The 132,725-nt window shown below is 38.4% G+C and overlaps 2 protein-coding genes across 2 annotated transcripts; one reads left to right on the forward strand and one right to left on the reverse strand.

The window, feature by feature from the left end:
• Positions 1-2,389: 2,389 nt before the first annotated feature.
• On the forward strand, positions 2,390-2,905 carry LOC129717258 (uncharacterized). Its single transcript, XM_055667118.1, has one exon. It carries the CDS (start codon positions 2,390-2,392, stop codon positions 2,903-2,905), a length of 516 nt encoding a protein of 171 aa, XP_055523093.1.
• A 778-nt stretch (positions 2,906-3,683) lies between these two features.
• LOC129734079 (uncharacterized) lies at positions 3,684-118,136 on the reverse strand. The gene is made up of 6 exons (XM_055695798.1): positions 117,314-118,136; positions 59,153-59,436; positions 37,072-37,364; positions 36,761-37,006; positions 13,606-16,109; positions 3,684-6,258 (listed from the first exon to the last, which is right to left on the reverse strand). The coding sequence occupies exons 1-6, from the start codon at positions 117,609-117,611 to the stop codon at positions 4,712-4,714; spliced, it is 5,172 nt and encodes a 1,723-aa protein (XP_055551773.1). The 5' UTR covers positions 117,612-118,136; the 3' UTR covers positions 3,684-4,711.
• Between the last annotated feature and the right edge of the window lie 14,589 nt (positions 118,137-132,725).

The following is a 132,725-nucleotide window of genomic DNA, read 5'->3' on the forward strand; positions in this document are numbered from 1 at the left end:
TTGGTAGTTTTTGAATATTTATCCAAATCACATAAAGCCGCTTGCTGTCTTAACCGAACCTTAAACATTATAAATACGAAGCTTGAAGAAAAACCAAATATAGCGAAACACACTGTGTTACCATGTAGTGAGCAAACTTTTCGCCGGATTTTTGCTTCATATAGCGTAGACGGCGACGCTCGAGAATGTCCTGTTTAACTGGTTGAAAATAGTTGTCTAGAGCTACAATGGCTACGTCGTAATATTTCTTCTCAGTAGCCACCAACGGAAATTTACTTCCATCTGGAGAGATAGTGAAAATTTTATCGAGCTGAGGTCCACCCAAATACAGAAGTTTGGCTCTTTTCTTGTATTGACCCGTAATGTCGTTTGCGTCAAAGTATCTTTCCAACCCACTTTTCCAGTCATACCATTCATGGTGCAGTCTCGACTTCGCAATATCTTCGCACCTGAATTGTGGAATCGGCCTAGTATCACTCATCTGAAAGAACAAAAACCAAAAATCACTTAGATTGCATCAACTTCACCCAGCATAAAAATCAAAATCGACCCACACGATTTTGATTTACTCGCACAGCTTTGATCGACCCACACGATCTTAATCGACCCTCACGATCTCGATCGACCCTCACGATCGCGATCGACCCTCACGATCTTGATTGGCACTCACGATTCAGACTGACCCTTACAATCTTATTTGATCGACCCTCACGATCTAGATTTACCCTTACAACTTATTATTTAATTTAAGCGACCCTCACGCTCTAGATTGACCTATACAATCTTATTTGACCCAAACAATCTCGATCGATCCTCACGATCTGAGCGGAACAATAAACCGTTCACCAGAAACAATATTTCAAATTATGTGACCAGCTTTGAAAACAAATATTAACAATCTAACAGAGGTTGTTAGAACCGTTTGTTTGCGTATATTGCACGATGGATTCAAAATTTACCAAACATGAACCATAAGCTAGTACAATACCAAATTATCTATCGCTTGTACCGATTTCACGAACTTAAAACACAGAAAAGAATAAATAATCGTATTTCGTATTTCTTTCGTGTTTGGTGTTCGAATACACCTACTTTCGTTTTCCATCGATTCCGTTTTTTTTTTAACGTCCCTACTTTCACTACCCTCCATTTTCTCATGGCAAAAGCGAACCGTAACCCTGACATTTTCATTAAATTTTCTGAGTTATTTCACGAAAAAATCATATTGCATTACGTACCTCGTTCTCTCTCGTCGCCAAATTGTAGAGTTGAAGGGTTTACTTCAGTTCTTCTAATAAAAATCACAGTATTTATTCAATTTTCTATAGCGCTTTATTCGCGTGCTTTGCACCAATCTTGTCTCCTCTTCTTCTCCTCCCTCGTTCCCGTTTTCATTGCAGTGCACCCAGACCCTACACTGACCAGCAGCAAGGGTTGAGGTGCAGCGATCGGGAGTGCGTATTTCCAGGAAAGTACTCTGATTTCGCATGTTTTAGTTCGACTGCTGTCCAGAATTTTCGAACAGTTTGGCCATGTCGACTCTGATAATAATGCTATTATTGGCAATTGCTATGGAGATCCAATGAATTACACTGAGGCACTGAAGCGGGCGGACCATCATCATTGTACTAAGGCGATGCAGGAAGAAATTCGTGCACTAGAAGAGAACGAGACATGGGTCCTGATTGATCTACCACGTGGACGGAAAGCGATCCGCAACGAATGGGTTTCAAGACCAAACGAGGTGTTGATGGTAAAGTCGAAAGATACAAGGCGCGACTATTCATAAAAGAATGTTCCCAGCGAGCTGGCATCGACTACAATGAAGTATATTCCCCGGTGGTACGGTACTTCACAGTTCGTTTTTTGATGGCGATGGCAGTTCAGTATGATCTCGACATCGAACAACTTGATGCAGTTACAGCATTCCTGCAAGGAAAATTGAAGGACGAGGACATATATATGGAACAATCTGAAGGCTAAGTCGGAGATTCTATGAAGGTTTGCAAGTTGCAAAGCGCCTTGTACGGACTGAAAAAATCTAGTAGGGTATGGAATACCCAACTAGATGATGCTCACAAAGAATTCGGCCTGATTCGTTCCAGTATGGATCCATGCTTATATCATAGAAGATGAAAAGATGTTTTTCGTGACAATCTATGTAGACGATTTTCTTCTATTTACCAACGATGCAGAACTCAAAAGAAGGTTAAAATCGTATTTAAATTCCCGATTCAAAATAAAGAATCTTGGAGAGGCAAAGTATAGTCTCGGATTGCAGATAACTCGTGATAGAGAAAACGGTAAGCTTTTCCTCGACCAACAAAATTATATCCAAGACGTTCTCAAGAGATTTCATATGGAAAATTCCAAACCTGTTGCAACTCCTATGGACCCCGGAATAAAAATTGATGAGTCAATGTGTCCCACGACCCCGGAAGAAATAGAGGAAATGAAAAACGTCCCGTTCAGAGGCTGTTGGATCATTACTGTAAGACCAGACATAGCGTTTGCTGTCAACTTGGTGAGTCAATTCTCAGCGAATCCTGGAAAACGACATTGGGAGGCAGTTAAGCGTATTATGCGTTATCTACGTGGCACATGTTGTGCAAGGCTGTCGTACACGAGGGATAACGATTCACAGCTGACAGGGTATACAGATGCGGATTGGGGAGGAGATGCTGATACGCGGAAGTCAACCACTGGGTACCTATTCAAGAAGATGGGAGAAGCCTTTTCGTGGAGGGTGAAACGGCAGTCCTGCGGGGCTCTATCATCCTGTGAAGCGGAATTCATCGCGCTGTCCCGAACCACTCAAAAGGCGCTTTGGTGGAAGCAACTGCTTCAACAAATCAATGATGAGCAGTTCATACCAAACTATTGTGATAATCAATCCGCAAAGTAGTACGAATTGTGATAATAAATTTCTACGATTTGCACTTGTTCGATTGTAAGATTTTTTGTATGGCAATTTAAAAAATCGGGCGAATTCCACCGATCGATCTGAAAAAGTTACACAATTGTTATAGGACCCAGCCAGGATTTGACTTAGGCGGGTCAAGTCATTCAAAATTTCATAAGTCTAACCAAAATTGGTCCCGTAAATGGGGTGGCTTTGATCACGTTTTTGAATATACCTTGAATATTTTTAGAATGTATGGAATACATAATTGTTTGATATTTCTAAAATGAGTACCGACATGCATTGCGCAGAATCCAGATCCTACTCCAATGTTTAATGTTGTCTGCTATTTTGAAGTATGCTCTAAACTTTTTACAACGATCGTCCCGTTTCATGTAATTATTTGATTGCGGAGTCTTGTTCCTAGAAAATCAAAAGATCGAGTTTAGACAACAGAATGTGTTGTAGAGATGGTCGGGCTCGGGCTTACGAATCTTAAAGATGTCGGGTACGGGTCGGGTTCCCTAAACTTTTCTAATATAGATCACCTAGGATTGTAAAAAACGAATTATTCTATTTATAAGCTTACGTGCCACTTCAAGAATTTCATGTGAGTTTCCGAAACATTTGAATGTGATCAACCAATCAAATAAAATTTATCATTATTATTCTGGCGCGTAAAAAACTTTTATGGCGAAATGTTTCTTTTTGTTCTATTTTACGGTTGATGGTGATGACATTTTCGATGAAGGCTGCTTGAGAAAAGAAGGATCTACACCAGTACTGTCAACAAATCGTTTTTGTTTATTTCCAATTAAATATATAGAATAAATTAAGCTTAAACTGGTTCCAAATACGGTTGAAAACGATGAGAAAACAATTTGGATATAAATAATATAAATGGATTGATTTGCACCGAACTAGCGAAGAATTGGTATTTGTTTCTAGCATGTTACTACAGGGAGAGTGTATTTCTTGTTTGGACGTTGTTTGATTGCTTAAGTATGCTTTAGGTGAATTTGACCATATGGTTCTGAACTTTACCAGGACAGAGAGCCGACATAGGTACTTAAAATGGTTTGCATTTACACAGCTAACGATAATAATCTGGCTCTAGTTTGACAATCTGGCAACGCGTGTATGTAGAAATATTGTTCCAGTTTTTATACTCATATGTTTTATTATAGTGCAGCAATATCTGTATTGTATAAAATATAAAAATTAGCATTTCTTCGTGATAAATACTCACTGTTTACTGTCTTTTATATCCTTTGTGTAAAGAAGCACAATAAATAAGTTATAAATAATTAACCAACCAACATGAAAGAACTGTCTAATTTGTATAAAGGCATCAAGATTCGTCAGTACTTCCTTGAAAATGCGCTTTCGTACATGTTGAAAAATTAAAAATTTTCTTCGATATTTTTTGATTTTTATGACGATACGACAGAGCTTCCTTATATGAAATGCAGTTTGTTGCAGAAACCGAAGCTACCACAAATAAAGGCAGGATAGCAACTTGCTTGCTTTTCATATGCTTCTCATTTTAAAACAACAATTGATGAATATGTTTTACTTTCTTTTTCACTAGCAATTATCGATAATTAACCTAAAGTGGCAGAGACTCGCGTTGTAAGTATGAAGCATCAGTCCGAAATAAGCCTCTTTTATGCACACCGACTTCTGTATTGCCTTGATATACTGAAATCTTTTTCGATCAATATTTTCAAAATAGTTTCGGTAAAGTTTCTATGTTTGGCATGTACCCATTACTTGTTGGGTATAAATATATGCAATACGCGTAAATGTTTAGAGAGCAGTTTCCAAGGATGGAGCACTTGATTTAGGAGAATCTCGATTATGGTCGTCTTTCGCTTCCGGTTCGTTGTGATTGATCTCGTTGAACTTCGGTGGGCTCGAAACAAAAGCGCTCATCCCAGTGTAGTGACCATCTTTAAAAGTGGCCGACCTGATATGACTGTTATTGCTCAAGAATTGTGCTCTCTGGGCCTGCAGCTGAGCTCGCGTCGTAGCCGGTGAGCTGAGCTTCTGAACGATGGGAGCGATCTCCCCTTTCATGAAATTGTTTTCATCCTCTTGCAGAAATATGTTATCTCTGATGTTGGAAACTTTCTCCTCAATCACGTTCCGGTACTCAACCGATTCAACCGGTGAAGTTACTTCGGTTACACTGTTCGAAGGAGTACTATTGCGGCTCTGCGATTGTGACCGGCTAACGGACGTCGAATTGTTAGGACTAGAATTATCCTCTTCGCTGTTCGCTTCTGGAATAGTAGTGGACATTACCTCGCTTCGCATGTTGCTGCATCGCCATCCTCCACGAGAAGACAGTTTGGACGTATTTCCAAGCTTGGATGGCGAACTAGTGCCGAAGTTGCCTTGCCGAATCATGCGACGTGTTGCAAAAGTTTTGGGAGACCCGGAAAGATCCAAAATATTTAGGTTGTTGTTGATGGGTGTTTTGGCAACTGGGACAGCAGGTTTAGGTACAATGTTGTTTGATTTGGACTTTTTGAGCAACTCAACGGCAGAGATTTTATTTGTGGGCGCTATGCTAGATTTAGATCCATGAGCGAGAAGTAATTTTTTGAAATCCATTAGACTCGTTTTCGGAGTGCCCAGCCGATCCGAACAGGTCTGTGGGATGTCCGTACTGTTAGATGCCCAACTATGTCGTCCGCGAGGTGTTTGAGCTTCCAATACGTTCTTGGGTGTTGAGCGACCGGAGCTTACCGGAGAATTTCCATGTGAGCGCACACCAACCTGCTGCAGCCGTAGCTTGTACCGCAGTTCCTCGGAAAGTGTTGCCCGTGTCGGAGATAAAGAAATCTCGTTTGGTTTGGACGGCGTTGACGTTTTGAAGGTAGCCGAATTGCGAGGATCGATTGGTGAAATCTTTAAACTACTGTCGGGTTCATCACCAAGACTTGCGGCGTTATGTTTGGCGATTGGTGAGAAGTAAGCGGCGAAGCCTGTTGGTGTTGTTTTCAGATTGTTAGATTTTATCTTGTTTGGAGTGGAATATAGTTCTTCTATAGGTCTGTTGTTCGGTTGCGTGAGCTTCACATCATCCCGCGCGACCGCAGGAACTGCCGGTACCGGCCTGCGCCTTGTCTGCAGTGTCCAGTACATATCATTACCGCGCTGGAACGAGCTATTGACCGTGTTGCCAGGCCCTGCATAAGCGTAATTTGAACGAGCGTTTGGTGCAATTGAAACACCGCCTGTTGCAGGTTCCATTAACTTTTGCATCAAGGGACGCCTGGGAAGCGTGTAAGTATGTGGTTGAGAACCGTACACGTTGGAATACTCCTCACGGGGTGAATGTAGATAATCTGTTAGAGAAAGAGGGGAAATGTCGTTTAGTTGAATTAGCAGACATGCCTACTTCCAGTCTAGTGCGCAAATGATGGATGAGAATAGTTGATGAGTTGTGGATTGCGAGAAGCATGTCCCAAAGGGCAACGACTACGAAAGTTTTGGTTATCTTCAGATACATAAAAACCATAATACTTACCTTTTTTCCTCTAACTGATACTCAACTGATACAAAAAAATTCTGTCACTCGTCTAGATGAATAATATTCATCTAGTTGTTTCTGAAAATGTTTAGTTTACTTGCTCAATTTTGGCTGTAGTACTGAATAAAAAAGGATAAAAGCCAGTTCAATGTGAGATGACAATAACATGTGGCCTTTTACAATATAAGTTCCAATTGTTTCCATATTTTGGATATTTTTCGGATATATTAGGCATTTGATCTATCCTAAAGTTGGAAGAATGGTAATATTCAGCTGCTTTGTGATTATTGTAGCGCCTCTTGTAGTCGTTATAAGTAACCAATGACAGCGTTTTGATCCAAAGGATTGTTGATTCAGAAGTGAAAAAATAAAATTTGACATCAAAAAATCTTCAAGCTAAAGTTTAAACCCGACGTGGACCAGGAACTCAGGTTGATGGACGAAGAAACTTTCATAAAGATATACTTTGAACAAATCTCGGGTTACAATTTTTACCTAGCTCAACACACAGACCAACAAACGTAACACTGAAATAGTCAGCTTATAAGAGATAGAGAGAAGACATAGAACTCACCGTTATAGGAATAGTCACACCAAAACGAATAACGGCAATGCAAAATTATACAGCTCGCCCGTAGTGTGTCTGTAAATATGTATATAGAGTGGCAACACTGTCAAAATTGGAATTAGAACTATCTGTCAGAGTCATTCCAATTGAGCAAACAACCTGTTAAACTCGTGCGGGGAAATGAGAAAGGATGTTCAGTGTTACCAGCGTTACTTTGGATGAAACGGCGCCACTCTAATTATATATAGGCACTCTACTCGTCCGTTTTGATGATGACAGTTGCCTTAACGGTGAGTGTCTTGGCGTCTCTCTGGTGTATAGGCTGACTGCACTGAAACCTAGCTCATTAACCATTAAAAAAAACGACCATTCCAAATTTCTAATCGAATAACAGTCATCGTGCGATCAAACCGTTCGGAGCGCTGTCATGCAATCTCACACATATTTTGTAGTTTCCAATTTGACACATGCACGTACGCTGGCGCTGATGTCGAAATACAAGACGCAGCGCGTACACGGCAGCAGATGGTGCTAATGTTACTATCGTAAAGTACTGATATCATCCGAACGATGATTTCATTGAAAAGTTGTTCGATGTATAATGTCTGTTAGTCTGTGCTAAACACCGTGCTCCGATTAAGTACAAATTTTACTTTACAGACGAGTTCGCTCGCAAGTTGATGATTTATCTAGGCATTTGTAGTTTTTGTTTGAGAAAAACGAAGGTTTTCATTACTAACGTCTATGTGAACCGACAGGTTTGCAAGAAGACGTGTAGCGGTTTCATCCGAATTAAAAAAAGTCCGGATTTTGCCCCTTAAAAAACAACAGATAAAGTTGAAAACTCCACTTCCCGAGATTCGGAAGAGTAAAAGGTCAAACTTTTTCCATACATTCCATTAACACTCTGAGGAGTATATCCATAGACAAAGATCAAAAACAAATGATTCATACTGTTCAAGGTCGGGTTCGCAAATGGTTATGCAATTTTGCTTAACATTGCTCAGAAGTGTATACAGTTTCGAAAACGTCTGAAATTTTGACTAGATTTACCTAGACTAGGAAATATTTTGCGGGATCCTGGGATTAAAATAAAAAATTCCCGGGAACTGGGAATCCCGGAAAATTTAAATTTGCTGTGAAATTCCATCCTGGTACGTCTCGGGTAGGACGCTTTAGTCCTTACCTTCTACTGGAATCCATGGACCTTTGAGTGATCTGATTGCATCATGTGACGTAGTGCGGTAACAAATATTCTAAAATTTCAAGTTTCAGCTGTTTTCTCGTTTTGACCATTGCGATAATTTTGAGTTTAATTTCCTCTGCTCAAAATGGTTTGATCTGTTTTGATAAAGTTGAAAAACCTTTTTTAGTGGTTTAGAGATAAGTTCCGAATTATTGTACCACAATTTACAACGCTCAAAAGCGCTTCAATGATTGAAAATCATTTTCTGACTTTCTTTTAGAAGCGGTCTACAGCGATCTTCAGTTAGAATGGTTTCATATGGTTTTAAGCCGATTTTGGAATCTTTTTTATACTTTTTTCTGTTCATTTGAAGCATATATTAGAGATTTCAACCTCAATTAAATTTCGGTTTTTTCTAGTATCTTTCGAGACGTTTTTTTATTTCCTTATTAATTTTTCAGATTGTCCGTTGGAAACCATTTCATTTGTAGCAGTTTTTTACCTTTTCTGAACTCAAAAAGCATTGATAGAAATCAGTCTTCGTTAACTTTTACATTTTTTACCACCAGCGCATGGTAAACAAGTAAAGTTTAATTGAATTTCCATGTTTTTTTGCACATCAAGAAAAAAATTAACCTCTTCAAATTTTGACAAAAATTACCTCCGTGAAGGGAAATTGACAGTGGAGTGAAATTGAGAATAGGACAAGTAAAATGAGAATGCTTCCCAGCTCAAATATTTCTAAGTCCCAGAAAGTTGAATTTTCCGTTATTTCAAATAACACCAGATCTTGACATTTTCTGCATTTCTAAGATATTCGGCATCAAAAAAACATTTTTTTTCGGTATCGAAAAATTTCATGAACTAGCGTACATTTTTTTCATCGGTACAAAAATTGAAACTTTGACCGCTTTGAGACAAGAATCGAATTCTGATTCATTTCATTACTGAGAAATAAATCCAATATTTACCATAAGATCACAAATTAATTAATTTTCCTGACTTATCCCTTTTTCGATACTAGCATCGATACCAACGGGGTCGCGGTATCGAGTATTTTGGCATCGATACTCACCGCGAGAGTCGAGTACCGGTATCAATTCGCGGCTACGAAGGTGCTGATATTTGTTTGGTTTTTGCATGAGAAAAAGAAGGAGGGAAATATTTTTGCTTTTGTCATCACACACATTTTGACAATTGCATATGAAAGTTCGCCTAGGTGCGAACAGCCTTTAAAATCTCTTTCAACTTCGTAGTCGCGAGTACTTTCTAAATGATGATTTGAAAAAAATGGCAGGTCTGATACCGATACTATCGGAACATCGATAATCGATACTTCTTCAGCCGATACTCCGATACTTGGTATCGCAGTTCATTGAAGTATCGCGATACCAAAGTATCGATACCTTCGTCAGTATCGCCCATGCCTAAATGAAATAATTCCACGCGAAACGTCGCTTATTCTGTTCTCACTTCAGTGATATGACACTCATAATAACCCAAATTTCACGGCAGATGTCACTTTGCGACGTTTTTCTCACTTACGTGAGTCCCATAATAGACGGTGAATTCAGAGTGAAGTGATTCCCGTAATAAGCACCAACATATATGGGATTTATTTTCCAGTTACAAGGCGAATCTTTTCCTTGAAAAGAATCGACTCTCTGGGACTTACAAATTTTTGAACTGCGGCCAATGGAACGTAAGAGAAAAATGGACCTTCGAATTTCGTTCAGCGGTAGGGTTCAAAAGTTTCCTCTTATCAAAAAATGTCCTCATACAAAATTTCAGCTCAATTGACTTTCCGGGACTTAGGAATTTTTGAGCTGGAAAATTCCGTCATCTCACTTGTCCTATTCTCATTTTCACTTCACTGTCAGTCTCACTTCACGGAGCTAATTCTTATCACCTCACTTTAGGTGGAATCGGGAATAGGTCTCATGTCTCAAAAAGTGAAGAGAGCGTGAAAGTGAAACATGTTTCACCGTGAAGTGACTGCCGTAATAAGTACCACTGATGAAATTTTCGATACCGAAAAATAAATTTTTTTGATGTCAAATGTCTTAGAAATGCAGAAATCGTCGAGATCTGGGTTATCTAAAAAACGAAAAGAAACGACTTTCTGGGACTTGAATGGGAATTTTCGAGCTGGGAACCATTCTCATTTCACTTGTCCTATTCTCAATTTTGCTTCACTGGCAATCTCACTTCACGGAGGTAATTTTTGTCACCTCACTTGAGGTGGAATCGAAGTGAGCGTGAGAGTGAAATATATTTCACAGTGAAGTGACTCCCGTAAGAAGCACCTCTATTATAAAGTTAAGAAATGAATTTAAGTTTTTTGGAGTGTTTTTTTTTTTATATTTTCATACTATTATAAGCATTCCAAAGTGATTTTGTGCTTTATTCTGATGAAATTATTTGTTGTTTTTTTGGTTATCTGTTTTTTGTTTTTCCGACTTCATAAATTTAACGCTTTTTGTTCGATTCGGGATTAATTTTTCATTCTTTCTCAATTTTTATTGATTCATTTCTCAGGTGCAAAGAAACACTTTCTAGCGATCAGAGTATGGGCATTTTTATATGATTTATTGTTATTGAAATCCAAGATGGAGGACGATTGGACGCAATAATATCCTTACAATGTTCATGTTGTTTGACGACGAAAGCATTTGAGCATATGATTGACGACCTTCGTCACCTGTTGACTTACTGCGTACTTACGTGAATGTACATTTTTTGTAACTTCTGCATATCATGGCTGACACAATACAAAAAATTCCATCTGCATTGGAAGTACAGTTTGTGTTTCTATCGTTAACCAGATGCGAAATGTGTTGTGCAAAAGTATGTGCGGAAATCGCAGAGCTCTGAGCATAAAGTTTTCTTCAAAATGAGTTACACGTTAGTTAAGTTTTGCATGTTGTTGCGCGTCGAAAAAAATGTCCACGATTTTCGTGCATACCAGCATTACTGACACAAATGAACAAATGAACAAAACCAATGCGTAAAGAATTTAGTAAGAAAACAAAGCGACATTTTAGTAAACATATATAGCCAACATTTATTGCAATTCAAATCGTTAGCACACACGCACACAGAGACAGAAAATGAAAGTACAAATAAAACAACACACTTTTTTGTTAGGTAAAAGCAACTCATTAGTATATTTATCCGTTTTTTTGTATACTGTTGTGGAGAACGTGTTAGTATAAGTTCGTGTACTATAACGGTTTTGAACATGTTTTCTTTATGTTTTCACTTTGTGTTAGTAATGCTTAGTGCTATAGGTGCTTAATGTTTACATAAACGTGTAATCATTGTGTATGAGTTTTGTACATCGTTTCGCTTAGTTAGTTGAACAAAAATGATCCACAATTTTGTGTGTTTCAGTTTATGCATGATAAAATATTAGAAAAGCGGTTTAGATTGTTATATACACATCAGTTTACAAACTCAGATTTATGCAATATTTGTTACGCTTAGTAAGAGAACTCGATGTAGGTACAGGTGCAATTGTGCAAATAGAATTCAACAACTGAGATGCAAATTGTGGGAAAAGAATCTATTACTGTGCACTGTGGGAATATATCAGAGTAGTGTCAACTACCGAAAAGTTCTAGTTCACTGTACCTATTGTACTTTGCAGTCTATACAAGTGCCCGTAATTTGTACTAATAAACAGTATACGCAAATATTCTACTGAAAACTCATTCAATAAATCGTGCAGCCGAATGCAAATGAAGGATTGTTCTGCACGTTCAACACGAAAATATACCAAGCAATTCAGTGCAGGAAACTCACATGGTCTTAAAGTAGGTAGTCAGGTACTAAATTGTCGCATATAGTCGATCATATGAATTTAAATTTTTTGTCTCAATATCTTAGGAATGGATCACGTACAAAATTAACATGAATTTGGTAAAGTCCTATGATGTTTATCTTGATATTTTGCAAAAAGATACTGATCTAATAACCTCAATGTATTAGTCTCAGTTTGATTTGCCAATAACGTCTATAATTCTCACTCAGTTTGTCTACATTTTGATTTGGGTCTGCATAAAAAATGTTTTTATCTTAAGAAATGTGACACGACGTATTTTTGGCACAGTTTTGGCTGACGAGGCGAGTGAAATGTTGTTTTCTGGAACGCGATCTTGGCTGGTGACAGCTGAGCTACTCGTCCAAATTCAGCCGCCTCGCCATCTGCAATATCAAAATTGGTCAATTGGTTTTTTGTAATAGGGGCCAAAGTTTCAATTTTTCTGAAATCAATTTGAGCAAGATGAAAATTGATACTTTCAGCTCTCAATGCTTTTTTTTGCTCTCAAGCATTGGACCATTTCGAGCCTTTTCCTTCGAACAAATTCTTTATGTAAAAATAGACATCGTAAGAAATGGGTTGAAGTTGCATGTAGTCGTGCGTCATAAAATATATTTCGTTATACAAACGGTGGTATACTTTTATCGTACTGAATTGTATCGATCAGGTAACTGTGTAGAAATTCGAAATGTGTTCCTTTCGGTCTCCCTTTTTTCCTAAAGTAATACTGTGGAGTGAGCGATTTTTTTTTTGATACTTAGACAATATCAATCGCGCGTGGAACGAATTAAATCAAGTTTCTAACTCTGTTCAAAGAGCATCTACCAAATGTCGGTCGAGTTATCATGTGACGTTGCACTGAAGCTCAAAACTCTAGCTCTGTGCTGGAAGCCGTCGCTCGGAACTGTCAGTTTGCTGGGCGTGAGTGGAAATGAGAAACCGCTGCCACAGTTGGTTGGCGTCGTTGGCATTAGATCGCGCAAAACCGACTCCAACTCGTCGCCATCGTCGTTCGACAGTTCCTTGCTTTCGAGCTCCACCAGGCTACTGTCCGTAAGCGAACAAGTTTGATTGGAGCCTAGTTTGTGAAGCCCAAATACTTCATCGGACAGGTTCAGTAATCGCTCGAATGAACGAGCGATTGATTTACTGTCCTCGTCCAGGTCCAGATCGCTAATTTCTTCGTAACCATCGTCTTTATCGCTGCTAGAATCCTGCGACTGAGATAACTTATCAGTCGTAGAATTAAACCCGTTTTTTACGGCCGATAGGAATGGCGCAGCACATTTATTTACGTCCGATTCTGTGGAACCGTATGAGTGCGCGTCAGTATCGATTTTAAGCGAATTTGCAGTTCTATAGCTATCCCTACGTTTAACAGTGGCGTTGCTGATATTTAGGTCAATGTCCTCATTACGTCTGTGGAGATGAGAATCGTGCACGCTGCGAGTGGTAGAATTTTTCGTCTTGAACGAGAACGGTGAGCCTTGTAACGGGCGGCGTGAGGAGGGAAAAATTACGTTTCTAGCTTTTGGTGAAGTACCTATTGCGCTAGATACGTTCACTTTCGGAAATTTAGGCTTACCTGTGTGCTGTTGGAGGGCTGCTAGCGGTTCCGGGTAGTTTATCGGATGGGGCGGTCTTGCAGGCGGCGAGTTAGTTGTTTCCTGCACATTCACGTATGCACCTTTTAGAACTCCGGATGACATGATGTGTGACGTTGTTGGGAATGATTTTTCTGCTTCCTGTGTAACACCGTTGCTCGGTAAAATGGTAACAACGGGGGCCATACGCGAAGCGGCCGGATGGTTGCCGCTACTATTGTTGCTGTTATTGTTTACAAATGCTTTCGTTTTCAGCGTAGATTGCGATATCACTGGTTTAACTACAATCGATTTTCTGTTTGTGAGGCCACCACTTAGCAGAGGAGATGCAACCACATTTTTGACAATATTTGCGGACACAGAATTTGGTACTGTTTCGTTCGCCGTGGCTGGCGTGGGAATGTTTGCTGTGGATGTGCCAGCGACGGATGGTGTATTTACATCTTTGACGAATGGACCCGGCGCGAAGGTCGTGTGCGCACCTTTTCTCCTCTTCAAACTATCCGAACTGTAGATGACCTTACCGTGCGCATCCAGTTTCACGCGTGCACCCCTCTTCGTAGCGCTGTCGGGCGTTTCCCCTTGATGCGCGACCCCTTCTGTTTTGCTAGCAGCATTCGTTTTTCCGCTTCCGCTAGAGGTGCTTTGCCCTTCTGTCGAGAGAATTTTACTCTCGCAGCGTATGTTGCATGGCAGTTCATTCAACGATACGTACTCGGTTTCCTCGTTCAGATTTCCCGAGAGAACGGTAGCTAAATTGCGTTTCACCACATCGTTCGAATAGTAAACACCAGCGTGCGGATTTTTCTTACTACTTTTTACGTCGGCGATTCGCACGTACTCTCCGGTGACGTCGTAAATTAGGTCATTGTTTACGTTTTCCGCTATGGCGCTATCCTTGCTGGGTGATTTTTTCAACACCCCCCTCAGTTTACCGAACATACTGTTCAGCGGGAGAAGACTGTTTTTCCTAAAGCTAGTGGAATCTTTTTTGGAATCGAACGATTCGCTCTGTGATGCATCGGTTACCTTTTCTTTTCGTCTTTTCAGCGAGCCATTTTCATCGTCACTGTTCGTGGGCGTGATTATGCACATCGACGGTATTCGACTGGTATTGATGGTTGTCTTTTCGCGAATTCTCTCGATACGGTCAACGCACTCCAGATCGGATGATTCCGAATATTCGAATTCCGAACAACTTCTGATGCGTTGGGTTGGGCTAGAATTGGCGTTCGAATCGATGGGAGAGGAGCTTGTGTTGTTACCACTATCTGGCGACTCAATTCGATTCTTTTTGTTCTCCTCCTCTTGGTGAATCAAGGCAGCAACTTCCTTTTGTAGCAAGTGACCATTTCTTTTAATGGTGCCGGTTCTTTCCAACGTGCTTCCGACGGTGCTGCTTGAATAGCTTCTTTCCAGTGTTCCGTTACTGGCGGAGCTGTTACTGCGATTGAGTTTCGTCAATGAACTTTTCCGTTCTGGCACCGCCGGTCCGATGATGGAATTGCGTTGGCCATCTGCCAATACAGTACAAATCGTTCCCGCTGAGCTAGTTGTGGTGGATGTTGACCCTTTCCCAAACAATTCATATTCGTTTTCCGGTGATATAACCGTTTGATTGCCAGAGCTTTCGAAAGAAGTTGTACTCGACAGTGCAGTCGTTGAATGCAGCGGAGTGGCCGGTTCTTCTTCTTTCAATGTCTTCAAACCAGAATCTACATGAAAGGATGTATAGTAACCTTCGGTATCGCACGAATACACGGAGCTTGTTTCTCCCCCTTCGTCGTGATAATCGTACATTTGTAGATCAGGTGTTGCTGTACCTTCGCTTGTGACGCTACTAGAGGCAGAAGTATTAAGGAATCGACGCCGGCTGATGATTGAGCTTGGGGGACCACTGGAAATAGTGTGATGATTGTGATTCAACGATGTACTAGAGGCACTTGATTTTGGCTGAGTAGTGGTAGTTATTTCGCTACCAATCGACGTTCGTCCCGATTCGGAGCTTGCACTCCAATTACCGCTAGACGAGTGTGGTTCGTCTTTGTTGCCAAGCGCGGTGCGCCGTTGGCGGCGAATCGATGACGATTCGCGTAATTTCACCGGATTGATCGACGCGGGCATGCTGCCACTGGCTCCGGTCGTGCTGGAAACCACAGTAATACTTCGTTCCGACGAAGAATAGGAAGGCTTTCGTTCGTGCGAAAGTTTTACATCCTTGTCGGACGCTTTACGTTTGCTGTTTCTGGTTGTATCAGAGATATTGAAGTCATCAATGTCCTGAACTTTATCCTTTGCGTCGCGGTTGATCATTCGTAGCCGGTTCCGACCCCACTGCTTGAGGGAGTTGAAATGTGACGATTTTATGGTGTGTTTGGAGGTGTTGTCTGCTGAGGGAGATGTGGATTCTTTCTTGAGTATGTCGCTTGATTTGCTACGAGGCACCAGGTTAGTACAGATAGTAGAGGAGATAGTGGCTTCATCCCTGTGGGAGAGAGAGATTAAAAGGGTGGCAGTGATTAGCAAATGACCCCAGTATTACGATAGTTTGCTAGCGTTGGATGTTTGTGTGCATTAGACTAAAAACAAAATAACGAATCGTTGGATAGTTGAGTTTAAAAAAAAATATAGAAAGTTCTGTTAAGATTTTAATTTTATTCTTTGCTAGGGTGCTTTTTTCCAAATGGTTCGTACATTGTCATTAACAATTTTGCTCATCATACTCGCTGCCATTAGTGTACTCGATTTTTACCTTGTATTTATATATATTTTGCAATTAAGTTCAGTAAAATAAGATAATTGGTATCCTCTTAAACAAAAAAAAAAAAACAGTCCATTCGAAATTGCGATTTTTATTTGTATCGATTTAAATTAGCACGTCTGCGGGGCAGCGAATCACTAAAGAAATATAAGAGGTCATATACCTTCATAGTTTCCAAAAAATCGAATTTTTGTTATTGCATTATCTTGAAGTACAACATCTTGAGAACATTTTCACAAATTTTTATGAAGATCTGAGCAATAAGGAGAAAGTTTGAGCGATTTGCAGCGCGCCTCGCTCGGCCGTATAGGCTGAACTTGAAACTTTATACGCGTTTATCTCGGAATGGTGTTTCTCAAAAAATGACTTTGCCGTGATCCTGATTGCGGGAAAACTACTGAACCGATTTCCTTAATCTTTTTTTTAATTTTCGTTATTAAATTCGCCGGTCCTTGAACGATCGCTTTTTGAAACATACAGTTACATTTTGCCGTAAAAAAAATTTCAACGTAATTTTTAGCGCTCAAAACGTGCATTTTTTGGAAAAAACGTTCCCGTTGGCACTGAAAACAAAATACTCATAAAAGTGATCGTTCAAGGACACGACACACTTCTAAACTAATGAAATAATATGAGTTTTTTTTATTTCAGTTGACCCGCTGAGTCTCCATCAGAATCATTGCAAGCCTCTGCAAAAAAGCGTTCTGGGGAAACGGTCATTACTCCAATAATAATTGGTATATCTTAAAATCAAACGTATTTTTTCGTTGTTGATAAACTGTACTTTCAGAAAAATACCACTTTGATGCAATAAAAATGGTGCTATGTACTTAAAAATAAATTCAAACTTCCCTCATTTTTGCGACAAAAAAGGTACATAACCCCTTAACATTTAATGTAATCATGAATATTCAATGTCGGGAATTTTTTTGTTAAATTTTGTTATTTGTTTCCAATTTTGATTGCACCATATAATATATACATGTAAAATAACATGATATATGATTTTTAATAGCTTACAACATTGCAGTTTTTCACCACCAACAAATTCTGCAATCTGCAATCCGTGCTTTTTACGCAAACGTCAGCCTAATTTGATAAATAATGGAACAAATACTCTATCAATAGTTCACAAAAAAATAAAAATAGTAGGAGGGTGGTATTCAAGACACGACCGCATGACGTTGACTACCGTATTCTTATATTCCATTGAACCAAATAGTAGAAGCGAATTGCAACGCTTCTTTTACAAAACTTCTGTAACAAAATTTCGAGGCACCAAAAGGTACCAGTTGCCGATTATTCTCGTTTACTGGTTAGTCCGTCCAGAATTCCAGCCATTTTAGTATTTTGCAGTAGCCATTTATTACTAACAGCCACCAGCATAACGGGTGAAACCGGCACGAGATGACCGGTACTATTTTGTCTTTCCTCCTTTCAGCTGCTAACACCTAGCGCTGTAGTGAAATTAACATCAACACAAACATGCATTTTTGCAAGGTTTTTTCCGCTAATTGTAAAACATAAAATTCAACTAACCGCTTCTATTATAAAACTGCGAGGCACCAAAAGGTGCCAGTTGCCGATTTCTTGTTTTCTGGTTTCCGTCCAGAATTCCAGCCATTTTAGTATTTTGCAGTAGCCACCAGCATTACGGGTGAAGCCGGCACGAGATGACCGGTACTATTTTGTTTTTCCTCCTTTTAGCTGCTAACACCGAGCGTCCGTATGTATCCGGTACGGTTTAATAATGAAACTGATGGGGTGAAATGTTCGAACGATACGTTTTATACCAAGGCTTCGTCAGATAATTAGAAAGAAGGCGGGGCTACATAGATGATGAAATGGTAGAGACAAATGTTTCTTGAAAGCTGCGCCGGCCGCTGTCGTAATATTAACACCAACACAAACATGCATTTTTGCAAGGTTTTTTCCGCTAGCAGCAGCATTTGGTAAAACAGAAAATTCAATTAGCCGCTTCTGTACCAAAATTTCGAGGCACCAAAAGGTGCCAGTTGCCGATTATAGTTTCCTGGTTAGTCCGTCCAGAATTCCAGCCATTTGAGTGTCTTGCAGTAGCCATTTACTACTAAAGCCACCAGCATTTCGGGTGAAACCGGCACGAGATGACCGGTACTCTTTTGTATTTCCTCCTTTCAGCTGCTATCACCTAGCGTCCGCATGTCACTGGTGCGGTTTTGGAATCAGAATGATGGGGCGCCGGCCGCTGTCGTAAAATTAACACCAACAAAAAGATGCATATTTGCAAGGTTTTTCCGTTAGCAGCAGCATAAACATCGGAAACAGAAAGTGACAACAACAATAACAACAAAGTCAGATCGATTGCATCCGTTAGTGTCGACTGTGCTTGGGAAGAGAGGTAGTGATTGGCTGCGCGGTATGATTTAGACAATCGATATTAATTACCAATTTTTCAATAGTGTATCTCAAACAATAGTTTGTTTTTGTTACATAATTTTAACCGTAAAAGAATTTCTGGTCGATTGATGCCAAAACCTCGAAAACCTGATTATAGATGACTGCAAAATAAGCGCTCAAAACCTGACCACTTTTCTCTGGTTTTCCCTGGTTGAATTACTTGATTTTCAAATTCAGGGGCCCAACTTCGATATAGACGTTAGTCAACGTCAAAAAAAAATGAAAAAATTGCATCGTGACAGTAGACTGGGGGCTAATACCATGGAATGGGGTGAAATTGGTTACTTTTTATAGTATTTTGCAAATAAACCGCTTCATATTGATTTTTTTCCGAAACAGTATTTTTTTTAAATGAGCGTGTGTCAAACCGCTACGGTTAAGAATGAAAATTCTATCGTTTACTTTATGAAATAAATCCAAAACTTCTCCAAAATCCTATGGCATTCATTGTAGAGAAATTGATCACCCATGAGAGTCATGCATTGGATTAGATATGTGCTATAGTCCGTTATGTACATTGAAGATGACAATTATTGAACTAATTTTTTAACTAAAAATCACAACAACATTGGAAACGCAAATAACGATACAGTGAAATTCCGATTTTATCACGGTCAAAAAAACATCCTCCCGTGAATCCAACGATACTATGGACTTGGTGAAATGATAAAAATAAGTATTTATCGTTAGATTCCACTGCTATGTAACAAAAAATACTAACCTCCATTATTTCGTCGAATCCAAAGTTTCGCTAGATTTACCGGAAAGTGTTTTTTTGACCATGATCAAATCGAAATTCCACTGTATTACAGATTAAAATCGATTCATTTTGAAACAAGCGATGAAATTTACTAATTTTGCTCTCTTGGCTGATCGTTCGATCGATTTGAGAATGGTTTGTTGCAGAAATCTAAAAACTAGTTCTAGAATTAAAATTTTTATAACTCCCTGGTAAAGTATTACAGTAATGGAACGGTACAATAATTGTTAAAAGTTATCCAGCTGTTATTCAAGGTGTAAATTGAATCTTCATTCGCTATATATGAAACACTCCCGAAAATTTCGCTTTCTGTTAGGCAAATAATATCTTCATCAAAGAAAAAGAAGATAGCACAGAAAAGCTGAAACAAATGATTTAGGGTTTTTTCTCTTTACGCTAAAAATTGCTCAACAAATGTTGTTTAGAGAACGCTGCGAAAACCGAACGATTCGTTGGCGATTCTATACGTCGTGAATAGATGTGATGAAGCTTCTGTGATGACTTCGGCTCTGTTTGTTCGCTGTGAGCATGGGCGCCGACTTCATTGAATTATTGGAGTGGCCAAAACGGCTTCGAAAAAATCTGATTTTTCTAATTCTAGAAATATATTGCTTAAAATTTTCGCGTGCGATACGTCTTGACCAGGGATGTTACGGATGTGATTTTTCAAATATCTGCAGATGCGGATGCGGATGCGGATATGTTATTACAAAGCAGATGTAGATGCGGAGGTCAATTTTCATGCGGATGTTCCGCAGTCGTAATGCAGATGCGCGGATGCAGATATCCGTAACATCCCTAGTTTTGACGTTAGGTAATTGGAATGGCAGTTTTGGTAGTAACTATCATAAACCAGAATTATGTAATATGGCGTGAGGGTTGTGAAGTTTAAAAATAACATATAAAACTATCAGGAAAACAAAAAAAAGGCCAATTTTCTGAAATTATTGAGAGGGCAAAATGACACGTTGCCCCTCGGGAAAAATATTGAGGGGGCAAAAAGTGCCTTGCCCTCCTGAAGTTGGCGCCTATGGTTGTGAGCGATGGTGCTCTAATGATACACAGGAATGAGACTGTGTGCGGGTAGTTTTCCGGTGCTTCAAAACTTGTTTAGTGTCGATCGAATCGCTTCGCGAATATTCAATTGCTTCAAAATAAAGATTTGTATCCAAATGCTTTGCGTAGAAGTGCTTAAGTCTCAAATCACAAAGTGAACAAATCACTATAGATTGGATGCAAACATGAGGATGAAAGCATCAAGCTTGTATCCACATTCATTGCATGCAATTCTCAAAATCAAAATCACTTCAGTGAAGGCATTACATTCATATAGGAGTATTAATGCTTTTACCATGCTTTGATTTAATTCGGGAATGACAAAGAAGTTGGAATGTAGTGAGGCGATAATCAGTAGCCTTGCTTCTTTTAAATTTTACTCAGTTTCCAAAGTTTAATGTGATTCATTCAAATTCAGATTACCTCAAGTAAATTGAGTACGTGCCGCTAGTTCGATAAAATTTGATTGGGTTTCGACGTAAGAGAAAATTCCCAAACATGTATCAAATTATCCTGAATCAAATTGATGCATGACTTTCAAATAATGAAAAATGCATATAACAAACACATAATAACAAACACCAGATTTTAGGTTTTATTATTTCTTTACTATACTTTTTATCGACTGTTAGTTTACTCAGAGGAGTATCTTTCGGCTTCGCAGTCTCTTATTGATTAGGAAAAACGAATAAAACGACGCACTGTTGGAAGAACTAGGCAATATTGCTAAAAGCAAAGTCAAATCAACGCAGACCATCGTTCCACAACTGTTAATTAAAAACTAGTGTTGACAGTGTGTGATTGCCCCAGGACTCAAAAAAGCAAAGACTTTTATAACCCTATCGTGAAAGCGACACACAATGGTAGTCCTCTGAACAAAAGTCGGAATAAACTCAAGGCTTTTCAAAATGACAAACACATGTCATTCACATTATGACAATTTTGATCTTAAGTCAGAAAATAATAAAAATGAAAAATTTCTCACCTGAACTACCGATTCTTATGATCAGATTTCTTTTTTGGCTCCTATCTTATTCGAAATTTGTATACATGTTTATCAAAAAATTTTTTACGTTTGGTCCTTGGGGTACCCCTTTTTGAATTAGGGTTTTCTAGATAGATAGATCTTTCAAAGAAAATACATATGTTAAAGTTACGAAAGTTTTTTGTTTTCAAAAACATCCCACGAAAACTACGGTCAATTTTCGAAAGGCTGTTGACTATCCGATCGTGCCGAACTGTTCAACAAAATTCTACGGTACACATAAGAAGAAATCGTTCGTTAAGTTGCATCGTAAACAGCTCTCGTTCTGCGTCGCGCAATTTTTTACGAATATCTGTTAGTAAAACCAACTGTTTGGTACTTATAGCTTGTGTTTTTGATTCGGTAATCGTTTTATAACTGGGACATCACAAAACCACTCGACTGTGCGTCTGCATTCGGTAACAAAGTGATAATTTTGTTGGTTCCCAGTGTTTGGTTCGGAATAAACAATCTACGCATCTGCTTTTGGTGGCTTCCTTCGTCAATTTTTTGGACAACCTACTGTTCGTGTGTAGCGAAATATTCCGCAAAGCGCAATGAAAAAAAAAACAATGCGGCGAATGCCAGCACGAAATAAATGATCTCGAGCCCTTGCGTTGTGGCTTTTGTGAAGCCTTTCTCCATATCAGCCAGAACTGTTGCGGTATAAATTCCCGCGGCTTGAAAGAAGCCTTCACACAGGAAAAATTGCTTCTTATATGTTCATCGTGCAGAGAAAAAATGAACGGCCGCAGTATTCGTTCGTACATTGCTGGTATTCAATCGATCTCGCCTAAGCCATCCGTGCCGTCTAATATGACTGACCTACAGGCACAAGTACATCAGCTATCTAGTGCTGTTGAGGCGCTTAGCTATAAAATTGACACTCTTACAAGTACACCATCCCAGCCCGTATGGCCAACAACTAATACGCCGGTATGGCCAAAAAGGAATATGAAACGAAGACGGATTGATGATAAACCAGATTCGCTAGCAACCTCTGGCTGCGGCACGAACAATGTCGATTTGAGCGATCTATCTGTGCCTAGCATTGTGCAAAACGTAAAAAAGTTCTGGCTGTATCTGTCTGGTTTGAACCCTCTCATCACGGATGCTGATGTTCAAAAAATTGTATCCCGCTGTTTGAGTGTGCCAGAACCAATGGATGTGATACGTTTAGTACCCAAAGGAAAAGATGTTACTGGTTTGTCTTTCGTATCCTACAAGGTTGGACTGAGTCCGGAATTGGAAGGTAAAGCATTGGATGCATCATCTTGGCCTGCCGGACTGCTGTTTCGACAATTCGTTGATCAACCAAAAAACTGGGAACGACAACCTGCTTATCGCAACCCGAAAGCGCAATAACAACAATCACAACAATAAATTTTTCATCTGTTGCCGTTTTGGATTCGGGACACCCTATATCAAGCATTATGGAAGCCCCTGACCCCTCCGTCACAGTCGCGCTCCCTGCTGACATCCGCCATCGCCATCGTCCCGGTCCTGTGTTCGGAGATGGGAACGGGGTCTTCCAACTTGCTAAGTCAGGCAAGTATTATCATCATTATGAACGTCCGATGCCTGATTTCTCTTCACGTTCCAGCATGCCGGCTCAGGTAAAACACAGCGATAACGATACTAGAATCTACTACCAAAACGTCCGCGGTCTGAGAACGAAAACCACCGATCTACTGCTAGCGGCTTTGACGTCATAATAATAACTGAGACTGGTTTAGACGAATGCATCACAACGCAACAGCTATTCGGTTCGGCATACCATGTTTTTCGTTGCGATCGTAGCGCTATCAACAGCCTAAAATCCCGATTTGGCGGTGTTTTAATCGCTGTTGCGCAGCAACACGTTTGCCGTGTCGTAGAAACCACACATGGGCGCTATTTAGAACAAGTAAGTGTCTACTCTACAATCAAAGATCGGAAATTATTTATGAATGTGATTTACATTCATTTATGAATGTGTGATCAATGACCACGTTGCCTCTATGAATGAGCTTTGTGAGAAATGTTCGCCGAATGATATCATTCTTTTATGTGGCGATTATAACCAACCACGCATGCGGTGGTGTTCGTTCGATAACATTATTAGTTGTAATTGTTCTAACTTACCGCCATCCAGTAGCGCTTTGTTGGACGGTATGGACTATTTGTGCTTGAGCCAAAGAAATCTGGTGCCAAACCCGCTTGATCGTATTCTCGATCTTGTTTTTTGTTTACCTAGCTGTGAGATCGAAGTAACCGATTGCCCGGCACCGCTGCTACCCGTAGACGCTCATCACCTGCCTCTCGAAATTTATTTACCAGTGCAGCATGCATTGTACAACGAAACGATCGAACTACAAGGGGAGCGTCATTTGAATTTTCGCAGAATGGACTTTGTGGCATTCTCTGAGTACCTGGCTGCCGTTGACTGGGAGACGGTTTTTGACAGTAACAATGTTGACGATATGGCTGATAAATTTTGTTTCATTTTGAATGATTGGCTTTCTCGTAACGTTCCAAAAACTCAACCGCCAATTTCACCTGCATGGAGAAGTCCTCGTTTACGGTCACTGAAACGAGTGCGTAATGCCCTTCAACGTAAATTTCGTCGTCTACGAACACCTGATAACAAAATTAAATTTCAGTCAGCCAGTAACGCATATCGTTCATTAAATGCCACTTTATACAAATCATATGTAATGCGCGTACAATTTAAACTGAGAGCAAATCGTAGTGGTTTCTGGCGTTTTGTTAATTCAAAGAGGAAAAATGCTGCTATTCCAAAAAATGTTTATTTAGACGATCAGGTCTCTGCGTCTGCTTTGGATTCAAGCCAATTGTTCGCGAAACATTTTGAATCTGTTTTCGATAAAAATCCCGCTTCAGAACTGGAGATTGACGATGCTATCCGTAACGTTCCTATCGACTTAATTGACCTGGGAGTGTTTACCGTGAGTTCAGATATGATTTTGTCTGCAACAAAAAAGTTGAAGCGGTCGTATGTACCTGGTCCCGATGGGTTACCGGCAATTCTAGTGTGCCGATGTGCTGCCAATCTAGCGCAACCGTTGAGTGCTATTTTCAATCGCTCATTGCAACAAGCGAAATTCCCTCGCATTTGGAAAAAATCATCCATGATACCCGTATTCAAAAGAGGAGATCGACATAATGCGGCCAATTACCGTGGAATAACAAATCTTTCAGCTGTCTCTAAATTGTTTGAGATAATCGTGAGCGGAGTAGTTCTTAATGCGACGAAGTGCTATATATCTGTCGACCAACATGGCTTCATGCCAGGTCGATCAGTAACAACTAATCTGGTAAATTTCACATCGGAATGCATTTTAAACCTAGAAAAGAAAGTTCAAGTCGATGCAATCTACACGGACTTGAAGGCGGCGTTTGATAAAATTGACCACAAGATACTACTGCGCAAACTGTCTAGCCTGGGTGTCTCGTCGCAATTCACGTCTTGGCTAAAATCTAACTTAACGGAGCGCGAACTGCGCGTTAACGTTGACGGTTTCGTATCAAGACCGTTTTCAAACAAATCGAGTGTGCCTCAAGGTAGCAACCTTGGCCCGTTACTGTTCATTTTGTTTTTCAACGATGCAGCTTTGATCTTAAAAAATGGGTTCAAGCTAGTGTATGCAGATGACTTGAAACTCTACATTGTATTGCGCTCAGAAGAGGATTGTCGGCTTTTACAAGACTCATTAACCACGTTTGCTGATTGGTGTCGCCGGAACAAATTAGTCATTAGTGTTGATAAATGTCAGGTCATATCGTTTCACCGCGCATCACATCCAATTTTGTTCGATTATACTATTGGAGAGAACATCCTTCCTAGAGTTACTGAAGTGTCCGATCTGGGAGTTTTACTGGATGTCATAATGTGTTTTGACTCTCACCGAGCGGCGATAATTTCCAAAGCAACGCGACAGTTAGGTTTTCTTTCCAAGATTGCGAAGGATTTTTCGGACCCCCACTGTTGGAAGTCATTATACTGTGCTCGCGTCCGTCCAATTTTAGAAAATGCGTCAATCGTGTGGCAACCATATCAGGTTTCGTGGAGTCTCAGAATTGAAAGTGTTCAGAAACGGTTCATCCGTTTGGCACTGAAAAATCTGCCTTGGAGAAATCCTGATAATTTGCCACCATATTCTGACAGATGTCGGCTACTGGACCTCGACACACTGGAACGACGAAGGAAACTTCAACAAGCGCTGTTCGTGGCAAAAATGTTGCACGGTGAAGTTGATGCCCCCACTCTGCTTGAAAAATTTAACTTTCGTGTACCAAACAGGACTCTTCGGAATACAACGTTATTGCAGCCAATCTTTCATCGGACCATGTATGGTCAAAATGAACCGATCTCAGCAAGTATACGGACGTTTACGGCTTCGGAAGAGCACTTTGATTTCAATGAGACAACTGGATGATTCGCAAATAGGCTTAGATCTGTGATACTTTAGATTATTTTATTCATTAAGACTTTATTTGTCAGATGAATTATACCAAATACAAATACAAATACAAATAAATACTGAGATAAATACTTTTTGGCCGTCCTTCAATACCTTCGATTGAACTTGATTCAAAAGCTGGTTAAATGTTTGACGAGTGTTGAAAGTTTACCCAAAAGCATATAAATTTCTCTTCCTAATAAAACTTGTTGATCCACAGTCGGATCAAAACTGATGGAGTTACAGGTATTTACAGGGTGGCAACATAGAAGTGATACACGAATTCGAATACCCCTCGTTGTATTTTCTGTCACAGCATGACAAACATTTAAGCATGTTTTGGAAGAGTGACGTGTTTACTGTTTATTCGGAATAAATACAGTCAGTTTTCAGTTCCACTCTCAAGAAAATTGCAATGGGTTCAAATAGAAAACAAATAAAGATCTTGCACCTGCAAGGCTTGATTAACATCGAGATCAGGAGGAAGCTGCCATATCTGAATTTAAGCAGATTATTCGTCTACAGGACCATCAAGCGTTTCAAGAATACAGGAACGGTTGTTCCCAAGAAGAAACCTGGTAAAAAACGAAGTGTTCGGACTGCAGCGATTATCAAAGCAGTGAAGGAACGCTTCCAGCGATATCCAGCCCGTTCGGCAAGAAAAATGGCGTGTTAAATGAATACTTCCATGCAAAATGATATCAAAAAGTACCTTGGATATTCAGCTTTTAAGAAACAGAAAATTCACGGATTACCTCGTGAAAATATTGCCGATAGGGTTTGCTAGATCTAGCTTGCTGCTGAAGACGCACGCTGGTCACAACATTATTTTTTTAGAAGAAAAGTTGTTTACTCTGGAGGCAACTTGGAACAAGCAAAATAATTGTGTTTGTGGAGCATGTCTTTGTGATATCCCAGCCGATTGAAGGGCAATCGAGCGACATAAAAATGCGTCAGCTGTGATGGTTTGAGAAAGTATATCGACCAAAGACCAGCATCGTCACCGGATTTGAACCCACTAGACTTCAGTATCTGAGGATACGTGCTAGAAAAGTTGAACGACGTTCGGCATCTGAGTTTGGACACACTCATAAAACGTTTGGTGAAGATTTGAGACGAAATACCGAACGAAGTTGTGCGTGCGGCTTGCAATGACTTCGAAAACCGACTACGGATCTGATAACGATCAAACACAAAAGATTTGAACTCAACTAAGTATATTGTATTTTTTCTACTTATAAATTTTACTGAAATCGACTTCGAGGAGAAATAAAAACTCGTTTGAGTTGTATGACATAAATAAAGAGTATCACTTTCACGTTGCCACCCTGTGAAGTTAAGCTAAACATTATTATTTTCGATCCTTCGATGACATGTTTGTGAGATTTTCGAAGCATTAGAAACTATGCCAAATAAAATGATTACCAATTATCGACAAAAATCGTTGCAATCTTTAATTGTTAGGATAAGCTCTCCTTATTGTCAATAAGTTAGCAGTTACTTATTAAGTTAGTTACAAATTATTTATCTTTTCTTAACACATAGCTTTAAATCCCTGCGAATGATAAATCCTAAATCAAGAGAAAATGTCGCGCTCAGAGAGATGTGCGTGCGTGTGTTTAAGATATGCATGAGTCCTATACTGCCGCTCCACGCATGATTGTCCCATGTTACATTTTGGTCATTTTTACTTTTCATCACCAAACGTTGTTTTTTGGCGTAAATTTCCAGAAAAATACTTCAACAACAATTTTTTGTTCTAAAAATGTTTCAAAAAATACCAAGTCTGTTTGTTCCATTGTTGAGTTTCCACGCATAACTGTCCCGCTAGAGTAATCTCCACAATTAGTTAATTATATAGGGTATCGAACGTCTTCGTCAGTGGTTTTCTTCGGCAGTTTTTCTGCAGCAATCTTATGCAAAAGGGGGGCGATGACGACCACTGACGAAGACGTTCGATACCCTATTATTATTTCGAAACGTCGGGTTCATAAATACTAAAAACTAGACGTTAGGAACTTCTATAGATGGCGGAGCGGAGGAGGGAGGTCTTCTTTCTTAAATGGAGGGGCATTATTTTTAAAAACAATAGCTATCTTACGAACAAACTACACATTTTATGGAAATTCAACCATAAAAACCCAGAAAAATTTAACAAAACACATCGAAAGCCCAAGAAACAAAAACAACTGCTTCTATTGTCGTAGGTACTTTATTTCTTTGTAGGCAAACTTTCGTAGAAACTCAATTTATTTGCTGGAACAACTGTTTGAAGCATCGACAGCAATGCGTGCTTACGTTCTGTGGTAATCTTGGAGACTTTTGAAACACAAGGTTTTGGTACAGTGTAAAATTGTTATCAGCGAACTTTTTTTTTGTTTCTTGATAAGTTGCCATTGATCAGGTTTTTTACATCCACAGAATCTGATGCGCTGATGAGATCTAATCCTTTAAGGCTGTATTGCACTCTTTGACCAAGCGTCAAATATTTGTCCCTTTTTGACAGATAAAAATTTCGTCAAAGATAGTTGTTTGTCATTCTCCAATTTTTTAATGTGGCAAACATGCTTAGTTCCGCTCTTTTGCTCTTTGAATGCTCATTAGGCTATATTTTGTCAAGGAGGCAGAATTCGAACAAGTCATAGACGAAGCGCTTGTAGAGACACTCTATCTTTACAATTTATCTAAACATTGTAATGGTAAAATTGCTATAGTTCTATAGTCAGAGTTGTTTTATTTTCGTAGGTACCAAAAGAGCAGCTCTTCCGGTTTTACAAGTTTGGCCTGACTTTTACGCTGTTCCTATGGCAATTTCATCAATACAATGTTTGGACAAATTGTAGAGATAGAGTATCTCTACAAGCGATATAACTAGTTCAAGAAAATGAGCTGGCTGCACTGCCCACAACAAGCACGCAGTTCATTCTTGCTCTACGTTTATTTTCATTTATTTAGTGGTATTATTAAAGCATAAACCATACAAGTTCTTATAAAAAGTAAATTTGTGCGTGTTGTATACGTAAGTGATAAAAGCAAGTAAGTTAAAGTGCATCTTTTAGTGAAAAATCAATAAAAACGCATATTGAAAATGTTCATACTAATTGTGTCTAAAGTGTCAGTGTGAGCAGGATAACACAATTCCGTTCGTAGTAAAAGCATGCGAAGAGCGCTTTATTATGGTTTGACACGAACGACGTTGCTAGCGAGAGGAAGAAGGAAACGCGAAAGAGACAACACAAGCTAAGTATCTCTGCTCTTTTTCGCATTAAATGTATTACATGCTGTCGTATACTTGCGAGAGCGCAAGCATAGAGCTTTCTGATAAATCAGTCACGCACACTTAATGCAGTTTTTACTTCTGCTGCTTTATCGGTAGTCAAGTGATGGAATCTGCTTATGTTGCACCGTAATGTGAATCATATATACCTACTTGTGTTCGGATTCAAAAACATAATCCGTGGAGAGGCCTACAAATTCAGTCCAGTCCAGTCTATTTTCAATTCAATTCAAAATTATGTAACATAACAAGTACAATTTGAGGGCTTCGTGACCTTCATGGACGTAAATTTATAACCTGAGCTTTCCGTCGATGAAAGCTTCGTTTAAATGACTGATTTCATTATTTCTAATAGGAATTTAGAAACTTGTTGCCATGGTCACGTGTGCAGCACCACTAATACTGTGGCGGGATTCGTGTGTGGGGTATTGCATAGGTTTATATGTTTCTTTTATAAAAAATACCAGCTGACAGTGTTCTATTGAGCATTTGCTCTAGACATTCCTATGCATTTTACTGTGTTCAAGTGCGCGAGATTGAGAACTTTTCACATGTGTTGTTGCAAACAGCAACCGCTTACTGGATGTGTGGACTGTGGTTACGTCTGCAATACGCAAACTACACAAGTGCGTGTAGAGATTTCTGTCAGGTTTCGGGCATTTTGTTTTCATTTCATTTTATGATTTTCCTAGCTTTTGAAAAATAAACTTGAAAAATTATGGAATTGGGCAAATATTGTAATATATTAACATTTTTCAATTGATATTGTTTAAATCTTGGAAGTAGACATAGCACGAGTTCATGTCTATTATATGCAGATTTTGATTGGTTTGGCCTTTTGTAAGTAAATTCTGTTTGTACTTTGTTTAATATGCATATTTGCATTTTCTTCAAATTTTATGCTTTGAACGCATGGAACTCTGCCAGTTTTTATATTCAATAGGTGTATTAGGTTACTCATCTATAAATAGACTTGCTAAGGCGATATATAGGAATTGTATAATTTATAATACAAACCACGCACTCGTGTACGTGGACCCAACAGTACCTTTACTGTTGGTTTAAATCGGTTTCAAATCGTTGAGTTTTACACACTTTTGAAATTCACTTGGCAAACCATACATTCGTGCGCGGCTCCAACATTATTTGTTGGTTTAACTCGGTTCCATTTTTTAAAGTATAATAACTTTTGTATTTCTGTCAAGCAAACCGCAGACTCTTTTATGGGTGGTTATTGTTAATGTGTGGGTTAAATCGAATACGCGTCGTGTGGTATAATATGTTGCATTACACTGGGTTATACCGCACATAGTGCCTGGCTCCCATAGCATTTTATATTTAGTTTAAATCGGTCTCAAATCAGATAGTCTTTTAACAACATACAACCAGTATACGGGAAACATCGTTAGTAGATCTGCTAGGCATAGAATCAAATGTCCCGGTGACATAATATTTGGAGACTCCGCGTTGACACCATCGCATTTCCTACAGAAAGATTATCAAGGCGTCATAGGTTTCGGTGTCAGGTCACTTTACGAGAAAGCGATATGAGTGGCGAAGCGTTAAATATCAATACAATCTTCGTAGCTTTCGTAACAGTTGTTTAAAATAAATCAATGGGAGCTACGCTTCGACTTCATAAGGAAGTACCCGGGGATTTGAATATGCTCAAATTTAGTTATAGGTCCGGTATTCTAGCGTGTGCTTTTTTGCAGTATTACATCATTAAACAAAATGATTTCGGATCACGTTATGATTTTCGCCGTGAATATAATGAACTCGTAGGCGCGATATTTGTTATGATAAACCCGCACACCGAGCTAAGCGCATCGTTTACCAAAACGAAACCTGCTGCAAACCCTGCCCTTTTCTCCAACATCCCAGTGATTTCTCGTGGAAGTGCAGAGGTGTTCTCGTCCCAATAAAGCGAGTATCACGTCAACACATTCCTATACACACTCCTTCTTTGACCTGCATTCGGATGGGGCCGGCGCTGGTATTGCCTCATATAAAGATTAAGGTCACCAGTTTTTACACATTGAGGATGCATGTTGATCCCAAGCATCATCTGTTGGTTCTCTGTGTAATTCCAGCTGATCTGGCAATAACGGAGTAGCAACCGCGGGCGGTCAATCATGCTCATGCTCATGCTCATGCTCAAGTGCTTTATATATAACTAGTTCGAATTCTGGCTTCTTGACAAAATATAGCCTAATGAGTATTCAAAGAGCAAAAGAGCGAAACCAAGCATGATGGCAAACACGGGCGAGCAACAATCATGATGTCAAATAAATTTGACCATTATGTCAAAAGGTCAAATATTTGACCATTGGTCAAAGAGTGTAATACAGGCTTTAATTTCATCATCACTGTCATTACTTCTGTATACTTGCAATATGGCCAACGCATTCGTTTTCGGTTCTGAGCGAAAATTCCGGCAAATGAAACAAGTCGACGCACACAATATACGACTTAAACAAAACAAACAAACTAAAACGTCGTTTGCACGAGTTGGTGGTACGATGCGAAATACATAGTGGAACTGTTATGCGTGGAATTTGCCAATTTATCCTATAATTCTAGGCATAAGAGTTCCACTGAACATTTTTTTCTGTAAACGACCGTCAGTTAAATCCTCCAATGAAGTATTTGATTATTTTCATTGGATTAGTTGGTCTTAAGGCAATTTCAACCACAAAATTGTTTTTTGATATGCCATTTTGCCTCAGATGGCAAATACTTTTTAAACCTTTAATCGCATTTTTCTCAGCTGTCCGTTTTGGAACATGGGACAGTTATGCGTGGAACGGCAGTATAAATCTCGCATGATCTCGTTTACCATTGAATAATACTGTAATCGGCAGTTTTTTTGTTATAATAATATTATGTTATAATAATATTGTAACTCATTTTAACCAGAGACATTTTAACCGATTTCGATAAAATTATTATTATTGCTTCGTACTTCAAGACGTTGCGTGAACTGTGATTTCGGTTATGTAAAATGAATCTCTGTTTCTCGTGGATATATAATAAAACTCACAATAATTAAACTTTGTTTTTGTCAATTTAACAACACGTCAACATGTTAATATAATTTTAGTTAAAAGATTGATTAAGCATATCTTTTGAAAAACTATACATAATTACATAAACTCTAAAGATATTGAGAGAGGGTATCAGTCTCAGTGATTTTAATTTTGAGAAATAAGCACTGAATTAAAAATTTCTCATTTATTATGAATGATGAGTACATTATGTTTATTTACAAGTTTACGATATACAGTCATGGAGAAAATAATAAATACACTTGCAGTGTTGGATAATTTTTCGTATTTGCGCAGTGATTTTAATTGTTGTATGATGTTATAATACATCATTATGATCCGCAGACACTCTTTTTAAAAGAGGCACGGAGAAATGACTGGAGAAATTTCTTTGTCGGTGATTCCGAAATTTTTTTGCGTGAGTTAGTGTTTTTAAAGTGGCGACAAAAATAAATACACTATTGAAATATATATACAAAACAATCCAAATTAGCTTTATTTCTCTACATATCGTTAGCAAAATGACCTTCAACGTTACAAAACTCACTTTCAAAATTTTGTGGCTTGTCCTTTGTTTTGTAAAGCCATATTCAATCTTCCGGGTATGTTTTCCACCAGGTTTTCACGAGTAGAAGCTGAACTAGCATTTCACGCTGCCTGTCCGACGTTCCATAAGTCTGTTTTATTCTTTGGATGATGCTTTGCAACCTAGACTTTCCCAATCTTCCATAGAATTTCTAAAGGATTTAAACTAAAAGTCTGCGCTGGTCAAACTAATAATTTTATATTTTCGTTTAAAAATCATCTTCGTGTTTTCAATGCTGTATGCTTAGGATCGTTACTCTCCAACGAAGAAGCATGTTTTCTTTGTCATACGAAAGCATTGCGCTACGTAAAATATCTACACAGTCGTTAGTATTCATAGTCTATGTTATAAAATCAATGGGTTCCATACCAGCATCAGAAAACAGTATTACACCGTTTTGTGGTCACTTCCAAATTTTACTACTTTCGTGGTTAATTGTGCGTTGAAGGCAGTATTCATTGGTCTTCTCACCAGCTGCTGACCGTTTGAAACAAAAAGGTAAATTTCGACTCATCCAACCAAAACACGATGTGCCATTTAGTTACACCCTAGTCTAAAAACTTTTTAGAAAATTCAGTTCTTGCGTAAATGTGTCACTTTTGAAGTAGAATAAAGTTTCCTGTGTACCTAGGTGCTCGATTTTGCTTCCATATGCCGAAGAAAACATGCCACTTTGCTGGATCTCTATGCAGTATAACGATCCTAAACATACACTATTGAAAACACGAAGATGATTTTTAAACGAAAATATAAAATTATTAGTTTGACCAGCGCAGACTCCTAATTTAAATCCTTTAGAAATTCTATGGAAGATTGGGAAAGTCTAGGTTGCAAAGCATCATCCAAAGAATAAAACAGATTTATGGAACGTCGGACAGGCAGCGTGAAATGCTAGTCCAGCTTCTACTCGTGAAAACCTGGTGGTAAACATACAACGAAGATTGAATATGGCTTTACAAAACAAAGGACAAGCCACAAACTTTTGAAAGTGAGTTTTGTAACGTAAAAAATCACTTTGCTAACAATATGTAGAGAAATAAAGCTAATTTGGATTGTTTTGTATATATATTTCAATAGTGTATTTATTTTTGTCGCCACTTTCAAAACACTAACTCACGCAAAAAGATTTCGGAATCACTGACAAAAAAATTTCTCCAGTCATTTCTCCGTTCTTCTTTCAAAAAGAGTGTCTGCAGATCTTAATGACGTAACATAACACCATACAACAATTGAAATCACTGCGCAAATAAGAAAAATCATCCAACACTGCAAGTGTATTTATTTTTTTCTCCATGACTGTATGTACAGCTATTTAGGGCCATGTGGTCGTATAACAAAGGTATGTTTCACCGGTAGGTATATTACAATTTATTAATGTTGAACATCAATAAATTACTAAAATATGTTCAAACCATTAGAAGTTCTCTGAAATGATTATGAAATGTTCGATTGCTCAAACATGTGTTCTCAAACACTTTATTTGTGTGTGTGACAGTATAAAAGCCACAAGTTGTACGTTGCTATTATTAAACAACTGCAGAATAATAATTTATTGGCAATAAAAACAGAGACCTTAAGATTATATAGCAATCTTTTTATTTATTAAAAAAAAACAGTAATCTGTTCCTTCGATCAATATATAACTAGTCTTGACTTGGTAAACCTTTGATTAACTGGAGGATTTGGAGGTAAAAAACTAGTGTTCCACTACAATCTATTTTTTGGGAAATAAATCATGTCTACAATATATAATAATATTATTATGAATAAATCTTTGAACGGCAGGTTCTTTATTCAAATAGGAAATAACCAACAAAAGATGGAAACTTTGGTTTTGATTTCAACTATGAATATACAGGGTATATAAAAAACACATCGAATAACGTTTTCCTGTAACCTTCAAAGATCAAAACAATTATTCAAATCCATAATTCTACAGTGACTACAAACCTCTCCGTAATGTTAACTCATATACAGTCAAACCTGTTTTTGTGCGAGGGATAGGGACCGCACAAAATAAATCGCATTAAAAAATCATTTGAAACTTCACGTGCGGCTTCAAAACAATATTTCCACAACATTAGGCCGTTACAAATTTTATTTTCATTTTATGTCACTCCCCCTCAAAAATTTTGAATATTGGAAGGGGAAGAAAAAAAAGTTCAATGCGTTTTGTTCATTTCATTGGTTTTCCGACAGCATAAATGCTTAATTTAGCAACAAACAAGTCAGATGACAGCGAGAGTGTCGTCGAAAGGCAAGCGAAATAAATAATAATAATAATAAAGTGTTATTTTTCAACATTTATTTGAGTGCAAGTTACAAACGTCATAACTTGCACACAAACTTTGATCAAAGATATTTCTTTTTTTTTCGTCTCGGTGTTATTTATTATTTGCCACCCCCTCTGCTAACTTTGATAACCTTGGACATAAAAAGAATTTAAAATTTGTATCAGCCTTATTGAATAGGGATAGGGACCGCATAAAAAAATTCTCCAATTAAAATAACTCGAAAGTTGTTGATTCTGATTTAGAATACCTATGAGAACAATTTTAAAACATCGGATTGATCAACGTAACTTTTTTAAACAAGCTAATCCTTTCAACCGCTTTCCTTCGTAGACTAGCAATTCGTGACTTTTCCTACGTAAAACTGGCTTAAATAGTAATTTTTTGACGCAACACTTATGTAATGCGTTGGAATTCATTCTAAGAATCGGAAAAACTAAATGGCTGAAAATGTTGTCGAAAGTCGTCCTTTTTCATATGCCGCACAAAAAAAAATCGCACAAAAACAGTCGTACAAAAAAAAAATAATCGCATAAAAAAAGTCGCACAAAATAAATTTCGCACAAAAACAGGTTTGACTGTATCAGATTGCAGCCACTGTTTCAATTTCGAACAAAAAAAGAATTACGGTGAAATGATACGATTCGCATTAAACAATCGTCGTAACTCAAATTTAAGCCTATAAACCTATTGAATCTGGTAGATGTAACTCAACAATAATAACTTCTGCTACAGCCCGACTCACGATCAGCTTTTGTAACCGTTACTAGTGTAAAACATGCGTTACCTTGTTGTAAGCTGAACCGAAAATGCGATGACAATGTATGAAACCATTTGGAATACACACGTGAAATTAGCCGTCAATTTTAATACCAACTCATTCAAGTACACTATTCAGCAAAGCATTCGAAATACTGGAGTTCAAAGAGCGACAATTTACAACGTTATGTGGCAATGGATGCAATTGAAGTTGCTTTCAATGGTAAAAAAAACGAAAAAACGGGTATCAAATACATGCAATAATCAACACGTTAAAACATTAATCAAACAAATGGATTATGAATATATAAAAAAGGGAACATTTACACGTACGAAATTACGACACACAACAGTCACATATCCGTCATGCAATTGAACAAATGCGTTGCTAGCGACAGTTGTAAAATGTTTATAGAAATCTATGAGCGCGATGATTTCATGTATGGCCCATGACAATGGGAAACGGTTGGAATTTTAATACAATTTTAATTCAATTCCGCAACCGAAATGACCAAACAAAGTTCGCATTGAAATTGACTTCAGCTGGGATATCACAATGATGCCAGGGCTGAGTGAGAAAGAAATCTAAAGCATAATGTTCATTTACCGTTCGTCTGCCATTTGAAAGAATTGTGTGCACTGATAGATGCGAGTTCGGCATTTTAAAACTTACCCGTTGTTAACCACTTCGGCGATTTCCTTTTGGTCTGTTCCAGCGATCGTATTTCGTCGTTTTCCTCGTGGTCTCCGTGGTCTGGATCTCCGCCGTAGTGTATCGCCATCGCTTCCATCCTGTTGAATAGCATTCGCTTCCGCCTGATCCGATGCAGATACAAAGTGTAGCAGGGACTTCCGGGTTGCACACATCCGATCGAATCTTCGCCCGGAGGTGTCCACTCGTATGGTTTCCGCAGGGAATCTGAAAAAAGAAGCATAAAACTGTAACCGCGTCTACGACTCACTAGAACTACTTTGAGCTTATACTTTAGCGCGATCATCTGACACTGTTCCTCCGGCGAAGGTAACCTATGATCGAGTGGTATGTCCTGGTCGCGACCTAAGCCTCTGGAGCTGCTGTCCACAACGATGATGTCATCGGTTTCATCGAACGATGCGCTGATACTGGCAGCCTGATAGGAAGGTGAAACACTTTGCGAGACGTTGCCAGAGACGGCAGAACTGTTGCCGGCAAGTCGCGCGGTGCAATCCGGAGGAACTGTTACGTCACCGATGGCTTCGATCGAGGTCCACTTCCTCAAGTCCTCGACCGCGGAAGGCTGCAATGAGAAGGAGAAACGAAACATGAGTTACATTTAATAACCCTTCAACTATGGGCGGTTAGGGCGCGCGTGGATTATGATATAACTATTCCGTAGTTAGTGCTTCTATTATTGAAAGCGGTAGCAGCGAGCTAGCTTGAACTTGCGAGCGTGCGCTCGTTCAGAGATGGATAAAACTAGTAATTAGATGGCAATTAAGTGGTGGCCGCCAATAATTTCAAGGTAGGTCATTTAGTATCTATATACATTTCGGATTTAAGCATTGATTCATAAGCATAGATTTTGTTATAATAATTTGATTAATATTGCTACATTGACAAAACCTTTTCTGCCAGTCTAATTCTCTGTCGTAAATAACATCGCAATGCTAATAGGATTGAAGGTTTGACTTATGACTTTTCAGCTTTCCTTTTCTTCGTGGAACTCATTCTATTCTGGTCACGTTTGCTGATGCAAGGTGTGACTGCTAATCTTTTTAATGTTAAACAATGGTATAAGATAGATAGTTCGCGGGTTTTAGGTGGTTTTTACCCACCCGTGCAGTGCGGTCATCGTAATTTTTGCAAAGATAATTCAAATGAAACAAGCAGTCAGTAAGTTAAAAATCTGTTGTTGTCTGTTGGGTAGAATATGCTGTTGCAGTTATCTGTTCGAAATTAGTGATTAGAAATATCGCCCAAAACAGACATCGATAACAATCGATAATTCCGGGGCTTTTATCGATATTATCGATAAGTATCGATAATTTGACTTATCGAAATTTTTCAGATGGTGAGAAAAAAAACTATTTCAGATGGTGATGAAAAAAAAACTATGACAGATAATTGAGTTGGATAAATTTCCCATGGAAGGTTATCATGTTAGCTCCCTCGCAAAAAAATATTACGTCCTTGCGTGCAGCCTTTCGGAAGTTAACCGGAACATTCGCCATGGCGGACGAAAACATGCGTGTAGCCATGTTTTTAAGCTCTTTCTTCGTTTTTTTTTTATTAATTCTCCCTCCGTTTGTTGGAATAGATCTTGCGCTTCAAGTTTGCCCAGAAATTCTCGATGAGAAGCAGGTGGGGGACATTGGGCGGATTCGCCGACTTCGGTACCACATCGATATTCAACCGCTCCATCTCCTCCAACGATCGCTTCGAGTAGTTGGCCGACGTCAAATCTGGCCAGAACACCGTGTCTTCGCGCTTATGGTATTTCTTGATGAACGACGCAAATTCTGTCAGGCACTTCGTACCATAAATTTCCCCGTTCACGGCCAGCCCGGAGCGAAAGAAGAGCAACTTTGACATCCCTTTCTCGCTGATTGTAAGCCACAGCCGCACCTTCTTGGGGAACTTGGTCTGTGAAATAAACTTTACCTCGGTGCTCACTTCCTTCGTGGGGGAGGTAAAATACAAAGAGCCCTGCTAGTCATTGCCATCCAGGGTAAGATAGGTCTAGTCGTCCAATACCTCTGCCACGTCGCCATTCGCCGGGAAAATCGACTTGACCATCTTATTCAACCGCTGTCGCTGCGTCATTGCCTGCAGCTCCGAGACCAGTAGACAGGACTGCCGCTTTCTGCATGTATGTCCATGTTCTCCTGATACTTTTTCACTGTTTTAGAGCATGCACAAACCTCTCGGCCACGTGCACGCAGCGATTTAGCCACTTTTCCCTCGGTCTTCATTTTCAGCATCCTTTGAAGCTTCTTGTCGCTCAGGGTTGTTGGCCGTTCGGAACCGGGCTTTCTTTCGATGCTCTGATCGTAGTTCAATAGAGTCAAGATGTTGTAGATGCCAGAACCGGCATACCCGGCGTCCACAAAGTGCCGCACCATGTCCGTTTTTGACGCGGCGGGGTACCGTTCTTTGAACGCGCACACTTCTGAACGGAGTAGCTTCACTTTTTTCGCCCTCACAGTTAGAGTTTGACTGATAGAGCTGTCAAATTTTTTTTCGCTAACTCATGGGTTACAATGATTGATGATGCATGAGTAGTTTCGTCAGTGCGATTAAAGGTAAACCGGCAATTTTTGTCCATTTTTTTACCGCAAATATTGTTTGACAAATGGATACGTTTGCGTTGCGTTGACGTCAATGTGACAGTAAATGTATGGGCTAACTGTCGAATTGCCGCAAACGCAGCCGCAACGTATCCATTGTGTTAAGGCCTTAAACGACAAATCTTACGACACTGCGAATGAAAATTCAAACAACCGGACGAGTTAAACAGTTTGTTTTGGAAAGTCTTCGGGTTTTACGCCGGGAGTGCTTTCTACGGAGTAGTTTCAATTAGTGCTGGGACTTTTAACCGGATATATTCGTGATCCGGTTAGCCGAAGCTCGGATCACGGATGTGTGAACGAATACTATTCGGATGTCCGGATATCCGGATACGGGTAATCGAATAGTCGGATATCCGGATATACTATCCGGATATCCGGATTTTTTTTTAGCTTTTAGGCCCGAAATGAAATGTAACGCAAAAAATGGCTTTTTCCACAATCTCCCATCCCCTCGTAAGTATTTATTTACATAATTCTCATTCAACTATGTTCGGATACAATATCCGGATATCCGGTTATTCGACTATCCGAAAATCCGAATTTGGATATTTGTCCGATATCCGAGGTCGGATATCTGGATATTTTAATCCGAATAGTCCCAGCACTAGTTTCAATCCGAATAGTCCCAGCACTAGTTTCAATCCGAAGTTCATTTTGAAGGTTGTATAATAAGGGAAATTATTGAAGCAGGCAAAATTCTGTCAATTTTTATATGGCCAAAACTTCACGAAAAATGAATCAATTCTGACAAAACAGGTTTCATTTTACTGGAAAACTGTCCTAGTTTCCTTAAATAACTTGAGAACTGGACGTGACCAAGGGTCACTGGAAGTGTTTCGGATTTCCGGAGTGTGTGCCAAAGTGTACATTTTTGCAACGCGTAGAACTTTTTCTTAAATTCTGTTTCACTTAGGTTTATATGTTGTCAATAAATCAAAATTTATTTCGGGTTCATTGGTAGCCAAAGATTGAAAATTCGCCAAGGAATCAACGAGGTATGAATTTATTAAGTATAGGTGTTGACTTTGGCGGTTTTTTCCCTGTTGGGTACTAATTTTCTTTGAGCTTGCAGCACTCTAGCAGAATTCAATCGAACATTGTGGGTGTATAGGTCTTATTAAACCAAGCTACTTTGCAAACTTGCGTTTGAAAATTTATCTAGATTAACATTTGAAAAGGTCAGATTATTTTCACGCGGATTTTCTCTAAAAGATTATTCATGCAGATTTTCAAATTTACGTGGTTTTCTACGCGAATTTTTGAATTAAAGCGGTTTTTCAAGCGGATTTCTGAATTAACATGGTTTTTCACGAGGCATGTATCCCCCGCGCAAGGAAACCTAACTGTATTTGAACCTTTTTATTATGAATCAATATATCTTACACGCTCGTTCAATTTTACTCTAAATTGGTTAGAAAGAACTCACTTTCGTATTTTGATTCAAAATGTCAAAAAATTAGTAAAATTGATTAACGAAACTGAGTAACGTTCACCCAGTTTTCGTATTTTTTTGTTTTGCTCACTTTTGGGTAACCGTTAATTTTATATCAGTTTGCTGTAAACAAAAGCTAGGCATTTAACAGTTCCCTGTTTGTTCCGCTTATTCGTACATGGATTTAGTTTTGAAAGTACTGCAACGAATAGTTTACAATAAAATAATAATCCGCTCTTTGAAATATGAGCCACAAGTCAAAAAAGTGTGTGCTGCAGTAGTGAGGGAACGAAACGCGAAGAATGAGTTCATAAAAACATCGGACACGTCCGCTTGTTCAAATAACTTCTGTTTTTGTTACATTGATTTTGTAACATATTGATCAAGCTATTTGAGTGGTCAGATCCATATTCTTAAATCATGGATGAGACGGTAATGCTTATTCTTTTTGTAATACTAGTTGGTTCCTATATAGCTGGAAGTATACTGTAAATCGTGATGCTGTTGGAGGAAAAACTAAAAATGTGTATATGTTTGGTGCTAGGTTGTTGGTGGGAACGGCCCTTACAGTAATACCAGAAGGAATTCGTTCCTTGTACGATGCAAGCTCGGATGGAAGCAATCTTGAAGTTAAATACGTGGGCACCTCTCTAACACCGGACAATAAACACAGCGCTGATTTATTCACATTTGGGCTCTCCCTAGTACTGGGCTTTGTCTCCATGATACTTGTACCGAGTTGTAGCTTTTTTACGTGAAGCAATCCGAAAGATGGTAATGATATAAAATATTAATAATTAGGTAACTTTATGGGAAATAAATCTACAACATATTAACAATTTTTCTTATGTTGTTTTCAAATTTTAATTTCCGAATTTCCTATTGTTTTCTTTTGCGTAGGGAAGTCAAATTAACGAAACTGAGTAACAGTTACTCAGTTTGGCTAATTCATGCTTTTTTTTTAAATGAGTAAATAGTACTCAGTTTTTGACATTTATCCATGCTACTCAAAAATGAGTAACTATATGGTTGAAATTGAGTCAAAATTTACCCAATTTAGAGTAATAACGGCCGAGCGTGTAGTAAAAATTATCTGAACTTTCCTTAAAAAATATAAAAAAAATGAGTTTAAGATCCTACTCTGAAATAAATATAATTTTAAAAACAAAAAATGATTTTAGAAATTATCGGTGATCTCTGATTTTTTTAAGTGAAGTATTTTAGATAGACAATTTAGTTGCCTAAAACGTTCTATGCGTTGCAAAAATGTACACTTTGACACACACGTTTGAAATCCGAAACATTTTAGGTGTAGGTTGGTCACACCAAGTACCCAAGTAATACTAATATAATACTGTTTTCCAGTGAAATGAAACCGGTTATCAAAATTGATTCATTTCATTCATTTGAAGTTCTGGCCATTTAAAATTCGAGAGAATTTAATTTATCTCAATTATTTTGTCTACCCCCTGTATAAATCAGGATACTTTTCTGGCGCAACAATTTCGTTGATTTGGATTTTTTTTTTGGAACTGAAAATTGTTTGTTGGGTAACAGATACTTTAAACTTAAACAGTTCCAAGTTAAACTAAACAATTACCAGAGAATTACCAATAGACTGCCGCTATGCATGTCTATCATATTATGAGAGTTGGCAAGCCAAAGAAAATGCATTTTATTACAATTTCGTATCATTGCTTTTTATGAGATGGTGCAAAAAGTTTGGATATTTTTTTGAAGTTCTCCAGTACTAAGCTGTCGAATTCATCTGTTCTTAGGAAACTAAAAACTATAAATACCTTTTTAGTTACCATTATTTCTCAGAAACTCAGTGACACCCGGGGCAAACCTTCACACCACCCCCAACAATGCTAAATCTTGTCGAATAGCAGCAACCAACAAATACCTAGCGGCAAAAGTAACTCCTGGGGTAGGGTAGGTGAGGTCTTCTTCTTTTGGGTCTCCTCCAGTAACCAGCCGCACTGACTTGTGCTCACCCTTATAATATCGATAATTATCGTTAACGTTAAAAAGTTAACGATAATTATCGATGTCCAGCATTTATCGATATTATCGATAAGTATCGATAAGTTTCCCATCACTATTCGAAATAAGCACACAACAAATGTTGAGAACATGTCAAACCACAGGCTAACAGACGTAACACTGGAAGCTAGCTCCTCCATCTCCACAAATCTAATTTCTAGTCAAAAAACAGTTGTCACGCGACAATACTACAATCTCAACAGTTTTGTGGTTCATAATTGGACACATGCACTAACGTTAGCGCTGTTATCGAAATACAGGACGCTGTGCGTTGTGTTCGCACATGATGGCATCATTCAAAAAAAAAAAAAAAAAAAAAAAATAGATGGTTGATTTTTTTTTAAATAGGCGGAAAATCAATTTTAAGATAGATTGAAAGAACACAATCAGGAGCTAAAACCTAATAATGTAATCTTTGCGTATTTTCTATAATTTATTATAATTTTGTTGTGTATGTTAGAAAGTATGGATAATCGTTTAAATATTTAAAATGAATGACATCGTTTTAAAGTTTATAATAATTAACAATTCGAACAGTCATGACGTATTCTCAAGCATAGCGCTCTCCAAAAGAATAATGAAAACAACAGACAGAGGAAATAATCAACATATTATGACTCTTTGTTATTTGCAATCGAGAGAGCAAATTGCATGTAACAGCTCTTCACCAGTGTTTCAAAACTAGAGAAATCTCTTGCTGTGAAGAAAATGTCACTATTGGCTTTCTTTGATATCGAAGGTGCATAAGATAAATTATTATCACACGATTCGATGGCTGCGGCTATAGAGAAACGTGGTTTTCTCATTGTGATAGTGTTATGAATAAAACAAACATCAGCCAGCTTTGGGAGCTTTTAGCGTCATATTTTCTTCATTGTGGTCTTCGATAGTTAATAACCTTCTCGAAAAATTGACGAATAAAATCCTTGCAATCATTCGATTCGCTGATGATATAATCACATTTGATCTTGGCAAGTATTATGCCCACCATCGCCAACCGAATGCAAATTACCTTGAACTTTGTTTCTTCTCGGTGTGATAGGGAAGATTTTTAGATAGCGTTTAATACCTCGAAGTATTTTTTTAATAAAAAATAAACTAAATAAGGCTAGCAATATTTAATAGATTAGTAAGCAACTTTTGGTAAACAGTTGGGAAAATTATCAATTGAGTTTATTCGGTTATTGTGAGACCCAGAAATATTTTTGCTAATATGACCCTAACAGATCATCTCATTAGAGCTTGTTGTGGCTTGATCGATGGCATATTTCGTAGTTGCTCTTCCGTTGTGGATCTGAGCTAATGAACTCGCATAAAAAATCTCGCAAATGGCTATTTTGGAATTTGTTTACCAACTTTAATGTGCAACAATGCAATAGCTTCGCCTTTAAGGTTAGTAAGGAACGTAAGCGTGAGTATAGTGTCATTGGTGTCGAACACTGAGTTGACTGCTGTATTTTCACGACTGTGACGGAAAGGAAAATAAGTGGCGGAGGTATGATGATGAGCCCGAGAGTAAATCCATGCTTAAGGTGAATCGGTATTGGAACCACAAACAGCCGATTTCGAGCCACCACTTCGAATTTATAGAAGCACAAGACTCGGAGATAGATAATGCGTCTCCTGTGAAAACGCTATTTTATATTTGCTTCACCGCAGCAAACATAAAATGGGACCGTTTTTAAACCACGTGGTCATATTTTAATCAATTTTAATAACCCTCGTCCCTCGTACCCCCCCACCCCCCGTGGTCTTTTGATCAACCCCTCGTCCCCTTCCGACTTTAACCACGTGGTCTTTTCATTTAAGAAGTGCCAAATTTTTACATTTTTGTCTTTCTCCTAGAAAGGTATAGCAATCACTGGCAAAACCGAAAGTATAAAAGTGCTCCAAAGGGTCGAATGGCATATATCACTCGACTCAGCTCGACGAGATGAGTATTTCCTGTATGTGTGTATGTGTGTGTGTATGTGTGTGTATGTGTGTGTGTATGTGTGTGTGTATGTGCAACTTTTTATCCTCACTTAATTTTCTCAGAAACTGCTAAACCGATTTTCATGAAATTTTTTGCAAATGAAAGTTCTTGTTGTCCCATAAGACCTTATTATATTTTACTTCAATCGGATTTTTAGTTTAGAGGTTATGTATCAAATGTAAAAATCATGATTGATCATGATGATCATGATTGAACATCATTATCTCAGAAACTACACGACCGTTTTAAAAATAGGTTTCAAATGAACGGGCTACCTGAAAAACCCTTACCTTTTGAATTTTATAAGGTTTGAAATTGTGGTTCAAAAGTTATTAAAAGAAACGTGTTCTGAAGACTGTTCAATCTCAGTCATGTTTCTCAGAGATGGCTGAGCCGATTTTCATAAAATCAGTGTCAAATGGCAGGTCTAGTTGTCCCATAAAACCCTATTGATTTGTTTTGCAATCGAACTATTATTTCGCCTGTTATGTTTAAAAATGTGACATCCAGCTATGAAAAGGAACATATTCCGAAGACTACTTGAACTCTCTCACTTTTCTCAGAGATGGCTGACCCGATTTGCACAAAATTAGTATAAAATGAAAGATCTAGCTGCCTCATAACACCCTATTGAATTTTACTGTGATCGGACTGTAACTTCGTCTTTAAGGTGATCGATGTGAAAATCACGAAACTTCATTATTTCAGAAACTACACAACCGATTTGAACAATATTGATATCAGAAGAACAGGATAGTTAAAGGTTAACTGATGAATTATGTCTGAACATGTGGTTCCCATTTCATTTGATTATAATAGGACATAAGCAACCGTTATATATTAAATTATAAAAACAACGAAAGCCTATTATCTCAAAGCATCCACGACTTATTTGAACATAACTAGTGTCTGACGAACGAGTAATCTTTTAAACTTACAAATAACAAACTTCATAACAATTTGATATGTGGTTCAGAAGTTATGGAATGAAAAGAAATTCAAAGACTATTTAAAACTATACCTGCTTTGATCAATATATGTGGCCTCAACATTATTTAAATATGATATCGTACTATTTAAACGTTCCTGGTATTGCTCGTGATTAAGTTGTTCGAAATAAAGTGTGATTTCTTTTATTGAAAGGTCGAAGCAAGCCATGACCGAAATCGGACGCAAAAATTTTTCGCTCGCATGTTATATCGGAAGAAAAATTGTTTAGTTTAGTTTTGCATGTTCGTTATAGATGATATCGCGGAGTGAGTTTATTTTCTAAATTTAAAATTGTTTTTTCTTGGAAAAGTTCGCGGATGGTTGTGCGAGGCCGTGATCAAGATTGGCCATTTGGTTCCTGCTTTGAAATCATCACATTGTTTGGTGATTTTCGGTTATTTTACACCTAAAGAATTGTTAAACATATATACAGGTGTTCTATTGAAATGTGCTGAGTGCGAAAAGTGTGAAGTTCCACAAAAAAAGTGAAAAAAAAGTGAATTTAATTGTGAAAATTGAATATTATTGCGTTGCTTTCTAGATTCACCAAAGTGTTTATTTTTTCTTGTTTTTTTTCTATCGCTGTCTTGGCGACGGTTTGAAAGTGTGGAGTGTGTGGTGTTATTACATACAATAAGGAAAGTGTTTTTCGAGCAGCTGCTCCACATAGTTTTATAGTGATTGAATGCTCATTAGGGATTTATTCATTGGCATAGTGCGAATTATATTTGGCTTGTATCTAATTAAACTTGAAGTGAAAATTTGCCAATAAGATCAAAACCATGCATCGCCGTTTACAGTGTTTTTGTGCTATCTCTTTTCAACGAATGAAATGTTGTATGGATTAAACGAGTGTGTGAAGGCATACAAGCATGTTGCCACTGTACTTCCATTTAAAGAAAAGTCCAAAAACGATGAAAACAACTGGAAAATGAAGAGATGAAAGCTAAGTATACGTTTTGTCTTGTCTGTATTGTAAAGTGATATTTTGATGCTTGTTTCTAGTTTTACTTTATGTGAGAAAACGGATACAGAGAGATTTTGATTTCATCGTTGAAATTGTGTGCGCGGTATTTTTTTCCGCAGGGTTTCAGTAACAAGTTTTATTTTTGTGTTAGTGTGGTTTGTGGAGTTTGGAGTATGTGTTTCTCAGGAATCATATGCTTTGATTTTTTGATTGTTTTAGCTTTTGACCAGTTGTTTCACATAATTTGTTATATTTATGACTAGTTCGGCACTTTGTCAATAAATTTAAAAATATATTCAGGCTTATATGTATATTTGCTTTTATTAAATTGTTGAGGCTTTGGATGCATGGAACATTGCCAATTTTTATATTTCGCGAAGTGAACCCAGATATTTCATCATATCTTTCTCATCTTCATCAACGTTAAGTCGGAGACTGCTCGCGCGTTGCATCTGAATTATTACATCGGAAATCGAAGTCGATTTCGTTCAGTCGATAAATATCATTTCAACCCCCGCGTCGGTACCTTCCATGAGGTCGTATTATCTACAGATGGATCAACAACGCGCAATAGTTTTAGGTATAAAGAGCATCACCTTACGAGGAGATATACGGTAATTTTAAGTTGTCTCGGTTTAGTCAAAAATCCTGTATCCTCGCGTACGTTTTATTGTTGCGGTGTTACATTGTCAAACTAAATAAGTTCGAATCACATTATGAATATTGTGGCGGATGTAATAAACTTGTAGACGCGGCACTTGTTCTGAAGAACCCGACATTAGCGCATTAGCGCATCGTTTACCAAAACGAACCACGCTGTATACCTCCCCCTTTATCCAACATCCCAGTGATTTCTCGTGGAGAGTAGGTATCTTCGCTTTATTATTCAAGAAGTAAGTGGTAATCAACGCGAAATACCGTGTCTCCGCGCGTAGCGTCGGTAAGAGGGAATAGAGCGGTCGCGCATAACTTTCCGGGGTAAACGTGTTTTCGGCCCAAGTGAGCTTTGCTCAAATATAGATCTTCGGTGTGTTGTGACTTCCGAGGTGTACCAAACCATTTATTCGCAGACTGTCCACTAGAGATGGTCCCGTACCCGACTAATCGAAAATTTTCAAACCCGTACCCGACCTGAACCCGTAGTCTGGTTTGTTTAAAATACCCGTACCCGACCCGAACCCGAAAACTATCTATTCCAACTACCCGTACCCGACCCGTACCCGAATGAAAACAACGCCGAAATTGCTTGAACCCGACCCGTACCCGACCCGTCCTGGATTTTTTTTTTTTTTTTCAAAATACCTGGGTACCTCGCACGTTATATGCACTAATTGTCATATGTGGTTTCTCGAGATGATGGCCGGAGTTAGACAAAAACCGAGTGTGAATGTGAACGCATGTTAATGAACCCAGAGTTCCAGGCGGATGGTCCACTATAAGGAAGAGGTCCACTATGAAAAGTGCATGTCTGGTAAAGTTAAAAAAGCGACGAGTTTTATGTGAACATCGCAGCAACCTGAAATCTTAATATTATAATAAAGTCAAAGTTAATATTGTTTATAACTTGAGAAAAATTTAATGATTCATTTGCATTTGCCAAAAACCTGTAATTTTTTAGTACAGATTCGGTGTCATCGATTCAATCTAAAAATCGGTATAACACAGATATTTCTGTACATCCCTGGTCACAGTGCAAACAAAGACTATGCTATCGCTGTCAAATCTCATATACATATTTGCTTCGTACCAAACACAGTAGAGAATCGATGGCCATCCGCCTGAATTTTTTTTACGTCAGCTGTTTCATAATATTTTTCCTTTATTGCTATAATATTCAAGTGCCTAAATCCAAAATGTGGGTGCAATATCATGAGATCTGTTTTTTTATAACTTTTCGAAGTTTGGCATACTGACGTTTTTTGACATGTGTTTAAAAAAATTCATTACTTTGAAACAGCTTCAATGATAGCTTGGATTTTTTTGGTGTCAAAGAAAAAGTTGATTCGTAGTTAGTTTGTATGTATTACCTATTTTGTTTTAATTTAAAATTTTTTTTTTTCGCAAAACTTGGTAGATTTGAGGTGTTGTGCAAAAGCTACGTAATTTGTTTCTGTGAGGAGAACGCCCTGTGGCTAAGGGGAAAAGTGCCAAAATCATTGATAATTAGGTCACCTGCTTTATGGACGGCCCCACATAAAAAATGGAACGGAGATTGGTGTTCAGCACCCCAAAATTAAGTAATTACCATATTTTTGTCGCATTTATCCACACTTTTTTTACTTAACCAGCCTTTGTATTTAGTTGCCTTACTGTGCAATGCTCCGCGGTTTTCCTCACAAATATGAAAAAAGCAAGCATAAGCACAAATATGAAAAAAGCATACAAAAGCCTCCAACATCCCAGTGATTTCTCGTGGAAGTGCAGAGGTGTTCTCGGCTTCCAATAAAGCGAGTATCACGTCAACATATTCCCATACACACTCCTTCTTGGACCTGCATTCGGATGCGGCCGGCGCTGGTATTGCCTAATATAAAGATTTAGGTCACCTGTTTTTACACATTGAGGATGCATGTTGGTCCCAAACATCATCTGTTGGTTCTTTGTGTAATTACAGCTAATCTGGCAATAACGGAGTAGCAACCGCGGGCGGTCAATCATGCTCATGCTCATGCTCATAAAGTGTGATTTCTTTTATTTCTCTTTTTCTTAAGCGCCAAATTTCATATTTTATACTTCAATCACAACAACAATATTTAGAACCCAAAGATATTGGATTGAAGCGTTCATGTAAATCTATTTTTACAAATTATAAGTTTGGGTTTTATTAAACTTTTAATAGATTCTATATTTCGGAGAAAAAATTGTAGAAATTTTATTCTGAACATGGTTGCAACAATAAATTATAAGTCAAGACCACGTGGTTTAGGAATGGCCCCAATAGCGTTTTCACAGGTTACGCATAAACTGTTACCGAGTCTTGCCTTTTAAAATTCGAAGTAGTGGCTCGAAGTCGGTCATTTTTGGCTTTAATACCGTTTGGCCTTAAGTCCTTTGAAATCCATTGGCCAGATTCTACTAAGTTTCTAATTCATGAAGATCCCCTTGCCAAAGCGGCTACGCAGTTCTCTAGCCTAACCTAGCTCTCTCAGGTAACCTAGCGGCTGCGCAGCTCTCTAACCTAACAGGTCATCTCAACAAAGCTTATAAAAAAGAAACACATATTTTGTATATATTTTTTTATTTCAGGGATAAAAATTGATAAACTTTTGGGTAAAACTAGTTTAGAGCATCATGTTTACGTGTGCCTAATTTCGTCACATCTGTCAAGTGTTTATCGAGGTGGCTTCCAGGCATGAAGCCCTTCATCAAAAAGTTCTGGACAGAATTTTTGTTTTATACCATTCCCACAGTTGAATTGTTTTTAAATTCCATAAATTTTCTAGATTTAAGAATGGTTTTAACCTATTTGGTCAGTCACCACTCCTGATCTCTTGGATTTGGATTAACTTTTGGAATTACTACATTTTTATACATGCTCTCGATTCTCTACATTTTAGATTTTTAATATCTTTTTTTCTAGATTTTTAAAATTTTTTGATGAAAATGAAACGTTGGTCGCGAAATGTGCTAGAAGTATTTTGTAAGTCAACAATCGTTGTAAAAGATTTGTGTTCAGAAAACGTATGTTGATCATATATGCAAGGCCTTTCCAACAACGGAAGTATCAAAAGGCCAGCTCTAGCCTCTTACGTTCTAGGCTTTAGCCAAGACAACATCCTGGCGTAGGCGTTGGCAAAGTTGACATGGCAATTAGGAGTAAATCCTACGCGTGAGTAGCGTAAACATGGCAATGATATTAGTGTGTTTTCTCATTCGTTGTTTTGCTTTCGTCTCGATTAGACGCAAATTGTTCATCTCCGTTTGAGTTTGCAAAATAACAATACACGAGTTATCGTACGGGTGTTTTTTTGTCGATTAGTTCTTGTGCTGCGCGATAACAATAGCCGGTAGTTTATCGGCAAAAACATCTTCTGCACACTGGTAGGGGCAGGCTACCCCGCCAGTGATCCGATACGCAGCTGATATATCAGCAAGAATAATTCTCCCGCACCGCTGTTACCCCGCTAGCAGCACGGACCACCATACGATCGAGCGAGTGGAAGTCAACTACAAGTGGCATCTACAAGGTCGCGTGTAGGATACGGCCACTGTGTCACAACACGAAGCTGGATCGTCATTGTTTGTTCTGCGGAGACGCTCGATTAATCCTACTATCAGCCGTGAGGTCGTGACTTAGACGTTCGGTGAAGTATTCACTTTAGAATTTTTATTATTATTATTAATAGTATTATTATTATTGTTATTATTATAATTATTATTACTATTGTTTTTATTATTATTATTATTATTATTATTATTATTATTATTATTATTATTATTATTATTATTATTATTATTATTATTATTATTATTATTATTATTATTATTATTATTATTATTATTATTATTATTATTATTATTATTATTATTATTATTATTATTATTATTATTATTATTATTATTATTATTATTATTATTATTATTATTATTATTATTATTATTATTATTATTATTATTATTATTATTATTATTATTATTATTATTATTATTATTATTATTATTATTATTATTATTATTATTATTATTATTATTATTATTATTATTATTATTATTATTATTATTATTATTATTATTATTATTATTATTATTATTATTATTATTATTATTATTATTATTATTATTATTATTATTATTATTATTATTATTATTATTATTATTATTATTATTATTATTATTATTATTATTATTATTATTATTATTATTATTATTATTATTATTATTATTATTATTATTATTATTATTATTATTATTATTATTATTATTATTATTATTATTATTATTATTATTATTATTATTATTATTATTATTATTATTATTATTATTATTATTATTATTATTATTATTATTATTATTATTATTATTATTATTATTATTATTATTATTATTATTATTATTATTATTATTATTATTATTATTATTATTATTATTATTATTATTATTATTATTATTATTATTATTATTATTATTATTATTATTATTATTATTATTATTATTATTATTATTATTATTATTATTATTATTATTATTATTATTATTATTATTATTATTATTATTATTATTATTATTATTATTATTATTATTATTATTATTATTATTATTATTATTATTATTATTATTATTATTATTATTATTATTATTATTATTATTATTATTATTATTATTATTATTATTATTATTATTATTATTATTATTATTATTATTATTATTATTATTATTATTATTATTATTATTATTATTATTATTATTATTATTATTATTATTATTATTATTATTATTATTATTATTATTATTATTATTATTATTATTATTATTATTATTATTATTATTATTATTATTATTATTATTATTATTATTATTATTATTATTACTATTATTATTATTATTATTATTATTATTATTATTATTATTATTATTATTATTGTTATTATTACTATTGTTATTAGTATTAGTATTACTGCCTTTTTTTATTTTGATCCATTGTAGTTTGAAAAATTGTTTTTAAAATTTAATAGCAACTACTTGACCCCCCCCCACATTCGAATATTTATCGTTTGTGTGCGGTAGAGCGTAACGCTCCCGCAAAATGGACGACATGCAGGTGCAACTATTCCTGGATGTGGAAACAACTGGGGAAGAGATTGAGATCTCCCCCATCAATTCCCCTCTACCTTCCCCGCTACCTAGCCCCGTACCAAGGGCACCGGCAACACGGGTGAAAGCTTACCCAGATGCTTCGAAAGGTCCGTTCGTAGTTTACTTCAGGCCCATAAAGAAGCCTCTAAATATAATTCAAATCGGCAAGGACCTGGCAAAACAGTTTTCGGACGTAACCGAAATTACAAAGGTTAGACCGAACAAACTGCGAGTTGTTGTGAGTAGCTTGAAGCAAGCAAACGCAATTGCTAGCTACGAGCTCTTCACGAGAGAGTACCGCGTGTACATCCCTGCCAAGGACGTGGAGATCGACGGTGTGGTTACCGAAGGAAGCCTCACGGTCGATGACATTTTGCGTCACGGGGTTGGCTGCTTCAAGAACCCCCTGATTCAAGATGTAAAGATACTGGATGTCAAGCAATTGCATTTAGTATCCATCGAAGAAGGGAAGAAGAAATTCTTCCCTTCGGATTCCTTCCGTGTAACATTCGCCGGATCCGCACTGCCGAACTACATCTCTTTGGACAGGGTTCGTCTGCCTGTACGCCTGTTCGTACCGCGGGTCATGCATTGCCAAAACTGCAAGCAGTTAGGTCATACAGCCACCTACTGCTGCAACAAGGCACGCTGCAGCAAGTGCGGAGGCAATCATGCTGAGACCGCTTGCAGTGAGGATACTACCTCTTTACTGCGAGGGAACTCGGCATGACCTTTCGGCGTGTCCCGCGTACAAACAGCGCGAGGAAAAAATAAAGCGTTCCCTCAAGGAACGATCAAAGCGCTCTTTCGCAGAAATGCTGAAGAGTGCTGAGCCACCCTCGACAGGAAACATCTTTTCCTTTTTGCCAACCGATGAGGGTACATCTGACGATCCCGTCGAAGGGTGTTCTTATGCCATACCAGAAGGATCTAGGAAGAGGAGAATGATCAACTCTCCTAATCTTTCTCGCAAAGGTCGCAAGATAACCCCTAGCGGAATGACCAATAAGCCAACACAAAAAGGAAGCGGTGAAGAAAAACCGAAGCAAGTACCTCCCGGTTTTAATTTTAAATCAAACCAGGAGTACCCACCGCTTCCTGGGGCACCAAAAACCCCTCGTGCACCCATTTCTCGATCAGAAGATAAAATAGAAACAGGGTTCATAAAATTTTCTGATATTGTGGACTGGATATTTAAAACATTCAACATACCAGATCCCCTACAAAATATTCTTCTTGCCCTTCTTCCTACAGTGAAAACCTTTTTGATGCAACTAGCAGCAACTTGGCCCCTCATTTCAGCTATCATATCTTTCGATGACTAATACGGCGAAAGAGGTTAGGAATTTTAACACTGTATTACAGTGGAATTGCAGAAGTATCATCCCCAAATTCGATCTATTTTTTCATTTAATAAATACATACAATTGTGACGCATTTGCGCTCTGTGAAACCTTTCTCGATTCAAACGATCAACTCAATTTCCACGATTTTAACATTATTCGTCGAGATCGAGACTCACACGGTGGAGGGGTACTTTTAGGGATTAAAAAGTGCTATTCCTTCTTCCGAATCGACCTCCCCTCGATCTCGAATATTGAAGTCGTTGCCATTCAAACGAATATGAATGGAAAAGACCTATGCCTTGTTTCGTTATATATGCCTCCATCCGCGCGGATTGAACAGAAGCATCTCACTGATATAGCAGAGTTGCTTCCCGCGCCTTTTTTGATATTGGGAGATTTTAATTCTCACTGTTCGCTATGGGGGTCGCTGTACGACTACAACCGATCTTCTTTAATCTGTAACTTGATCGACGACTTCAATATGACAGTTATGAATACTGGGGAAGCGACACGTGTACCTTATCCTCCAGCACGTGAAAGCGTGCTTGACCTATCCCTTTGCTCGACATCACTAGCGTTAGATTGCCGGTGAAAAGTAATCAACGATCCCCACGGTAGTGATCATCTTCCAATCGTTATATCAATTGCTAATGGTTCAACTCCCCCGAACCCAATCAATATTTCCTACGACCTTACACGTAATATTGATTGGAAGTGTTATGAGTCTATTATAGCGCAATCTATCGAGACTCACGAGGAACTTCCTCCGGAGGAAGAATACGCGTTCTTAGCTGGCTTGATAATCGACGCCGCGACTCAAGCTCAGACGAAACCGATACCCGGGGTAACGATTAGACAGCGCCCTCCCAACAAATGGTGGGACAAAGAGTGCTCTGAGCTGTACGCGCGAAGGTCCGCGGCGTATAAGGACTACCGGGAGTACGGCACTGTCAACCTGCTTCGAAAGTACGAGGCACTGGGCAGGCAGATGAAGAGCTTAGTAAAGGCGAAAAAACACGGGTACTGGCGGCGGTTCGTAAACGCGTTGTCCAGGGAAACAGCGATGAGCACTCTTTGGGATACCGCCAGGCGCATGCGGAACCGTGACGTTTCGAATGAAAGCGAGGAGTATTCAGATCGCTGGATACTCGATTTTGCCAAAAAGGTCTGTCCAGACTCTGTACCGGAACAGAAAACCTTTCGCGACGCGTTATTAGTAACTACGGAAGAGCCTCCATTTTCGATGTTGGAATTTTCAATGGCTCTCCTGTCGTGCAACAATAAGGCTCCAGGGTTAGATAGAATAAAATTCAACCTGTTGAAGAATCTACCCGACTCTGCAAAAAGACGCTTGTTGAATTTGTTCAACAAGTTTCTTGAGCTAAATATTGTTCCGCATGACTGGAGGGAGGTAAAAGTCATTGCTATTCGGAAACCCGGGAAACCTGCCTCTGATCACAATTCATATAGGCCGATTGCGATGCTCTCTTGCCTCCGGAAATTAATGGAGAAAATGATCCTCTTACGGTTAGACAAATGGGTCGAAACAAACGGGTTACTTTCAGATACTCAATTTGGCTTTCGCCGGGGCAAAGGGACGAACGATTGCCTAGCGTTGCTTTCTACTGAAATTCAACTAGCCTTTGCTCGAAAAGAGCAAATGGCTTCTGCGTTCATGGATATTAAGGGGGCTTTTGACTCTGTCTCTGTAGAAGTTTTAAGCGCGAAACTTCATTCGCAGGGACTTTCACCAAATTTGAATAACTTTTTGCTCAATTTGTTGTCAGAAAAGCATATGTATTTCTCACATGGCAATTCGACAACTTCCCGAATTAGTTACATGGGCCTCCCCCAGGGCTCATGTTTAAGTCCTCTCTTATATAATTTTTACGTCAATGACATCCATGAATGTCTTGCAAATTCATGCACGCTAAGGCAACTTGCAGACGATAGCGTTGTATCCATTACTGGTGGCAAGGCTAGCGATCTGCAAGGACCTTTGCAAGATACCTTAGACAATTTGTCTGAATGGGCTCTTAAGCTGGGTATCGAATTCTCTCCGGAGAAAACTGAGCTGGTCGTTTTTTCTAGGAAGCATAACCCAGCTCAGCTGCAGCTCCTACTAACGGGTAAAACGATCTCTCAGGTTTTAGTCGCTAAATATCTCGGGGTCTGGTTCGACTCCAAATGCACCTGGGCTTGTCATATTAGGTATCTGACACAAAAATGCCAACAGAGGATTAATTTTCTTCGTACGATTACCGGAACTTGGTGAGGTGCTCACCCAGGAGACCTTCTAAGGTTATACCAAACAACGATATTGTCAGTTCTTGAGTACGGCTGTTTCTGCTTTCGCTCCGCCGCGAACACGCACATTATAAAATTAGAGAGAATACAATATCGTTGTTTGCGTATTGCCTTGGGTTGCATGCCGTCGACCCATACGATGAGTCTTGAAGTGTTAGCGGGTATTCTTCCGTTGAAACATCGTTTTTGGAATCTCTCTTACCGGTTGCTAATTCGATGCACAGTTATGAACCCATTAGTAATTGAAAATTTCGAGAGGTTGGTCGACCTTCAATCTCAATCCAGATTTATGACTTTATATTTTGACTATATGGCTCAAGATATTAATCCTTCTTCATACGATTCCTCCAATGTCGCACTTTTAGCTACTTCTAATAATGCTATATTCTTCGACACCACCATGAAACAAGACATTTCTGGTATCCCGGATCAATTGCGACCCCAAGAGATCCCTAAGATTTTTTCCAATAAGTTTAAACATGTTAGTTATGATAAAAGGTTTTTCACTGACGGATCTAATCTAGATGAGTCCACTGGCTTCGGTGTTTTCCACGAAAATTTTACCGCCTCCTACAAACTCGATGCTCCTGCTTCCGTGTACGTCGCAGAACTTGCTGCTATTCAGTACTCTCTTGGAATCATCGAAACCCTACCCATAGACCACTACTTCATCTTCACAGATAGTCTCAGTGCCATTGAGGCTCTGCGATCAATGAAGCCTGTGAAGCACACCCCGTATTTCCTGGGGAAAATACGGCGGTTTTTAAGTGCTTTAACAGATAAAAATTACCGGGTTACCTTAGCGTGGGACCCTTCTCATTGCTCGATTCCGGGTAACGAAAAGGCTGACTCTTTAGCTAAGGTGGGTGCTATTGACGGCGATATTTATGAAAGACCAATTGCTTATGATGAATTTTATAGCATTTTGCGTCAGAGAACACTCAACAGTTGGCAATCATCATGGAACTCAGATGAACTGGGACGGTGGCTACATTCCATTTTTCCTAAGGTATCGACGAAAGCATGGTTCAAGGGGTTGGATGTAGGTCGGGACTTCATTCGCGTGATGTCCAGACTTATGTCCAATCACTATACGTTAAACACGCATCTCTTTCGTATAGGGCTTGTAGACAGTAATCACTGCGTTTGTGGCGATGGCTACCATGACATCGAGCATGTTGTTTGGTCGTGTACCGAATACTGTGGTGTTAGGTCCGAGCTTATAGATTCCCTTAGGGCCCGAGGAAAACAGCCGAACGTACCCGTTAGAGACATTCTGGGAAGCGGTGATCTCCAGTACATGACCCAGCTATACGGGTTTATAAAAAATGCTGGAATCAAAATTTGATTTTTCTTATCTATTTGTTAGATTACAATTCCCGTTATAAACTGAATGAAAATGATACACCATGCTGGAGACACTAAATCGAAGACTCGGCATCTTCATGTTCACGCAGACACCTCAGACCAAAACTGCTCAACTGGAACATCACTGCTTAGCAATGTACAAATCAATAAATCCTGTAACTCAATATAGTTAAAATCAAAATTGTAACTCCCCTCCTCTCACCTTAAATCCCCACTAGCTCGTAGTCGGCCGCGAGAATAAAGAAAAGGCCTCCCTCTTTTCCCTGCTAATTTAGAATTTAAAAAAAATGTACTTGGCTCAGTTAAACATAAATTGTATCGTGCCGTGTCAAATAAACTATTTAAAAACTAAAAAAAAAAAAAAAATTAGTGTGTTTTCGTGTATGGTTTGGCATTGTAACCATCCACAGAAACGTGCAGTGTCGTGTGGAATATATAATTAATTCATAGACACAGTTAGCACTGCAGATATTTTGTGAAAGAGTAAAAATTCGATTAAAATCAATAACGAAACCTGATTGACTAATTCTGAGAAAATTACCTTCATGCTTAAAAAAAGGGTAAAAACGAGTTTTTTAAGCGATTATTCGCAATCAAATCATACTAAAACTAGTACTAATTAGTTTTAATACTGCTTTTGCGCTATGGGAAAATTTGATAGCATATGCTATCAAAGTACGTAACTATGTACGAGCATATGAAGCAACTACGTTCAATAGCGTTCCTTCAAGTCGGTTTGGGCAAGGCTGCTCTGCAAAGACAATCAAAAAAAAACCTACAAGCACAGACTAACAGACATAACACTTTGAACGAATTTTCAATAAAATCGTCGTTCAGCCAGTACTTCACGTTAGTAACACTAGCACCATTCGCTGCCATGTTCGCGCTGCGTCTTGTATTTCGACATCAGCGCTAACGTACGTGCATGTGTCAAAATGAAAACCACAAAACAGGTATAAGATTGCATGACAGACGATGTTGTCGCGCGATCACAGTAATTTGATAGGGAATTCGAAATGATAGTTTTTTGTGGCGATGGATCTAGGTTCCAGTGTTATGTCTGTTAGTCTGTGCTACAAGCTGCTTTCGGTAGGGTCGGTATGTGAGAAAAAATTCCGTTGAACAACGATAAATTAACGAATTCGCCGTAATTTCATCAGCGTGAGCATAATTTAGCACGCAAGCCATACCAGACAGTAATTTGGGCGACTTTTTCTGCGTGCGATGTCGTTGCGTAACCAGCGGATATAACATGTTGCTATGGTGTCGTTAAGCATCTCTCGGGGTGGAAGTAGCAACAAAAAAAAAACTTCTGCTTTCACAAAAAATATTATGTTGCAAAACCATAAACCAGCGATTACAGTTCTACGTAAACTTTTTTTGTCACTAGAGTCTTTATGGCTTCAATTTTCGAAATCAACCTCTAACTGTAGAAGTTTAGAATCACGACCCAATAGAGGGTCGTTTGAACTCTGATTTCCGTAAGATTGTAAAAAATACTGTTAACCTACCAGTCTCGTTTCGATATCCATATCAACCTTGGCGCGTAGCTTTCGTCGCGTTTTGCCCAACACTGGGGTACATAGGAACGCATCCGAACTGCGCCGACCGGTTCCGTTTGTTCCGGCAAGCCGGTCCATTTCGGCGATGGCCGGAACCGGAGTCTTGGCGGCTGCATCGTACAGCTCTTGGAGAGTTTCCGAGCGGGTTTCTGCGGTGAACAGGCTAGTGTCGATGTGGTACTTTGTACAGTGATGCGTTTTGATCTGAGCGAACGTTACCAGGTCACTTTCAGCTGCAAGAAAAAATAAACGGGGAAATAAAGGTTAGTTACTACCAAAGTGCTAATGTTCCACTTTTTATGCTTTAAGAAAGTTTAGGAGAAAGCCTGTTCGAATCGGTGAAACGGAATGGGGATTTCCATTATCACTCTACTCAAACAGAAGAAAACTCTAAACCACCGGAATCCATGTTTGTTCTTTATAACTCTTCGTTTGTGTACAAGTCCGTCATGGGCAAAACAAAACGAACGTGTTTCTTATTTACCTTCGCTCGGCGCGGGGAACCTTATCGCTGAGAGCTACAAAATTAATTCCAAGTCTGTTTTCCAGACTAAACGTGCTATTTGGTTATCAGCTTGTGTACACATCGGTAATCATTTGTCACGACACTTTAAAGCACTTGAAAATTGATACATTTTCTTCGTTCAAACGGAGGGCAAGTGCATTCGATAAGGATTCGTATTTTTTACACCAAGTTGCAGCTAAGCATGAACGGTATAAATTGCCGTGGCATTTTGATATGGTTTCTCGATAAGAGATGGCTAACGTTAAGCCGTAGAGAGAACAGTATCGCATTGGTGTGATCTGCTTGGTGGTATAGAACATATATAGCATTTGGTAGTCATACATCGCAGGTTTATCATGGTAATTTCTTTGCGGCGATTGGAAATTCAATTATACGTTTTTTTTTTCTGAATTTGCTCATCCGTATCATAATTAAAATACTTAAATATATGTCGCGAAGCTACTACTATCGTTTGGTTAACTTTACAAACTTTTTTAAATACAAAATAACAAATTTTCCTATTATATCTGATCAGAGGTTACTTGAAATTTGGAGCTAAACAAATGTTTTACGTATACGTATGAAAAAAATAGCGTCGGAATTCGTAGTTAATCGTACCAAAGCTATATTGTTTTATTGAACCTTCATGCATTTTTTAACCCTGAAAACCCATTCCTTCCTGAAACATTAATTACGCTGAATAAGTGATTTAATTAAGCTTTTAAGAATAATGTTCAAATTCGAGCGTTGGTTTATCTAACGATAGTAATTCACAACTACATCATAAACCAGCACACGTTAGCTAATAAAATGTTAATTAATCTACCAAAAAGTTAGGTTTCTATCAGCACATTATTCAGACTGCGTTTGGATTACCGTGTTTGCTACAATGGAGATGATTTTGAGTACGGAATCGGTCGAGTTGATGTTGTTTATTTTTAGAAACTGGAATTTTTGTCTTGGTATTCGAATCTCAGCTACCAACACTATTTTTGGAGTCGCAATCTTGCTAATTACGAGATTACTTTAGCATGGCTGCATAGCGCGACTAGTGTGACGACCGCTTCTAACCTATTTTCGTAGCACATTATAGTTTATCTTGTTTATTTCCACGCTAGTATCTATCGAGACTGTAAACACGGAGCTGCCAGGGCTCTCATGTTGTAAACACTCGGAACCAAATCGGCGAAATTTTGGTTTAACAGCGAAGCTGAACTACTACACCAAAACGGAATTCACCATGAGGATAATTGTCCTCATACATCGAATCTGTAGTCTACTCTCTTTGTAATACGATCATGTGAACTGTTTGGAATCCCATTGCCTCTAGTCACATGACGGAATGAGCGCAGTGAAACAAAACGGGACGAATTCCGGCATAAACATTGCTCGCGAGAAAACGATCCGACAGTGACACATGATTTATCCCGTGCCATTATTCTGCTCTCTTCCTAAAGGGCACTATTTATAGTGACAGATCTTGCTGAAGCTAGTAGGAAGCTAGTGATGCTCAAAGAAAGCCTTGAGTGTGGAAAGGCAATTTGTATTACCCAGGAGCGAACGTGCGTGTGACAACGAGTAAATCAGAAGGCAATTTTATCGAGCCGTGAAACGAGCAACTGGGACATGAGTGAAATATTGACGTCAATATGTTAGCGACTTAACGAATTTATCTCCAGGTGAATTGCAGCCAAAACTCCGTTACGAGTATAGTGAAAACAAACGTTTAAAATGAACCACGCCCGTAAACTGGTTCAATGGCATCGGGCATTCGGGTCTTATCATTATTCACACACAATCGTTGGTGGAGGGCAAAACAAGTTTTCGAATGGAACCGTAATCTACACGCAACTATTTAATTGCGGCCTACCGTCTTTCTGCGGGAAAAAGTAGATATAAAAGCCAAGTCATTTCAACAACAGACAGCGACGAAAAACGCGCTTTGATGGTGCACACGGCTAGTACATTTATTCCGAAACCAGTAGACCTGTACTTGCCGTATACGGCAAGATCGGGAGTGGAAACCGGCTGGCCCAGCATAAAAATGGGAATACTTCTTCATTGCCTGAATCGATAATGTTGCAATCACCAACTGCCACATGAGTTAATGCTTTAGTTCAGCATATCTTGACGTGTTCCAAACCGTAGGGTAAGCTGGGGTTGATCGTTCAGTATCTCTTTAAAACAATGTCCCGCTTGTCTCAGTTATCGAATAATTCGATTCGGAAAGCGAAGTGTGGAAGCTACTACAGTGCATTTCCATTTCGCCCCAGTCGTCCCTTATCCAATCCAACGGTTTATTTTGTCACTGCCACGGATTGGCGTACTAAAATGGCACTGCATCAGCCTTTTTTGTCATTTTCTTTCATCTCTACTTCGAAACATACATCGTTCTGTGGCACGGTTGGGCTGATGGCATTTTCCGTCCATGTTATTCGATGCTGTAGCGTTTTCAATCTCGCGCTAGCTGCCCCATAAACAGTATCCCCCCGGTATAACAAGTGTTCCCTATGCCGCGCAAGAGTTAACGACCTCGTTCGGTGCTGGCGCGTTGGTGCATAATGCTACCAGAGCCGTGTGCCGAAAACAAAGAAAAAACCGATTTAACATCTGATCCCAAACGAGCGATACGAATTGGGAATGGGCAAACGTTTATTTATCTTTACGAGTCAAATTCACTTTAGATAATTTCAGTAAAAGTACACACTACCGATAGCATACTTGAAAAACTTTCAGTTGTTGCATACGACGAGGCACACACAACTGTACCGGACCATTTCGCCTAGCCGGACTTTTATTGCTTAGCCAGTTGAAACTATACAAGCATGTTTCACGGGATGATTTAAAACTGTTCCGCTCTAGAGCGCTCCGCGGTCATTTGCCTTGCAAATGAGGGTGTTCTGTTAGCGCTATATTCCGCCCCGTTCTTTTTTTCGGTACAGAAAACACTTGCCATCGTTTTTTTTTGTTCAACTGAAAATTTGTACCAATGAACGGATGGCAGAAATGAGTAGCAGAATGTCACGGTGAAAAATCGGAGTATGTTCATGGAACACACAATTAGGCTGATCAAGAACAAATCTAGATAAACATTTCAAAAGATCCTATCGGCTTTCATCGTTTTTCCGGAGCGTCTTTTTAATTTGTTAATGGTTCAGCTTTAGTAACTATTCCAAGCGTGGTTTTCGTTCAGGAGGCTAGTGTGATCCCTCCATTAACAACTCGTGCAAATAACGTGGCATTAAAGGTATTTAATAAGTTATGGTGATTGAATGAAAGTGATCGATTAAAGCAGATAGGACCTTTTGAAATGTTTCTCTAGAAATAGGTGTGCTACAGAAGAGGCAATCTTAGCCAGAAAACAAAATCGTATAACGCATTTAAACCAAAAAGACATTCTAACTGTTAACAAAAAAAATCAACCAACAAACGACGACTGTTCAGCTTTAAATCGAGAGACATTATCAGCAACACTGTCTTCTGATCAAAACAATCGAAAGTGGAACTTATGCATAAGGTTGTGCGTGCTTAGGATCATCATTATGCAGGCTCTTTTTTGTGTTTCCATCTTTGAAAACTAGAGTGTGCTAGAAAATTAATCGCTTGTCACATGAGCCGTTGCGGAACAGAGTGGTCAATGTGCCATCGAGCAAATTGTTCAGGAGAAGCAATTTTCGAAAATCTCTGAATAAAATTATGTTCAACGGATTCTTTCAAACAAAATGTTCTAATATAAAGGTTATGAAGTGGTTTAACATTGGGGTACATAAAATTAACAGTTTCTCTGCGAAATCGGTGATTTTATCTCACCAATGTACATAGATTACTCTGACTTCATATATATTTTACTGGAATCCTCGTATCGTTTCGGAACAGAGTGGTCTATGTACATGAACATAAATAAAAATGACATATAAAATGGTTAGTGTGCAAAGCAGCGACTTGAAAAAGAAGTAAAAAATGTTTCACAAAATTAGAGGCGAAACTTCAACACTTACTTCTATAACGGTTGATTACTTTTTTGCATGCTTTATTTAACTATTGAGTAACTCAGAGTAAAATTGTGCCATCTGCACGCAAATTTTTCCGAATCGTCATTTCTCGTGAGGTACGTACTGACCAAGAAATTATCCAAGAAAATTAGTTACTTGAGCATTTCTTGGTCTATCTTTTGACGTGGTACTACGTCTTTGTTTACTATACTGGGATGCATTCTGTAAAATTGGAAATGAAACCGGCAAATGTTGCGTCAGATTTTAAACGTTAATAACAGCATAACCACATGATGGATAACAATAACCAAAATGTTGTTGGATAGATAAAATGTATAACAATTTTGTAATATGCTAGTTATCACTCTAATTTCATTGCTAAGCGGTAAAATTGATAAAAAGTTGCAATAACGAATTTACGCGAATAATGAACCAATTACATGCGAGCATTCCTTGCACAGACGACGTGAATGGACACCATCCGTTTCCTGTGATATTCTCTGTATCAATATGGAAATAAAAATTGACAGGGTCTCCCCGTCCCAATAGGTCAATTTATTTTTGCTTCCATGAGCTTAGACTAATATGATGTCTCGAAGGTTAACGTTTTCCGAAAAGTTTGAGACAATCCCCAATCTTGAACAATTTCTAAGCCTACTTTCAGAACCTAATAAAAACTGATGTCTTGAAAGAAAACATGCCGGTAAAAGCAACAGTACCAGTGGAGTAAAGAACCGCAGGTCTCTCGTCGTCTGTAATTGCAGCGGTACTTTTCTATTCGTACATATCAGCGGTACACTTCTATTCGTACTGCAGCGGTACCAGGGGCCACTCGTCCATAGATGCAACCTGTGCAATGCACACGGGGTACGCCTGACGAAAAATATATTTCAAACGCAAATTTAATATTATATTCTATTGATTTCAAGTTTCGCTCTCAAACAGTAACAAATAGAATGACTTGTGTGTTAACACGGACATGATTGAAATTACTTCCTCCAACTGCGATTTTCTGAATTTGTAGTTGAACAGGCAGGTTCAAAAGCCACGTGTCGCCCCTGAGCGGTACTATTCGCATTGCAGTGGTACACTTTTGTTCGTACATTTCTATACGTGTGCAATCGAGGAAAACCTGCAATGCTGCTGTTGATGGTGATTGAAAGTTTTTCTCATAAATATGATTACCATAAATTACTCAACAAGAATTGTACATTTTTGCAACGGATATTAATTTAATTTTATCTTCGATATTCACTAAATAATCGTGACCGGATAGTATCGAAAGAGTAAATTCCTAAATATATACATTTATAGAAGAGTAAGAGCCTGTGAATGCTTGTGAACTTTTTTTTGCTGGAACTTTTTAATAATTTTGTTTAAAATATCTTCTTATGTTTGCCAATTAATGAACCATTGTAGGGGCTTCCATATTATTTTGAAAGTAAGATCCATATTATAGATTTGATTTAATCAGAGTAAAATAAGACAAAACCATTCATCATGATAACGTAAGTATTATTGGATTTGGTTTTTGAGGATATAGAGTTAATTCTGACTTTGACACATTACAAGAAATTCTTGGTGCTTCTTCAACAAGCACGATATGCTTGTGCCTTGTCAAATACATGTTGTTTGCGCAAAAAAATACTACAGGCATAATATCGTCAGATATAAACGATATTCTTTCGAGTGTTGTTGAATATATTTCAAAAATTGATTTCCAGGGGAAGCTGAAAATATAAATACACACAGTCCCTGAGCAAACACATTGATTCTATCTGCAGACTCTGTAAATCCCCTAATTACAGTGTTTAGTCCCACGTCAGCATTCCATACAACCCTAGGGCTGTATACCTTGTAGTATTTGTACTTTTTGTCGGTCGATATTATCCTCAATAAAATATGCACAATCTCGCGTGGTAGGCTCAGCAGCTTCATTAAAATCTGAGAAGGCCGAGACAAAAAAGCTTCAATCGACGCGCCGCCGATGATATTTTTTGCACACCGATGACGATTTTGAATGTTCAATAATGAACATTCAATTTTTCGGTGGTTTGTTCCGGAAACTTATAACTACCGGCCCGTTTATCAAGATACCAGCCACACCAAATCTGTTTTATCATGACGGTATACATTTTTTAAAGATTTTGGTAAAGTTTACGAATATTTGACTCTAGCCAAATATCTTAAATACCAATATAGTTCACTTACGTGAAATTATGAAGACAAATTGAAAATGACAGAAGCGTTAGTCACCTTTTCGACCGCTAGGTGCGCCACTTCTGATTTTGTTCTACACGACATGCGAAAAAGAGTAACTTTTAACAATAATATTACCCTAATGGGTACACTGAAAAAAATGCACTTTTTATTCTGAAGTGGACTCGGCCGAATATTTTATAATAATAAAGTTCGCCTATGTATGAGGCAATCCATGGGTGGTGTTCCACGGTTTGTACGTTTGTCGACCTCCGACAATATTTTGAGTTGTAAAATGGCGACTTCCGGTGTCTGGAAAACTGCGGCAAATGACCAAATATGGGTATTTTCGCGATTGTTATGATGCACTGAAGCCACAAATCGACCTCAGACAACATTTTGAATTGTGAGATGGCGACTTCCAGTGACTGGAAAAGAGACGAAAATGACCAAATACCACCTAATATGGATGTTTCTTTAACCAGAATGACGCTCAGGGGCCAGAAATTGTCTCTGAATACCATTTTGAAATCCAAGATGGCGACTTCCGGTTTCTAAGCAACAGTGAGATATGACCAAATTCCACCCAATATGGGTATTTCTGAAATCGTGATGATGCACTGAAATCACAAATCGACCTCAGACAACATTTTGAATTGTAAAATGGCGACTTTTGGTGACTGGAAAACTGCCGAAAATGACCCAAAAACAACCAAATATGGGTGTTTCTTTGACCAGAATGATGCTCAGAGGCCAGAAATTGTCTCCAAATGCCATTTTGAAATCCAATATGGCGACTTCCGGTTCCTAAACAACAGTGGCAGAAGACCAAATAACACTCATTATGGGTATTTCCGGGATTGTTATGATGCACTGAAGCTACAAATCGACCTCAGACAACATTATGAATTGTAAGATGACGACCTCCGGTGAATGGGAAACTGCCGAAAATGACCAATACCACCCAATATGGGTATTTCTTCACCCGGCCGATTTCCATCCAATGTGAGATGCTTCGATACCAGAATGATACGCAGGAGCTAGAATCGACCACAGACACCATTTTGAATTTTAAGATGGTGACTCCCGGTTTCTGGAAAACAGCCGAAAATGACTAAATAACACCTATTATTGGTGTTTCTTAAACCAGAATGAAGCTCAGGGGGCAGAAATTGTCTCCAAATGCCATTTTAAAATCCAGGGTGGTGACTTCCGGTTTCTGGAAAATAGCCTAAAGTGACCAAATACCACCCAATATGAGTGTTTCTTTAACCAGAATAATGCATGGAGCTAAAAATTGACCTCAGACACCATTTTGAATTGTGAGATGGCAACTTCTGGGAAACAGCCGAATACTACGACCAATAATTTCAAACGATATAAACAAATCGCAAGAAATCAATGAATTTGGAATGTTGAAAATTATTAAATTAAACACAAAAATGGGCGGGACAAAGTTTGCCGGGTCAGCTAGTAAATACATAAATATGCTGGTTAAAGCAAAGCTGCAAGTTATTAATACGAAGATTAGAACTCGAAAGCAAAAAATTTGGATGGATAAAAAAAACAAAAAAAAACTTTCAAAGCGAAGAAAACTAAACATTAAATAATAGTTTTTGCATAACAGTTGTTATCACTAATTATGTTTGTTTTGTTGAACACCTTTTATATATAATATAATAAACTATTGACAACCATTGTGCGGTTTCTCCTTTTATCTTCTCCACGAGTAATTGAAACCTTCATTTAATTGTACACTTCGTGGCCTGATTATTGAGCTTGAGCTTGACGGCCGCACATTTCGTAGTTGCTTCCCGTGATGGATCTGAGCTAGTGAAGTTACACAGGGAACCACGTATATAGCAACTTGGGATTAGTTTACCATTTACACGTCAAGGCCTGATTTTTTGAATATTTCTTCTTAGTGCCTCGATAAGCTACATCACATTATATTATCAATATTTAACTCCCGGAATGGCGTTAGTTTTACATACCAACAATATACTCACGAAATCTGCAACATATTTTTTTCTGTGAAAGTATGAAATTGAGTCAACTAAATCTAAAATTGAGTAAATTCAGTTTCGTGTGTGAAAATGTCGGTCACACGCTCACAGAAATTCAACAACAATGCACAGTGGTACAGTAAGGCAATGTAGGCGGACATGAGTTTTTCGATGCGATTTTGTGGTTTTAGAGTAAAATTTTTTCTAAGAACTTGTTTCTTATATTTAGTCTATTTTTTATGTGCAAATGAAAATTAGAGTGGTCCTGAAATCGACTAAATAAAAATACTAACTTTTTTATTTGCAGAAATAAATGTATACATTCATCGGCACAGTTGTAGATCAACTAATTTTAAGCAAATTTCGGTATTTCTTCACAATATTTATACAATATTTGTTCTTCATATGATACAAAAAAAAATTTATATTTGCCCTAAACGGAAACATCAATATATCAAAAGGGCCTATTTTTAAAATAGAAATAGTGAAGAGTCCATCTGTACAATATATCGACAGTGTTTTTTCATCAAAATTGGCGTATTTTTGATTATAGTTACCGAAAAAAAATTTTGTTTTTAAATTTGAATTGAAAAATAGAGCGAAAAGGCTTAGAATTAGTTGGTTTACAATTATTTATGCAAATAAAACCAAGTTAGTTTGTTTTTATTTCGTTGATTTTAGGACCACCCTAATTTTCATTCGCACATAAATATAGGACTATGTATAAGAAACAACTTTTCACAAAAACTATGGCTTTAAATCGCAAACTAAAATCGCAACGAAAAGCTTATGTCCGCATAAATTGCCTCACTGTACCACTGTGCAATGAGTTTAGTTACCTCTTTCACCACAAGAGGGGGTGTTCCCTGTCTGTCTTTACGGAAATATATGGGAAATTAGAGAGTGAACTATATTGTTATTTTAAGATATTTGCTCTAGCGTAAGCTGAGTTGTCAAAACGTCGCTTAGAATATAACGAATAAAAAACCGTTTCTAACCGGAATTTCTCCGAAAACTGTTTTTAATCGGTTTTAAAACCTTCATTTGCAACCTTCATCAAGCTAAAAAAATGTTAGCACCCTGATGACTGTGATAGTTATTAGAGTGAATTAGTGACACGCTGTTATACCACGACTTTTACTCCGCCACTAGCGCTGATAATTATCATATATATTATATTATAATATGCGGAGCACTGAAAATACCTGTACGAATCTCAGCTCAGAAATGGAGCTGTTTTTAAATGATTAGCTCAGGGCCAAACGTAATGAAATTTATCCGGTGTAAAAAATATAAAGATACTCAAATACAAATCGAATTTAAAAATTCATCACACCGCTTAGTTTGCCAGGATAAATTCTATTTACTCGGTTGGACCTCTCGCAAGCGCTTTAACGATTCCATCAATAATAAAAACCTTCGCGCAGGCATTCGCCTAGGAACCTGTACATTTGCTCACATGTACAAGCGAGAACACAAACTTCTGCGGTACTAAATTGTGATAATCAAGAAAAAGCAGGGAAGACAGGGCTGCTTGTTCCTGATTTTTGTTTTTGGTAGATAAATTATTCAACGTCACTCATGCCAAGGCGCAAATCGTTTCATCTTTGTACCGTTCCATTTAAAATCATTCGTTTTTCTTGTTTTGCCAATTTCCAATCTTTTTTTCTTAGGTATTCTCTTCCAGCTCACGCAGAGCCCATCACGAATGGTTAACTTTATAATGCCTACAGAAGGGCGGGTGCGCGTACTGCCGGTTCTTTGATTACTCCTTGCCAGGTTTATGATGGCCGCACTGTTGAGGCTGTTGCGGAACATTGGCCGCGTCGGATGAGGTTACAACAGCCGACGGAATTGGCTGGAAGAATCGACGGAAAAGAAATAATCACAATTTCTATACCCACCCAAAAGATCAATGTACAGTGCAAATTTGTTGAAAGGAAAGAAAACGAACCGTTTTTATCCACCTGAAAGTGAGCTTATGCCTTTCTCTCGAGGCCCACCAACACAATTCTGCAAAGTAGGTTAGGTTATTTGATGACCGAAATGTTGACTAGACACATGAACTGTAACAAAACCATATTTTATAATTTATTTCTAGGTTTTTTTTAATGTAATAGTTTGATAAAAAGTAGGTTTTCGGAGCGAAATTAAAGTCTTTCTTCAGTGAGGAAAAACCGTACCCCAAGGTAATTTAGCACTTCTGGAATTTACTTTTCTACTATCGCTCCAATCACTTGGAACATGACTTTAACAACGGACTAGTAGAACGAGTGTTTTATCTTGTTTATCTTTCGTGGGCCACTTGTTTGTGCCAGTCACTGCCGCCCGAGAAAACGACTTCATCCAGGGCCTATTCCAAGAATAGGCGCGTCCTAGAGATTTTGTACCTGCGAAAATCTCGTCAGCCAGGATTGAACCCAGATCAGTTGAGTCGCGAGGGACAGGACATGACTCACTGTCACCAAAATCTCACTCGGCGATGGAAATCGAACACCAACCAGCGTTGTTAGTATAGAGACATGTCCAACTATTATTTTTGTTACAGAATGTAAACTTTGTCAAATCATTTGATCGATTCATTTAATTGAAAAGTTCTGATTTACCTGCTCGGTATATGACTCTAGTTTCTAGTGTATTTATCTATCACTTTTATGAAGCAAGAAATTTTCGACGGCTAAGTTATTACGATTTGTGTGCGATGTGCAGTATTCTGCACAAAGTAAGTATGAGAATAAAAGTAAATATAAAAATCGTTTTTCTTGGACTAGCAACTCAAACACATTATAATCTGTAAGGTAAGCTCAGATTAAAAAACTTCCAGTCACAGGTTTAAATTAGCTAGAAGTAAGCACCAGGTAAACACGACAAAAGCCTTTCATTAGTATGCAGCATCTCGCAGCGAAAGCTTTTAAAGTTGAACTGGATTTATTGTTCACCACGAGATTAACTGCCCCAAGAATAAGCTTGTCGGGGCAACTGATACCACCGGGGTAACGATCCTGCTGCCTACCAACTGCAATGAACTCAACGAGGAATCGGCGCTCAGTGCACGGATATTTTCTTGCGTGCGTGCTACAAGCAGCGGTACTTTTCGTTAAGCACAACATTAAATAATACTCACTCATGGCTCCAACCAGCTATGTTGTGTACAGTTTGTTCTTTGCTTTCTAATCGCCACTCAATCTTCCGATGTAATCCCACGCACGAAAGGAACTGAAGATAAAGGTATTTTGAGTAATTCAACTAACAGAACGATACTGGTGCTCAAATTTCTAATAGGACATTCGAAATGCACAGACCAGAAGCACCTAGTGTTAAAATTAATTGCTAATCAGTCATGATCCATAATACCGTAAAACTAAAATATTAATTCGTTATCTCTTAAATCCAAACATACACACAGTTAAATTGATGAACGGTTTTCTCTCAAAGCGTTTTCTCGAGTGGGTGTGAAGCGAGTTGAAATACCGCTCCATCAGTTTTGAACCACACGTTAAAATTAGTGTCACAATCGTTGGCTTTCAACCGAACGGTGCCAAGCCAGCCGACAGAGGGAACAATTTTATGTGCATCGATGCATTGTGCGAGAAACTCAAGCTGTGAGCTTACATCGCCTCTCCGAAATCAAGGGTTATCGAGAAAAAAGTGTGTATTAAAAGTGGGTGAGTTGCGTTTGAATAAATAATAACAATAGTGTTACGAGTACTAGCTTTGATATTAATAGCGCAGATGGAAGGCTTAGTGCCTACTGCCTATATTCTTGTTATGAATTACATGAGAATCTGATGAAATAGGACTGTTTACTAAACTTTCATGAAATCACAGGTAACTGGTAGGCGCAATAACTGCAAAATGTAAACTGGTAGACTGAGGGAAAATGAAATTCGAAACCCGTCAGTCTGTGTTTATAGTTTTTAGAAATCTCTTCAGCGTGAGTCCAGTCACACGTCAGACTTCAAACTTTAATTGTCATAAAAATGGACCCCGATTGCAACGGCAGAGTTTGGGTTTAAAGCTGTTCAAGAAATACAGAACTGTGGAAGAGTTTAGCAGTCGAAGCAGTGATTCTTCTCAGATCATGTTTTGCAGAATTTTTTCTCTCTAGAGTACCTTCTTTTTTGTGGAGTGTGGTAAAACATAAGCTTTCTTAATGTGGACTATTGTTTTACTACTATTATTGTCGAACATAACGGGGATTGTAAATCCCGACGAAGCCGTTATCCATGTAATGAGGTTTCAAAACGAATAAATCGCATAAATATTGAACTTAGTTTCACCAAAACGTGAATGTTGAGCCGGTGAATGATGAATTTGAATGAATTTAAAAGTCGATGTGTTTTTGGTGCAGTGTTAACTCTATCCGGTTTATTTCAATTATATTGATCATTTCCTGTAGCGGATGATCAAACCAGGAGACTTAATGATTTATTGAGAAAAGCACTACGTATAGGTTCCTGCACACTCGATATTGAAATGCTATGATTGTCGATAAAAACTTGATAAAAAAAGCTTCCATTCTACAATAAAGAACAAAATCTGAAAGTCGTGATTAGCGCTGTAATCAAATACGTATCCGTATTGTGCAAGCAAGTACTGTCAGAGGTGCAAGCAGAATAATGGTGAAGAATGTTCGCAGATCGACCACTAAGATCGACTCGGATTACAGTGGTATGCAAGAGATTCGAATTCGTTTCGGATGAGCAACATATTGAAGTCATATTCGAAGAGAATATCAAAACACAAGAGCTGTCGATATGAACCTTAATTGTGATAAGTAGGGTTTATAATCCCGGAAACGGTCATCGGAATCCCGGATCCTGGCAATAGAAATATTGATTCCCGGAATTGCCGGATTCCTCAGAAAACTTTTCATGATCCACTATAATTTTCTTTACAACAGTACAATATACGACCCACCTGACCTACGTTATCATCTGAATCAGGGGGAGAATAGTAGGGTGGCAACGAAAAGGGTCATGTCAAATTTCTAAAACCGACCATGTACATTTTGTTCATTGGCCAAAAAAAATTATTTGTGCGAAATTTCAGCTCAATCGAACATGATTTAGGGGTGCCTCAAAGCGTTCAAAGATGTGATTTTTCAACCTTCGAAAAACTACCAAGGCTACGGAAAACTAGTTGGTCCATCCATGTGCTATATCAAGTATAAGATGTCAAATAGGCAAATAAATATGAGCATTTTTCCTACTAAACTATTCAAATTAAATTTTGGTTTGGAACCACCCTAGTAAAAAAATATATGAACCACCCTGACGAAAATCAAGTTTGAGATACCAAATAAACATTGAAATAATTTACCTGGTTTGGAACGAGCTGTGAGTCATTTTAGAAGCCCGTTTTAAAATATTCCATATTTAGTTCTCGGTTGCTCAGAAAACGGCTAAGTCCCAGAAGGTCGATTTTCGATCAAAAAATTTTTTTTTCGAGATAACACCAGATCTCGACGTTTTAGCCATTTTTAAGACACTTGGCATTGAGAAAAAATCGATTTTCCCAATTTCCTTAGTAGTTTTTCGAAGGTCGAAAAATTACAACTACGAGCGCTTTGAGGCACCCCTAAATCATGTCCGATTGAGTTGAAATTTTACACAGTTAATTTTTTTCATACAAGTATTGCCACCCTAGTGAATAGGGAACACCTGGGAGGGAGAAACGGATACGAAGCCGTGTGAGTGTCAAAATGAACCAGAATGAGCTGTTATTGACTGTCAATTTGAACCAAGGAAAATAAGCAAAAATTTTTTTTTGCGATGAGTATTGTTGTAACTGAAAGGCAGAGCCTGACAAAGTCATTTTCAATTGACAATTATCAGGTTATAGTGACGCTTTGACCCGTCGCTTTCAATTGAAAAGCTTTTGTATCATTTTCGAGCACTTCGTGAGTCACATGACACACAGTCGAAAGCTCTTGCTGTGATTCTGACAACTGAAGGGCCTTCAATTGATACAAACGCTTTTCAATTGAAAGCGGAGATTATCACTATCACTCTCACATGACGAATCTCAATTGAAAATGGCAATGAGCGCTGACGGAGACAGAAGGCTTCCATACAGTATATATATAGGAAAGAGGAAGGCAATATTGATCGGAACTTGCGTAACGTATTAATTGGATGCCATTGCCGTTCTAACTTAGGCCTGCGGTATTAGAAAACTACCATCAAACGACGCGATGCAGTGCTAATTTCAATTGAGACGCTGAAGGAAAGGAAAGAGTCGCTCCCTCCGTCACTCTCTCCGTCGATTGAAATAGTCATTAGTTTCATTTGAAATGATCCGAAAGAAGAAAGAAGGAAAGAGAGAGAGAAGTGATTCGTTGATAGTAGCCGAAAGGAATCAAGGGAAAATGAAACTGTTCGAATCGAAATGACAGCGCGAGTATATCAGTTTCATTGTTTTGTTAAATGTAGAGCCCTGCTGAAAGGTATCGCGTTGCTCGAGAAAATATTCATCGTAAACAGTTTTTGTATTCATTGTCGTTTTACAAAAAAAATTTGTTTGTTTTTACGTAAAATAATAAATTTCATAAGCTTTGAGTAATAATCATGCTAGCGTACTTCGATTATCAAACTTGCGCTTCTCATGATTTAAGGCTTTGGTTATAATTTCGAACACACTTCATCACGGTCAAACTAGAAACTTCGAAAAAACTTTTATACAACGTCAAATTGAAGGAAACACAGACTCGAAAAATTAGTCTGTAATATTTGCACATTCCGTATTCCTTCGTTTGAGTCATGCATGCGTTACAGCAAGAAGATAGTTACACGCTATCAGAAAACGACGCATGTGCGTGTTCTCTGTTTTGAGTGTAGAATTCGACTCTCCCTCCCAGGGGAACACTATATCTTTAGAGAAATGGAAAGACGCTCATCGTTATGGTAACTGTCAACATCAGAACGGGCGAGCTGCATGATTTTGCATTGCCGTTATTCGTTTTGGTGTGACAGTTCTTATAACGGTGAGCGCCTTGTATTTTTTTTTTAATATATATATATATATAGCGTTTTCTACAATATCTATAATGTTTTTTTTTTGTTTTGGTATCATTCTATCAAAAATTTTTCTGTTCGTCAGAAGTGGCTCGGTTCCATTCATAGCTATCAGGTAATAGAAAAGAAATTATAAATTGTTTGATTTCTGGAGAATAATTTGCTGGAGTTGATATTACAGTGCAACACAAAGTTACTTTTCTTCTGTATGATTTTTCGATGTATTTTGATGCAAGAACAAATTTCCCGGACTAAGGGGAAACTTCTCCTTGAGGGGTAACAATGGCGCCATTTCCAGTTTTTGAGAAATCAGAAGTTTGCGATGTTTTTTCGACGCCATTGTGTTTTAAGACTAAATATCAAAATTCTAAGAATTTATCCACATAAAAGCATTATCTTACCCATCTTTCGTGAAAAACTAGACCCTAAATCGGACAAATCCTGAGCTCAAAACGGTGATTCTATGAAAACAGTTTTGGCATGGTTTTTAATGTATTGTGCAATTATGTATTTCTAACCAGTTTTACCTTGCATTATAGTGTTTTAATAAATCTAGGTGGATGTTTTTCGATCCAACTCTTCTTTCCATAAAAAAACCCCCAGGACAATAATGCCGAGAAATTCGTTGACCAGTAGGAAATTTCTATACATATCAGTCCCACCGCGTGCATTTGATGTTTTCCAATAAAAAGTTCGTACTGAAGAAACAAGGCTATTTATTTTTCCAGGAAAATGATCACGCCAATTTTGTTGTGTTTATTGTCTAGTGGCGACCGTCAAAATGAAAATTTAGTTAATTGAATAAGTATTAGATGACCTATTATGAAAAAAGTTGTGTTTTTTTTTGGAGATTGCACATTTCTATCAAATTTGAGTTTTCACAACATTGGCTACACATAGAGGAACTGTTTCAACTTTAAATTCCTATGCCTCTCGTGCAAATTTCCTCTTATGCTCAGAAAACTAATGCATTCAGATGATAAACCAGGCGGGGGCCTAGCGTGGTTGGTAACATCTCCGCCAACCACGCTCGACGCCTGGGTTCGAATCCCACCGCCGACATAGGTATCGATGGTTGTGAGGTGGCGTGATCCACTCATAACCAACCAAACTGGTCTAGATTCAATCTTAGCCGATACCGGGAGATTTTCTGAGGCGAAAAATCTCTGGGATCACGCCTTCCATCGCATGAGGAAGTAAAGCCGTTGGCGCCGGTCCGTTTATCAGCGGGTCGTGAGTTAGGGTCCTGGTGGAGTCGCCTTCCGGGCGTCGGTGATTGGCACAACAACAGCGGCGGAACTGGACCGACGGAAAACAAGCGAGAATAAAAAAAAGATGATAAACCAGCCCACAAGGTTGAAAGTATCCCTGACAAAGACATAAACGTGCCACATTTCAATGATTAAGCGGAGTGATTCGCGGTACCAAATTTCTAGAGATTCTCCATAGTGCTCCGTAGCACTTCTCAAATAGTAAACATGAAAATTAGTGTTTAGTGGGATAAATTTAAATAGAAAATATCTAGTGGAACAAATATGAGTAGGAAATCATCGATGCGACAAACAGACTTGGTATTGTTTCAGAGATTTTCAGAACAATAATGAAACAATATCGCACGCTTAGCCTTGGGGCTAATAGCGGTCTCGATCAACTAGATTAGTTGAGAGAATTCGTTATCGATATTGTTTTTGGCACATTTTGCGTGTGTAGGATAAGTACAACGATACACCGTGCCCCAGTGCTGAGTCGAGAAAATTTCTAGCTCGAAAAGATCCTCGACTCGATCGGGAATCGAACCCGATATCACAACCGTGTGGGAGAGCTAGCCGACCGACATCGCTAACCACAGAACCACGGGGACCACAAGCAGAACAAGCGATGTTGTTTTGAAAAGTTTTTCGAAAATACACATTAAAACAGAATCTTTGGTGATAAAAACAAAAATCGACTAAAAGTAACATGAGACAACTATGCGTAGAACGGCAGTATATGCATGCTCAGTGCCGTGCAAAATGGCGTTCAAACAAGAAGCATTGCGCAAGCGCATAGCACAAAGCACAAAAACCTTGACAAAAAGTTCACGATTTTAAAAGCCAAAATCTTTCGGTATCGTTTGTATATAATTTCTTGCAAACCTCACAAATAATTCGTCAGAAACTTTGTTTAAATCCAATGGTTTCGCTATCAATCAAGATGTGTACCAGAACGAATATTTGAATGTTTATGTTTTTTCAAAACACGATGTCTATAAGAACTTTGTGTTTTGGTTAGATAAAGCATCATCACATTAGGCCAAAAAATAAGAACGTTTCTAAATCTGCATCTGGCATTTGCAACTTGTTTGCTAAACACTTCTCAAGTGCATTCAACGCATCCCCTGCTAACGCTATGCAGGTAGAAATTGCTCTTCAAAACGTTCCAAGCAATGTTATGAATCTAGGCAATGTTCGATTCACCGACGGTGATATCCTGCTTGCAATAAAGAAATTAAAGTCATCTATGATACCTGGTCCAGACGGAATTCCTGCCAGTGTATTTAAAAAATGTGCTACTGCCCGTCGTGCTCCATTAAAATTATTTTTAACCAGTCGCTGGCGCAAGTCGTATTTCCAGAGCGCTGGAAAAAATCAACTTTGTTCCCAGTTTGCAAAAAAGGGGATAAACGGAATATAGCTGAATATCGCGGGATAATTTCTTGATGCACTGGATCCAAACTTTCTTAAGAATTAGTAGGAGACGTTCTGCTTCGCGAAAGCAAAGTGTACATCTCGGTATACCAACATGGTTTTTTTCTGGAAGATCTCGAAAAGAGCCACTATTCAGTTTCACCTTAAGAGAAGATGTATCTCCCTGTTCGAAAGCTGGCATATGCCATATAAAAAATATACTGATTAAAAGTTAATTTTATCGGCACAAAATAACTTTTGGAACAAACATATTTTATGTTTGTTCCAAAAGTTATTTTGTGCAAATAAAATTCGTAACAAAACTAGGAAATATTTGCTTCGTCTAATGTCTAATATAATTTAAGTCTATTTGAAGTACTCAACATTAAAAACATAAACATCAAACTTATATGGCACTATCCACAATCTTCAGCTCTAGCAACCATTCATTTGGCTGTATGTAAATAAAAGCATCATGGTCAAGTTTTGGCATACATGAACTAACTGAGGAAATAGCATCGTTTTTCTCAGCGCTGGCAGCTCTGTAAGAAAATCGCTTCCCAGCATTCAAGCTCACACTATCTTTTGTGTATAATCTATATAAATTGAAGAGCAGTGTCATGAGTTTCATACATTTCGTTTCATTATTACTTCCGAAGAACATGTTGGTCAAAATTAGCTAGACAAATCTAATAATTTGAAAAGAATGGACACAACTTCGCTTTGCGCACAGCTAGATAATTCGATTCGTCTCGCTCAGTCGGTTCAATCGTATAGCTGCCGACGCCCGCTGTGTATACCTACATTAAAGAGTTCGAGTCACGCGGACAAGGTATTGTTGCACTCACCTATAGGCGCGTATCGCATGTGGACATGGGCATACCTTTTCGAAGGACGACTGTGAGAAGTTTTCCAAAAGGTACGACATGAATGAAATCTGCCTACACGCAATTTCTGAAGGTTTGGCCATGTTTCTGTTTGTGCGTGTGTTTGTTTGTTTGCCTCAAACGATGTATGCTGTTGAGTGTAACATTCTCATACCTCGGTTCAAATTTGTATGAGGTGTGACGGTTAAGTGTATTGGTAAGATTTCTAAGACGCAACCTAAAACGATCAACAACCGGTGTTTTCGGTACCAGCAAGTAACGTACGTGCATTATACTACAGGTACAACTCGGAGGGGCCATATGGTTTGGTAATTCGTGTTAATGAAATAATTTCCTCGTGGATGTTTTTTTCTTTCCTCTTCAGACTAGCTGTGAATGCCGTGCTCAGACGTGGTTCAACTAACACATTGAAGATACGTTTTTTCCAAAGCCGGCCGCTGTATCTTGAGTGTAAAAACTTGTGATCGAAAACAGGTTTTAGCAATCTGTGATGGAAGAGGTAGCGTTTTACGGTAATATCTGTTCCGTGTAGCTTCAATAGGAATGCACCTTTCAGTACACATAACTTTTATGCTGGTTCGAATCAGCCCCTTTGCACATCTACAACCAAGATGCCTCCCAAGCGGAGTGGAGTCGGCTGGTTGTTAGTAATGGTTCACCTTAATTAGTGTTGAAAATATAAAACATAACTTCGTTGGCGGGATTTCGATTTCTGGCTGTGGTTCTCGTTCTCCCGTAAAGACTCGATGGCATCGCCGTCTGCCGTGCGTTTTGTGTTGTAACCAGGCGGCACGATGTCGCCGTACGATTGCAATTGAATGGGTTTTCCTAGCGCTTCACGGTCGGTTTAAAATTCAAAATTGCCAATGAAAGGAATATTAACTGTAGGGGTTATGGGCTTTTCGATGAGGTGTTATAATCTCGAACACTGCAGTATTTAACACCGATAAGCATCGGTTTATACTTCGACAAATGAATCGGTAAGCTAATATAAAGAAAATATCAGCTTAGCGCTTATCGCGCTTCAGATTAACATAATTCGATATTCCTTATCGTATGATTACATTGAAGTGGCTGTTTTATTAAATTGGACATATTCCACTTAATTTCAGTTATATACATGATGTTACTGAAAATGCTTTTTTAAATAGATCAAACTCGGTTTCAAAGGTTTCTCTCACAACTTCAACGTCTTGAGAAAGAAAAACACCAGCACATAACCCTTCCAGTTGATATGATGGTAACGGACAGACGGCGGAAAACCACGAAATGCACTCATTTGTCACTCGTAGAACGAGCCGAGCGTGAAGACTTCCGGGGCGGCGAGGAGAGTTAAGCAAGAGGACTTTGATCGGCAAACGAAATCCGGAAAGGTGATACGTTGGGGTTTAGCTGCGAAACCAGCTGAAGCGGGCTGCGAGGCGACGGAACACGGAGGTTCCACGTCCAGCAGGGGAAAGATATAGCAAAAACTGAATACCCCAGCGGCGGTGGTGAACTTGCCATTGCGGCTAATGCTTGTGTTTTTGTAATTTTATATCGTGATACTTAAGTGTATGCTTTTATTTACTCCTTAGCTATTATTCCATCAGCGAGGGTACTTAAAGCCTGCGTCATTTGATCTTCCTCATAATGACTCATTGGCTTCGTAATGCAAAAGTGATATTGAAAGAAATTATGCCATGGCATGCGTTTGAAGGGAACGAAGTTGTATTGATTAGTACAAGAATGACATAGTGGAGTGACGCGACGCATTTCAAAATAGATATTTTTGTCACTCATGTCCGGTGTCTATTTTCTGTTAGAGAATGATGTTTCCAGCAAAACGATTGAGGAAGGGTTTTTTTTTCAATTGTAAATGACTTAAATTACTCACAACGAACTAGTTTGTTTCAATCTGTCAGAGGCTATAGTGAGAACTGCATATTTATGAAAAGAACTCCAATGTTCTAAGCTGTAAGTAAGGTAATAATAACTATATTTGGATTTTTGAAGGATTGTTTTTTCTTGTAGCAAAATATCCATTGAAATTCAAAAACTGATCGTAGACCTATGGAATAGTGGTAAATTTTTTTCTGATTTAGAAGTTTGGACATGTTTTTCTACATAATAAAATAGATTTGACACTTTTATTGTTTAGTTCCACATGTTTACCTTAGACAGCAACGTCTACGAAATATGGATGAATACGATCATCCTCAAAGATCTTTTTTTGAAAAAATGTCTTCCCTTTATCACAAGATTGCAAAAACAGCAAAAGCAGCAAACATTCATCAATATTTTTTATTGAACATTAATCTTTTTGATAAGGTATTGCCAATAGGATAGCCTATCAGGTGGCCTAGAGGTACGACGCTGGTTTCACAAGCCAGTCCTCCTATAACCGGGAGAAGCTCCGCAATTGGCGGAGAATAGCCTTTATCGACTGAACATAATAGTCAAATTCCGGTAGCGGAATGTTAGCGCCTACACTTTCCTTTGCAGACAATAGGAGTAAGACAGGATACGGAAGTCACTTCACGGTGAAATCAGAGTGAAGTGAATAAAGTCGTATTACTGAACTCACGCAAGTGAGAAACACGTCGCAAAGTGACATCTGCCGTGAAATCTGGGTTATCATGAGTGAGTGAAGTGAAAACGGAAAAAGCGACGTTTCGCAGGGAATTATTTCACGACCATTTTGAACGGTGAAATGATTTCACGAAGATAGGGAAGTTTGAAAATCGATTGATTTGTGATCTAGCGGTAATATGTATTAAATTCTTTTTCCAGTAACAAGTCGAATCTTTTTTTTTTTCTTAAAAAATCGGCTCTCTGGGACTTACGAATTTTTGAGCTGCAGACAATGGAACGAAGGATAAAAACTGACCTTCGAATTTCGTTTCAAAAGTTTCCTCTTGTTGAAAAATCTCCTCTTACAAAATTTCAGCTCAATCGACTTTCTTGGACTTAGAAGTTTTTGAGCTGGGAAACTTCCACATTCCACTTGTCCTATTCTCAACTTCACTTCACTGGCAATCTCACTTCACGGAGGTGTTTTTTGTCACCTCATTTAAGGTGGAATCGGGAATAGGTCTCAAAAAGTGAAGTGAGCGTGAGAGTGAAATATACTTCACCGTGAAGTGGCTCCCGTAATAAGCACCTCAGTAGTGGGTGTGGTCTTAATCTTTTATGCAGATTTATAATACTCCATGGAACCCGTTCCTGGTTCTCAATGAGGTTAAAATTTGCTCTACTTTCGGCTGCCTGTGGTTCCGAACGAACGGAGACAGGCAGGACGCATTAGGCCACAAAAAATAATCATTGCTCTCTAATTTTAAACCCCAGGATGAACCTGCGGACAAAGAAGAACATTATTTTTTTCCCAGCAACCAACAGAACAACGGAAGGCGAATGAAAAGATAAACATTTACTACGAATACGAATCCATGACCTGCAAAAACGTCAGGGCTGCTTCCAGCACATCTGGCGCATCCAGCGCGTGTATGAATAATGAAAAATCAAAATTAAAACATCTGTTTGTTGACTGGCTCCTGGCATGTGTGGAGAGGAAGCATGCCGCATTAGATGCCATATGTAATAAAAGGAATGTTACTCTACGCCGAGCACAACAACAGTAGCATAATCATAACAATCTCAGTTTTCAGTGTTAGAAAGACATACGTGTAGGTAGGTTGTATGCGGACCTGTTGCTTGAGAATTTATAGGTCATGTCGAAGTCGTGTGTTTTTCTCGGCATAATTTTTTCATTCAATCAGACAGGGGACGCCTAAACGCGTGTTGATTGGAGTTTACTGTCAACTAACTGAATCAGGCAAACGCAAAGGTTGACCAATTGTATTCAATCTCAGTGTTTGAAGTTTCGAATGTTTGCCCAGCAACCGCATTGCAGCTTTCCTGTGGGATTTGGTTTATTGATGTGCGGTGTACGTTTATAGGGTTTTATGGAGGTTAAGTTTATCTCAAACGGAACGGTAGACCGCAAACCGATTTTATGCAGGGATGAAAACAAGCGGTTTCATCTCTTTTGGCCACAGATTGAGTGGTTCGAAAACCCATCCATACGAGATCGCAAACAGAATCAAATTTTAGTTTTTGTGTAATCTTTATCTCCACAGTGTTAAATATAACTGCTTGAGATTTTTCAGATGATTTCGATGTTGGTTTAAATTACATATTATTCGTTGTGATACTGTTCCTTCAAAAGCAAAAGTCGTGCCAAGTTAATCAGCCCGTTAGCCATGAAAACATAATCCCGAAGCATGTCGCTGTAAATAGCAACATCACTGGTATGCACAATTTCACCCCTGCTTCAGTGGATTTGTAGCGTACAAAAAAAAAACGAGTGTGCGTGTGTGGCGCTTCGCTCGGGTTAAACCCGATATAATTCAAGGATCTCGGTTTACAGCCTAAACAGCGCGTGTGTGTATATTCATCCGCGGCTCTGTGGAGTAGACATAACCAACCAGAATGGCGCAAGAGCTGTAAATCAGGCGAATCCGCAACGATGGATAAACCGCTGCGCGATCCGACGCGCTATGTGTTACTGTAGCCACATGTGTGCTGATTTCTTGTGAATGCTGTGGAATCGATCGTTAACGAAATGCAAGAGGTTATTAAAATATGTTTCGAGCGCGATTTTTTTCATGGAACAATCAAAAAAGGCAGAGTGCTACTAAGTAGAACAAATTGTTATAACCAAGAACAAACTAGGGTAAATTTAGTAACCACACGCAAAAGTTGGATGGTGCGAAACCACATTAATATTGTGTAAAATTAGACTTCTGATTAAGTCTGGAACCAGGATAACAAGAGTGTCTCATATACCAAAAAAAAAAACCAAAATAACAAAATAAATATAAGTCATAGCATCATTTTATGTTTGTATACGTTTTGGTAAAAGATTTGCAAGAAAATTTCCCATTTGCTTCGAGCCTGTATCCTCTAGTGGCTGGATAACCATTGCATGATACTTTCCACAGAAACATGTGTGCGAATTAAAAGAACACTATTGCTTCTCAGGCTCGAACTATTGTGTGCAGTTTCACCTTCATTTTTTTGACAACGACATATTTCAAGAAACAGAACACAAACCTTCCTTTGATTAAGAAAAGGTTTGGTCGAAAATGTTGGCATCCGAACAAAATTTCAGTTCAAAACAACAGAAAATTAAAAAAAATTAATCCCGTTCAGGCATAACTAGATTGTTCATATGCTAGTGTCCATTTTTAAATATGCTAGTATTCAAGTTCAAATAGCAACAAGCCTTTCTTGTTTGGTGCAGAAAGATCAGCCAGTTGTTATTTGGGTAGGCTCACTCCTGAGAAGATGGATTACCTAATTTAAACAATGCTGCAAATAATGTCTGCATTGTAGAACTGTCACTCAATGTACGAGGCTTATCCAGTAGGTAAGAAATTTACTGCTGAAATTGCAACGAAATTGAAATTTAGCAATGACTTTAAATAATTCTGTCAATTCCTTAAACTTGAATGTTCGCTCTTTAATAAAAGAAGATGAGTATTTCAATTTCATAAGAGTCCATGACTTGTACATTGCAGTTGTAACTGAAACGCGTTTAAAGCCAAACATTAAACTTGAGCAGGTTTGACAGAATTGATGTTGCCGGTGGTGGAGTTGCATTAGTCATCCACCGACAAAATAAAACGTATTTTTCCCATCTTGAAACGAAAGTTAAAGAAAGTTTGAAACCTGAAATTGAAGCAGATATTGGCATTTTATTTATAGCCGCAATGTATTTGCCGTTTAAATACAAAAACTAAAACTAAATTCTTAATCATCGGTGATTTTAATGCAAAACCATTTTGCTCAATTTCAATGGAAAAAATATTCAGTTTTATTTCTAAATGGTCCCACAAGTTTCTTTTTTCTTAGGAATCCATCCAAAGTTATGTCAAATTCGTTTTCGCGGTGTAGCTACACTTTTCCGGACTACACTCTGCAGCTTGAAATAAAACGTTTCCAGTGTAGTTGAATTGGTATGCGTAATTATAGGGATAGCTGCCAATTTGTTTTGTTTTGGTCATTATCGCCATCGTCATTTTGTCTCGTTTCCATTTCATATGTCCATCTCGCAAATGTGCTGAAAAAAAAATTACCTGTCATTTTACCACGAGGAACGAGAACCAAAACAAACCAGTTTTGACATATACGTGTGAATGTGTTGGTAACTTCCTACAGTACATTCTGCTTTTTTCGGGTGTAGTCCTGGACAGAAAAAGTCCGGAACGTGAAATAAAACATTTACGGTGTCAAAAGTGTAGTCCAAGAGTAGCTACACCGCGAAAACGAAAACGACATTAGATTCACTTAATATTTGGTCGAAGCTTTCTATTTACTGTGGCGCCTCTAGTGGCGGTTACGAGAAACCAATGACTGCGCAGTGATGAGGAAGGTTTGTTTATATAGTGGTGAAAGTTTCATCAAATTCGAGTCAGTGGATCAAAAGTTTTCGACGATGGAACGTGAAAGACGTGAGAAAATTTTGTACACTTCTGTTCGAAATCCACGTGGTCTGGTGCGAAAATGGCGAAGAACCTCAAATTCCCCAAATCAACCGTAAACAGTGTGCTGAAACGATTCAATAAAACTCTAACGCTGGATCGCGCATATCACAGCAACCGCAGAAGTGGAACAATTGACAAGCAGTTCCGACGAACCCTGGTATCACCCTGCGCGATTTGGCTAAGGACTGTTCATTTTATCAAACGGACACTTTGTTTTGGTGATATATTTATTATTTTTCAAGCAATTTCTAGACGGTTTTTTTGCAAAATGACGGTTTATTTCTCAACAAAAAGTATAAAATGTAAAACCTAACTAAGTTCATCTAACTCTAAACTGGTGAACTTTTCCTCGAACTCCACTCATAAGCCTCTTTACAGTTTCTGGCTTAACTTTTCGGCTTGCAGATGACCACATTTTCTTGAACTCATCAATTGACTGTGCTTCTCTACCATCCTTTCGAAGATACCGCTTGATAATTGCCCAATAGCGTTCAACCGGACGTAGCTCTGGACAGTTTGGTGGATTATTCTCCTTTTCGACGAATTTAATCGTATATTTCTTTAGCATTTCAAGAGTGGCAGCAGCGTAGTGGGCGGATGCAAGGTCTGGCCAGAACATTGGTGGGGTCTTGTGTTGACGATACAACGCAACAAGACGTTTTTGAATGCACTCCTTCCGATAATTCTCAGCGTTTATGGTTCCTATTGTGAAATAGGGCAAACTTTTTTTTCCGCAAGAACAAATAGCTTGCCATACCAGCACTTTCTTGCCAAACTTGTCCATTCTAATCGACCGTTTTACATCTGGTACTTCCCTGCCTACAATAGAATTGAAAAATTGTGGCCCCGGAAGTGTTGTTGTGTCCAGTTTACAGTAAGTTTCGTCATCCATTAAAATGCAACAGTTTCTTTGCTTTTTCAGTATCCTATCCAACCTCTGACATCGTTCCTTTGCCCGTTCATGCTGTTCCTTAGTCCGTTTCGGTGTCTTCTGTTTTTTGTAGGTTCTGATGTTATTCCTCCGTTTGATATTTTGAACCGTTCCTATGCTAACTCTGAGTTTTTGAGCAATTTTTCGCACAGAGTCACATTTATCGGACAGTGAAAGCTTCACACATTTCTGCTCGATTTGTGGATTAGCCGCACCTTTTCTGGTTCTGGATCTTGGCAAATCTTCAAGAGTATGGTGTTCTCCAAACTTTCTGATGATCTGGTACACAGCAGACTTAGACCTTTTCACAAGTTTTGCAATATTTCTACAGGATAGTCCCTCGGAACAGTACTTTTGAATAATCAAAAAACGAGTATCTTGATCGATTCGTGCCATTTTTCGAAACTTAACCGTTCTGACACCAAAACCACAACACCGGCACAATGTCAACAAACTCAACTACACGATAAAGGAAGATTCACCAAATTTGGGGTTAACGTTTAGTTTCTATCGTCTATTCAAAATGTCCGTTTTATAAAATGAACATTCCTTAAATAGTTCTCGGCACCGTACAGCACTGTTCGGCGAATCTGTCGGCGTGAAAGCCTACAGTCGTTTCGCGCCAGCAAGCACCCCAACAGGTCTCTCAAGCAGAATCTCGTTGCAAAACGCCGCGCTAGGATGCTGTATGAGAAAGTTTTGATTAAATTCGACGGCTGCAGTTTGATGGATATGTAAAAATGGATTTCGCGCAGCTCCCAGAATAAAAATTTTATATGTCCAAGCGCAAGGATGATGTCGCCAAGCGGTTTAAATTCGTGTTTGCTGATAAGTTCGCTCGGAAGCTGATGGTGTGGCAGCAAATCTGCAGCTGTGGCAAAAAACAAGGTTTTCATCACCGGAACAACCATGAATGGCCAGGTGTACAAGGAACAGTGCATGATGGTCCGGTAAAGTTCTAGCCTGACTTGCCAGCTGCCACTACAGCCGGGAAGTCCCGGATTGGTACAAGAAAACGAAATTAATATCATCGAAAAAGCTAAATAAGAGCAAGTTGAAGAAAGTGGTAGAATGATAAAAAACAGCTGATTTACATATATGGTGGAAATGGCGGATCGAGTGGATAGTTCCACTGTGCAGAAAATGATTGGCGGTATAAAACGAAAAGTGCGTGAATTCATCCAGAACTCAAACGAATATTTTTTTTTGTATTTTTCCTTTAAAGGTCAATACATTTGCTGCAAAATGATATCTCAAGATTTTTTCATGTGTTTTTTGACGAAGTTGTGTCCCAATTTGTGCGACCAAATATTAAATGGATACAGCTTTACCTACTCATGCTTATTTTAATTCTGATCATCCTCCAATAATCTTTTCCTCAACCCGTAAAACTGTTTAAAATTGTACTATTTCTGTGTTTAATTTTTACAAGACTAATTGGAACATCGATCCACACGGTCTCGAGGTACGACACTGGCCTAACAAGCCAGTTATCGTGTATTTGAGTCTCTGTTCGGGAAAGACTGTTAGTGTCAGTAGGATCGTAGCGCTAGCCCCGCAATTGTCCTGTACATTGAACAGTTTGCTGCTAAGTATGTGTATAAATAAAAACAGAAGGTCGAGTATTGAATCGGAATGTAGCACCAAGGCTTTGCTTTGCTTATCGATCCACGATCGAGGAACAGAGGAGCAGAAAATTAGATAATTTAAACAGTTTAATTCCCAACGCTCGGTTATCAATTACAAAGGTTCCAGTAAAATTTGGTACACCAATTAATGACAATGAACCTTAACTTTTTACACGTGTGAAGAGCATACGGAGACGTTAATACCAAATATATCGTGATCCTGCTTTGAAAGTTATTTTTAAATATTAACAAAAGAAAATCAAAGTCACTCTCTTACAAAATTAAAATTTTCATGTGAGAAGTAGCACAACTAAAACCATATTCAAACCATTCTGGAAGGCTTCCAGTGGGAGCATTCGAAGGTTCTTAAGAAACTTTCAAAGCCCATTCTAGTCCTGGATGATGGTGATCGCATTTTTCTTACGAATGCACAGAACGCTCAAAAACTCGTTCAGTAGTTCGAGTGTTTATTATTTCGCTTCGAACATTTTTTTTCCTGTGTGGACTCATCACTGCGACCAGAGACATTTGATCTATTGTGATATTGCCCAGGTGTTTTTTGTACTCCGCACTTCATATTGTTGGCAGTATCACTATTGAAGTAAATGATACGCTTTTCATTTATATGCGTGCTTGTGCGTGAGAGTTTACCCTTTCGTTTCAAGCTTACTTCTCTACTATACCGAGTCTCTTCCTATCCTACCAATATCGCAAATTGCAATTCCCTGAAGTGAGACTACACCTCACGTTCCTCTCTGGCCAGGGTAATTCAGGGACTTATTATGTCAAGAGGAAGGAGTTTTATCGATACCTCGTTCCTCCTACCAAAACCGCGCCACAATCACAATTCCCTGAAGAGGCTCTTAATGCTTCACCTATGGTCAGTTTTATTATAAGTAGGACTTATATTTTGTCAAGAGGATAGAGTCTTATCGAAACCTCGTTCGTCCAGCCAAGACCGCGCCATTATTACGATTACCTGAAAAGAACTGATATACATTACTCAGACCAGTTTTATTATAATAGAGACTTATTTTTGTTAGGATGAAAGTCAACAGGGGCACAATAGAATTCAGCTTGAAGCAAGGGTATGTAGTGGAGAGCCTAAGGAAAACCCATGTCAAAGTCCTTTGACAACCCAAGGACCTTATACTACTATAATTCGAACCTACGACCACCCGCTTATCAAAGCGGACTCTGTAACCTTGCAGCTACGAAGCTCCCACTTCAAACATAGTAAGTCTTATTGAAATAGAAGTATCACAAAAGTATGAAAATGAAGTATCACAAAAGTATGATCAGATCACCGCTCAAGAATTTTTTTCCTGAAGAGATATTGGGAATGAACTTGCCTTAATCCTCTAGTATCCCCTCTAAATCACTATGAACCAAATTTTTGAGTATTTTTTGAAGCTTTTCAGAACTTCGACTGAAGCCCGCCATATGGCGGCATTGGGCACTAGAGGGTTAAGTACGATCCATTATCTAGAACTTCCATAGGATGAAAGCACCAAGAAAAGATAACATTTTTTATATTCTTATCAAAACTCTTCCCGAAAGCTCTTTAAAGTTCTTGGTAAAAGTTGAGTTAGAATTATAGCACATATTAATGAGAGTTCAATTTTTGCAAATGAGTCACTAATATGAACTAATAAAATCTGAAGGCTATTCCACTGGAGCTGCTCTTCTAGACATTGAAAAGGCATTCGACAGTGTTTGGTATAGAGGATTAATAGCTAAAATATTCAAATTTCGTATTCCTGTTTACATCACAAAAATAATACTATAGTCAGAGCTGCGATTAATCCAAGCAACATGTTGACTATGACGAGATAGAAAATATCATCGCACTCGTTTTTTCTCTCTTGAATAGCCAGTAACCATCACAGTAAGCGTGGAGATCCGACAAGTGAATCAATAGTTGTCTCTTTTGTTGCCATTTTCGGGTTTTCATTGTCAATCGTCGTGAATATACAGAGTTCACTCGGAAATATCAGTGCAATGCAAATCTAGGTGATTTTTGGAATATCAAAAATCGGTTCAGTAGCGTGATTATTTCAGTGCCAGCTTGAAGTTTGTTGCTATCAGGATTTTTTTAATTTGATCTGCTTTGCTGTATTGGGATAACTACGCAAGCGCTTCTCTACTGAGAATAAAAATGGATGTTCATACAGATTTAAAATGTACCAAACTAAATTACGCTCAGTTATAAAACAAAGTAATAGTTGTTTATTGACAATGCTTTTAGTCGGCGTGCAGCCAAACCGAACCAAGCGTCGAAAAACATTTACCGCTGCAATTGCTGTGTACAAGCTGCTAGAGAGAATTTTTGTTTTCAAATGTTCAAACGATTTCGTTACTTCATAATAGATAGATTATTACTTCTCATATCCACTGGGTGTCAACCACTCAATCTGAGAAAACGGCGCTTAATTCAGTTTGATTGCACGCCGACCATATATAAATATCATACATATCAATTGAAGAAAAATCATTGATTTTATGTTTGCTATCCTCATAATATCATGCTGTCAAAATGAACTTGATATTTCTGCTGGTTCAATCTTAGTACAGCTATACCCGAATGATGGAGAAAGATAGCAAGGAAAAAATGAGAGTGAGAGTTGACGCTAACAGAATCATTGAAACATCGCAAACTTTTTTGTAATGAACCATGCATCGTAGTTGGCTGATTCTGGTGTTGCATCATTTTGGCGTAATGTCAGTATTTTTTTTTTTTTTTATTTTTTTTTTTATTCTCGCTTATTTTCCGTCGGTCTAGTTCCGCCACTGTTGTGGCCAATCACCGACGCCCAGGGAGGCGACTCCACACCCAGGACCCTAACTCACGACCCGTTTTTTTATTAACGGACCGGCGCCAACGGCTTTACTTCCTCATGCGATGGAAGGCGTGATCCCAGAGATTTTTCGCCTCAGAAAATCTCCCGGTGTCGGCTAGGATTGAATCTAGACCAGTTGGGTTGGTTGTGAGTGGATCACGCCACCTCACAACCATCAACACCTATGTCGGCGGTGGGATTCGAACCCAGGCGTCGAGCGTGGTTGGCGGAGACGTTACCAACCACACTAGGCCCCCGCCTCTAACGTAATGTCAGTAGTATGATATTGACTTTCCGCAGCTCTGACTATAGTTACTACAGACCGCACTGTTCAGGTTGACTATTTAAACAGTGATGCAAAAATGAAAATAAAAATCGAGGTTTCCCCAGAAACTGTGCAAGAATATGCGTGTTATTTCAAGTAATCATGAAAATATGATGAACCGCATGATGTTTGATAAAAACGCTAAAGCTTTGAAATTAGGAGTTCACTACAACAATTCACTAAGATCAAGTTTACACACGTTATTTTTTAAAAGAACAACAATCATAAAAAAGGAAGAATGTAAATGTAAATGTAAAAGGAGTGCTGATATAAATCGGAAATCGAGTGCTGTAGCACTCTTTGCTCATTTTAGCAATCTGACTTGGTTGATCAGCGAGACATAATTAAAAAAAAAAGATTTTTGGGAGAAATTATAACCTTCCTTCGATGAATAACATAAAACGCCATTCAAAACACAAAGTCAAAAACCTTACTCAGCTAACAAACAAAAACACCGACAATTGACCCTGTGTGCTTTTCGTGCTCATCATTCCCTTTTTTTGTCTATGAGAAAGATTACTGAAAACGTGGTCTGCTGGAGAATCTTAGCGAAAGAGAAAACTGGGAATAAGAAAACCTCTGGACGATGCGATAGATGCTGGTACCTAAATTCGATGTTTCGATCAGTTGATTACCTATCGATTGAGCTCTGCACGATATTCGGCTGCGAAGGAAAATTTTCGTGATTATTCAGATTGCCGTGGAAAAACGGGAGCAGTATTAAGAGTACAGCATCATTGCTTTATTATTTGCGGTCGATATAGATTTGGTCTCGCAATACACGAGGCCAGCAAAAGGTGGGTATTCCGCCGAAAACCTTGTTGTTTCTTCATCGCTCTCCGGCGCCTACGGCGGCTCTAGCAAACGACCCGACGACGGTTGGAGCTGCCGTACAAACTATGGCGCCATTCGTTGTCGCTTTTTACGTGGTTAACGTTTTACTTCGAAGCCGACCGGAACTCGTTTGAAGGTAAAATTAAAATCTCGATTAGATCGATACGCTTGGGCGAAGCACGGTATAATTGAAATCCTGATGAGCTTCGCTCGTCATGCCGATGGTGATGATAATTAAATCTCTGAAAATCATTTCGTTCAACCACCGTAATGTAATACTATATAATATACTGGTGAAATCAGTTAAATATCAGTGGCGGAATGACAATATTTTCACATATGTCATAAACTCATAAACATTATATCAACCATCCGAAAAAGTTGTATCAGCGGATTTTCGACCTAACATTATACTCATGACATTTAGATGATATACGAAAATGGCTCTGAACGGAGTATTAATAGACGGAACGTTGTACATCGACTATACCAATAAAATTGACTCTAATAATTGGACATAATGAAAAACCAGCGGATGACGCGACCTACATTCGTACAAACGTCGTCGCAGCATCATTTGTGCTGAGTAAGGAAAAAACTTGAACCGTGAGGTCACATCAACGCGCGTTTGCCGGTTCTTTCTCGCCCCCGCCGACGATCCACCGCCGGGATTCATGCTGTGAGAAAAAGAACTGTTCTGTTTATTTTAAAAACTATATGAGCATCCGAGTGGGAAAACAAAGCGAGAAAGTGTTATCTTAACTTTTATGACTCAACCGTATTAGCCATCCGAACGTAACTTAGGGTTTTCTTCTGTGTGAGTATAGAGATTTGCTTGATCGTTGGATAGTGTTACGAAAGCAACAAATCTGATGGACGTGCTCGGATGGAACGGGAAGTTTTCCCGACAGGCGCAAACAAAGACCTGACTATGAATGGAAAAAAATCCAACGAATATCGAAATTCTTTGCTGTTCCGGATAGTGTAAGATACGTTTTTTCTATTAACTGGATGCTCTGGTGCCAAGGGATTGGCTGATTAAGCTAAACTTACTATATGGAATCCCAATTATAGCGAGAATGCTTACTTAGCATAAACAACGCAACTTCTAGTCGGTTGTATTTTTGACGCATATTGATATGGTGTTTTACTTGTTTTTTAATTACAAAGAGGAGTGTTCCATTATGGAGAGCAAATAAAAAAAAATCAATTCCTTGTTCTAGTTTTAGTAACTTATTTTTTATGCATTTTAAATTCTTTATCAAAAACTTTTCACAAAGATAAAAAAAAGTACGAAGCACAAGTCAGAAAGCATCTCTTGGATGAACTTCACAGACAAAAATCTCCAATGATGTTGACGCTCACTTAAATTATTTAGAAACTTCTTTCCGTCAGCTACATAGGTTCACCTCGCAGGAATTCTCGTACTTTCCCAGCGGGCACCATTTTGTTCCCCCAATCAAGATTCTATGCCCTGTTCACCCGTCATGTTTATGCTGGAAACCGAGCGCTGAAAATTTCTCGGTATTCCGTGCCATCGCCTTCACAGGGACCACCCCGCCGCTGTCACCCGCCATCGCGACCACTCTGAAGACTCCCGGCGATGATGGTCAGTCAGTACGTCTCCGAAGCAATGAAGCAGTTCCGAGTAGGGCTACGGCTCTGGTGTGAATGTACTTTACATCGCTAACGAAGTTAAATGGGCATAATTAAATGGCAATCATTCAGGAAATTTTGTTTAATGTCATTTTAGAGTTATGAGTAAAACTGAAGGCTGGTGTTGCGTCAGCAGTAGTGGTTAAATTATTCTTTGCGATGTAATTCGAAAAAAAAAAACGAGCGATAATGTTCACTTCTACTCTAGGAATGGTCTCATGACATCTGCGACACTATATTATTCGAGTTATGATGGCGGTTCATTATTGCACACTTAGCGTTTTCACAATTTGTAATTAATAGATAGAGTTTAAACGAACCACAATCCTATTCGATAATAGTTACGAATTTCGTTGAGCGATTTTTACTATACTAATATATTAAAAAACGGACGTATCGGCGACAAAATAGAATTACATATCAGCTGAGAATTGAAGCCACACACCGGAAGTACACACCCCGCGTTCACTCAAGAGGGTACATATTAAACGTTTGGATGCAATGCAATAATTGGACATAAACATGCTTCCCATTAAATGTTGATGATATGATCGAAAAGATGTTGCTGGAGTTGCGTAAATTTAGCTTTACTATTTATATATGTGAACACAGTCCTGGTAGTTACGATTCGGTTAGGCGAATATGCATCCATGTGAAGTTTTTACGTAGATCTATCCAATCATTGTACAAGAACAATTATGTTCTTGGCGTCATGGTACCACTGGACTTGGACCATGATTTGAACAAAAAGAACGAAGTCTGTCGTTGAGGTTTGCAGGATATTATACACAGTCGAAACCGGAAGGTTTTCGCTTTGAAAATGGATAACCTCAAATTTATTGCCAAAATTTTTGTGCAATTCATAGCTAACTGGACCATACGGTTGCGCAAAGCTTCTTGTCTCTGCGCCATTTTGAACAGCACGGAGCATGCATAAACAAATAAAAAAAAAACTGGCATTATAGACCGTTCCGATTATTATAAATACACTTACAATCAACCGTCATTTCAAATAACGTGCAGTATTCAACCAAACGTTGGCTGCGTCCTGTTGTTTACATCCAAAAGAAACAGATGCTGTCATTTTTTCTAACATTTAGTGCGAAATTTTGAAAATGCGTGGCCTTTCTCCCGAGCAAAGAAAGCGAATTGTGCACAAATGGGGCACCGTGAGTGGTCTTTCCCCAGCTGGTCTCGAGGTACGATGCTGGCTTAACAAGCCAGTTGTCGTAGGCTCGAGTCTCGGCTCGGGAGAGACTGTTAGTGTCAGTAGGATAGTAGCGCTAGCCCCGCAATTGTCCTGTACACTCAACAGTTGGCTGCGAAGTCTGTGTATAGTAAACAGAAGGTCAAGTTCCGAATCGGAATGTAGCACCAAGGCTTTGATTTGCTTTGAGTGGTCTTTCTATAAGAAAATTAGCCAGAGAAGAAGGTATAAGTGTCGGAGCCGTTCAAACCGCATTGTGTTATCATGGATGACGAAACCTACATAAAACTGGACTATAAGACTCTGCCAGGACCGCAATTTTATACATCACCGAAGGGAAAGGATGTCCCTGGACCAGTGAAAGCCATTTACACCGAAAAATTCAGCAAGAAGCTAATGGTTTGGCAGGCCATTTGAGAATGTGGGAAAATATCTCGTCCATTCATTACGAATGGCACAATGAATGGTAAAATTTACGTGAAAGAGTGTTTGCAGAAAAGGTTGTTACCCATGGTTAAGCAGCATAACAATCCTCCAATCTTTTGGCCCGATCTTGCTTCCTGCCATTACTCTAAGGATGCACTAGGGTGGTAGAAAACAAATAATGTCACATGTGTCCCAAAGGAGATGAAACCTCCAAACTGCCCTGAAATTCGCCCTATTGAAACTTTTTGGGCTTTGACCAAGGCAAAGCTGAGGAAATAGGTCAAACCAGCGGACAATGTTGAAAAATTTAAAAAAGATTGGCTTAAAGTGGTAAAAATGTTCGGAGAACACACTGTGCAAAAGCTTATGAGTAGTGTTAAGAGAAAAGTTAGAGAACTCGCGTATCCTACGAAAAATAATCCCAACTTGAATTGAAACTGGCAAGAAAACACTTATTATCTATATTTTAGAATAAAATGACCCGAAAAATCCTGTATTTTTTGTTTTATTCATTTGTATAATTTATAATTTTGTATGTATTTATAATTTTCGGAACAGTCTATAAGAGATAACTGGCATTAAGAGAATGTGTTTAGTGTTGAATAAGAGAACCTCAAAAAATTTCGAAATTTCAGTTGTTCATAACAATCTACGAGTCTTTTTGATTTGTTTTCAAATTTGTATTGGCTCTAGGCTAGAGAATAAATATATTATTGAAAATGGGCAATGTTCCCATTTAATTCTACTACAAAACTAGTACTATCTTACATACGGAATATTCGTAAGCACACCTGGATGCACCCGAATGGAGAGACCTGGTCTCAGATCGACCATGTTCTGATTGATGGTCGGCACTTTTCAGACATTACAGACATGAGATTGTTCAGATAACCAAACGTTGACTCGTTTCATTATCTCGTGGTATCCAAGATTCACGCCCGGTTGTCTAACGTGTTGAAGAAGGATACAGTTGAACATCCATCGACTATCAACTATAGAAGTGACTACGTAGTACCTGTAGAAGGTTGATGAGCGGATCGAGGATAAAGTTGGAGGAAACCTGAATGAACAGTGAAAGCATATCCACAGTACAATCAGCACTACAGCGGGAGAAGTGTTAGGTACATCTGCGATAGCCGCGTCCAATGAGTGGTTTGACGCTGAGTGCCAGTGAGCGACGGACAGTGCGTCTTGAACTGTCCTACAGATCAGACGTTTTTTCGGTTGCTTGTGGACTGGTCTTTGACTGCCTATAGCTTCAAAGTTTGTGTTTTGTCAGTGTGTCTTTTAAAGACTACCTGAAAGTTATTTCCCATCAGTCTTTCTCAAGACTACCTACTTTTGAATTTAACATTTGTTTTAACTTTTTTCGTATCACCTGAAATGGCTGGACGGAAAAAGAAACCTCGCATCGCTGCGGGGAGGAAAAGAGAGGCATCTCTTTCTGACACATCGAGTGTCTGTAGTGACAATCCTTTTGATATTTTGCCTGAGCAAGAAGCTGGTGAAATGGAAGTTACCAATAATGAAACTATACAAAATATAAAATATTTAAAAAAGGAGAAAGTTCCACCTATTGTGGTAACTATTTCTTCTGAATTTAATATATTCAAAAAGGAACTTTCAACGTTTGTTTCTGACGTTAAAGTTACCTATCAAATTGGCCGTAGAGGTGAATGCCGCTTATTAGCCGACTCAGTAAAGGGTCGTGATCGTCTTGTTCAGTATTTAACTGACAAGATGTACAAATTTTTTACATATGACACCAAGAACGCCAAGCCGTTCAAGGTTGTCTTGAAAGGTCTCACCAACGATCAAACCGTTGATGAGATCAAACTTACTTTAACAGAATTACTTGGCATAGCCCCTACCCAAGTAATTCTAATGAAACAAAAATCACGAGGCGAAAACAGTCAGAGAACTGGAATTTCCCTTGTTAATTATTTAATTCATTTTAACCGCAATGAGGTTAACAACTTAAATTATTTTGAAAAAGCACATGCTTTGTATAATGTGCGTGTAAAGTGGGAAACTTATAGGAAGTATGGCGGAGGTGAAAAGCATATCACCCAATGCCGTACTTGCCAACGTTATGGCCATGGTTCCAAATTCTGTAACATGGACCAAAAATGTCTTAATTGTGGAGACTCTTCTCACAAAAAGGACACATGTCCTGTGAAAGAGAGTAAAAATTTTCGCTGTGCGAATTGTAACGGCAACCATATGTCAAATTTTTATCAATGCCCAGTCCGTTTAGCAATTGTTAAGGCAAGGCAAGGTAAACAAAATTCAATTTCTCAATTAAAACCAACTTCAAAACAAAATTCTCCAAGCGTACCATTGACGCATAGTTTACCTACTCCTTTGCATACCCGTTTAACTTATGCACAGGTTACAGGTAGTTCGAACATTATACCGCCTAGTGTTGGTAGTTCGAAAATGACTGTTAATATGGGTAAGCAAAACACGCTAGAAAATAATTGTACACCTATTACTCCAGCTAATATTGCTGCCGAAAATATTTTTTCTAATGTCAACTGCCTGGGGCCTATTACGGCAGGTAAACTTTCTTTTTTGCAACAGGCAATGTTCGATCTTATGAACGCCATGTTGCAGGCAAAATCAATGTTTGAAGCCATTCAAATAGGCACAAATTTTACTATTAAAATTGTTTCTAATTTAAAATTTAGCAATGATTTTAAATAAAACAATTAAAATATTAAATTGGAATGCTCGCTCATTGAAGGCCAATGAGAATGAGCTTTTTAATTTTTTAACAGTAAATAATGTGCATATTGCAATTATTACTGAAACATTTTTGAAACCTAACATAAAATTAAAATATGATCCCAATTACGTGGTTCATAGATATGATAGGATTCAGGGTTCCGGCGGTGGAGTTGCAATTGTTATTCATCGCCGAATCAAACATCGTGCTCTTCCCCATCTTGAGACGAAAGTTATTGAAACTTTGGGAATTGAAGTTCAAACTGAACTTGGGATTTTATTTATTGCCGCAGCATATTTACCATTTCAATGCACACGCGAGCACAAAAATTATTTTAAAGGTGATTTACAAAAACTCACCAGAAATCGTTCGAAATTTTTCATAATCGGCGATTTTAACGCTAAACATCGTTCATGGAATAATTCTCAAAGTAATTCCAATGGCAAAATTTTATTCAATGATTGTTCTTCAGGATACTATTCTATTTTGTCTCCGAATAGTCCTACATGCATTTCTTCTGTAAGAAACCCTTCAACAATTGATTTGGTGCTGACAGATCAAAGTCATGTATGTAGTGATTTGATCACACATGCTGACTTTGATTCTGACCATCTTCCAATAACTTTTTCTTTATCACATGAATCAGTTTTAAACCCTATGAGCTCTGTTTTTAATTATAACAAAGCTAATTGGGAAAGATACAAAAATTATATTGAGAGAAATTTCAATAATGAGCTTGATTTGCAAAACGAAGTGAATATTGATTCCGCTTTGGAAGCATTAAAATGTGCAATTGTTGATGCCAGGAATTATTCTGTTCCAAAGGCTCAAGTGAAATTTGATTCACCAATAATTGACGAAAATCTTCAACTTCTAATTCGTTTGAAAAATGTCCGCAGACGTCAATATCAACGTTCTCGTGACCCTGTTTTTAAAACTATTTATAAAGATTTACAGAAAGAGATTAAACATAGATTTACTCTTCTGAGAAATCAAAATTTTGAGACTAAAGTTGAAAAATTGAAACCATATTCAAAACCATTTTGGAAGCTGTCAAAGCCTGTTCCGGTTTTAAAAGATGGTGAACGTTTTCTTGTATCCAATGAACAAAAGGCTCAAAGACTTGCTCAGCAGTTTGAGAGTGTTCATAACTCAAATTTGAATTTTGTGAGTCCAATTGAAAATGAAGTCACACGTCAATTTGATTTAATTTCTTCCCAGAATTTTTTACCTGCAGAAATAATTGAAACTAACTTGAATGAGATTAAATCAATTATTAAAAATTTCAAAAATATGAAAGCACCTGGTGACCATGGAATCTTTAATATACTAATCAAACATCTCCCTGAGAGCACAATGGATTTTTTGGTGAAAATTTTCAATTGCTGCTTCAAAATTGCATATTTTCCCAAATTATGGAAAAATGCAAAAATTACTCCCATTTTAAAACCGGATAAGAACCCAGCTGAAGTTTCAAGTTATCGACCAATCAGTTTGCTTTCTTCAATAAGTAAACTGTTTGAGAGAGTTATTCTTAACAGAATGATGTCACACATCAACGAAAATTCAATTTTTGCAAATGAACAGTTTGGATTTCGCCATGGGCATTCCACAACTCATCAATTGCTCAGAGTTACTAATATGATACGAGCTAACAAATCTGAAGGTTATTCCACTGGAGCTGCTCTTTTAGACATAGAAAAAGCATTCGACAGTGTTTGGCATAAAGGTTTGATTGCGAAATTGCAAACTTTTAATTTTCCAATTTTCCTAATCAAAATTTTAAAAAATTATCTTACTGATCGAACTCTGCAGGTTGTCTATCAGAATTCAAAATCTGATAGATTTCCTGTCAGAGCAGGTGTGCCTCAAGGTTCAGTCTTGGGTCCAGTCCTGTACAACATATTCACTTCAGATCTTCCTGATTTGCCTCCAGGATGCACAAAGTCATTGTTCTGCGATGACACAAGCATTTCCGTAAAAGGAAAAAGTCTTCGTGTCATATGCAGTCGATTGCAGAAAAGTTTAGATATTTTTTCTTCCTACTTGCAAAAGTGGAAAATCTCTCCCAATGCTTCTAAAACTCAAATGATAATTTTTCCGCATAAGCCTAGGGCTTCTTTCCTCAAGCCAAACAATAATCACGTTGTCAAGATGAATGGGGTTATTTTAAGTTGGTCCGACAAGGTTAAGTACTTGGGACTAATTTATGATAAAAAACTTATTTTCAAAGAGCACATTGAGAGTATACAAGCCAAGTGCATCAAATATACGAGATGTTTATATCCTCTCATTAACAGGAATTCTAAACTTTGTTTAAAGAACAAACTTTTGATTTACAAACAAATTTTTAGACCAGCAATGCTTTATGCTGTACCGATCTGGTCAAGTTGCTGTTCAACAAGGAAGAAAACGCTCCAAAGGATTCAGAATAAAATTCTGAAAATGATTTTGAAGCGTCCTCCTTGGTTTGGTACACTCGAATTACATAGACTTACTGGTGTTGAACCATTAGAAGCTATGTCAAATAAAATTATTAACAATTTTCGACAAAAATCGTTGCAATCCTCAATTGCTACGATAAGCTCTCTTTATAGCCAATAAGTTAGCAATTAAGTTAGTTGTAAGTTTACTTCCCCTTTTCTGACAAGTAGGTTTAAATCCCTACGAATGATAAGTTCTAATTGCGAAAGCAAACAAATCCTAACAATTAAAATTACAAATTTCTAACAGTGTTGAGAAGTCACCATTTGTGATTGGACACACATACTCATTATTTACTAATATTTATCATAAATACTTAAGCTACTAACAAATCCCCCCTTAAAAAAAAAAAAAAAAAAAGTGAGCGACGGATGAAAAGAACTGCGCCAGAGTTCACATGTTAGCTACGGCTGTGACTCGTCAGAGCGTAGGAAGATACCGGGAAGCTGAAACCGCTGAAAAGAGACGCCATCGCCGAAAGAAACGACAGCATTGGGAGCGGATTCTTGCAGAGGCGGAAGGTTGCTTCTCTAGACACGATGCGAGAAGCTTCTATAAGAAGATTAATAGAATCAGGAACCGAAACGTGTCAGCCCCCGACATGTGCAACGATAGGGGGAACCTGGGGGATTACCGATAGAACGGAGGTGGCATGCGTTGGAAGGAACACTTTAGTGAGCTGTTGAATGGTGATTTAGGATGGTGGTAAAGCTGTGGACCCACCATCCATGGACGAGGTGAAGAGAGCAGTGAAAGAGTTGAAGAACTGCAAGGCAGCTGGTAAGGACGGTATTCCAGTTGAACTCTTCAAAGTCAGGAGCGAACAGCTGTATCATGCTGAGAGTGTCCGATGAAGAATTACTGACTGATTGAAGGATCTCATATGTCCGATCTACAAAAAAGGCCACAGACTATAGTAATTATCGGGCCCCCTTCTAACCCTTCTCAACACCGTTTACAACATTCTCTCCTGTATTCTGTCTGAGGTCGTTGTCGGAGACCTTTGTTGGCGATTATCAATGTGGTTTTCGAGGAGGACGCTGCAAACGAACCAAATGTTCACCCTGCGACAGATCCTCAATAAATTTCGAGAATTCAACTGGCAGACTCACCATCTGTTCATTGACTTCAGGGCAGCGTACGATACAGTTAAGAGAAATGAGTTATAGCGAATTATGCTCGAACATGGTTTCCCAATAAAACTAATTAGGCTGTTACGTGTCACCCTCGAAGGCTCTACATCATGCGTCAGGATAGTTGGTGAGATATCGGTCTCCTTCGTGAGGTTAGTTGGTTTGAAGCAGGGAGATGGGCTGTCAAACTTATTGTTCAATATCGCATTGGATGGTGATATACGGAGAGCTGGCGTGCAAAGAGATGGCACCATCATTACGAAGTCTCACATGCTTCTAGGTTTTGCGGACGATATCTACATCATTGGTATCAACCGTAGAGCAGTGGAAGAGACCTTCAAACCTCTCAGGAAGAAAGCTGCGAGAATAGGGGTCATCATTAACTCTGCCAAAACGAAATACATGGTAGCTGGTAGAGAGCGTGGTAGTCCGACGGATGTTGGTGCTGAGGTGGTGTTAGATGGGGATACTTTTGAAGTAGTTGACGAATTTATTTACCTGGGGATATGAGTGACTCTACAAAACACTAATCGTTCCCGTGAACCTTTACGGCCTTGAAGCATGAACGTTGAAAGAGGCCGATCGGCGTGCTCTTGGTTTTTTAGAGCGTAGGATTTTACGTTCAATCTTGGCGGCCAACTAGAAAATGGTGTTTGGCGCAAACGCATGAACCATGGAATGTATCAGGTGTACAAATCGGCGGATATAGTCAAGCGGAAATAGGCAATGTTACCATTAATGAAGGTTTGGCAAGTTGTTGGAAATTTTATTCTTTCATTTTTCTTTTAAGTTCCTGGTTGCATAACACGTTTGCGTTTGTATAATAATATATAGAGCAAATAAAATGTTTTTTTTTTCAACTCGAAACAGGTTGCAGTACTTAAGGATTTGTCAATTCCAAGAATTTCAAATTTAATTTATATCCAATTTAAACTATTACTTTAATATACACTACCCGCCATAAGTTTGAAATCCCTTTACCAGGTATTACCATAAAGGGGCAGATTTATGTAACTCTATCTCATTGATTCCGACAATCTAGAGAGCGGTGATCTTGAGCAAAGTTGTTCAGAAGATCAAGGGCTTCTGGTCGAGAGACAGTAGGGTTCGGAATTCAGCCGCTACGCGACGCTAGTGTACATGTAGTTTGGAGTATTTTGAAGAGAGTTGCAATCTGCACTAAAGTTGTTCAGGAGGTTAAGGGCTTTCAAATGATGCAAATTTTGAATCTAAATTCGACTACAACACCGCACTAGTGCGCATGTAGCTTGGAATATTTCGAACCTAATTTATCTCGTGAATCCGACCACTTAGAAGTTACTATTTTCAGCAAAGTTGTTCAGAACGTCAAGAGACTCTGGTTGACCAATAGTTTAGTTCAGAATTCTTCTACTAGTACTAGTCTCCATTAGGTTTTGAGTATTTTCTACTCCAGATGCTATTTTGGAATTCAAGATGATGACACCTGGTTTATGACAAACAGCTAAAAATGTCTGAAAACAGCCTTAAATTGATCAACTACCACCCAATGTTGCGGTTAAATTCCGTATTGAACTGTACACCATCCAAAAGACATTGACATCCGCCACATAGCGGTAGAGTTTCGCACCAAACTGTCCATTATCCAGAAGCATTTCACTTGTTGAACAAGTTTACTGAAGACCCCAACTTTCTAGGTCGTAGGAAACACGAAATATCTACTTATTTCGGGTGATATTAAACTTGTTTGGGGATGCTGCAATATATAAACTAGGAAAGCGATTCTAAGCTTATGGTAGGTGATGTGTAGTTTAGTGTTTATTTTCTAGTTTTCTCAACTTTAGTGTTTATTTTCTAGTTTTCTCAACTTAAATACAAAATACTAGTTTAGTGTTTATTCTCTAGTTTTCTCAACTTAAATACAAAATACTTAAAAAACCTGTCCATAATCATCATAATTTTCATAATCTTATAACTACCATCATTGAAAAACAATTATTCCCAAAAATGTTAGGTTTGAAAAAATGTAATGATAACAAGTTTATTTTTGTTTCCTCCATCCTGGTCTTTTTACCAAAAGTTTTGTTATAATATCAAGTTTATTTAAAAAATAAGGGGAAATTCGACTCGACTTGCAAATCAGATTTTTTGACGTACGACTACGTCTTTGTTTTCTATACTAGATTACATTTTGTGAAACTGAAAATGAAACTGGCAAATGTTGCGTCAGATTTCAAACGATTATAGCGAGCGAACTGCTTAGTGCATCTCAGTCATTTATATGTCGGTGGATAGATAAAATGTGTAACAATTGTTTGATATAATGTTTAACATTGTTGCTTCACTGCTTAATCGTGAAAAAAGGGGAAAAGTTCCAAGGTCAAACTTTCCCATACATTTCCCTCGCTATTGGCTTGCTTCCCGAGCGCGGATAACAATAACATGGTCGGAATAAATTCCACTGCCTATATATTTAGACTCAACAAAGTGTTTTGGTTTGTTTGTCTTTCTCTAAGCTGCGTGGCCACGCCCTAATGGCAAAAATCTACGTTGAACTCGATACAAAAGACTGCGTGTAGAAAATTCAGCCTCAGTCTAGTTTGTCACACAAAAGCGAGTGGAGTATAGCTGTTAGAGGTACGCGTAATTGAGAAACGAGAACTGCATACGAGTCAACTTCCAGGCACTGCGGAACATGTTACCTTTATTTTGCATACGGCAGCAACAGTTACTATCATATGCTGCAGGATATTTAGCAGGCACAGCAAACTTTATTATGCGCGGTCAAGCAAAATATTCAATGCTACCGATGGTGCGATCACCCGCGTTCTGTAGCACGAATTTCATACTGAAGATTATGGAATCGGTTCTTTTCAGAACTATAGATGATTGGAGATAAGAGTTATTAGAATTTTCGCAACTACTACTAGTGTAAAATTTTTATGTATTCATGCATCGTGATTTTTACAATAACGCCCATCAAATATAAACGGTAGTGTTGCCTATGAACAGTTTATCGCAGCATATAATATCGTCAGTTGAAATTCCTAGTTTCGAGAAAAACGCGTTTGAAAATTTGCGTCAAAAATTTCTTTTTTCATTTTCGTGAAAAATTCCAATTTTAGGACTTCCCATTTTTAGTAACTTGTTAGGGTCTATCATGTGCATGTAATAAGCAAGTTATAAGAATTGTAACCTCATTTTTCTGTTTTAGGGATATTTTAGATTTGTTCAATAAAGGCAAATTTACTTATATTTCTGGAAATATTGTGAATTTTGAAACGGGTCTTTGTGAGATGAAACTTTATAGTATTTGGCATCGTTTGCCATCAATAACTCAAAATTGCGAAATTTTGAGTTGTGACAGTATTGAATTCAACTGACGATGTATACATTTAGTCCTACTTCACCATTTCATACAACCCCTAGGGCTGTATACCTTGTAGTATTTTTGTTTATTTAGAATATTTTTCAGTGATAAATAAGTAACAAAATGAAAAAAAGTGCATTCCAAAAGCTCAAACCGGAAAATTAAAGATTATGGCTTTTCAACCATTCCTATGAATTTTGGTACTCCTAACCATCAAATTGCGTCAAATTACGTGAGAGAGTCGTATAGAAATTGCTAGCCGGGATCGTCGCTTTAATGTTATGTTTACGAGGAAACCCTTGAAGTCTCTGAAAAACGGTAATGGCTAGGGACGCCAAAATTCACAGGAAAGGTTGACTAGCTATAATCTTTAATTTTCAGGTTTGAGCTTTTGGAGTGCACTCGTGTTGACCAGTGTAATTTTTTGCAAGGCGTTCCTTACAATTCGTTTTCAGATAGTTTTTCTGTACAACCAAAGCTTTCTGAGTTTCGATGCATTGAATAAGTTTTTAGAGACTCCAATGAGTTTTCTCGTAAGAAAACGTGAGAACGACGAACCCGGCGAATGGAATACAGGTCGGACTCGATTATCCGGAGACTCGATTATCCGGAATTCTAGACTCGATTATCCGGAATTTTATTTTTTTGGTGTCCGTTTTCAATTTTTATTCCGAAATTTTGTCTTTACCATCCCTTCTGGCATATTTGTTACCATTTAAGTCACTTCCGGCATGTTTGGGACATGTTCGAATTAAGTGAAAATAATTAATGTCCAATTTATTTTTCCGCTTCTCAAAATTTTACCCCTTTTCGCCTCAGAAATAACTTCGGGTTATGCCACTGAATCATACAAGTAAATAAAGAAAAGAAATATTTATTTTATGTTCGATAATCGCAAAATTTCAGTATTTTTTGTGTGATTCGATTATCCGAAAAACTCGATTATCCGGAATGATTTTTTTTTGATGTTCCGGATAATCGAGTCCAATCTGTACTCTGCAGCCTTTTGACGTACTTCTCATACCCAAGGAGCACCAAAATTTACAGGAATGGATAAAAAGTATAATCTTTTTAGGGCAACTATTTTACGCAACTTTTTTTCCTTTTGTAAAAATAAACAACTCTTTACTTTTATGCATGACTAATTATAGAACTGCAGTGTCACAACGATGCCAAAAAAGTATATTTTTCCAAACCTATATGCGCTCACTTTTTTCGTATTTCTAGCTTCATACACTTTCCGCTTTGAAGAACTTGAATGTTGACGGGTGAAAAGTCGTTTTGAAAACAAAAATTAGTTCGAAAAAGTTGCATTTAAAATTTCATTTCCTTGATGATAAGATAAACGCTAAAATCGTTTCATATTATCGGTTGCGAAACCCAGTAAAAATGTGGAGAAAGCAGGAGAGAATAAATTAAATTTTTTTCTCGTGGATCAGCATTCCCTGTAGTTGTTTATTGCTGATTCGTTGGTGTTTCCACTGTGTATTATATAATCAGCGCAAAATCTAATCAGGTTACAGTTATTTCTGCATATCCTGAGGTGTCGGCGAAGCGGACTTTCGAAATTTGGAAGTTCTTTTCCATGGTATATTTAAGTCACGAAGCTTTCAATCGATTCATTTTCTCTATCACCCGTGGCGGTCAGTAATCAGCGAATAGCTGAAACATTTAAATCGTATCGTCACGATTATCATATTTGGGTAGGCGTGACGATACGAAACGAAATCAAAAGTAGAGTTCGTCTGTTCGGAGGGGTCCAGAAGCTAATCGGCTGGCTGTCGGCGTTCAGTAAGGCGATTTCGTGTTGCCGAATTCACCGCACAGATTACTATTCGGGGTTCATGATCGACGTTATAAATCAAGCTTGCCGTTTCGAATGCTTAACCATGTTTCATCAAAAGCCATAGAAAAAGCAGCCATGTTGTCTCTGGTTCTGTAAACCGCACGCATAACACAATGCGTTACTAAAAATAAACGGCTAAGTAATGCGGTTGTGGCTGGCGGATACCCAACAGTCGTTAACTTAAGGCTAAAACTATACCGTAAAATTTCCCCCATCGCCATCTGTAAACAGCTAGACTACAACAGTGCAAACACCTTTCCACGGCGGCGTCGGTATCCGCCGTCTGGTTACTACTAAATAAAATATTTACGCTGGGGGAAGACAGGCGCGGTTTGAGTGGATAGAGCACAGGATAACGAATGGTGAACTGCATTGGTAGTGAAACCGCAATTTGTTCCCATTGATGGCCTCTGGTTTCCGGTAAATGATTAAGGCCCGTCATCCCTATTCCGCATAGTCAATGAACATGTACTTCCTTTCTGCAAGGAGCGGAAGCATTTCCGTGAAAAATTTACAGTTGTTTTTCCGCAGCAGAACTTAAAAAACGTGACACAACTCGGACGAAGAATAATTTTACACAAAGAATCCCAGCAGACCTACGAATCAAACGAAAAACCCTCCACACTTTGTACGAATGGTATCGAATTTCAAGGGCGTCTAAGCGAAAGTGAAGCAAACTCAGACACTAGTTGTTCAGTTTGTCGGAATAAGCGCCGACATATGAAGAAAGATAGTCTCACGCCATCGGCCGAATAGGATCCGTGCATGTAACATCGTATAGCACTTGAAAACAACAATAGAAAATACTTTAAACATGCGACGATACCCATATGCATGCATGGATGGAAGAATCGTTCACTCCGTTGTCGTTGTCGTCATTGTTTCTATAGACATGGGCGGACATCCCATCGACCCGTCCAATATGTTCCTGCTAATCAGTGTCATTCAAACCGGCAAACATCCTTTTTCGAACCGGACTGGCCTAAAGCTTTTTCTTCATTTAGTTCGCATGACAATTGTGTTAAGTGCAGATTGACATACTATTTATATTGTCGCCGTTCGCTGGAACTGGCGGAGGTCACTAAGCCATTATACTGAAATTGTGAAGGCACGTCACATTAGCTTATAATTTCAACACTACTAGCGTATGCCTGATGACGTAATGGTTAAAAAACAATTTTGAAAAATGAACTCATGCAGAACAACCAATTCCAATACTTCGTCACGATTTAAGCCCTACCCCGCCAAAGCAGTAGATGCTTAAAATTGTACGGCCCAGTGAACTCGACAATCGTGTGTTCGGCGCAGTCCAAGTGTCGGTCGCTTCACTCTGGCCATCCGTGACGCCGAACACGTTGCTGACGCTTTTGAAGTAGAATACTTCTCTCAGGAAGTTCGGCTACATAGGGATGTGAAATGAAAATCTAAAACCGAAAAAAGTGAAAAATATGTCCAATTTCAAATGCTAATAAATCGGATAGTATTCGATGGATTTCCTTCATTCTTGCAGCAATAGATTGCAAAATCTTCTAAGATTCTTCCCAAATGCAGATAATTGTAATTTTATTTTTCAAACTATTGTACTATTGAAAATAGTCAAGCCTTGTCAAAACGAAAACTTTGGCCTCTGATTGGTCATTATATGATTGCTTCCCAAGCACGGTCGACAGAATCATAGACCTTGCCATTTGAAATGTGCTATTTGGCCTATATAAGAGCCTGTTTCACCCGAAGCCGCTCATTATAATTCTAGACTGTAACAACAGCAGTCCTCCCTTAGCAGCAGCAGTGGATACAGCAGCAGTAGCAGTGCAGCGGACAACGACCACAGCTGTGGTATGGCAACGGATAGCGGAGCGCGTCTCAGCATCGATAGCAGGACCAGGTGATGCAGGGCAGCGGATACCAATGGCAACGGAAGCGTCCACTACTGTGGCAACGGGGATAACGCAGCGGTTGACGTTGGTCTCAGCATCTATATAAGCAGGGCCAGCTGATGCAGTGTGGCATTTTAGTGAAATGCTGTTTCTGAGCGATAGCAGGCACACTAGCAAATGCAACCAATGAAGAGAACGTTCTGGAAAGCGTTTCAGTGTTTATTTTCCCCCAAGGAATACTTTATTTGCACTGCCAGTGATAACGCAAAGATGTGATCGGCATCTTATCAGACATTGAATTGAACAACAAATGTCCTTTTCAGGATGAAATAAAAACCTAATTGAAGAGTAAATATTTTCTCTTAAATAAATTTACACTTTCAAGAAATTTGAAACAGATTCATATTTGGCTTCATCTCCGTGTCTCAGAACGTACTGAATTAACTTTTCCTGCAGTCATGAGCACAACATCCGGAAAGCTTTCATTATCAGCATGCTTGTCGTTCTCCTCAGTATGTGAAAGGAGAGGAGAAAAAATTCACCGCGCACTCCCCTTCCAGTATGTGCCTGTGTGCAGCAAATGCTTCCACCACACTGCTTCTTTCTCACTCTAAAGTGTCTCAACCAGCTTACAGAGAGACAAACACACTTCCAGCTCACCCCACATCTGATAGAAACAAGAGGGGTGAATCACTCTACAGAGAAAACGCAGAAGTGCACAACAGTGTCCACTGGCGAGTAGTCCGGAAGGTGAAAAAAAACCTACCGGGCAAAAATGTAGTCCCCGTGTAGCTACGAACAAATTCCACCAGAGTGAATTCGACCGGCACGAGCAGCACGAGCAACGCAGTCTATTTTTTTCTCCCAATCTCTTTTCCTCTTCTGCCATGCTCAAGAAACCAACTGTGTAACGCACCGCAGATAGCTCTGCAGTGTAATTATTGTGCGTGATGTCCAACAGATAAAAATCGTTTGTCGCTCTCTTCTAACATGAGCGTATTGATTTGCTCTTTAGTGTGACGGCAGTTGTCTCCGCAGTGCAAGATGTTCTCCTGTGCTCTAGAGGTTTACTGAGGAGAAAAGACAAGCATGATTATCAGCATAAAAAATAATTTTTCGCATAATCAAAATTCAAAAATTATCAAGTCTAAATCATGACAAGCAACTATATTATTGAGAATGGTCAATCCTTGTCGAAACGCGAGATTTGACTGATCTGATAAGTCGTTAATATTCCCAAGCACGGTCGACAGAATCATAGACCTTGCCATTTTAAATTTGCTATTTGTCTGTATAAGAGTAAGGATGAGAATTATCGACTGAAATGGCTATCGATAGTTATCGATGATTTCCTATTTCCGCTCATAATAGTTCTAGACAGCGACAACAGCAGTCTTCCCTTAGCAGCAGCAGTAGCAGTGCAGTGGATACCAGCGATAGCGGATAGCGGCCACAGCTTTGACATAGCAATGGATAGTGCACTAGTTGCAGCGGATCTCAGCATCGATAGCAGCTGGGCCAGCTGATGCAGGGACAGCGGATACCAATAACAGCGTATAGCGGCCAAAACATTGGCATGGCTACGGATAGCGTAGCAGTTGCAGCGGGTTTAGCATCGATAGCAGCTGATGCAGTGAGGCATTTTAGTGAAATGCAGTCTCTGTGCGATAGCGGGCACTAATAAATGCATTCAATGAAAAGTTGACTCATTTTGACAACACATGAGCCATCTAATTTTGAGTGTTAAATCAGTTTTTCACTGTTTATTTTATCACAAGGAATACTTTATTCGCACTGTCAGTGATAACGCCAAGATGTAATCGGTATGGTATCCAATATTGAATTGAACAACAAATTTAAAAATGACTGACACACAAGCAGCCGGGTTTTCTTTCTTGTGAAAGTATTCTACTTCATCCTTGCGGTCGTGGCTTTGCACACAACCCTTCTGTGATTTTTTTTCGGAAGTGGAGTAAGTTCCACAACACTGACACCGCCATTATGTAAGTTATTTCGATGCTACATATCTAGATCACCTTGCTGGAGGTTTAATTATCACTATTCTGCAAGGCTAATGGAGTTTCTCCATACTATCCCGCCGCATGCTATGGGTGTGATGCCACTAAGACGACACGTGTTTTCTCAATTAAGGAATGTTTACCTTGCGGGAAGGATGTTAATGCAAACATAAACGGTCTAATGGACGACTGCTACTTTGATATGCTAACAAATTCCGTAACAACAGTGCACTGCTATCTGCTGGGCAGTTTCGGAGATACTGTTTCCTAGGAAGGGTGTCGAGACAAAATGTTGCATGGTTGGGCTCGGTTAAGCCAAGGGTAAGGGATCCGCTACTGCAAGGTTTTAGACTAGAAGCGTAGTTTATGTTTTACCTGTTTAATAATTAATAGATGATGTACTGTCTTTGCTAGCGCATTAGTTGCATGCCGCTTTATATTTAGTTAGTATTTTACTAAGACTTTTGTCTTTTTGCAGGGCAAACTGAGACTGACATTGAAACTATAATAAAGTTTTTTATTTATTTTGCAGCATGCTCTTGCAACATATTTTCAATTTCTCTTTTATATAGTAACATTTTGTATAATTATTTTATCAAAACTATCAACTCTCACTCGCAAAAGTGGGCTGTTTATTAGAAAAAGAATAAAAAACAATAATATAAGTTAGTTCAAATGCATGCAAGCAAAATCACGCCAAATGGCCAAAACAAACACGAAGTTACAATTGAATCACACTTGGTATTCTCCCTAATATGTAGAAAAAGCAGAGTGAGTATTCACCGTTCACTCCTTGCCCAGCATGAGTGCTGCGTGTAGCAAATATTGTACTACACTTTTTTCTTCTGCTTTGTGCTGTGTTTCTGTTGCTCGCGGAAAAACTAATACCACAGCTGAGCGAAACAAGAGTAGTAAATCTTACTAGTAAGAATACACACGCACAGTTAGAATGCGCACTGCTGAGATAAGTTCGATAGCATTCGAAAAGCGAAAGCGAAGCGTGACTGGCGGTTGGATTTTTTTTTCAGTTTCGAGATGCAAAGCAAACAGCGCAATTTACATTCCTACCTAGATGCTCCACTCATTTCATATATGCTTATATGACACACAGAAAAAGCGCTGCTTTGTAGTGTAGTTATTATACGGAATGTTCTTTCGTGTTAAGAAGCTCACACCAGTGTATTATCTCTCTGGAGAGATATTTCAAATTCTAGCACTGTGTATTCAGCGAGCTTCTCAGATACAAACGATTCGATGTTCTCTACAGGCAACTGCGTCGATTTATCCACCAATATGAGAGCAATTGTTTTCGTAGTGAAAGATATTCTTTTACACGCTAGTGATTTTCTGAGGAGAAACAACAAGCTTGCATTGTATCAAAAAAGGATTGATATTTCTCCTTAAAATAATTTTTTTTTATGAAACTTGACGTTATTCCCGTCGCATATTTTTCCAAATCTGTATCATATTTCCAGTTCGCTTATTTTTCGCTTTCCCTACTGCACATACTGTCTGCTTAATGAACTTGACGTTATTCCAAAACTTTTGATAAAAGTCCTGGATGGAAAAGTGCAAGGCAAATTCTTACTAAGAAGTTAAGCTTTATAGTTTTTTTTTCAAGTTCAACATTTTTGAGAATAATAAAGTTCCATTGATGCAAAATGATTCTAACTGTAATTTCAAATTTTAAAGCTCTTGGCAACTAACTTTTTATATGCATCCATTTTTGAGATATTTCAAAATTAAGTTTGGAAAATTTCAGCTTTTCATGAGTTATTCGCGAGTTATTTGTTGTTCTTCAGCATCAAAAATAATCTACTTGAAACACTTTAGACGAATAAAAGCAATCCATGATTTATTACAGATCGTTTTGATATTGCGGAAGTGTTGTCCAATCGTCCAATTAAAAATTTATTATTAATGATATAGTTATAGTTTTCTCTGTGGTAATTTGTGATATTTGCTTCCCTTAATTTTTTATCTCGACTGCATGCTTTCGATGTAGCGTTACGTTTTTAGGAAAGCACGAGTGTAAAATGGAAATCTAAAATACAACCACCGAAAAAAGGTTTAGTTTAAAGCGCTTATATCTCAGTCGTTTTTCGTCAGACTCACGAGCTTTTAGCATAAGCCGGTCAGAAATTCTTCTTGGATTATTTTCTGAAACCAACTGATTTATAGAAAAACACAATTAATAAATTGATGAATAACAAGTGTTGTCTAAATTATTGAAAAATAAATAAACCCAGGGTGACGAAAAAGTTTTCACAATTAAATTCCCTGATTTTTCCTGATATTCCCTGGAATATAACATTAATTTCCCTGATAGGTTTCAGCGCTCGGCACAAAAAAGTGCAACGTAAATGAACGCCGCTCTGAACCCCCAGTGAAAAATGTTCTTGATCGGATATGAAACCAAGCAGTAAAGGTCCCACATTGACCTTTTACGCTGAATAAATTAGTTTTTGTGCTTAAGAATCAAGTCTGGACGAGGGAATATTTTTCTAAGTCTAAATCACATTCTCAGCCCGCGTTCATTTTTCACATCCTCGCAAAATCACATACATTGCCTACTTTACAAGGTAATGAGCTGTTCAAAAAAGAATCGAGTCTCGGTTGAAAAATTTTCCCTGATTGTTTTTCAGTTTTCCCTGATATTCTCTGATTTCTCTGATCGAAAAATGCATTCCCTGACATTCTCTGTTTTTAGGTTTTCGCCACCCTGAAACCACTTAAGTGCTTAAACGATTCGGCGAATGGAGTCCTGTACATATTTGAACGAGCAGTGACAACCGAAGTAACGCCGATAGCAAAGATAGAAGTGTCTGCGCAATCGGAGCAAACAATTTTTGTTTGCTGATACAAATCGGAAGTTCATTATTTCCTTTGTCGTTCCATTATCTGCGTGACCTTGCCATTTTATAAGCTTTTACATTATGGTTCGAAAATTTCTTTTTATTTTCAACTCTGACACGACAGCAAAAAACAACGGTTGCAACGGTATTTAACGTTTGTTGCTTATTATTTCTAAAAGATATCAGTGATCCGAAAAATCTGGAATCTTTTCGAGTGCAATTGAGTAAATTTAGTGCACGATAGAGACAGGTTAATTGCAAGGAAATCCTCCGAAAACAAGTTCTTTCATAAAAAAAGACTTTAAATATTCACATTTATGTAGTTCTGCGTTAAGCCTAAGTTTGAGCACTTTTAAGAACTATCTGTATATTGGAGATCTGTATATTGGAGAGCTATTGGAATTACCGATATTGATCAAAATTCAAGAGTTTGAGTCACGTTTTACTTCGACTGATTAGAATGGGCACCACTGATTAAGCCGTTCCTTACCCTATATTTACATAGAAGAAAGCGATTGTAAAACAAACGATTTTTTTTTCAATTCTAAAATTATTCTTTCTGTAAGGAAAAAAAAAGAGTAGTAGTAACCATTACCGAGAAAAAAAAACATGTCCTATAATATTGTTTGTCTAATGCAATATGAAGTGCACATTGAATATCATTCCAAAAACCGACAGAAATCGATGCAGCAATTCGTTTTCGATTCAAAAGCCTTTACGGTGTGTAGGCTGAAATTGGCTGGCAAAACTTCGTGGGAGGACATCATAGCTCGGGACAGATCCGAATGAGACTCACACTCACGTACAGCGTATGAAATCAAGCAAGGTTTAACCCAATCCCGTGCATACTGCATAGTATCCCACAGGCTGTGCCTTGCTGACATTCTGGGCTCTTAGGGTGTTTGCCTTCAGTCTCTTGCTGGGAGAGACCTCCGTTCATACGTATCTGGCGACAAAGGCCGGGAACGACTAGACAAGTTTTTATGAATCGAAATTATGGCAGGAACGTTTTTACACTCTCGTTTTTGCTTTCTCAAATCTTTTCACACTGCCTGAGATCGCCTCCGCTCAGTGTTGGCTCCTTTCACGGAGGTGGGAACGGATTCTTCCTTTTTTTGTTTGCCATTACACATCCAGCACCAGCTTGGAGATGCAGGAACCAATAAAAGCATAAAGGTGCGTAGTGTAGTGTTATTGGTTCTTTTTCGGTTTTTGCCTGTGCTCTCTGTTTGTAATACCGAGTCCAAGAAGGGAAGGCATTCTAAATTATTATTTTTATTATTTTCTTTTGTGCGGTGGTTGGAAATAACGAAGGAAAGTTCTTTACCAGCTTGCACACAGAACCGCATTGTTTTAGCGCAATGGCGTGTCATAAAATGTTTCCGGAGCGGAACAGTCGGAAGGAATTTCCGATCAGATTCCGGACGATAGCCTTCGAGATCCCCTAGTGGGGGTGCTTCCTGCCTAATCTAGATCCTGCGTACAGTATGAGAATATGCTTGCAGGAAGTGCTTGAGTTTAGATAAAGCATTATTTCAAGCAAAGATTTTTTTAAATGGTCTTCATTAAACTTTAGAAATTTTTAGATATTACGAGTGGTTTGACGAAATTACCTCCAAAAAAATTTATTGAGGTACGCAGTTAGGGAATGTTGAGGTTATTATTCATCGAATTGTCTCACATGCCGTCACATAAATACGGGATGTAGCTAAGGTATATTCCAGGAGCTGATAAAAAGAAGCCACTTTATTCCTGATATTTTTAGAACATTCTGTCTACGAAGTCTAAAACGATAGGCGACAGAGTATGTAACACGGTTCCACTCAGTCGATCGAAGCTGAAAGCTGACGGCATAATAGATTACACAGTCGTATAAGCCGGTCGGTCTGTGATGACAGAGCACATGAGTGGTTTCACCCTAGCAACATTTTCCCCTATAGGCAGTTATCGGTGAACTCGAAACTGCAGTTTACGGCTGAAACTATTTTCTTCCAGAACCAATACAAGGTCAGCTGCTCGGTTGGGTTTTACGACAATCCCCATGCATGCACACTGATGCATGGTGAATAGTGTAGTAATTAAAAGACAAAAGAAAAAAAAAGAAACCAGGCGACTCCGAAAAGTCCTACAGCGTAAACCATACAGTAGGCAGAGGTGAGATTGAAACGCGTATAGCACATATCACCGATCTGTACCGATGTTGGTTTTGGTAGAATGACAGCCGCAATCTAGATAGTGCTCACTGCTTTGTGTTGAAGCATCGCAGAATAACAACGTTCTGTGGTACTGTTTGAAATGGGAGATAGTTTTTTACAACTGATAATCTAGGCGATACGTAATTGTATTTGGAATGCATTTTATTTGACGGATGTCAACGTAATTGTTAATAATCCACCACAGATTACTACCATCCAAATTTTTAGCAAGATTTGCAAACTGTTCCTGTGTATTTATTATTTTTGATGAACGTTCGTTGACATTTAAACAAAAATAGATGCTCCAAAATATACTGTGCCTGACGCAATCTCTTATTACTGGTTCATTATTTTGAATTGTCTGGAATTTAGATATTTTCCAAAAGTACATAAAAACTTATTCCCCAGTCCTATTCCTACCTTCAAATCCGCTTGGAAATCGGATGTGCGTAATGATCTAAACTGTGTCTTTAAGCGCTGCTCTACATAGACAAATTTACTTAAATTTTTAAATTATTTTCTGGATACAACGAACTTCTGAACTGGTTTCTGTTGAAAAGAACTCAAATTCACCTGAAATCATTTCTAGTGTTCCTCAAATTCCGTATTTAGAACCTCTCCCTATAATTTTGTGGGTAAACCACATCTGCTTCATTTTCAATTAAAGTGTTGATTTATTCCGGTAATCTAAAACTTTTTTTTAAACAAGAAATGGAGAATACATGAAGAATTCATAAATTCCATTCACTAACTGAAAAAAATCATTTCGCTCTCAGTTTCACATCGGCACCATGACATTTTTTGGGAAATTCACGTTAGTGAAAAGTTCAGGAATTCACTGTCTTCAGTTTTTAGTTGTCAAATTTAAGTATTTTTTTTTTCTTTTAGAGTATTTTATTAAAAATCTGTATGCGCGTTTGTACTAGTCTGTATCAATTTAGGATATGAATAAATACAATTAGAGTAGACGGTCGCACATAAAACAATATTAAGTACTTTAATTCAAAGAGGTTTTCTTCTTCTTAAGTTTTCTGCAATTCAGTGTCAGTCATAAATATAGTTTTTGAAGCAAAGTGAGTGCATTGGACAAGCAGTGGTCCTATGAAACTTTTTGTTTTTGTTCATAGAAATCCGCTGCTATTTAAAAACTCTCATGTCTCTCCTGATTTTGTTTCCAGGTAGGCAGCTAGTTGTTACCACAGTACGATTGCCAGCCAAAGTCTGATTAATGACAGTCTGTCACTAATGCTTCCCTTCGCCAAGTAAAAGCAAACTATTTGCATCTCAAAGCTACACGTTAAATCTGCTCCACTCCACGGTACCATTTAACCTTACATCCTCCAGCAAGGTTATGACAGCTGACAGTTTTGAAGTGTTTGAACTCATTAGGCTATATTCTCAGGGCTATATATGAGTTACGATTCATGTAACGGTGCCTGACGCCGACCGAGAAACCGGTTAAAGCTTTGTCCGTGATCACACGGGAAAGGTAGACTGTGTATGTTAACGTTACCCCGTTTCCCGATAGTTGAGCGTGAACCCCGGAGCAAGCAAACGTCGTCTTGATTCTGTAATTGTCACCCTTGATTCCGGTATCAAAATTGACTTCACACTATTTATGTGCTTGTGAATCGTGGCATCGACAGAGCGCGCTTGAAGCAGTCCAGAGTAAGACTAATAGAAACAGGAAATACAAACATCAGCAGCCGGAAATTCATCAATTAGATTTTTAAGCGAACATTGCTCAAGTTTAGCTTTACTTCATTGCTTCATTGCAGCTCCCACCTTTCATTCGTTCAGCTCTGTAGTACCAATACAGAACGATGTTCTGGAAATATAAGATAAACCCTAGCGGAAAGATGCTACAAGAGCAGGAAACAACGGATAGGCGTGTAAAAGGAAGATGCGATGAAAAGTAGAAAGATTCCAACAGAGAGGCTGTGAGAACTGGATACACTGTGGTGCAAGAGGGGTACTTACGGACTGTGACTTGCTTTGGGTCAAATTCCTCTACTCGTTTGGAAAGATTGTCGATCCGCTGCTTTATCCCGAGTGATCGCTCACAAACACTAGCCAGCTCCTTGTTGAGCTCGGTGAAAATCTGGTTCGAGATGAGCACCAGGGAAGCCAGCTGCCGGAGGGCATTGCTTAGGGTTAGGTTGGTGATTGTTTCCAGTTCATAATCCTGAACTGGAAGTGAAACCGTGCCACGTAAGTGTGACGGTTTGGTGGACCGTGCAACATATTTTGGGGTCACTACACGTTGCACAAAAGGCATCTTCGCATCACACTACCTGACCGAACGCTCGCCTTTACCGCTGCGGCTGCTTTTGTGGCCACTCACGCTTCACCGCCTCACTACTAGACGTTCCGCAGCAAGATTCGCAAATTCATCCGGTTGTATGTGGTATTTCTACATTCGCTCGTTTATTACCTTTCCGCGGCTCATCTACGTGCCATGTTTCATAAAATATTCTCCACACATGAAAAAGCATCCAGATCACGTCACACCATTCATTAAACGTACAGAACTAAGTTTAAATCACAGACACTACCATGAATCGATCAATTACAACATACAAGATCTTCTAAACGGACAACTTTAGCCACCGGTAAATTTTATGTTGCTTAAGATGCACCTGAATTGAAATTCAACGGCTGAAGCTTTCCATGCTGCTGCGAGCCGGTTGATTCAAAAGTTAAAAAAACGAGGCACAAACATTACTGTGAACACCTGAGCAGAAGCGTCACGCACGAAAGCCGACATCGTCACAAATCGGCTGACGAAACTAAACTAACGGACGAAGTGTGAGAGCAGCCTGTCGCTAGCAGGCTTTCGAAGTTTCTCATCGCAAATAAAATACTGTATGTAGGCACGTAGGTACATGTGTATGATGGGAAAATTTGGGTGGTAAAGTGTTGAAGAGAGATTGGGAGAGAGCTAGAGAGAGCTTTCCGTACGATCAGTCGTGCGGCTGGCAGAAGGAGCAAGCTGACAGTTAAGTAAGATCATCAGATCAAGAGCACTGCTAAAATCCGTGCAGCCAGTTTTAACATTTGTGTCGGATAATACCTAGTGTGCGAAAATATTTCCCAATAATCAATTGGTCCGACATGATACATAAGCATTCGATTATTTAACGAAAAAAAAACGTATGTCAGATTTGTTTTCATTCACAAAATAGTGGGAAGTCAGAGATTTTTCAAAGAGCCACATTGATTTATTTATTATATCAGACACTGCATAATTTATCTTGAAAGTAGAATGGAGCTAGGAATTTACCAGAAGAGCGTCCAATAATTCTAATCAACTAAATCTGTTAGGAAATAATACTGCCTCTCACATATAGTAATTTAGGGTAAGGAACGGCTTAAGCAGTGGCGTCAATTTTCGTCAGTCGCATACGGCCCCCAAACTTTTGAGTTTTGATCAATATTGAAAATTTCAATGACTTGAACGAACACTCTGAATAACTAGCTGTCTTATGAATACACAAAACACCGTTTAACCCAGAAAAATCTTCGAATAAACAACAATTAGAAAAATTTATTATGTTTTTTCATTTTACACATATCGAGAATTTCGACTCAATACACAGGCGGCTCCTTAAGCTGCTAAAAACATGTTCCCTACTCTATACAAGCGCTCTTATTTTATGCAGTTATAAATTAAAAAACCAAGCAAAGGAGAATTTATGTAGTTTTTATAGCTACTGCATCAGGCGGTGATGAAACAAAGCATAAACACTCAAATTGTCCATAGTGGAAAAAGAATTACAGGAAAGTTCCGTTTTCGGGCAACCGTTCTCCTCAATTTTAAATTTCCAAAAACGCAACATTGTTTGACGTGGGACTACGACTTTGTTTTCTATTCTGGAATACATTTTGTAAAATTGAAATGAAACTGGTAAAAGTTGCGTCAGATTTTAAACGATAATATCAGCATAACCAGAAGATAGATAACAATAACCAATATGTTGTTGGACAGATAAAATGTTGAACAATTTTGTAATACGCTAGTTATCATTATTATTCCATTGCTGTGTGGTAAAAAATGATAAAAAGTTTCAAAGACAAATTTACGCAAACAATGAACTATCACATACAAGCATACCTAGCACAGATGAAGTGAACAACCTTCCGTTTTGAACAATTTCTAAACCTGCTCTTAGAGCGTATGGATGAGAAACCTATCGATAATTATCGATAGTATCGATAGTTGCTGGCTATTCATAGAATCGTTAAGCTTTCAGCGTTATCGATAGTTATTGATATTTCCCTTGCATTGGCACTCCAAAATGATGCCAGAACTGAAAAATAAAATTGGCCTTGCTATTGTTGAAAGAAACGTCGATGCTTGTTCGTTCTCACATGAAATCCTCTTTCAAATTGTTATAAAAATGAGAGATAATCTCACTCTAACTAGTACGGACAACGACGAGATTTCGCATAAGCGCGATCTATGTGTGCGTATGAAGTTTTAAATATTGTTCCTGTCCACATCGGTAGCAACATTTTGTTGTTTTTCTTCATCTGTTTCTAGCTGCCAAGCTATCGATAGGTATCGATAGTTATCGACGGTATCAGGATCGATAGCCATTTTAATCGATATTCCCCATTCCTAATAGAGCGTAATAAAAATTGATGTCTCGAAAGAAAACATGCAACATGGCAAAGCAACAGAGTGCCGCAGGTCTCTCTATAATTGCAGCGGTACACTTCTGTTCGTACATTTCAGCGGTACACTGCTATTCTTACTGCAGTAGTACTTCTCATAAAGCAGCAGTACACTTATATTGATTTCCATTCGTGTGCAATCGAGGAAAAACTGCAATGCTGTTGCTGATGGCGATTAAAAGTTTATCTCATGAATATGATTACCATAAATTACTCTACATGAACATTTTTGCAACGGTTATAAGTTATTTTTATTTTTTTCATTTTATCTTCCGTTCCTTAATATACAAACTTTAAGAAAAGTAGAAGCCGGCAAATGCACGTGCATTGGTTCATTTACTAAAATTTATTTACTAAGATGATATTTTTTCATATTTTCAACTTAACAAATAATATAGTATATGAGCTGTTTGCGTAGTACAGCGAATTTAACTCCTTTGAAATTGTTGATTGCTACCATTTTTTGTTGGAACTTGTTGATAGTTTTGTTTAACATAGCTATTTATGTTTTCCTATTCCGACTTCGATATTATTTTCAGAGTAAAGCGGACATTACACGAAGCAAATATTTGCCTAAAATGACGGTCAATATTTGTTTGTCCGTGTAACATCAAAGTATTTGCCTAAATTATTTGTGGGAAAATATTTGCCATCGTATTTGCTAAACAAAAAAATAGGCAAATATTTGGTTCGTCTAATGGCGTTCTTTGCTAGTGAGGTCACAACCTAGTGAATATTTTCTTGTATTTTTTCTTTGTTCATGTTGAAATTTGGTATGAGCTAACTGCAGCAAATAGATTCCAATGTGTCACTTCACCTTAAATGTTTTGATTATACTTGATGAAAGTAGTCCGCGTAGTTATCAGTACACGTGAAACAGATATAATTTTAGTTTAGTAAAGGTTTCTTGAATCGTTAAAAAATATCGAAACCAAATTTACAATTGATAATAAAATTGCAGGGTCAAGTAATACGGTAAATTTAACAAAAATCGATTTTAATACATTGAAAATTGATCTGGTTTTTCGGAAATGGTCATCTAACATTTTAACTAAACTCAAAGTCAAAGGTTTCTTTCTTTCCCAACAACAATACGGATTATAGTACGCGCAATTATATAGTTCTTCGATGAAAATCGTCGAATGATGGGGAAACCTTCTTGTTCATAAACTAAAATCCCCATACAAAATGCTGCTTTTTAATCAATGGAGATACTTACTCCAAAACGGTGTGAAAATTTACTGTTCATGGGCAAGAAATTTTGATTTAATAGTGGTTCTTTATCCATTAACCATAGCATTTTCGTTTCACCCTGGAAGTTTGACCTAATCTGGTACCAGCATGCCTTCAAACAGCCTTCTGATTCTCGTCATTTCCCATGGTAAATTGGCAAGCATGGCCAGAAGGGCAAACTAAAAACACTTCCTTTCTTTTGCGATGGGCAGTTGTCACTCGGAACAAAATATATTATATTGCAACGGTGGCCTTTATGAACCAAAACAAAGAAATTATATTTTCTAGTGGCAAATGAAATATTGTTGGGCATGGAAACTAGATTTATTATATTTTCTACGAAGTTTATTTTCTGGAAATAATTTGCATCGTCTAATAGCACAGCAAATATATTTGCAAAAAAATGAGCGAAGAGACTTTGATATCATTCTAGCAAACAGAGTTTTGAACAAAAATTTTTTATAGTGTAATAGCATAACAAACATATTTACCCGAAAAAAAATTTTGAGCAGAAAGTAAATACCAAATATTGCAAATATTTGCCTCGCCTATTGTCTGCTTAAGATTCATATAATGAATTTGATTTAAACAGAGTTAAATAAAACCGAACCATTCATCATGTTAACGTATTATGGGATTTGGTTTTTGAGGAAATAGAGTTAATTCTGATTTAGACACATCACGAGGACCTCTTGGTGCTTCTTCAACGACAACGGTACGCTTGTGCTTTGTCAAATAAATTTTTTTTTTCCTCATCTATAGTTTATTTGACACGGCACAAATACAATTCAATGTTTAACGGCGCCAATTATATCTGGTAGCTTACTTTCTAAAGTATCTTAATAACTAAAAGCAAATTTTTTATCCTCGCTGCCGACTACAAGCTGAAACTAAATCTAACTTAAGCTAGAATGTTTTGCATGAAAAGCACTGATTTGTTGTTTGATGGTTTTCCATCGCCATAGGTAAGCAGCATATTAAATTTGTTCCGCTGCTGGGCCAAGATATTACGGACTGGCATATTGGGTTGTTTCCATCGGGCCTTGAGAATATCGTGCGGGTCTGATTGCTGTTTCCGGATCCGGGGTCTTAACGTGTTCTTGTCGTTTGGTTGGATATAGGCGGAAGGGGATAGGACTAAACTGGGGCGTGGATGGATTTCAGGAAAACGTATATAAGGGACATGTAGGATAGGTCACGGCTCGCCAAGACATCACGAACAGGAACAGCCGGCTGCCTACCTTCGGCCTGCAGGGAAGCTACTAATCTAGACCTGGCGTCACGGTGTACAGGGCATAACCAAACAACGTGCTCTATGTCGTGATAACCTTCACCACAGGCACAGATACCACTCTCCCCGAGCCCAACACGACGGAGATGCGCGTCAAATCTATAGTGATTGGACATAAGCCGGGACATCACGCAAATGAAATCCCGACCTACATCCAACCCCTTGAACCACGGGTTCGTCGATACCTTGGGGATTATGGAATGTAACCACCTTCCCAGTTCCCCCTTGGTCCAAGAATTTTGCCAACTGATGATCGTATTCTGACGTACAAATGCGGAAAATTCATTAAAGGCAATTGGTCTTTCATAAATATCACCGTTTGTTGCGCCCACCTTAGCCAAAAAGTCCGCTTTCTCATTACCCGGTATCGAGCAGTGAGAAGGGACCCACGCTAAGGTAATCTGAGTAGATTTTTCGGATAAAGCACTCAGATGTTCCCGTATTTTCCCCAGGAAATACGGAGAGTGCTTAACATCTTTCATCGATCGGAGAGCCTCAATGGAACTGAGACTGTCCGTAAAGATGAAATAATGGTCCGTGGGCATTTTTTCGATAATCCCTAGGGTGTACTGAATTGCAGCTAATTCTGCGACGTAAACAGAAGCAGGATTATCGAGCTTATGGGAGACGGTTAAATTGTTATTGAAGATACCGAAGCCAGTGGACCCATCAAGAAGTGATCCGTCAGTGTAGTACATATTGTCGCAGTTGATGTTTCGATATTTATTGGAAAAAATTTTGGGGATCTGCTGCACGCGTAAATGATCCGGGATTCCACGAGTTTCTTCTATCATGGATGTATCGAAAAACACAGTAGAATCAGAAGTATTTGATAAGTCGACACGATTTGGAATATTCGAAGAAGGGTTAATATTTTGGGACATGTGATTGAAATACAATGTCATAAAACGGGTTTGAAAATTAAGTTCGATTAACCTTTCAAAATTTTCAATCACGGGACGGTTCAAGACCTCACATTTGATAAGAATACGAGAAGACAGGCTCCAGAAGCGGTTTTTCAATGGTAGTACTCCACCTAAGACCTCCAAACTCATCGTATGGGTCGATTGCATGCAACCTAAGGCGATACGCAAACAACGATATTGTATTCGCTCCAGTTTGATCAAATGTGTGTTTGCTGCGGAGCGGAAGCAGAAACACCCGTATTCAATAACAGACAATATCGTTGTTTGGTAAAGCCTTATAAGGTCTCCTGGATGGGCTCCCCACCATTGTCCGGTTATTGTACGAAGAAAATTCACTCTCTGTTGACATTTTTTCATCAGATACCTCACGTGACAACCCCAGGTGCCTTTAGAGTCGAACCAGACACCAAGATATTTGTGTACCTGAGAAATCGTTTCATCCATTAATTGTGTTTGAAGCTGAGCAGGTTCATGCTTCCTAGAAAAAACTACTATCTCAGTCTTCTCCGGAGAGAATTCGATACCTAGCTGTAAAGCCCAAGCAGACAAATTGTCCAAGGTATCTTGCAATGGTCCTTGCAAATCGGCAGCTTTGGCTCCTGTAACAGAGATTACACTGTCGTCTGCAAGTTGTCTTATCGTGCATGAGTTTGCCAGACATTCGTCGATGTCATTTACATAAAAGTTGTAAAGAAGGGGGCTTAAACATGAGCCCTGGGGAAGACCCATGTAGCTAATGCGAAAAGTTGACAAATCGCCGTGCGTAAAATGCATGTGCTTTTCGGACAACAAATTGTGCAAAAAATTGTTCAAAATTGGAGAAAATCCTTGTCGGTGAAGTTTACCCGAAAGAATTTCAATAGAAACGGAATCAAAAGCCCCCTTAATGTCCAAGAACGCAGACGCCATTTGTTCTTTGCGAGCATACGCCAGCTGAATATCTGTTGAAAGCAACGCAAGACAATCATTCGTCCCTTTGGCACGGCGGAAGCCAAATTGAGTATCTGATAGTAGACCATTTGATTCGACCCAATGGTCTAAACGACGGAGTATCATTTTTTCCATCAATTTCCGGATACAGGATAGCATTGCAATCGGCCTAAAGGAGTTGTGATCAGAAGCTGGTTTCCCTGGTTTTTGGATGGCGATCACCTTCACTTGCCTCCAATCCTGCGGTACAATATTTTGCTCCAGGAACTTATTGAACAAGTTCAACAAGCGCCTCTTGGCATTGCCGGGTAGATTCTTCAACAAGTTGAATTTGATTCTATCTAACCCAGGCGCGTTATTGTTACAGGACAGGAGGGCAACTGAAAACTCTGCCATCGTAAAAGGTGATTCAATCGCGTCGTGGCCCGGAGACGCATCGCGAACAATGTTTTGCTCAGGAACAGAGTCCGGACATACTTTCCTGGCAAAATCACATATCCACCTACTTGAAGACTCCTCGCTTTCGTTGACCGTTACGCGATTCCGCATTCTTCGGGCTGTGTTCCAGAGAGTGCTCATTGATGTCTCCCTCGACGTCTCGTTTACGAACCGACGCCAATATCCGCGTTTCTTTGCCTTAGTCAAGCTTTTAAACTTGGTATCAAGCTCCGAATAACGTTTAAAGTCGTCGGCATCGTCTGTATCCCGGAAGGTCAGATACGCGTCGGATCTTTGCGTGTAGACATCGGAGCACTCTTGGTCCCACCACGGAGTGGGAGGCCGTTCTTTGATCGTTACGCCGGGATATTTCTTCGTTTGGGCTTGCAACGCGGCGTCGAGAATCAAGCCCGCGAGGAAGTTGTATTCTTCAAGTGGTGGATGATGTTGAATCGACTCGACCGCTTTTGAAATCATTTCCTCGTATAACTTCCAATCGACATTCCGTGTGAGGTCATACGGAATGTCAATTGGTCGTATGCGAGTTGACCCGTTATTAATTGAAATAAGAATAGGCAAATGGTCGCTACCGTGAGGATCAAGGATTACCTTCCATGTGCAATCCAACCGTAGCGACGTCGAACATAAGGATAGATCCAAAGCGCTTGGGCGCGCTGGAGGTTTCGGGATACGTGTCATTTCACCGTTGTTTAAAATAGTCATGTCGAAGTCATCGCAAAGGTTATAGATTAAAGAGGAGCGGTTATCATTGTATGGGGAACCCCAAGCCACGCCATGAGAGTTGAAGTCTCCCAAAATCAAACGTGGCGAGGGAAGAAGTTCTATTAAATCAAAGAGCAGCCGTTGCCCAACCTGTGCTCTGGGAGGAATATATATTGAGGCAATACAAAGCTCTTTACCTTGTATTGTCATTTGACATGCGACAACTTCGATGCCTGGAATCGAGGGTAGGTTAATACGATACAAAGAATAGTACTTTTTAATCCCTAAAAGTACTCCTCCATATGGGGTGTCTCGATCAAGACGAATAATATTAAAATCATGGAAGTTGAGATCAATATTTGAAGTAAGCCAAGTTTCACAAAGGGAAAATGCATCGCATTTGTTTTTATTTATCAAAACTTTAAACGAATCAATTTTTGGTAAAATACTTCTACAATTCCACTGTAAGACAGAGATAGAATCCTTCATATACGCAGTTGAATTAGGCATCGAAGGATACAATCGCTGCAAGGAGGGGTCATTGGGCAGTCAACTGCTTCAAAAATGATCTAACTGTTGGGAGGAATGCTGTAAGAAAAATTTTAATTGGATCGGGTACATTGAAATTTTCAAAAATCCAGTCCACAATGTAAGAAAATTTCACTAATCCAGAGTTTGTTTCATCAACTGGATGTGCAAAAGGAACAACTGGGGTTTTAGATGTTCCTGGCAGTGCTGGGAACTCCTTCTGGGACTTTAAATTTGCAAGCCCAGGAGGAGTTTGCTTCGGTTTTTTCGCAGCACTGTTTGGTTTGTTCGTACTTTTCATTACACTTTGGGAAATCTTAGGACCTTTTCTGGGAAGTTTAGGAGAAGAAACATTTTTCCTCTTCCTAGACTCCCCAGGATTGGCATAAGATGTTCCCGCTGATGAATCGTCAGAATCGGTTTCATCAGAGGGCAACAGATCAAAGGGGTTCGATGTTATGGTAGAAGTGGTCACGGTCTTCTTCAGCATCTCAGCGTAAGAACGCTTTGAACGCTCCTTAAGTGATCGCTTGATTTTATCTCTGCGCTGCATGTACACCGGGCATGTGGAGAGCTCATGCTGGTTTTCCCCACAGTGAATACATTTTTCAGCATTAACACTGCAAGAATCTTCCGCATGAGTCTCCCCACACTTGCTACATCGTGCCTTATTGCAGCAGTAGGCGGCTGTGTGGCCTAACTGCTTGCAATTGGTGCAATTCATAACACGGGGTACATACAATCGCACAGGCAGACGAACCCGGTCGATCGAGACGTGGCTAGGGAGTGCAGATCCGGCAAACGTAACGCGAAACGAGTCTGACGGAGTGTAAACTTTTTTACCGCCGACGAGAGACATGGACCGCAATTGCTTACAATCCAAAATCTTCGCCTGTGTTTCGGTATTTTTGAAGCAACCGGTTGCGCTTTTTAGGATACACTCGACAGACAGACTCGAATCGGTTATGACACCGTCGATCTCCACGTCTCGTGCGGGTATGTAGACGCGATACTCGCGTGTGAAGAGCTCAGAGCAAGCGATAGCATTGGCCTGTGCCAGATCACTGACCACGACACGGAGCTTGTTAGGTCGGACCTTGGAAATTTCGGTCACGGCCTTGTACCCCTTCGTCAGGTCTTTAGCAATTTGCAGTATGTTTAAACGCTTTGAATTCACTCCTGCCTTTGGACGAAAATAAACAGTATAGCTGCCCTGTTGAGATCCGTCCGGGTGAAGCCTGGGGCGAGGGGGGACTGGAGAATGAACAGGGGAGGGGGTAACAGAAGGGTCAGGGTCAGGGGGGTTCGGGGATGGTGGCATGGGAGGCGAGGGATCTATATCCATTGCGCTAAATGTAGCGCACTAGCGCACTAGCGCCGACAAGAACACGTACCTCTTTACTTCTTCCTTCCAGCAGTGGTTGTCCGATCGTTCGAAGCTGCACCCAAAGCAGCCAGCAGCACCAGTACAGCAGCACCAATACAGCCACCAGCAGTGAGCCGGGTGTGAGATCACTCAGCACAGCGACACGGACTCGACTGTCAACTGATGGGCTTGGATTAAAAAGATCTATTCACGGTGCACAGATCAAAACTGCAGCTGGTATTTTGCACCAATACAGCCAAAGTTGTGAGCCGGGTACAGAACGTATCGACACAACTCACAATCTAGTTGGCCTTTAGCGCGAATAATACACTCTTTTGTTTGGCTATTCGTACACACGGACCGGATTGTAATAGAACGACCACTTTGCACGTCCGTTTCTGTCGAGTGTTCGACGCGGAATGAATAGTAATAATAATAATATTGATAGTAATAATATTAATAATGATAATAATTCTAAAGTGGATACTTCACCGAACGCCTAAGTCACGACCTCTCGGCTGCTAGTAGGATCAATCTGCGTCAAATAAATTCGTTTGCACAAAAAAAAAAACACTACAATATCGCCAAGTATAACGATATTCTTTTGAGTGTTGTTGAATAAATTTAAAAAAAAAAATAAAGGCGGCCGAGGAAAAAAAACGTAAGGCACTGCACAAATGAATTGATTCTGTTTGCGGATTTTGTAACCTTTGTAACAAAAAAATCTCTCTAATTACAGTGTTTAGTTCCACGTCACTATTGTATACTACCCTAGGGCTGTATATCTGGTAGTATTCTGAAATATTTTTTATCATTGGAAAACAACCAGTGGTGGGCACCATTCCGCTAATTCGCTAATTCGCTAATTAGCGACGCTGAAATTCAGTTAGCGATTTAGTGATTTCGCTAATTTTTGAGCTGGTTAGCGAAACTGTTAGCGTCGCTAAAATTTTGGCCTTCGAAACGCTAATCGCTAATTCGCTAAATTTTGTGGAGAAGCGACAATAGAAATATTTAGAAAACTGTGAATTGCTGATGGCGTACGTAAATTGCTTCGAAAGATGAACATACTTTACTGCGAAAGTTACTTTTGTCAGTTTTTTTATCCTAGAATGGAGTTCCAGTTATCGTACAAGCCACAGGAGCATTTTAAAGAACAAGCACAAGGTCTAGAGTGAATTTTTGGCACACCAAGAACTTTGGTAAAAAGCAATGCGCTTAAAATTATGACAACTTTGGTTCTACTTTTTCGATTCAGATAATAATTGAATTTTCATGAAAACATTCCTTAGAGTATCTATTTTCAATGCAAGCTAAATAACTTTTTTTTTTCTTCATATATGCTAAATAACTTTTGTTATTCTTGTTTTTACAAAATCGAATATGAATACCGTTTCGTGAAACTCTTACTGTAAATAGCTTTAAAAAGTAATTGTTTTCGTTTGTTCAACCAAAACAGATCAAAGTAGTCCAAATCTTACAAAACACGAGCAATAAATATAGCGATATGACTATTTACATATTAAAAAGTTAGCGATTAGCGAAAGTTCCGCTAATGTGGGTTTAGCGTTTAGCGATTATCGAGCTAAATTTTCCGGTTAGCGACTTAGCGATTAGCGTCACTGAATTTTCGGTTAGCGGTGCCCACAACTGAAAACAACATTTTAAAATAAATTGGATATTAAATTTCACTCTACTGTGTCTTTAACTTTGGCTTACAAGCTGGGATGCAAACGATTACTTTAACTGCTTTGCAGAACATTCGCCATACGTTATAAGAACCTTGTTATGCGAACATATCTGTGCTACGCTGGAGAATTTTTCGGATACGAAGAAGGTCGTTGAGATGAAACTTCTTCAGCCCACTCGTTTGTAAATTGCAAACAATTAACTGCTTGTTCATTTCGCCATTTTTTTGAATTAGGCATTATTCGGCATTAATCATGGCTATAATGTCTGCATCAGAATATAGTCGACCATACATATTTCATGTTCGATGTAGTCAATCGTCTCAACATCATTATTGCTTCCCTCTTCAGTTTGGTTCAAGAATCTAAATCTAGCAACATTTTAAGGAACAATCTTGATTTCATAAATATGTTTAAAAATCCTCGTTGAATGATTCCACTAGATATATTTTAGATATATTATCATCAGTATATTTTCATATATTTACATCAGTAAGTTTAAGCTATCGAGTTCTAAACCATTTTTAAAGTATTACAAAAACTTAAAACTTTCTGGTAAAATATTTGCGAACTTTTGAGCTCGCACTAGAAGTAGATTTCTGCAATCCTTTTGCAACCCTAGATAACTCGTTGTGCTAGGAAGCGCTCTACTAACTGCAGTCAGCAATTCCTTGAACTATCTAATGACAGTTAATGCACATATAACTAGTAGAGCAGAGAAATTTAAGTTCGAATTGTATTCGAAATAAATGAAATTCATTCAAATTATTCTTAATCATTTTTTTTTGTTTTTTTGTCTCTTCCAACATATTAATTACAGACCCGAATTAATTTTTCATTATTTTTCAATTTTATTTTTCGAAATATAGTAAACATTTATTTTTGCTCAATTTTAAAGAATATATTTTTGAGAACAAAGAGGGATTTGAGCAATAGGAAAAAAGTTGGAGCGATTTGAAGTGCGCCTCGCCACGGTCTAATAAGCTAAACTTGGAATTTTAGATTTTAGAGATAAGAATGGTGTTTTTGCGAAAAATAATTCTGCGGTGCTTACGATTACCGAAAAACTACTCAGCCGTTTCGACGCCGTGAAAGCCTCTTTTGAAAGATCTTTTTTTGATACACAGAGGTAACGTTCTCGTTTGCAATAAAAACAAAATATGATCCAGATACCCGGTACAACTCTGATCTTATGATGGTCTCTGATGGTTTCGAATCTTCAGCAAAAAAAAAAAACAAATAAACAAAATTGCAACAAACTTCAAAACAATCGAAACTTTTTACAATAAATAGATAGATAAAAAGATTCTATCCACTCATTACTCGATAGTCGAGTTACGAATTGAATTCCTGTAATTTCTCGCCAAACATGTGAAAAGGGCCCATGTGCCATAGGTAAACAAGCCAAATTTTCTCTTTTTTTGATTAATACAAGCGAAATCTGCTCTTACCAATAAGATTTATTGATAAAAGAATTCACTCTTTATCAAAAAATCTTATTTGTACGAGTAGAATAAGCTTGTATTCATTGAAAAACGTGAAATTGTGGCTTGTTTACATATGGCACATGGGCCCTTTTCACATGTTTAGCGAGATTTCTACAATTTTCACAAATTAGTTAATCGGTGCTTTTCCCTAGGATATTTTTTCAGTTTTCGGAAGTCTAAGCAATTGTTAAGTTTTATTTTATTAATTTCATGGAGAAAATTACGGTGAACAATCTGTTTCATGATTATTAATCCAGCACATGTTGTTTTTATTTCAGAAGACAGCAACACTTCAACAGTAGGAAATCCAAGTATGATGACAGTTCTACAAGGTATGCTATTCACGTCGATGCATTAGTATTAGTGATCGTTATGAACTTTTTCCAAATTTGTATGAAATTTGAAATGATTTTGCATTTTAAACTAAACTTATAAAACATACTTGCCTGAAAAGTTATAGAAATGATGTTGAAACATGTTTTATTTGTGGGGAATACATAAACATGCTGCGGTTTAGGTAAAATATGCTGTTTTTCATCAATTTGCCGGTAACCTTTTTGCACTTTTCGTTTTTTTCTTGTACTCTAATAGCGCTTCTAAGTAGAGTCGCTTATGTTTCATACGGTAACAAAAGTCATGAGCTATGACAATGACTAAGATTCTGCTCCAACTATTAGAAATATAGCACTTTATATATTTTATTTCGACATATTGTCGCAATTATTCACACTAAATATACATTGATATAAATTTCTAGTGTGTTTCAACTGAAGATTCACTCTCCAACCAGAAAAATCAGATATAAAACAACATAAAACTAGAAATTTCCAAAAATGTTCTGAATTCCATACAAAACGCGAAATTTTTCATAACGAGATTTGTTTGTGTGCGTGGATAGACAAAAATGTAGCATACCTTGTAGAACTGTCATCATACTTGGGTAGGAAATGGGGTTGTTTCTCTCTCGTAAAATCACTCATACTGAGAAAATAACGGGAGAGACTGGGAGAGAGGAAGAGCGCAAGTTGAAACTGAACGCAGCATAATTGCTTCATGGTGCTATATTGGCGAAGGTTAAGATTCGATGCAACAGTTTCAATTTCCCTCGGTTAAATTGATTGCTTCCCATTCATTGTAATCGCACCACCATTAAAAAACTCTTAATTAACAAAAAGTTCATTTGAATCCCATTCAAAGCTATAGGACATAAATCGCGGGGGAATATTTTTTAATAGCTACAGCAGCAGATGTACGCATAAGTGCTTAGTGGCAGTTTGGTTCGCCGGCCGCTAGCATTGTCCAGGTGAGAGTGAAGTGTACACGATTGTTACGGTTGAAATATGTATGTTTGAAATTTTCACCAACACCAGCGTCTGCTCTTATGCTCTTATGCTCAGCTGAGACCCTCCTTTCATGTTTCTCCCTTTGATTGCCGTGTGGCACATGTTAACGGCTAACGGCACGTCCTTAGCAACAACCCTAGTCAAGCTTCCTTTATGCAGTCGGAAACTCCAAAAAAAGGACTACCTACATATAACACTTTGTTTTTCCTTTTTCCCTATCGCTCAGAAAGGAGAGAGCAAACGAGTAATAGGAGACTGCAAATAACCGCCAATTTATTTGACAATGCGTTTATTGCCATATGATTATTACCGGTAGCAACAGGTGGTTGATAGTATGGAAAACGGACAGGAAACTAAATTACGCCCTACGCCATATTGATAGATTGTAGCTTTCATGGAATATTTTAATATTTTTATGATTGTCTGCGAGCCATGGGTTCAATGTATTCAATGGGAAAATATATTGTTTTCCAAACAGGTCAAGTTCAAAGTAGATCAGATGTAGTTCAGAAATACCTAGTGTTAGTTTCAACTTCGCTCAATATTTGTGAAGAAGAAACACAGTGTACATCACGTACCTACATTAAAAAATTCACCACATAAGCTAAATAGCGTCATAAACAGATGCTTGGGATTAGCGTTTGCGTCGTGTAACGTAACTGAAAAATTACTGGACTAATTTCATATGTTGATCATGTGTTCCTGTTTTATTTTCATTTCACGTCTAGGATCTAAGAGCCCTAAAATTCTTGTCTTCTATGC

This window comes from Wyeomyia smithii, chromosome 1, assembly GCF_029784165.1.
Source record: "Wyeomyia smithii strain HCP4-BCI-WySm-NY-G18 chromosome 1, ASM2978416v1, whole genome shotgun sequence".
Lineage (NCBI taxonomy): Eukaryota > Metazoa > Arthropoda > Insecta > Diptera > Culicidae > Wyeomyia > Wyeomyia smithii.

Excerpts from the sequence above, each read along its gene's own strand:
- LOC129717258 (XM_055667118.1), top strand. The coding sequence starts at position 2,390 with ATGGACCCCGGAATAAAAATTGATGAGTCAATGTGTCCCACGACCCCG.
- LOC129734079 (XM_055695798.1), bottom strand. The coding sequence starts at position 117,611 with ATGCCTTTTGTGCAACGTGTAGTGACCCCAAAATATGTTGCACGGTCC. Across the intron at positions 59,437-117,313 it reads CCCAAAGCAAGTCACAGTCC|CTGAAAGTGACCTGGTAACG; the intron begins GTAAGTACCCCT and ends TTTTTCTTGCAG. Across the intron at positions 6,259-13,605 it reads AGCCCTCCAACAGCACACAG|ATTATCTACATTCACCCCGT; the intron begins GTAAGCCTAAAT and ends TTTCTCTAACAG.